This window comes from Ascaphus truei, chromosome 5, assembly GCF_040206685.1.
Source record: "Ascaphus truei isolate aAscTru1 chromosome 5, aAscTru1.hap1, whole genome shotgun sequence".
NCBI classification, from domain to species: Eukaryota; Metazoa; Chordata; class Amphibia; order Anura; family Ascaphidae; genus Ascaphus; species Ascaphus truei.
In genome coordinates, this window is record NC_134487.1 from 112,680,067 (window position 1) to 112,824,245 (window position 144,179).

General features: G+C 42.9%; 1 protein-coding gene across 1 annotated transcript; it reads right to left on the minus strand.

The window, feature by feature from the left end:
* Nucleotides 1-13,097: 13,097 nt before the first annotated feature.
* On the minus strand, nt 13,098-60,739 carry NTS (neurotensin). Its single transcript, XM_075598952.1, has 4 exons — nt 60,485-60,739; nt 57,783-57,844; nt 28,792-29,016; nt 13,098-13,464 (listed from the first exon to the last, which is right to left on the minus strand). Exons 1-4 carry the CDS (start codon nt 60,552-60,554, stop codon nt 13,315-13,317), a joined length of 507 nt encoding a protein of 168 aa, XP_075455067.1. The 5' UTR covers nt 60,555-60,739; the 3' UTR covers nt 13,098-13,314.
* Nucleotides 60,740-144,179: the final 83,440 nt, after the last annotated feature.

The following is a 144,179-nucleotide window of genomic DNA, read 5'->3' on the forward strand; positions in this document are numbered from 1 at the left end:
ATCTTCAATGAAGTCTCATGGAAGGACAAACAGACATGTAAAACAAGGACAAAAAAAACAAAAGAAAAAGATCATAGTGCAACTCAAATAACAAAACAAATGTAAACAAACAAACACTGAAAAGATTGGTAAAGAAATAATTACAGATTTAATGCAATTAAATAAAAATATTAATAAAACAACAGACACATGTCAGTTGGGCTAAAGACGCTAATAAAGCTGTCATCCGGTAGGAGTAAAATTGAAATCCTACTTACAGAAAAGCTGAAAAGTATAGACCCATAGAGCAGCTGTCCTTGAAATCAGACCGGAGCCTCTGCAAAGAATGGAAACAGCACAGCCTCCAAGGATCCACACTTCCGGGACGACCACTGCTGCCACACACGCAGACCTTCAAGGTGGGTGAGGGGTGCCACAGGGAGGGACCGGGACAACACGCTGTTAGAGGAATCACCGACGCCGTACGCACAGACCCACTGGTCGCGTGATGTGCCGGTGACTTCACAATACAGCGCGAGGGCAGGGGGAGCGCCCGTGAAGGCAATGGAGCTCAGAGAGCTGAGAGGCAGAGTCTGAAGGGGACAATGCGCAAAAGGGGAGGATGATTCAAGTCCCTCGTTTGCGCATTGTCACCTTCAGACTCTGCCTCTCAGCTCTCTGAGCTCCATTGCCTTCCCGGGCGCTCCCCCTGCCCTCGCGCTGTATTGTGAAGTCACCGGCACATCACGCGACCAGTGGGTCTGTGTGTACGGCGTCGGTGATTCCTCTAACAGCGTGTAGTCCCGGTCCCTCCCTGTGGCACCCCTCACCCACCTTGAAGGTCTGCGTGTGTGGCAGCAGTGGTCGTCCCGGCAGTGTGGATCCTTGGAGGCTGTGCTGTTTCCATTCTTTGCAGAGGCTCCGGTCTGATTTCAAGGACAGCTGCTCTATGGGTCTATACTTTTCAACTTTGCTGTAAGTAGGATTTCAATTTTACTCCTACCGGATGACACAGCTTTTTTAGCGTCTTTAGCCCAACTGACATGTGTCAGTTGTTTTATTAATATTTTTATTTCATTGCATTAAATCTGTAATTATTTCTTTGCCAATCTTTTCAGTGTTTGTTTGTTTACATTTGTTTTGTTATTTGAGTTGCACTATGATCTTTTTTTTTTGTCCTTGTTTTACATGTCTGTTTGTCCTTCCATGAGACTTCATTGAAGGTTTCCCTCAGGATTCCTTTCCATTCACAATGGACTTTATATTTGGTCAGATTTAAATCTATTTTCACTTGGAGGCGCTGGTTTTTTGTTTTTACTGTTTGTATTGGTCTGTGTAAACCTTTTTTACCTAGGCAGCCCCCACTTTAAGTTTAAAGTGTATTATATTAATGTTTGTCACTTATAGTGTCATTGTTTTAATTTATCGCAATAGCGCTGATCTCACTGCTCTTCCCTTTTATCTGTAGATAAAAATATCAAGTTACACATATGTAACCATTTATGCCTAAGCAGTTGTTTCATTCAAGTGTGAGCAGCCCGCTATTGCTACAGTGTCTCTGGGATGCATGCGGGGTGAAGCACCAGCGCACGGCCCATTACCACCCCCAGACAAACGGTCTATGTTAGAGGTTCAGTGATACCCTGAAGCAGATAATGTGAGCTTTTATTGAAGAGGTACCGCAAGAATCTACCGGCTTCTCTCCCTTTGAGCTGCTATATGGTTGTAGGATATGGGGTCCTCTTGACTTACTCCGTGAGGGATGGGAAGGGGAGACTACTAATACTGATGCTTCTGTGCTTCAGTATGTAGTAGATCTCAGAGACTGGTTAGAAATGCTTATGGGGTTGGCACAGGCTAACTTCAGGGAGGCTCAGGCCAAGCAGAAAGTTTGGTATGACCAGAATACCCGTAGCAGATCATTCATCCCAGGCCAGAAGGTGCTTGTTCTAAAGCCCACTCGGCAGAACAAATTAATGGCTGCCTGATCTGGACCGTACACGGTTCTCAGAAAGATGAATGAATGCAACTATGTTGTACAGTTAGATGGAGAGACAGGAATAAGTAGGACCTATCACATCAATATGCTTAGGGGTATTTTGCACTGAGTGTGGCATCAGTGCTAACTATTGGCAGCCCACCGATGGGGGACATGGCGAGCAATGCTTTGCCTGACATCCTAGGGGAATCTAGGAAGGGGGCACTGTAGCGCAGGTAGAGATAGAGTCCCAGCTCAGCGCACAGTTGAAGGTACAGGTGAGGGCTATGCTAGAGCAGTATAGGTTTCTGTTCCCAGAAAAGTCGGATAGAACACATATCACTGATCACCCAGTGCTCACTGATGAGCTGAGACCTCTGCATAAGCATGCATATCGGGTATCAGCAGAGGGGAAGAGCAGTGTAGAGAGGGAAGTAGAGGAGATGATGGCCCTAGGGGTAATTGTACCATCCCAGAGTCCTTGGGCTTGTCCGGTAGTCCTAGTGCCTAAGAAGGACGGAACCACCCAGTTCTGTGTGGACTACCGGCAGCTCAATGCAGGAATGGTTCAGATGCGTACCCCATGCCCCGCATGGACGAACTACTAGATGAGCTTGCGGGTGCAAAGTATATGACCACCATGAATCTGAGCAAAGGGTATTGGCAGATCCTGCTGACCCAGGAGGCTAGGGAGAAGTCAGCATTCATTACTCCATGTGGCCTCTATGAATTTTTAGTGATGCCATTTGGGATGAAGAATACCCCGACTACCTTCCAACACCTGGTCAATAGGTTACTGGAAAGGATGCAGAGTTTTGCAAGGGCACACATGGATAACATTTCAGTGTTTAGCGGGTCGTGGGACAGTCACCTAGTTCCTGTAGCAGTGGTGCTGAGCAGAATTAGGGAAGCAGGGCTCACATTGAAACCCATCAAGTGTTTAGTAGGTATGGCAGAGGTCTTGTACCTAGGGCACAGGGTGGCCGGAGGGCACCTCAAGCCTGAACCAGCTAAGGTTGAGGCTATAGTGCCATGGCCAGTCCCCAAGACTAAGAAGCAGGTTGTGGCTTTTTTAGTCACCACTGTGTACTATAGGAAGTTTGTCCCTCAGTACAGCGCCATGGCTAAACCCTTGACAGACCTGACACAGAAGCGACTCCCAGTTCTGGTAGCCTTGTCTTCTGCCTGTGAAACAGCATTTCAGGCACTCAAGACAGTGCTGGCCAGTGCACTCATCCTGGCTGCCCCTGACTATTCAAAACAAAATTGCGTGCAGACCGATGCCTCCGATTACGGTATTGGTGCTGTACTCAGTCAAGTGGGGGAGGAGGAGGGAGAGCATCCTGTGATATACCTGAGCAGAAAGCTGCTGCCAAGAGAGGTGGCTTTTGTCATAAATGAAAAGAATGTTTGGCCATTGTATGGGCTTTACGCAAGCTACAGCCCTATCTGTATGGCCGGACCTTCACAGTGATCACTGATCACAACCCCTTGAGTTGGCTACAAAGGGTGTCTTGGGGAAAATGGCAAGCTCCTTCGCTGTAGTCTTGCCCTGCAAGAATTTAACTTTTCCATTCAGTATAAGAAAGGCATTGAACATGGCAATGCCGATGGACTTTCACACCAGGACAGTCCCAGTGAGCCAACAGCCTCAAGAAGTGCCAGGCCAGTAAAACCGCCAGACAAGGCATTCGTAACAGAGCCTGCATCTTAAGGGGGAAGGTGTGATGTGAAGGGATACTGAGGCTCACTAATAACGGTTCAGCCCACTTGGGAACCCCTGATCCATGTGTTGAGGTCCTAGAGGGTTAGGGTTAGAACCTAGATGTCGGAAATGCATTGCTGTACCTGTGTGCAAATTATGCGACATTAAAGATTTCTCTGTGTTTTGCCTTTCTCAGGGTGCTGGCACCAGGAAATTTCAAGGCTGTAAGTTTCAGGGTGGGTTTTCCAGAGAAAGTCTTCACAGAATGTGTCTATGTATCAGGGTTCCAGAGTTACATGATACCCCAAAAGTTGGGCCCGGGAATCAAGTGAGATTCTTGGATACAGCCAAGCACATTGCTCTGGGCAAACTCATACTATGAAAACGTTCTTGCGACTCACCGACAGGATTCCTGCTGCAGCATAATCCAGACAATGTAAACAGAGAATGAAGGGGTTAATGTATACCTACAACATACAGGGGATCCCTAGTATAAGGAGGGGTGCCCAGGTACATGCCCAGGTAACCTGAACCTAGTATAGGGGTTCAGGGGATGGTCCAGCTATATGATGAAGCTGTGAGTGGTTTTTGTGTGGAAATTTTTTAAAAGTCATTACTAGAGTGTGGCAAGAATGAGGCTAGTTTTAAGCCCCCCCCTCCCCCCCAACTTCCCAAGTTAGTAGGTCCTTTCATTCTACTGAATATAGATCCAATTCTCCCTCCTAATAGAGGTAAATTAGATTTTTTATCCTAATAGAGGTATATTAGTATTTTATCTGGTAGTGTTAGGACTTGCGAACAGGGTCTGCCTTGTCGTGGATCGCAAGCTTACAATGCTTTGACCAAAGGGTTAAACTAAATTACCATTTTTCAAGAGAATATATAAGTATTTTACTGTGTATTTTTGTCATATTGGATGTACTGCTGCGGCCGAGTTTATTCGAGCATTTGCCCGTTCTCGGCCGCAGCAGTTACCTGGCGCGCGCCGGAGGGTGCCGGGCGCGCGCCGAAGCAGCGGAGGAGAGGCCCGCCGATCGCGGCTTCCCCCTCTCCTCTCCGGGTCCGCCGGGTCCCCCGGAACCCCCTGCCGCCGTCCCCCACATCGCGGGACACCAGGGCTCCCTCGGGGAGCCCTGGACGCGCGTGCAGGGGGCGCAGGCACCCGATGACGCGTGACCGCGCATCGGTGACGCGCGGCACGCCGAGGGGCTGCCACTTGCAAGCCGGGAAATCTCCCGGCTTGCGGAACTGGCCACACTTCAATAAAGTGTGTCGCCAGTGTAGCATTGGGCTTCTCTGTCGTCTGTTCTATGCATACTGTATGTAGCACATACCCTTTGAACAATGGATCCCACCATTTAAGTACATAATTCCCTGCATATTATCACATACAGTAGCAGCAACACATTTGGGAACCACGGACATTACGGGTGACTGGGGCCGAGGTGATGGGGGTCTATACGTTGTACCTAAAGTAGAAGTCTCTGGGCGGGATTCGGGGAAGGCAAAACAGGAAGCACGGGCAATAGGGGCAGGGCGGGGTTGGGCTGGCACATCAATGTCTCGTTTCTGCTTGGCAGCAGCCACCCCCACAACCAGAGACTCAACCCTGTTGTCAGTGAAATATAATACAGTAGTTCCGTTTTGACCTTCTCCATGTCGACAGTTAGGTAGCGTGACTGGAGTAGAGCATTTACCTGGCCACAGCCCCGACCCACTGCTGACATCATACAGTCCTTATCAAAGCCTCCCAGGCCCAAAGTTCGGGGTTTACAGCCTCAGCGATGGCCTCAGTCATCAAATGGTCTCTCTCTTGCTCTCTCCCGGCACTGCAATAGAAAGGGGTCAACTGTGGTTGTACTCACCGAAGCAGGAGTGTCGATCCTTGGATCCATCCGGACAGATGAATCACCTTGGTTAACTCCCACCGGCAGTGCCAGAGGAGTCTTTGTGGCAGCCATGGAAATATTAATGGCTGGTACTTTGGAAAGGGATATCTCTATATCGATCTGCGGAGACGAAGAACTCACACAGGCCTTATAACGGAGCACGTATGCTGGAGCTTGAACTTGGGCCTTCTGGACCTCCTAGCACTGTTGCAGGAACCAGCTGGTGGACACATGTCCCTCTGCCCAGGTAAGATCAACGTCCTGAATCACCATGTCGGGGTAGATTTCTGGCTCCTAGACTGATGAAATGACTTCCAACTTGGGAACGATGGAGGCACCGTACCTCTATGATGGACGCACCCTATCTGCCCTTACATCTGGATCCTGGAACTGCCATCGCAGACAGCTCCTGCTTGTGACTGGCCACCAGAGATGGGGTGGATAGAATCCAGCAGTACTCCCTCACGCAGCGAATAGAATCTAGCTTTGGGCCAGTTTCATCATGGAAAAAGAGGACTCGGGGCCTCTCACACTGCCCAGCATGGAGACAGGTAAGTCCTCTATAATTTCCTCCAATTCAGCAGGGCTAGAAAATAAACTCTCCTCTCAGCCCATTGCTCCTAGGGATCATGGGCCAGAGTCAGCACTCATGGAACAGTTTTCCCTGCAAGAACCAAAGTCCAGGCAATGCTGATCATGTTGGAATAGATCATAGACTATTCCCATATAGTTTCTTTTAGCCTCACCAAATGATTTTCTCGCTAGCGTCAGTAGCTTCCGTACCTGGGCATAAAGGCTCTGCAGCTCTCCCGGGTTTAGAGTAGTAAGGGGCTGCTCAGAGACCTTCTGCCTCGATTGCAGATACGGAACGTCACACCACTGACAGTGAAAGCCAAAATCCAGCTCATCTCCCAGGCGATCGCAGATGGGGCAGATGAAGTGTAGAAAGTTCTTCCCAGCATCCTGTAGCAGCAGGAGTCCTCCTGGCAGCACAAAGTGTTGGCCTAGTAGGGCAGCCATGTTGTTAGACAAGGTGATGGGGAGCAGCTCAGACACAGGTCTTGGCTGGATGATCACCACGTGCGTCTGCTGTAGGTGCTCACCTTATCCGGCTACACCCCATAGGCTGATGTTAGCTCCTCGACTCCTCCCTCTGGTGCAATCAGGAGTCCCATGCAGGAGGTAAGAGTCGTTGCTATGGGTTTGACACCAAGCCACAGATATTTAGCAAATCTTGAGCCTGCATCTTGCAAACTTACCATGCGGTTCTCCTGATTTTGGCAGGAACCACTTTCATACCTCAGTATCCTCCTCAGGGATCATGAATTCTCCTCAGTGCATGCTTTGAGTTCCCATCTTGGGGGTGCTATATTGAAAGTGGCCACACCAGTTGGAATACTCTTCATGCACTGTTATCTCCCCCAACTGCAGGTTGATAGTCCCATCCTGGGTGTGCTGTCTTTCAAGCTGCCACACCGTTGAGCATACTACCACCCCCTGCATATTCTAGGACACGCTGCAGTTCCATTCTTGGGGTGCTGTCTTTCAAGAGGGCCACACCTCAGACAGCCTGCAAGGTGTATTCGGCTGATCCCATGGGTTTCAAGCACGTATCAGCCCTGGAACATGTAACAATAAGAGTACTCCGCAGATAATACCAAATTGGGGGTGCTGTCTTTCAAGTCATCCACACTGTAGGCATATTATCCATGTGCACGCGGCTGATACCATGGTTTCAAGCACAACTCAGGCTTAGAACGTGACTTGGCTCTGACACAGTGAGTTGAAGCAGCTCTCAGAAATGCGAATGCCCCGGTCAAGTTAACGAATGGCTCTGATACAGTGTTTTTCAGACACATCTCAGATAAGCAGTGGTGAGTTTGCACTCTTGAGCTGGATACTACCCAGGGCATATCCTGCTTTTAAACAGTTGGAAATATCTGCTTGGATACAGTGAGTGCCCCCATTCACTTCTACTACAGTATATATCCATTCCTTTTAGGCTGTAGGAGTTTAACCCCTACACTGCCTGTTCCTATCAGGACTTATAGTGTTAGGGCCAAAGGAAAGGGTATAGCCAGGGGCACTAAGCTACTTATATGACCCTGGCATCCACTAAAGGGCATGAGACAAGTTGTTGAAGTGGCTGATAAATCTGAGAGTGTTCCTGCTAGAAACTCTCCTTTATGATCTATCAATGTTTTTTTCAGTACTGTAGCTGGATGAGGGGTATTGATAGAATAAGTCCATGGCCAGTGCTACCAAATAAGAACCAGGTTTGGGGAGAAAAGTCTTCCAAACTATTCAAGGTATTTGTAAAATGTTAATGCTCATTTAGATGTACAGATTTGTAGGACTGGGTACACAATAGAGAAATAAATTAAAGTGCAGGAATGGAGAAAATGTTCTTCTGATTGGATGAATAATGTCATCCGGTCATGTCCCCTGAGATTAGAGACAGCTAAACAAAGATATAGAAAAGCCAATATTGAAGAGAGGGTAGCTGAAAGAGGATGGGAGGGAGATGGAGAGGGGAAGAGGGGGTAGCGGAGCCGTGGACCATTCTCGTCCTCCAGTCCAGATGGAAAAAGTAACCGTCGCTCCTTTCACACATCTGTCCCAATACTAATCCTCATCATAGCATATGTTCATAGTCAGATGTGAAGAACAAGCACAGTCCAATACCTCTTCCGGGCTCCAGATCCCCTCCCCCTGCAGCAGGCCTCTCTCTCCACTGCTGTTGCGGATGGCATCCTGTGTAGGCCCCACCCCGGAAGTTCAGAGGCTTGAAGGCAGGACACAGAAGGTGCGCTCTATGTGCAGGTTAGATGGTGATGTGAAATGCAGGGGGGTGTGATGTGAAATGCAGGGGGGGTGATGTGAGATTCAGAGGGGGAAGGGTGATGTGAGATGAGGGGGGAAGGGTGAAGTGAGATGCAGGGGGGAAGGGTGATGTGAGATGCAGGGGGTAGGGTGATTTGAGGGGCAGAGGGGAGAGGTTGATTTGAGGGGCAGAGGGGAGAGGGTGATTTGAGGGGCAAAGGGGAGAAGGTGATGTGAGGGGTAGGGGGAGAGGGTGATGTGAGGGACAGGGGGAGAAGGTGTTGTGAGGGGCAGGGGGGAAGGTGATGTGAGGGGTAGGGGGAGGGTGATATGAGATGCAGCGGGTGATGTGAGGTGTAAGGGGAGAGGGTGATGTGAGTTGCAGCGGGGTGAGATGTGTGGGATGTGCAGGGGAGTATTTTGTGTGGGTGAGGGAGAGATTGGGGCATGAGAGATAGAGGGGGAGACTCACAAAGGCCTCCGGCACTGGGTGTGGGGGGACCCCCTAGATATTCAGGGTTTCATTGGACCAGATAAAACCATGTATTGTATATCTCTGCAGGGAGACAAGAGTATATCTGGGCTGATAACCCACACTGCTGGTAATATACTAACACACTGCACCCCCTATACAGTATATTCTATCTAACCTTGATTCCTTAAAAGGGGAAATGTTATATCTTAGTTATAGAATATTGTTCTATAAATAGTGTCGGCATTCACACCATTTTTTTTCTTTCTAGTAGACGCAAAGTAAGTTATGGTGAGTAAAAAAGTGACAAAACCTTCCACTGTACATACAGCAATTTCAAACGTCTCGGGTCCACAAAACTCCCTTTCTCCACCATTTCTTAGCATACAATGCTTCGACTGCAACCAGGGATTCTGGGTAATGACATACAATCGAGCACTTACAGTGTGACACTTTTTGGTTCTTATCCATTTTTTATCCCAGGCTGTGCTGAAAAAGCTGTGTAATACGGCATGTATACGCTTAAATGGATCCATGTGAATAAGAAGCAAGAGGTGACACACAGTGAATGGGGAAAGGCAGGTGTGTGGCCCTGTCTGTGAAGTATCTGTAGCCCTGTTTCCCCCACCCCTAAGTGAGATCAGGGGGGTGGGCTGTAAATAGCTACTGTGCTGCCATTTACCTGTTGGCTCGCAGGAGCCTAAGCCTCCACCACTGGGAGCCTGGGATGTGTAGATGATGCAACAGCGCCTCCACCCAGAAGGGATCCGCACATTTCGTGGGATAGCCGTTCCCGGGAATACACCATAAGTAAACACGCACACCAAGATATGCAACTGTATTTACTAAGGGTAATAGTAGTGTCTATAACACTCATCCATAGAATGGGCAGGTCACCCAATACATCACAGTAACATAATACAGAGTACTAACAGCTCTATACATAACATAACATACATTGGGTGCAAGGGCACCGATATCCCCTTTTCAGACCCTTGGCCTTTTCGCCCCCAAAGTAACCTAACCACATAGTGCCCACGATAATTGGGTGCTTGGCACCCAGCGTCCCAGTGTCCTGGCCCATTCCCACTCCAAATGTGTGGCAGCGCTGCCCACGTGTGTATGGTTGGTGCACTTATACATACCTGCCCGGGCACACATCCGCGCCCGGGTGTAAAGATCTTCGAAAAGGGTCTGACGCAGGAACAGAAATCCTGTAGAACTGTAGTTCCCAAGGAGGCTCTTGCCTATGGAGATCGCGTTGGGGCCTCCATAATGGCCGTCTACTCTCTTCTCCCTTCGCCTGCGCATAGTGTAATGGCCCGCCGTGCCTGACTCTGTGCATGCGCAACCTGCCATTGCCAGCCCTAACATAGTGCAGCGCTGTACACTCTGCACCCGCGCCTGCGCAATGGCACCACAGATGGCAGCGCCCGGCGAGGGAAGCTGCCTGCTATGCCTCCTCTGCCCGCTCGCCTCTCCTGGTACGTACGCCCGCAATCGGGAAATCGTGCATGCGCACACGTAACTGGCGCAACCCCCTGAAGCTCTGGAGGCACGGGGGTGGCCGGAGAGCCGGAGGGGACCTGGCTACATATGAATGTGCTTGGAAGTGGAATTTTTCATTTTTGTATTAGTTTCTCTCTGATTGGCAGTATGCATGAGTGCTCCGTCGGACTAGACTATAAATCACACATCCACGATTTCCACACCGGTGATTTTCACTCAAGTGATTTAGATTACTTAAGGTGGTAGATTGATACATCCACCAGCTAACCTTGCATATTTATTCCAGCACAGAGAATATGGCAGTACTCTTTCACAAAGCGCCCTGTGTGTGAAACGTGTTAGAGTGGTTCTGTGTTTTTTGGCTGCTATGCTGTTCCTCATCTTTCAATAAATTATGTTTTTGCCAGCAAGTTTGATTCTTCATGATTAATTCCTATATAATCTGCTAATTCATTCTATCATGATTGCTGTTTCTTCTCCCTTGTTATTTGATGCTGACCTACGACTAACCCCTACCAACCCAAACTCCTTATCATGCAGGTATATAATGGCAACTGTGAAGGAAAGGGCATATATATTAAGGGGGGAATAACACAGGAAGAGACCTGCTTTGAGAAAAAACAGGAAATGACATTTTAGTTTTGCTTTACTTTTGATTGGCTATATAGTTACCATCACATGGTCCATAACAACCCAGAACGCAAGTGGTCATTGGACACTGATTTGTGGAATCTCCAACTGAGAAAAATATTTTCTTCCTCAAAGTAGCAAAGGAAATACTCATTTAAATATCCTTTGAAGTTTCAATACTCATCCTGATAAAGTGGTTATGTACAGTTCATTTTGCTAGTGCACTGATCAGATTGTTTGGCTCTGAACAGTTTGTACTGTATGGAATTTCTCAATACCATGCAAAAGCAAATGGTCACTGGATTTAGATTTGGGGAATACGATCAATTCAAATGTTTGCGGGTGTCAGATTTGAGACCTGTGCTCAACCTTGATATTTTCATTTGAGTTTTTATTTGATAGATTTCTCTTTTTATTGTTGCTCTAACCTGTTAAAACTGCAGTTCATGCAATATCCTGCATGTGTTTTTTTTTAATAAATCAGTTCTGTAGTAAGAAAAAATACTTTTAGCATTTTCTGTTTTAAAAAAAACAACTTTGAAAGACGAATTTTCTTGTATTCTATTTTAACAATCCAAAGAAATAACTGTCCTGCGCTTCGGTAGTCAGTAATGGCACCTATGGTGTCAGCATTGTCATGTAGGGCTGGGAAAGAGGGAGCTATGCATGGCCATTAAAAGACCGGAGTAGGAGGGAAATATAATAACCCTTACCTATGACGCAACTCCGGTCTGGGTCCTGCTCTCCTCTAATCTTCAGCTCCCGCGTGCAGCCTTCTGTAGGTATGCAAGAAATGGAAGGCTCCGGCGCAACTGCGCATGACAGACTCCAGACAGCTCCCGGATGAATTCAACAAAACTTTATTCGCACATTACACACTGGGCCTACACCACGATCACCCCTCTACGCGTTTCACGCTCTAGTACAGCGCTTCATCTCGGAGTGGGCACCCACTCCGAGACGAAGCGCTGTACTACAGCGTGAAACGCGTAGAGGGGGAGATCGTGGTGTAGCCCCAGTGTGTAATGTGCGAATAAAGTTTTGTTGAATTCATCCGGGAGCTGTCTGGAGTCTGTCATGCGCAGTTGCGCCGGAGCCCTTCCATTTCTTCTATTTTAACAAGCATGCTTGTTCCTATAGCAACGAATTACATTCCCCATATTTAAAGATGTCGCCAAACTTTGTCGATCAATAGACGGAGAACGAATTGACCGGCAGCAATGCAGTTTTTTAGGTAAGTAGAGATTGCCCACGTAAAACTATTGAAGTTAAAAAAAAAAAAAAAACGGGAGCCTGAACTGCAGCTTTAATCCCAAGTATAAACCTGTCATTTGTTAAAGTTATTGTGACTTCAGGGAACTAAAAAAAAAAATAATAATAAAAAAAACTGACTACTCTATTGTATGTCCTTAAAATGCATGTAATTTACCTGACTTGGAACACAAAAAGAAAAGGGTTCAGGGGTAATTAAAAAAAATGTCGCTGAATCTGAACCTCTAAATCTGTTGCTGGCATGTAAAAGTTAGCGCACTGTAATTTCTATTTTAACATGCTTGAAATATACTGTAATGATACACTTAAAAATATATGGGTAGTGTAATTTCCTTTATTTGAATCTCGAATAGAAATGGCAGAATGGATTAAAGTCAAAATAAAATATAATTTGATCGAGAGCTCTTTTTTTCCCACAGATGCTGCTGTTAAACTGAGAAAAATACTGTTTTTCCTCAAAGTAGTAAATGAAATACTAATTTAGATATCCTTTGAAGTTTCAGTATTCATCCCGATAAAGTGGGTGCACAGTTCATTTTGCTAGTGCACTGATCTGATTGTTTGGTCGGTAGATATCTGTACAGTATGGCATTTATTAATAATATGAGAAAGTATAAACACATTTTAAAAGACAATGCTCCAGGCTTGGATGTTGTTAAATGAGGAAGGGAAGGTTATTTCAGTTTCATAAACCTTTCTATTATTTTTTAGAAAGTAGATTTTCAACTAGAACTGAGGTCCAAGATAATATTGATTCATTACCAACTCCATTCATGACAAAGTAAATGTCTTAATTCATTAATTCATTCATTTTCTAAATTTCCACGTGTACAAGTATCATGCAGAGAAACTGTATTTATTGTGAAATAATATAGTTCCAATAAGTTGTGATTTGGGGAAAAAAACATTTAAGAATCACGAAAAAAGACACATTTATGTTAATGGCCATATTTTTCCAATATATTTATCACACAAATATGTTTTTAATTGTTAATAAAATAACCATAAATCACAGTTACCTATAAATTACATACACTTTATTATCTGATTTACTTTGTTAGTAATAAGATCCTCTTTTGAGTATGTAGGGCCTTCTTGCTTTGCTTACATGTGTTTGTCTTTTGAGAATGTAAGGAGTTTTTCTCTTCATGATATCTTCTTTTTCATTTTTGGAACTGTTTGGGTCCAAGTAGTCTTGTTGGAGTAACTGTAATACAGAAGGATAAAACATATATAATACTTAATCCAGAACTTCATTGAATTTATGTTTAATTTAAAAAATGTTTATAACTACAGATGTACAAAAAACACACAGATAAGTGATCACAGATGATCACAAAAAGCCCCCAATAACTGCACTCAAAATAGGTCACACTACCAATAATAGTGTCAACTCAATGAAAGCCAAAAAATAGCCTAACCCATAAATGGGGTCAACCGCTAAGAGTGCATGAAAATAATAAAGTTTTATTAAACCAATCATTAAAACCCGACGAATGAACCATAAAAGTACATGAATAAAATCCCCATACGTTGGATGGAGGCAAGAAAAGGTAAGTGATGTGTTATAATGCCTAAATAGCAAAAAACAATAATAGTGCTGTAATCAGGTATACAGCCACATGTAAGCTGTGCACAAGGCTGTGCACACGTAAGATCACAATGCAGAGCCTACGGCAGAAAAGCAATACTTATGACCACCAGCAGAATCAGAACAGGCCATACAGCAAGGTAAGTATACGACATGTAAGCATATAGTGTATGTATGCATGTGTACAGCTGCAGCCCAGGAGAGTAACCGGAGCAGACTTTGCCTCCAGACACCACCGCATGATCGTCAACGTGCTGACGTTACGCTACCCCGACGTACGTTTCGCGCGTCACTGCGTGCTTTCTCAAGGGGGAGGAGTGAAACGGGACGAACTGTGTGACCTAATATACCCTCCCCAAATGAGGAGGGGCGGACTATTTGCTCATTATGGTACTTTGTAGTACAGAGCAATGTGGGTGTAGGAATATATATTAAACCTAAAGTATCACTGCGACAGATAGACTCAGGAATCAGGGGAGGGTGGGGTGGGGGAGGTGGGAGAAGGAAAGGGAAAGGAAGGAAAGGGAAGGGAAAACAAATAAATAAATAAATAAAAAATACTAAAATGACATATACAAAAATACCCCACATAAAATAATAGAGGATCCCTGAAAGGGATCTAAAGTGAAATAATGTACAGGATATTGTGCAAAGCAAAGTATACAATAATGCACACATAGGCCAATAGGCACTAAAAATGACAGAGACAGGGAGACGCCAGGTGGATATAGGATAGTATATAGGTGTAGGAGTGGACTACTCTGACGGATTCGCCTATAGAGTCAAAACGGAACCTACTAAGCTGATGGTAAATAGCGAGGCCCTATATACCGGGATCCCTCTAAACCCCAGGGGAAAAATATATATATATATATATATATATATACATATGTTTTCCAAACAATAAAACTGAGGAATCAAAGGAAGGATGAGAAAATGAAACCTTCGTTAAGTCCATGGGGTGTAAGTGTGTTTAATGTATATATCCACCTACATTCGCATTGTCACAGTTTAGTATCCCAGTTGCCCTTGCGTGGGCCCCAGGGTATGTGCGCAATGCCCATAAAGCGTAGATTCGAAGCGTCTCCCTGATGTGTTGTCATTTATGTGTCTGACAACCAGTGTGTCAAGTCTATTCTGAACCGAACCCAGATGTACCAGGATGCGTACCTTGAAGGCTCTGTGGGTTTCCCCAATATATTGTTTTCCGCAGGAGCACTGGATCAAATACACTACCCCTGTAGTAAGACAGTTGATAAAATCTTTGGTAGTGTAGATAGTTTGTGATTTTGAGTCAGTAAAAGTTTTACTGACTTTAATTGATGGACAGGCCTTACAACGACCACAGGTGTATGTCCCACATGGTTTGTTACCTAGCCATGTACGTGTGGGTTTTTGCTGGAAATGACTCCTTACCAGACGGTCACGAAGATTGCGTGCTCTATGGCTAACCATATTCAGTGTAGTCTGTAGTATTTTTGACAAATCGTCATCTTGGAGTAAGATATGCCAGTGTTTGTTTAAAATCTGGCGGACAGATTGCCACTGGCTACAGAAGGTGCCGATAAAGCATATCGTTTGTACCTTTTCATTATCACCACGATGCTCAATAAGCAAAGTTGGTCTTGGAGTATTAAGTGACCTGTGATAGGCTTTATTAATGACTGATTTAGTATACCCCCTTTCCGAGAAACGTTCAGTAAGGTCTTTGGCCTGGGCCTTTAATTCTGTTATGCTAGAGCAGTTTCTCTTTAAACGGAGAAATTGACCTGTAGGAATATTATGTATCAATTGTCTAGGGTGGTGACTATCTGCCTTCAATAAACTATTCGTAGCGGTAGGTTTACGGTAAATTGACGTTTCTAACTTGCCACCCTCCTGTAAGTTGGTTACTCTCCTTGTCTGCAGCTGTACACATGCATACATACACTGTATGCTTACAGGTCGTATACTTACCTTGCTGTATGGCCTGTTATGATTCTGCTGGTGGTCATACTGTACGTATTGCTTTTCTGCCGTAGGCTCTGCATTGTGATCTTACTGTACGTGTGCACAGCCTTGTGCACAGCTTACATGTGGCTGTATACCTGATTACAGCACTATTGTTGTTTTTTGCTATTTAGGCATTATAACACATCACTTACCTTTTCTTGCCTCCATCCAACGTATGGGGATTTTATTCATGTACTTTTATGGTTCATTCGTCGGGTTTTAATTATTGGTTTAATAAAACTTTATTATTTTCATGCACTCTAGTGTGACCTTAGCGGTTGACCCCATTTATGGGTTAGGCTATTTTTTGGCTTTCATTGAGTTGACACTATTATTGGTAGTGTGACCTATTTTGAGTGCAGTTATTGGGGGCTTTTTGTGATCCTCTGTGATCACTTATCTGTGTGTTTTCTGTGCTATTCCCTCTCCCATGCACCAGGTAGCTTTTCTGTTGTCTTTTACTGAGCGAGCGACGTGTTCATCTGTGTGTTATATAACTACAGATGTAGCAAGGGGCCCTAGATTTGTCAGTTGCATGAAGATATTTTATAAGGTGTAGGGTGGGACTCATCATATCCCAGGTGTGCTCCTTTCAGAGCACAGTTTACTCTTCCTATGTTATTAGGAGGGTGCTTTGAGGGGATATATATAGTGCTTGGGACACTAGTAAAATTGCTCTCACTCTCTCAAAGACAGCCATGTACAGCATATAACATTCCAGCAGAAGGAGACTGCTACATGACGATCAATAAAGATTTTCTGAGAGTATGAAGAATGATGTTTAGTATGAATATGTAATGTAGATATGTATGCTTAAAACTATCTAGGCTGCAAAACAAATAGCATCAGTATTACTGTGCCATGGAAAAATTATATTGTAAGTTTTTTTGTTTTATTAGTATAATAACTCTGCTGTTATCTTTGCCCTAGTTTTGCAGCTGGAAGATTTTGATATGTAGCCCACAAATCCTAAGGGCAGCGGGAGTAATAGACAACCATGAACAACTAGAAAATCTGCACAAAATGTGTGGGATCAGGAAAATTACTTGTTTATGGTCATATTGGTTACAAGCTCTACAGTCATTCAGCTCACACTGGACTCTTTCTGGTACCTTGCATTGGCTAACCCAGGGGTGTGCAAACAGAGGGGCACAACATTTTCTGGGGGGACCTTGGTGCTTACAGAGGCCCCGCATTCTTCCCCACATATAAATTAAATGCCAGGGGAGCGCAATGTTTCTGAAAGACCATAACCTTGTCTCCTGCGGCCTCTGGCGATGTGTCACCGTGGCATCAAATGACACCATGATGTCACATGATGTTGTGACAACAGAAAACGGTGGTGAAAACGTAAGGGTGGGGGGAGGGGCTGGGTGGGAGAGCAGGCAGGGGGTAGACAAAAAAATTTGTGTACCCCTGGGATAACCCACTTGATATGATGTGTTTACAGTAGTTCCAAAATTACCAAACAGTTCTAAGCATTTCAGCTCTGCAACAGACCTAATCACCAATCCATTCTCCATTTAATAAATAGGGCTTTAAATGTGATTGCTGCCTTATCAGTCCTAGAAACAAAAAGATTTTAGCAGTGACATTTTTCTTTGGACTAATATACAGTAAGCATTCTTCATAGATGGCCTGTACAGGGAAGAGGCATGCTGCCATAATCTTGGGCACAATTAATGAATTACAGTATGTGAGTGAAAGATGGATGATATATATATAAAATAAAATGTGCCGCCTCTGTGTATATATATATATATATATATATATATATATATATATATATATATATATAGAGAGGCGGCACATATATATATATATATATATATACAGAGGCGGCACATTTTATTTGAGTGCGGCTAGCTCCGCAAGCCTGGGGATGCCCCGGCATGCTAGCCGCACTCCCTCGGCGTGCCGCGCGTCATCGACGCGCGGTCACGCGTCATCGGGTGCCTGCACCCCCTGCACGCGTGTCCAGGGCTCCCCGAGGGAGCCCTGGTGTCCCGCGATGTGGGGGACGGCGGCAGGGGCTTCCGGGGGACCCGGCGGACCCGGCAGCGGGAGGTAGAAAGCCCCGATCGGAGGGCGCTCCTCCGTGTCTTCGGCGCGCGCCCGGCACCCTCTGGCGCGCGCCAGGTTACTGCTGCGGCCGAGAACGGGCAAATGCTCGAATAAACTCGGCCGCAGCAGTATATATTTACGAAAAAGGGGAGACATAACCTCGCATCCACTCCAATAGAATTACTGTCACCATAAGCCAATATATACTGTAATAGCAAAATTGCTAAATTGGCGGTGCTCACGGGTCAATAATAGTATAATGACCAAAGAAAAAAGAAAATTGTGTATAAACTTATCAAAATGTGGCGCTCAGTGTATATGGTTTAAATCAACATCAAATAAACCCACAGTGTTAAAATAGATAAGAAAATAAACAGTGATACTTATACAACCACGTGTATTCAATGCTGCTGTGACTTGATGCAGGACTGCTCTTTCAATCCTCATAGGCAAGTGAAGGGTGAAAATCATCAAGAAGCGCAAATCATGTGGAAAATAAAGAAAGACAACAAACTTAGGGCTCGTTCAGGGAGGCAGCTGAGGACTCGGAGGGGGGGCGTGCGGGAAGCAGTGCTGGGAGTTTGCTGGCGACATGTGATTATCCCCCAGCTGCCTTTTCAGCGTTGGGGAGGGGGCGGGGCTACAGGCTGCAGGGTAAAGTATCCAAGCTGCAGCCATGAAATCATTCTGAAGAATGATTTCATTGGCTGCCTTGGTCCCTGTGACGCGGCTTCAGCTCCAAGAAACGAAATTTTCATTTACTGAGCTGTCGTCAGCGGCAACGCCTGGCTTCGGAGGCAGGGCAGTAGCTACCTTGAAAACAAGTATTCAAATTGAATACTTTGTTTCTCACTGCAGCAAGCACGTCAGCACGCCCTCCCTCCGAAGCCAGCACCCTGAACGAGGCCTTATGGTGCAGTATTTTGTGAACTTTGTGTGATAAATGGCTGTGGTTAGGTGCTCAGAATACTCACAAACGTGAGAAGTACGCAGGCATATAAAGGTATCTTTAACCCATGGGATGAGGCCAATTAGTAGGATAGGAACCGCACTGCTAATCAGGTATACTGTAGCGCTCTGGTACACTTGCGTCCCCTTAGAAATAAAATGAACCGGACATAGTGCAGACTGTACATAGAATATTTATAAAAACAAGCAAAATCCAATCAACTCACATGGTGATGGAAAGAAACAAGCGTGTAGATCACAAAGTGGATCTCTGCAAGACCGGGAGAGTGGTATCTCTGCTTTTCCTCTGTTCAGCTATGCGTGTCACGGATGCGTCTCACCGAGGACCGGAAGTGACGTCATCCGCTCTCAGAGGCTCCGGTTTCGTCTCAGGGCATCACTCTACGCGTTTCACCTTGTAGGTTTCTTCAGGAGTGATTTTCCATAGTGTATGAGCAACTTATATACTCTAATCTCTACTCTCATAGGTGGGGAGTGAATTGGATAATGGAACACATTTAATTGAGATGGCCAAATGCTGATATAGACAATTAATACATCTAGGTATAAGCAATCAGTATATCTACATAGATGCAGGTGATACAGGTTAAAACATTTAATATATGAGTACTTGATTAAAAACATGTTTACACATAAGATAAAAAATGGCATTTAATAGCCATTGGTGGATAGCCTAAGCTGTAGGCAAAATTAAATCTGTTGCATCTGACATATGCACAGACCCAAAAATCCTAAGGATATAATGACATTTATTACTATCCCTAAAAAAGCTACAGCTTTTACAGCCCTTCTTAAAAGGGAATCATTTTGGATGTTTGAGCTAAATACATTGGCACCCTCAGGTTTAAATTTGGATTTTGATCTTAAACCATTTTTATAACATATATAAACATCATTATTACTATGGTTTTTGTCTCATCCACTAATTATGTTTCATCTTTGTTCTTTCCATTAGATTTTGTTCCTTCTACTTAATTTGCGTCATTATATTTTATGTATTTTATTTATTTTAGCTTTTTTAGGGATAGTAATAAATGTCATTATATCCTTAGGATTTTTGGGTCTGTGCATATGTCAGATGCAACAGATTTAATTTTGCCTACAGCTTAGGCTATCCACCAATGGCTATTAAATGCCATTTTTTATCTTATGTGTAAACATGTTTTTAATCAAGTACTCATATATTAAATGTTTTAACCTGTATCACCTGCATCTATGTAGATATACTGATTGCTTATACCTAGATGTATTAATTGTCTATATCAGCATTTGGCCATCTCAATTAAATGTGTTCCATTATCCAATTCACTCCCCACCTATGAGAGTAGAGATTAGAGTATATAAGTTGCTCATACACTATGGAAAATCACTCCTGAAGAAACCTACAAGGTGAAACGCGTAGAGTGATGCCCTGAGACGAAACCGGAGCCTCTGAGAGCGGATGACGTCACTTCCGGCCCTCGGTGAGACGCATCCGTGACACGCATAGCTGAACAGAGGAAAAGCAGAGATACCACTCTCCCGGTCTTGCAGAGATCCACTTTGTGATCTACACGCTTGTTTCTTTCCATCACCATGTGAGTTGATTGGATTTTGCTTGTTTTTATAAATATTCTATGTACAGTCTGCACTATGTCCGGTTCATTTTATTTCTAAGGGGACGCAAGTGTACCAGAGCGCTACAGTATACCTGATTAGCAGTGCGGTTCCTATCCTACTAATTGGCCTCATCCCATGGGTTAAAGATACCTTTATATGCCTGCGTACTTCTCACGTTTGTGAGTATTCTGAGCACCTAACCACAGCCATTTATCACACAAAGTTCACACAATACTGCACCATAAGTTTGTTGTCTTTCTTTATTTTCCACATGATTTGCGCTTCTTGATGATTTTCACCCTTCAAAGAAAAAAGAAACCCGCTTATGAGCACTCAGGTATACCATATGAAAAAATACCAGTTTTATTGATTGACACAATGAGAAATAGTAAACAGAACAAAAATATTAAAAACAAATTAGGCTAGGACCTCTGACACGAATACTACCCAATAGAAACACTGTAGCACTTAATAGGGATAAACTGTCAATGTAAAACCTATTGTCTATAATACACAAAGATACATAGAACACTTTAGCTAATCAATATCTCTCTAACAGGCTATTGAGATTCCAGATAAATGAAACATGCATAAAATAATTAGCGTCTGGATATGGTATACCTGAGTGCTCATAAGCGGGTTTCTTTTTTCTTTGGTCATTATATATATATATATATCCCTGGTAAGAAATGGGGCTATAGTTCTATCCTCCTCCTGGTATAATCCCTGCTAAGGGCAGGTTGCCAGGAGTTATCATGGGTTTCCACCACTTCAAGCACTTGCCCTGAATGGTGGAGGTAGGTCACCTGACCCTGTGTCCAATCAAGAGGCATAGGGGCGATGCCTGCTGATATCATAAAGAGCAGTGCATTTCCTATTTAGTATGTAGAGTCTGACAGTCATTCAGGAGTGTGAGAGTTAGTGTTAGGGAGCAGAGGAGTGAGCAGCTTATGAGTAGAGCTGATAGGATATAGTGAGGTGGACCAAATAACTCTCACCCTGCTTAGGGGGTGAGGGAAGAGCTAGCCCCACTCTGGATGGCCCTAAGGTCCAGAGTGGAGGCAGGGACCATCACTAAGGAGAACAGCTGGTGGCATTGTAAATCAACTGTACCTGTCTGCTGCTGCGAGAGACTGAGTACTAAAGGAGTCTACTGTTTAAAGAGAACCTTGTGTGAGACTGGAATATCTCATCCCTGGGAGGGGGGATTTCTGTGGTAGGGATTGCACCCCGCATCCCTGGGGCTTACTACAGATGGATGCACTGCACCATTGAAGGAGAACGAAGGCAACCACCCCAGTAACCTGTCCTGTTGTCCCCCATGTCATCACAGGAGACTCAGGCCCTCCTGTTGCCAGCAGGTATTCACCACACCGAGACATGTAGCCAGACCATAGAACACCTTAGGGGGTCCAATCTGCGACTGGGTGGGGGTCCATGGGTTATAGTTGGAGGCACTGCTGAGATAAACAGGACAGGTTTTCAGCGAAGCAGAGCTGAAAGTAGTATGTACACTTTCAAAGCAAGTGCTGCAGAAGGATGGAAATTTTTGAAGACTAGGGGTAGTCAGGAGAGACTGTCCTCTCGCAAAGTACACCCTAGGTGCCCTAGGAGGGTGATGTACATTTGGATACACTAGGCTATAAAGTAGCTGTTCTAGTCGCCTTGAGGCAGATAGTGTAGGATACCTGTGGGGGTAGCCTGTTAACAGAGGTGAGGGACTTCAACATAGGGTCTGCACTATGAGTGGCCAAAATTAGGTTGACGCCAAGTACTTAGGAATGCCAAGTACACTAGCCAGTATCCAGAAAACACACCACAGAGTGCTTGTAATGAACCATCAGCGAGTGCGGTGTACAAGGAGAGAGTTCTGCCTAGCCTGGGGTACGCCATGCGTTATATTCATTGGTTAGAGCACCATTGAAAGTAGTAAGTGTCTAGGCTTAGAGGCACCATAGGCACTGAGAGTAGCGCTATCGTGGGCTTAGAGGGCTCACTAAAGATGGCGGCGAAAGATACATGTGCTCTGCGGGGCATGGAGGAGGTTAAAATGGTGACGGCTGCGCCATTCACTGCAACGCGGGTTGCAGCTGATCCAAAATGGCGACTTCCGCCAAGCCTATATCGTGCACGTGCTGCGTGCAAGCAGGCTGCACGAGAAATGTGGCGAGAGATGTGCAAGGGTTTGGTGCCAAAATCAGAACCCCAGCCAAAAGAAAGGAGCGGCGCGAAAGCTGAAGCAGCACCCACCTGTGCAGTGACTGGCCGATGGACGAAGCCACGTCACACAAAGAGAGAGAGTGCCCCTCCTCTAGTTTCCACCAGAGGGAGGGGGCACACTGAGAACCAATCCCAACCGTCCTCCCCAGCGGAAGGAGGGACAGGAAGTTAGGCTGAGGAACTTCACTTCTGCTCGACTGGTGAAGGAGAAGGAGCTAAGTGTGAAAACAGTAAGCTGAGCGAATCAATCCCTCCGCAAAAGATGGCTGACTTAAGTGTGATGATTTATCAGCTTCCAGGAGGCCTCCTGGTTGTAGAGGTTGATGGCCGCAAATATCTGCGGTGCCTGTGCGTCCAATGCAGGTCACCCGGATCGGCCCAAGTACTACGGCACGGTGCCAACAGTGTGGCACGTTCTACCTCTGGCCTATCGAGCCATGCCCTACAATAGTGACCCCAAGAGATGCCTCTCCAGCGACGCTGATCGAAGTGGAGGAGGCAGATGCGAAAGCTGCCCTGGTTCCACATATCACCCCTGCGGTAGGGACCCAGGCCCAGCCACCAAGAGATGCCCGACGGAGGAGAGCGCGACCACAGTGGAGGTACCGGAGCGGGCCATTTCGTACCCATACTCACTAGCGGTGCCGCAGGGACTCGAGGTGATTCCCCAGTGGAGGGGCCATTGCAGTCCTCGTTGGATGATGAGAGAGACAGCCTGACATTGGTGGTGATGCGCCGGCCGGCGGACCACCCCAGCTGTAAAGAAGAGGTTCCACTTACCCCTGAGATGGAGCAGACGAGTCTGGAGACACCCCGACGGCGAGTGCTGGTGCGGCCTGAGCCACGTAGAAGTCCCACGGCCGTGGCGACTCCCAGTGCGGCGGAGATGGGACCCGTGACGCTCCGGAGGAACCAAAGAGCATCGCAAGACAGCGGAGCGGTAAGAGGACACCACCACACCCTTATTCCCACCAGGTGAAGGAGGAACCTGTGGAGAGTGAAGGGCTTGAGGCCTACCTGCCCGTCCGCAACCCTGATGGTCCACCGCTGCCCCTTCCGGTTCTCAACGCATTTCCGGTGCGGAACCCAGGAGCGGATGGAGATTCCGCGACGACCAACGATGACGTCACTTCCAGGTCGGATTGGTGCAGAGGCACGGAAGCTTTGATTGATTCAATAAGGAGAGCTGGGCTGGAAGCCAAGTTCGAGGAGATTAAGGCTCAAGTAGCCATGTGGGGAGCCTGAAGCGCGGCCGCAAAAGATGGAAAGAGAGTACCTACCGGTTGTGGCATCGCCCGACTCAGAGACACTGTACTGACTATGGTGATCATGCGGTCACCGCCACTAGTGCCATTGCCCTGGCCACTGCCCCTGCCCCGTCACGTGTCGTGCCACCGGGTCCTAGTGGGAGTAAGCTGGATAAGACGCCAAAGTTTTCAACTGATTGGTGGGATTGGGTGACAAGTGATGAGGGTTCTGATGGGGAGATACCGTTGTCAAGTGTTGTACATGTACCTAACCCCACTGTGTTTAATCCTGTTCCTAGAGGTAGGGCCCGAGGGTCCCAGTCTACTGCAAAAGTGGGTCCCGTAAGTCCCATGGCACCTAAGATGAATCCCACGGTTTACAAGAATGTCATTAGAGGGAGGGGTAAAGGCTTGCACTCTACTGAGGCAGCGACATCTGGTGTGTCCTCAAGAGCAGAGTCTGAGGAAGGTCTGAGTGTGTCATCCTCATATGAGCACCGAGATAAATGGTGGGCACCGTTATTCACAAGGTATGATGAGGGGATGGACCGCACCAGATTTGTATTGATAAAGAAAGATACTGTAGATTACTAGTGGGACGCAGGCACCTATTCTCCACAGGAGGTTTCCGATGAGTTAGATAACAGGTGGAGAGACATTATGCATAAAGTAATTACCCCCAAAGGCTCATCTATTCTGTATGATGATATTGCGCCTGAGGAGCCAAAGTACTGGGTACTGCCAGGAAAGGCTGGGAACCGGAAACTTATTAAGTTAAGTCGAGCAGATAGAGCCATAGCGGCGAGATACCGGCAGTCTCATGGTTATGAGTTTCCATACGTGCCAGAGCCGATTATGCAGGAGATTGAGGACCAGAAAGACACCTAGCTCAGAGATGCAGTCCTTGAGCACTTAAGAATTAAGTTTGGTAGCACTGCTTACTTGAGGGAGGACAAAATATGTTCTGTAATTAAATCTTGGAGTACAGGCAGGGACATATTCATGCATAACATATTGTACAGACCGGAGAATGGGCCTGTGCAACCTTTCTTTGTTAAGGTTGTGGATCACAATGGGCGGGAAGGGAAGAAGCCTGATCCCCGTCATTATTATTGAAGTTAAGAGTTCTCCATGTTGGGAGTTTCCCGCTGTTATGTCACCATCATGGGTGTTACAGTCTCGTGTACACAATATTAACCAATTATGTTTTGTATGTTCAGATTGTTCACCTGCAGGATGTATGTGGAGAGAGAAAGTTTAGGTTGGTGGGGTTTGAATTCATGGCACCTAGCTATCGCTATCAGAAGCAGTTCTCCTAGCTGAGAGCTACATGCACTGCTGGGCTGCCCCCAGTGCGCTAGGATAGCTTTGATCTATGCTCAGCTTATGGTACCGATCTAACTTGTTGGCAATTAACCTCACTGATGCAGCCCCTCACTTCTTACTGAAGGACAGCCCTTTCCTCCTGACCTTTGCCAGATCAGGTGTGTTCACAGGTATTGGTCCATGCATTGTATAGAGGAGTGTTTGGGAGGGACTGACTATAAGTCAATGGGGACCCTACTGAATATGATTCCTCTTCTTCCCCCTCTTTTTTTTCTTCAAACATTTACAAAATGTAGATTTTTTTTAATGTGAAAATAAACTTCAAATTTCAAAAGGTTTACAAGGGGGATCTTGTCTAAGTTCGTCCTACAAATTTCTGTACAAACTTTTTACAAAAAACTCCTTTATACGACACGTGGAGAGACACCTGTGCACAAAAAAGTAGAAACCTGAGATACGGTAGCTGGGATATATGTTAATTTAGGTATTTCAAGTACAGATGTAGCAAGACTTACTGTCCCCAGCACCATGGTGCTGGGGACAGTGTCTGCTGTGATCGCGCTGGGGGGGGGGGGTCCTTGCTTTCATGTTGGATCACCCGCCGCATTAAACTGTCCAGGCCGCAATCATTAATCTTGTGGAACCGCGATCGGCCTTGGCAACCCAAACAGTAAGTCTTGCTACATCTGTAAAAATGATTTAAATTAACATATATTCCAGTTATCTCAGGTTTATTCTGTTTTGTGCACATATCTCTCTGTCTTTAGCAAAAGCCATATTTCCATTTGGTGGCAAACGCTTTAAAGTTTGCTTGTGTGAACTCTTGTGGGGAAATGTGAAATTGCATACTCACGCTTTTTCTTCAAATATGATGTACTGTAGGTGAATCAGATGGGGTAGATCCTCAGAAGTCTATTAATCACTTAACGAGACATTAATATCTCGTGAAGTGCTAACAAAAATCTTTAAAGTTCCCTAACGAGGCATTAAGTGCCATATTAAAGCCAAGACAGACTGCCGTTAACTTTAATGGACATTAGTGCTTATGACATGTAAAAGAGGTGTGGAACACCTAAACGCATATCCACAGCAGTCTGTTAACGTTAAAGAGGTTTAATGTCATGGTTATAGCTGGGTAGCAGGAAATTAGTTGACCTTATCCGGAGATCTGAAGTGGGACACTTTTACTTCCTATTTTGGCTTAGCAATATAGGAAGCCAAAGTGTACACCCTGGTCTAGGACACCATTTTTTAGCCAAGACCTGTGCATTAACCCGGGGGTGCGCAAAATTTTCTTGCTGCGTCCCCCCCCCCCTCCCTCCCGCCTGCTCTCCTCTGTTGTCACGTCCCCCTCACCTCACTGCGTCAAATGACGCCACGGGGTCATGTGACATCACATCACGTGACCTGTGGTGTCATTTGACAATACACTGCCATAGCAATAATGACGTCACATGACCCCGCAGCATCATTTGATGCCGCATTGCCATGATCATGTGTCCTCAAGCAGGTCGAACCTCTGTAAATAAAGGTTGCAGAGGCCTCGCGCGGTCCCCTGGCATTTAATTTTAATGCCTTGGGGAAGAGTGCGGGATCTCTGCAACCACCTGCGCCCCCCCCCCCATCTGTTTTTGCACCCTTGCATTAACGGAAGTCATTATGCATGCCTCCAAGGGCTTAATACAAATAGCGTAAATACCCAACTACCTATTGAATGTTATAGTGATACAACCACTATGTCATACAAGGGATAAATAATTGACCATGAAAATAATCCAAGGCCCCATGGCCAAACCCCCCCCCCCCGGCTAAATAAATTCAGGCTTGAAGGACTATTTGTTATCCAAAAGTATCTGTGGATCCTCAATGACTGAAGCCCTCGATCCTCAGTTGATAGAATATTGTTCAGTGAGTATTTATTTTCTATCTTCTTTTCTTTCCTTCTTCTCTTGAAACCTGTCTTCTTTTTCTTCAGGTCTAGGATGTTGTTCTTCCGGTCTTCTGAGATGGCTCGAGCCTTATATAGGGCCTTGGATGTCACAGAAGGCTAGACATCACATGGTACAGTACATCAATCAGTTAGAATGCTTGATTTACCATGTGATTACCTCCCTTTTTTTGAGATGCGATGAAAGTAAATCACATGGTACATCAAACAACCATGTGATGTCCGGCTTTCTTTGACATCCCAGGCCCTATATAAGGCTTGGCAATCTCAGAAGACCAGAAGAAGTTGAAGAGGCAACATCCTGGGCCCGAAGAAAGAAGAGGAGAAATAAGAGCTTTCAAGACAAGAAGACTAGAAGAAAGAAGATTATAGGGGTGAGTATTTATTTTCTATCAACTGAGGATCGAGGGCTTCGGGTCAAGTTGAAGATCCAATGTCAGGCACCACGGATGCCTTTGGACAAATAGGACAACGGACCTGGATTTGTTTTTATGATGTGATTGTGTTTGTTTTATGCATTTATTTTTCATGTACTCTGTTGTAATGCTTCTCAATGGGCAAAAGCCCTATTCGCCACGTTTAGCTTAAGGGCTATTGCCCATTAGTCTAGAAGACTGGAAGAGGGTAGGATTATTGGGGGAGTGATGGTAGAGGACGTGGGGTATGGGGGTTGGTTCCCCAAGGAGGGAGGTTAGACTGACAGTGGAGTTAACATGGAATGGGGGCGGGATTACCCCCTTGCATGCCATAGTGGTTGTACCTCTATGATATACAATGGGTAGTAGAGTAGTTAGGCTATTTCTATTAACCCCTTTGTTACCTTATTGGCCATGAAGGATGTATAATCTATACCCTCATGTGCACTATGACTTCCAAGGGGTTAGTACAAATATTTTTATCAAAAAGGCAGATGCCAGGTATATGCTGCATTGCATTGCAATATATACCCGGCATCTTCCTTAGAATATGGCTAAAGCAGGGCAGTGTTACAGAGAGATAGCGCCAGGGTATCTTATCCTGGCATTCGCTGCCTACAACCACGTTAGCCATATGCAAATGAGAGCCCTAACAACCATTGTTTTTGCATATATTTAGCTCTGTCGTTACCAGTTAAACTCTGGGAATCTAACAGACGTTTACTACAGTACTTACTGTAGATAATGTTGCATTAGTAAGCCGCTTTAACAGAATTTTTTTGTATCTACAGTACCTCTTTTTTTGTGTAAATTTTCTAAATTTCGTCCATGAACGAAAATGACATTTTCGTAGCAGATTCAATCTTTGACAAAAAGTTTACCCATATGGGAACCCTTTTTTGGGCGCAATTATTGAAGGTAATACTAATGTAGAAATACTTTCAATTTCTTACAATGCACTTTTCAATATGTGACCACATTTGAAAACGAGTATATTCAGCTCTGAAAGAACATGCTTAAACTACGTCTACTTTAAGTAGGCCCTTTAAAATATATTATTTAACTTAAAAAATCTAAATCAGTTACAGTAAATGAGACATTAGTGTGAGAATGTGAGAAAATTAAAACCAATTAATACATAAAGTGAAATAGGATAGAGTACCTCCCAATGTTGAAAGCCTCTGCTGTGGCAAATTTTCTGAAGCTGGAATATCGTCAACATTGCTTCCAAATTAAATCCATCCATAGAAGTAGGATATTGTTTTCTTATTATGATCTCTTCTTCACCAGTCTCACCTGTTTCCTCAGCTTGGGTATTTACATTATTAATGAGGCCACATACATTTAGAAGGGCCATTTTCCAATATGGAAGTCTTGCTTTACTCACCTAAAAAAAAATATAATATGTATTTATTGTATGACATTTTGTTCAACAGGGTATATAGACCTATCCTTCTAATAATAAAATAGAATTTAGTAATTTCCCATGCCATATTTTGACATCAATTATTATTTTTGGATCTTACTATTTTAAAGATTTACGCTTCTCTTTAGAGGATGAAAATAACCACTTGTCCCTCTTTAGGAAGATATTCAAGCATGATTCTAAAATTAAATGATTATGGAAATAATTTGGCAAATTATGCATGTAAAATAATTATTTGATCTGACATTTAATGACAATGCATAATTATATTCTTGGCTATATTTAAAGATGTGCAAACTACTCGCACGCATTAGCAACATTTGTGAATTTCACCCTTTTTGGTTTGGTGAAAAAGATTGCTTTGATCCAAAAATTTGCAACAGGTTCACTGATTGCTAAAATTCAATGGGCAATGCATGATCGATTAATGTTGATTACTTTCATATTTTAAATAGGATCAAACCTTAAACAAAATTGTATTTGGACCAATGAACAATTTAATCTATTTCGCAAGAACTTTGGCAGCAAAAGTTAAATCGAAATGTGCACAAGGTTTCTAACTTTTTGGAAAATATGATAAAACAGTGGTGTAGCAAATCTCAGCAGCTTCACCCATCTCTCGCTATGATTTTTCATTTCTTACAGTGCTTATAGTACATCATAGTTAAAGGCATATGACATGTACTGTAGTTTCTTTACAATTTGTAACTTATAAAACCTTGTCCGAACTATGAAATGTGTGTATGGAAATATAACTAATCTTACTCACTGCAAAATTAAGATTAATATAAATCTGATTATGCCTGCTAAAATCTATGCACAGCTATGCATTCGCTTTCGGCGCTACTGTACATAAGAAAAACATTATGACCATTATCTCCTTTATTCACATTCACAGTCATACAGTATAAAAGTACATTATATATTATTAATTTTCTACCCGAATAACTGGATGATCATACACTTTTTTTAGGAAGTGACTATCAGAATGCTTGCAGGACCCTTTCAGTGTGAGATTGAAAATTATTGGAGATAACGAAAAAGCAGAGGTATTAAACAAATTCTTTGACTCTGTATTTACAAGGGATGAGTCAATTGCAAAAAGAGTACCAGAGTAGGAAGCCACAACCTCTATATTAACGAACAAGGGTTAACTAAGGGAGAACTGCATAGGTAGCTTGATCAAATTTAAGTAAATAACGCACCTGGCCCTGATAGCATACATTCAAGAGTTCTTAAGGAGTTAAGTTCAGTAATAGCCAAACCATTACATTTAATATTCAAGGACTCCATTTCCACAGGCTCAGTACCACAAAATTGGCATAAAGCAGATGTGGTGCCTATATTCACAACCAGGGAATTACAGACCTGTAAGCCTGACTTCAATAGTGGGGAAACTACTTGAAGGTTTAATACGGGATAATATTCAGGAAAACCAAATGGAAAACAACATTATTAGTACAGCTAAACCCCGTTATAACGCGGTCCTCGGGGTCCACCCCGAGACCACCGCATTAGTAACGGGGTCGCGCTAATTTTTTTTTTTTAAATGGCCGCCGCATCAGCGCATATTCATCCCGCGGGACAGGAGATGGGAGCGGGGATGTCCCTCTGGTCCCCGCTTCCCCCTGTCACCGCGGGACAGGAGATGGGAGCGGGGATGTCCCTCCGGTCCCCGCTTCCCCCTGTCACCGCGTGACAGGCCGCGGGATGGGAGGGGGAATGCCCCTCCGGTCCCCGCTTCAGGAGGAGCAGAGGGAACTGGCAGGGAACATCCACACCTCACGAGCCGCACGGCGCATGCACACGGCGAACGTGAGGGGTGCCTAAAGTGATCGCTGTCGGGATGTGCTGCTTTGGAGACAGGTAAGCACAGTCTCCGGAAGACCGCTAACCCCCCCCCCCGCCGCAGCACAGGGCCCTCGCGCAGCAGTACAGGGCCCGCCGTAGCGCAGGGTCGTCCTGCCACTCAGCCGCAGCGCAGGGCCCCGCCACCCCCCCACAGCATAATGACGTCCCACCCCCCGCCCCGGGCCGTAACACCAGCCTAGAGGGGAGGGGGACACACCGGACGCTCGGACACCCTTTCCCCTGGCTGTGAGGGGGTTAATGTTGAAGAGGCACCACAGAGGTTGGGTTACCTTGCTGTGTGTGTGTGTGAGCAGTGTGCAGTGTGTGTCAGTGTGAGCAGTGTGTGTGCAGTGTGTGTCAGTGTAAGCAGTGTGCAGTGTGCAGTGTGTGTCAGTGTGAGCAGTGTGTGTGCAGTGTGTCAGTGTGAGCAGTGTGCAGTGTGTGTCAGTGTGAGCAATGAGCAGTGTGTGCAGTGTGAGCAATGAGCAGTGTCTGTGCAGTGTGTGTCAGTGTGAGCAGTGTGTGTGCAGTGTGCAGTGTGTGTCAGTGTGAGCAGTGTGCAGTGTGTGTCAGTGTGAGCAATGAGCAGTGTGTCAGTGTGTGCAGTGTGAGCAATGAGCAGTGTCTGTGCAGTGTGTGTCAGTGTGAGCAGTGTGTGTGCCGTGTGCAGTGTGTGTCAGTGTGAGCAGTGTGCAGTGTGTGTCAGTGTGAGCAATGAGCAGTGTGTCAGTGTGTGCAGTGTGAGCAATGAGCAGTGTCTGTGCAGTGTGTGTCAGTGTGAGCAGTGTGTGTGCAGTGTGTGTCAGTGTGAGCAGTGTGCAGTTTGTGTCAGTGTGAGCAATGAGCAGTGTGTCAGTGTGTGCAGTGTGAGCAATGAGCAGTGTCTGAGCAGTGTGTGTCAGTGTGAGCAGTGTGTGTGCAGTGTGCAGTGTGTGTCAGTGTGAGCAGTGTGTGTGCAGTGTGTGTCATTGTGAGCAGTGTGCAGTGTGTGTCAGTGTGAGCAATGAGCAGTGTGTGTGCAGTGTGCAGTGAGTGTGTGCAGTGTGTGCAGTGTGCGTGCAGTGTGTGCAGTGTGAGCAATGAGCAGTGTGTGTGCAGTGAGTGTGTGCAGTGTGTGCAGTGTGTGCAGTGTGTGCAGTGTGTGCAGTGTGCAAAAAAAAAAATATTTAAATTTAAAAACAGGAGCCATGGGAAAACCGCGTTATAACCGAATCGCGGTATAGCGAGGCGCGTTATAACGGGGTTTAGCTGTAATAGTCAGCATGGATTTGTGAAGGATAGATCATGCCAAACTAACCTTATTTGTTTCTTTGAGGAGGTAAGTAGGAATTTAGACCAGGGTAATGCAGTTGATGTGATCTACTTAGATTTTGCAAAGGCACTCAAAACGGATTCACACAAAAGTTTGGTGTACAAAATAAAGCAAATTGAACTCAGTAAAAATAGATGCACCTGGATTGAAAACTGGTTGAAGAATAGACAACAGAGGGTTGTCATAAATTGAACATTTTCAGGTTGGGCTAAAGTCTTTAGTAGAGTACCTCAGGTATCGGTACTGGGACCCCTGCTTTTTAACTTGTTTATTAATGACTTTGAGGTTGGCATAGAGAGCAAAGTATCCATTTTTGCTGATGACACTAAATTGTGTAAGGTAGTAGAATCAGAGCATCCAGAGGACTTGGTGAATTTCGCTTCAGAGGACTTGGAGAGACTGGAAACTTGCAGGAAAATGGCAGATGAGGTTTAATACAGATAAATGTAAGGTTATGCATTTGGGAAGCAAGAATAAACAGACTTACAAATTAAATAGGGATAAATTAGTGGAATCCTTGAGCTCTCTCTCTCCTGGGGATGACTGCAGCCAAGATCTGAACAGAGGACAAGGCCTCAAGACTGCAAGAAGGCCGGTACCATCCAGAGGTCTGGGACCTATCCTAAAACCCTATGCAGATGCTGTAATAACAACTGCAGTGGCTGCTACAAATAAAGGATCCTGTTTTACACACCTTTACCTAAGTTACAGTTTATTGGGTAGAGGTATGCTTGAAAACTGTCATGGTGGGGACTGTCTCCAGTACACCTGGAGCCTGCTACGACTGAAGAAGAGCCTGAAGGATCATGAAAAGCCTGTCCTTTTTCCCCATACCAACGCGGACCTTCAGCATCTTCTGGACCCTCACATGTATTTAGCACCATGACCCCTGTAGCTCTAGCAAGATCTCCCAGGGAGGGGGGGGGGATTTTTAACATGGCATATTAATAGTTGTGTGGCTGGGGGTTGAGTATGAAAAGTACATTAAGGTCATCATAATTAACATTATTTTTCAGGAAATGTAATTTATTTTTCTTTTGTCAAGGTGACGCTAGATATAGAAGCTGGCCTTGATTGCTCACTCCAGTCTCCAACCCAAGTAATACAGCAGAGAACCGCTATAATGAGGCATATGTATCCACATACTTTATCATTTAGCAGACATTTGACTGTTAAAAAGTTTGTTCCTGTATTTGGATGTCTGAGGTTGGGCTATAATATTCACCTACAAAAGTGGCTGCTTGCTGAATTTTAAATACTAATGCAATAATGCATAACAGTCAAGATCACCTACCGTAGACTAGGGCTTAGAGCAGGGGTGCTCAACTCTAGTCCTAAAGCCCCCAACAGGTCAGGTTTTCAGGATATCCAGCTTCAGCATAAGTCACTCAATCATAGGCTCAGTCAAAAACTGAGCCTCTGATTTAGCTGCCTGTGCTGAAGCAGGGACTGATTGAGCCATCTGTGCTGAAGCAGGGATATCATATAAATTTGACATGTTGGGGGGGCTTGAGGACTGGAGTTGAGTTCCCCTGGTCTAGAGCATGATCCACAAGTCCCACCTGCTGGAATAATTGTGAGCGCTGTAAATTGGAGTCAAGTCTGTGTATGCTTTATAAAGTACAATTTCATATGTAAATCTTATAAGGATTCGTTTGTAATTGTGTAGAATGTGTATGAAGATACCCTCTTTTCACCTCTAATTATTAGGAAACATAAGTGATTCTGTAGACCAGACAAATACAGATGTAGCAGGATTTACGGTCTCCGGAATCGCGGCCGAAAAAGCAAAAGTGCCTGCCTCCGTCATGCTGCGGGGGTCCAGCTTCCAGATTGGACACCCGCAGCATTAATCCTCCATCACTGGGCAGCCGCAGATGCATGACCACAGTTTAACCCGGTGCTGGAAGCCTTTAGTCTTGCTACATTTGTATTTGAACATCAACATTTTCATTACATGAAACCAACATGTATCAGTTATAGATGGATTTTGCTGCTGAAGGTATGTAGGAACAAAAAAATATTTTAAACCAAATCAAATCTATTACCCCTATAGTCTCAATTTCTTATTAATCTTCCTAATTTGTATTTTATATCTTAGATTATCAATACTATGTTCAGGGAGTTCATATCTAGATTTGGGGTTCACCAATGCTAAACCACAGATAAAAGCAAATATATAAAATGTAAAGATATTTCTGAGTATTTGTTTGATGACTCTAGTGGTGGGGTCCCGTAGGCTACGATTATAGTGCCGGCGACGGCGATGTGACGGCGATGTGACGGCGAAGTCAGGCTACGGTCACTGGAAAAATCAAATTGAGATGACTTCCAGCGATCGCAACCAAGCCGTCGCGTCATCGCGTTGCGCTTACTATAAGTGCACGCAATGGCGGCAATGCATTTGTTTTGACGTCACGTCGATGTCGCCATTGCCAGCACTATAAGCGCAGCCTTAGGGTTCATAAAACAAATACATGTGTTGATTAAAAGCAATACATATACAAAAGCAAAAACAGTGTCACTCCTTAAACAAACATAAGTATAGTAACTACGCATGTGCTTGTATATTAAATCATTAATAAATAGAAATATATCACCCAAACCAATGTTCTGAAGGAATTAACACAGCATACAAATCTTGACTAGTGATAATTGTATTATAGTCCCAAAAATACCAATATTGTGGTCTTGTACAAAGGAACGTCTTCAGGGTAGTATAAATGAAAAACACTAAATATATCAATAACAAAATATTCAATATATATGCTGTATTCATTGATATAACAATAATAATTATCTTGTGACAATTCTACATTTTTAGATTTTACAATTAATATTTGGATGTGAAGGCATAAATCATTACATTGCACCTTCATCTTCCATAGGAAAACATGCCTATTTAGATATATGAGCTACTGTATCACTGTCTTCTTTATCAAGCACAATTCATAGAACGACTGCTCATTGTTATTGAGAGCTTAATAGAAATTCTACATTAACTGCTTAATAGAAAATTTCCAAATGTTTATGAAAATCCTTGTTCTGATGATCCAGAAATTATATATAGGCTCAATTTAATATATATTTGAGTAATGTATGTCATTTGTCATGACAAATATTTTTTTTTGCAGCTGATATACTGTAGTGTCTGTCTCAATATTAACACCCTCATGCAAGATTTATGCCCAGAGAGAAGTTATTATCTTTGCCTCTATCCATCTGTATATTTGCAGGAGCCAGTATGCCGGTAAATTATTATTATTTACTTATGTAAACCTGTTTCCCCACCCAATCTCAGATCGGGTCTCCTAGGGAGTCTAAAGCTCAGGCTACATGTCTCTGTGTGGTGCGTACCTGCTGGCAACAGGGGGTCCTGAGTCTCCCGCGATGACATGGGGGAGAACAGATATGATCAAAGAAGATCCAAAGAAAGAATCCTCCACTAGAATGCACTCTATGTTGTCATGTGTACATATACATTGTGATGCACAGTATAACTTGCTATACAATTGACTATCTATTGATCCAAGATCAGCTACCCAGATAAAAAATAAAAAACAATAAAATTGTATTACATCTCTAAATTGTGACTCTGTGCTATTATTTACAGTGTATATTGTTTAAAAATCCCTTATGGAGTAAAGTAGATTGTAATGTGTTATCCAAATAATTGGAGACTTGTAATCACATTATTATGTGTGTCTATACAGTGAGTATATCTACAGTGACATCCCTAGACCCACAGAATATGTCTTCATGTGGATTATACATATATATGGGTAGTAGTTAATTCATATACTTCCCAAAATATAGTCCAGTCATATAACAGTATTTAATAAACCATGCTCTCTAATATATAGGTACTGGGATATATGGAGACTATCACCATCACATATATAAGTATCTCAAATGCTTTAAAACCTATGAGAGAACATTGGGGCACACGGTCCCCCCAATTGACAAGTGCTGCAGAGCATACAATCCAATAGTATGTGATAAACTGTTTGTATATTTGCAAATACATCTGGGTATTAAAGGATTCAGAAGCATTGTAAAGTTGAGCTTGAGTAATAAAAACCCCTCTTTGACAAAGCCCTAAGGGTTGAAACGCGTTAAAGCTGCAGGGGGGGTGTCCGTCCCCCCTCTTTTATCCATTTTTGTTTATGATTCAATAAAGGAATTTTTGCATTCAGCACAGTCCAGCCTTTAACATTTTTTGCGCAGTAGTGCCCGCTGTTTCTCCCTTCGGTGGGAGCTGTTTTTCCTGCTTGAAAACCTATGTGTTTAAAGTAGATGAATAGACCCCTATTGTGTACTCAATGGTATATTAGATTATAGCATTTATTGAGTATATCCTAAATATAGTATCAATGTTCCAAAATTTACAGTGTATAGAGGCTTTAATAATAGCAGTGTAACTCTTTTCGTAACAGGCTCTATCTCTATACACCAGGCCTGCACAACTCCAGTCCTCGAGGGCCGCAAACAGGCCAGGTTTTCAGGATATCCCTACTCCAGCACAGCTGGCTCAATTAGTGGCTCAGTCAGACAGAGCAACTAATTGAGCCAGCTGTGCCGAAGTAAGGAAATCCAGAAAACCTGGCCTGTTTGCGGCCCTTGAGGACTGGAGTTGTGCAGGCCTGCTATACACAGTAGCCGTGTGAGATTCAAGTTGCAACAGACTTAGATAGCCCTATGTAGCAGCTATGTGTCTCAGTAAGCCTCACAAGGATGCAGTGTCCACACGTGTTCCCCTGCTCTCCGGTCTCGGCGGACCTGACAATGGAGCAAGGATATTGATACTTTGTAGTCAAACAAATAAAATCAGGTCACGGCGGACCTGTAACAGTTTATAATGTGTCTAGGAACATTCAGGTATACTCAGCTACAAGCCGTGTCTCGTGGGGTAGGGATGTTGCTCGAGTGACGTCAGACTCGACTTCCAATTACGCGTTTCGCGTGTCACCACGCTTTTTCAGATGGGAGACCCGAACCTGACAAAGGAAATTGAATTTCCGAAACGAATTATTCTGGGCATAGCGTGGAGCCCTTCTGACCTTCTGCAGCTTCCATAGTTGGTTCCAGTTTCCGGGACTCAGTCCTGTATCCGGACACGGAGAAGGGGACCCACTGTTACCTGAACTGTACCCAGCCATGGAAACTACATTTATTTTAGATGTAAGTCTTTGAGTTTTTACTTATTTGTTTAATAAATTGCCTTTTAATCCTTCCTGTTGCCTGGTTGTTATCCTCCCTGGGTTTCACTGCAAGACACCAACTTTCCTGGGAATGCAGACAAAGATACTAACTACAGTGGGTATCCTGCTGCAAGCACTTGCCCTTATTGCCTTCACTCACACTAGCCCATGTGAGTGTATTTATTTATTTATTAATTTTCCATTGGCACCACAGTGTGCTCCACTTTCCTTTTCTTCACTCACCCTGGTCCCCTGTGTGTGTTTTTTCCCTGTGTGGTCTCCTGTTCTCAATGGCCTTTATGAGAATCAGCACACAGCCATAAGAAGTACTAGGAGCAGCAAAGAGGACTACACCAAGTGATTCGACCTACACATGCAGTACCTGTCCAGCAGATGAGTCCACTCTATTACCAGAGTGAGAACCTTCAAGATAACGCTGAGGGATTTCACTCACATATGCCCGTGTGAGTACCCATAGCCTTATAGTACTATCTAACACCCCATTGTTCTCGCACATTGCTTCTTTGTACAGGTAAATATTTATTATACACTCTGTTGTTTCCTTCTACATGCGCTCATCTCCACTCTATCTACATCTCCACCAAGGATCAGGGGACGATCCTATTGATTGAGCAGCAGTACCATCAGGGCCAGTATTATTTTTTGATATTTGTTCATTTGCATGCTTTGAGCCTTGTCTTCACCTTTTCCTTATTTACGCCCTTCCAGGGGCTTACACCTGATTTATCTATTCTCTAAGGGGGCGCCACTGTTTCCCCTTTTTTGTACATGTCACTCTCAGGCAGGAGTTTCTATAAAAGTGCAAGCTCTTTATTGCCTTTTCTTATTCAAAGGAGACAGTTGCACAGCAGGCTGTTCTGCTTTAAAATGTCCCTGACCACTCCAGGCCTAGGGCACCCAGAGCGTGTCTAGCTCTTCCCCTACCCCCTAAGCAGGGTAGGAGGTATGGAGTGTACACTCTCCCTCCCTGGAGAAAGGCCTCAAGCTAGCCAGTCCAGGCAGCTCGGTCTATGCCACCCTTTTCCTTTCCACTCCAAGGACAGGCTCTCAATGACCACTAAATAGGAATTGGCAAGACCCTAAGTAGCTCCAACAGGCACCGCCCCTGTGTCTCTTGATTGGACACAGAGTCTGGTGACCTGCTTTCACTGTCTCAGTGTACTGCCTGAAGTGGGGAAAACCCATGATGACTCCTGGCAAACCTGCCCTTATGCAGGGATTACTGCCAGGAGTAGGATAGAATAATAGCCCAAACCTACCAGGGCTACACTTATAACACACCAAAAAATCGGGTATAGGGCTGATCACAGCAAAAGATAGGGCTGGAGGCTAATATCCAATAAAAAGTATTTATTAAATAGGCATAAAGGCAGACAGATACAAGGTCCTCTAACGCGTTTCTCGCCCGACGGGCGCTTTATGAAAGATATCACTCTTTCATAAAGCGCCCGTCGGGCGAGAAACGCGTCAAAGGACCTTGTATCTGTCTGCCTTTATGCCTATTTAATAAATAGTTTTTATTGGATATTAGCCTCCAGCCCTATATTTTGCTGTGATCAGCCCTACACCCGATTTTTTACTATACCTACCTTGGACTGAAGCACGCCACACCGGGACCCAGCTGACTCCTACAGTACATTGTGAGCTCAATTCATTATTTATATCCACTGACTTTCCTCCGGTAGCCAGTGTGTGCTCTACATCCCTCCAGCTGTCCAGACCGCCGGGCAGAAACATGTGCTTCTATACAGGGTGAGTGTTGGTTTTGCTCCACTGACCCTTGTTAGCACAGTCGGGTTCCCATGTATTGGTCTTACTTTATGGGGCTACATAGGAGTGAGATTTCTTATTACACACACTGTATTGTGCACTCGGATGGATTAATGTTACACTTCAAATGGATCCCGGATTTGTTTGATACATTCTCATACCACGCTGTGATATTTTCTAGCACCAGTCAGGGGATTGTTACTATTTCTTCTATGTTCTATTATAACAAACCAACATATTCCATAGTGCTGTACAATAGAGATGGAGAATGAAAACAATAAAATAACAAACATTAACATAAATTGTTACAGTAGGTAAGGAGAGCACTGCCCCAATTAGCGTGCAATCTATAAGGAATAGTAAGTGGAAACATAATGTACAAGGGGATAAGAAGGTTGTGTATTTCGGATAGCTGCTTGCTATCTGAAGCGTTGGCATTGAGGAATAAGTGAGATTGTATGGAGGTAGAGCTATGAAAGCATGCGTAAAGATTTGTGAAGATGGAAATGCTTCAATATACATCTAAAATATTTCACCCATGGCCAGAGTAGCTGTAAGATCAGCGAAAGGCAGCAAACTGCTCACACCCTTTGGCTGCCCTTCAGCTGACCCAAAAGGCTGCCAACTTTGCTGTGACTCAGTGTCAGAGATGAGACATATTCAAAAGAAGCTACAGAAGAAGAAAGAGCCTTTCTTGAGCCAGAGCCAAAGATAAAAAAAAAAACTATTCTATCAGATGAACCGCAACCACTTTTGGAACCTGAATCCACAAATTACTAGATTGGAAGCAAAGCAAGGGAAGACAACAAAATATTGACAAAGAAACCTAATGCAGATGATGTATGTATTTTTGCTACAATATTTACGAACATTGTGAAAGAAACCATGTGAATATTTAAAAACCGACACCGAAAGGTAACCAGGGAGGGATACCAGAGGAACAATGTCTAATCCTGGAAAAGTAACAGATAATAGACACAAGAGATGTATGTAGTTTTTCACACATCACCCACGTCACACAAGGGTCAGTCATTATCAGGGGAGTTTATTTCAGCGTTACTGCAGGATGCGATCTCCCTCTGTTCTGCGGCTTATTCATAAAATGTAGCTTTAATGGGCTTCTAGAACAGTGGAAACATCAACACTTCAATAGTTCAGTGCACAATTTGTCTCTACAGGCTAAGCTCTCAGTTTTAACATTGTAAAGCTCCCACTGTGGACTTCGGTAAGCAGAGCCAGAAAAGGAGAGCATTAATGCCCATATAATAGCCGTGTGGTAGCACTTTCTTTCTGATGGTCTTGCTGGAAGAGAGATATCACAAGCTGAACACGATCTAGGCATACCCCTTGCTAGACCTGAGCATACTGAGACCTGTAAAGAAATAGGCAACTATACTATACCAAAAGGGTAATTTCAGATATAGGCACTCAGGTTGGCAAATCAGGCCATATACTATACCAAATGTAATGGTGAATGGGGTTGACCCCTGTAGCTAGTGCTCAAGGGCTGTAGGTAATATGAACAATACAAATGATCAAGTCTATAAACAAATGATCGCGATACTGCTGCTTTCTAAATTGCTCTTATGAGGCTCAACACAGCTGCTGGAGCGCTCACTGTATGGTAACCACCCGGCAGGCACCAAGCCTATTGACCCGCAACCCCCACCAACCCTGGTGTCACACACAGCCTCTGACCTGGGCGAGGGGTAAGTACTCTCAGAGATGATGCCACAGGTATAGTAGCCAAGGTTCTGATCGTGAAGGGAAGCATGCTCCAGGCATAGTATAATGAAGACAAAATGGTGGAAGGGTGGTGCGCTGCTAGCCGGTTAGTGAAAATTAGAACACCAAGTACAATGAAAAAAAGATTGAATTTACAAAAGTGGGTATACACATGACAAACGCAACTCTGACACTTTTCGTTCCTAGTGGGGAACTTTGTCAAAGAGTAACTGGCCCGGTGCCCATGATATCATTAAATAGCTACTACTGGTCTCTGATAGGACCAATCATTACAGGTGCCCCCAATAATGTTCAACTGATGAAAAATAAATCTAACGTGAACTCTAATCTCAAATGAAGGAGAAGAGCATGATATAATCCAGGATCTCATGGGAACTAAGAAAACATGTAAACAACAAATACCAATACAAACATAGCAGACATAGTTAAAACAAAAATTTATAATGTAGCCACCAACCACTAAATAGCAACATTGTATTGACCCTGAAACTAAAAATAGAACCAATGAATTTAGCAATGTGTAAACAAATAAGCAACATGTATTAATGTATCATAAATAATATTTGAAAATAATAATAAAAAAAAAAACTAAACCTATGAAAAAAAGTAATATAAATAAATTATATCTTATTATTTTTTTTGATGGCCAGGCTGGAAGATCTATCTAGGCATACCCCTTGCTAGACCTGTGCATTCTGAGACCTTTAAAGAAATAGACAACTATACTATAGCAAATGGTAATTTCAAATACAGGCACTATCAGGTTGGCAAAACAGGCCATCAGCCTTTGAAATTCTAGAGATAAAATACAACCACCAATAGTTTGAGTCTGAGTATTTTGAAATCCTCTAAATGTAACAATTAGCTACCTTGTTTCTGGGTCTTCGAATTAATATATTCTCAGTTTACCACTGTTTATAGCTGCTAGTAGCAAAATACTGTATAATCTGTATAAACAGTTGGGAAAAATAGTGATACAATTGTTATACAAGTAGCAGCAAAACTCTGGTTAGCTACATATTTCTCAGTGTTGACCACAAACGCAGTAACATGATTCCACTTATAAAACTGTAAACTCTATTTGGGTTTAAATAATTTGTAATAATAATATATTGTTCCAGCCGCACGCAGTGTCCTGCGACCCACTTTTTATTTATTTTATCATTTGAGTGCTATTTACTTTTATGTATTAAAATCTTTTTAATTCACATTATATAGATACCATATTTATAAAAAGTATCACCAAACCAAACAGCTCGACACCTATAGACCGGGTTTTGGTTTCACTCCGTAGAGGTCTATTATACACCAGACCCTGTCTGGTAACCAGATATCAATGTGAGATTTTCTACCCACTACTTGTCTAAATGGACGTGCTTCTATTTATACCACTAGATTATATCATGGTAACGATTCGAAGTTCTCCCTTTATATATATATATATATATATATATATATATATATATATATATATGAGAAAAACAAAACAGAGAGCGCACGCCCCATAGTGTAACACTGTAACATTTAATGTGGGGAAGGGTGGAAAGGTGGAAAGGGGGATTAAAAACACTCACAATAGACAAGTAAAATATATGCAGTATGTGATATATAATCACCACCAAGGAGTGTCCAAACCGCAGCAGAGAGTCCAAAACAGGCTGGAGTAGATCTCACGAACAGCGCAATCCCTCCGGTTCACTCGGTTCAATCATCATCCAGTAAATTCTGGCATCAGAGTAAGGCCTTCAAATCACTACATGTGCTCCCCGGCCGTAAAGGATGCACACAGCGTGATGACGTACTTCACGACATTACGTCATCACGCTGTGTGCATCCTTTACGGCCGGGGAGCACATGTAGTGATTTGAAGGCCTTACTCTGATGCCAGAATTTACTGGATGATTTCGAGTGAACCGAGTGAACCGGAGGGATTGCGCTGTTCGTGAGATCTACTCCAGCCTGCTTTGGACTCTCTGCTGCGGTTTGGACACTCCTTGGTGGTGATTATATATCACATACTGCATATATTTTACTTGTCTATTGTGAGTGTTTTTAATCCCCCTTTCCACCCTTCCCCACATTAAATGTTACAGTGTTACACTATGGGGCGTGCGCTCTCTGTTTTGTTTTTCTCATAGATTTTGCTGTGGAACTGGTTATTCCATGAGAGAGCTGCCGTAGGCCCCTGGACTCTGTACATTATTCTGGTGCTACCTGTCAGAACTTTTTGTGTGGTTTGGACATTGGACTTTTATTTTTATTTTTATTATTGATACTTTGTATATCCATATGTTTGCATCTAGTATTTATTGATTTTCTGTATATTTACCTACTTTCTAACCTTTATCATTATTAATTGATTTATATTTATTTGCTTGTTGGCGCTACTTTTTGTTTTTTCTTTGTATATATATATATATATTTTATACTATATATATATATATATAGTTTTAAACCTTTACTGGCATTGTTGTAGTATATACTGTACACTCAAGTGTTTTTTTGGCAGGAGTGCACCCACTCAAAAGGATTCTCCCTTTTTTTATATATGTATTGGTTCTTCATAGCTTCCTAGGAAGTATTTATCCTTGGGTAGCACCCTTTCAGTTTAGAGTGAGTGTTTATTATCTAGTGTTTTTTTTATTGTAAATATATGTAAGTGTCCTACTAACAATTTCAGTATTTTGCTCCATTTCCTTGAATGCAAATTTGTATTAGTTTGCAACCCACGAGTGGATAAATGTCACTAAAAAAGTACTGGTTAACAAAACAGATAATCAAATCCAGATACATCCAGTTCAGGTACTTTGGCAATTGGAGTAAAATTTGTACTCCACACTGTGAATATTTCTGAATGGAATATTACTAAAGATTATACACCATGTGGTCCTGTAAGAGATGCGTTCAGAGGTATGCAAATGGAGACTGTTTAGGGTGAAATTAACATATGGCTTTATTGTCCCTTTGAACAGCACAGCAAAAAATATATACAAACACAAAAAAAATATACAAAAACAACAAAAACCTATCCCTTTGTAAGGACTAGCTTACTTCCCCCAGTCCCTCTCTTCAAAGACTGGGAGGATAAGCCCCTTTCCAGCCTACCACCCCAAAGTCTCAGCGGTACCTTAAAGCAGGTGGCCCTTCAGGTCAGTTTTGTCCAGGTGTCTTGATGTGCTTGAGGGTCCAGCCTCTGGCAGATTCCTGGGTCCTCTGCATCCAGGAAAAGGGATGTGGTCCCCTTGTGTCTTGCTGTCAACATACAGTCCTTCCTCCTATATATTCAAGACCCTCTCCTCATGTCATCTCCCCTGGTCTGTTTCAGCAGGAGTTTTAAACCTGTCCTAATTAGGCAGGTGGAGTCTGGTCAATTGTCTGGTTGCACTTAACCAGCTCCCTGCTGGATTTAGAGGTAGTTTCTTCAACAGGGATAAGTCCCTGTTACATACTTCATTGTTTGTGCAAATCTTGGGCTTACCATGACCGAAGCCCATCCTTCCACTCTCACTCGAGATATCTCTGTGGCTCGAATGAAAGTGCATGGATTACAAGAACTGTCTGTCCCGCTGAGATTGGAGCTCTTTCTCCAGGTCAGTAATGTCTCCTCAAGAAGCTTCTTGAGCTCAGCACTTTTCAGTCGCTCTAGGAGGACTTTTTCTGTGCATGCAATGTCTTGTATATAATGTATACCCTGTTCACTTATGTAACTGTATTTGTAACCATGTATAATTTGTCTTAACTCTATGCCCAGGACATACTTGAAAAGGGAGGTAACTCTCAATGTATTACTTCCTGGTAAAATATTTTATAAATAAATACATTTCTTACAGTGTCGGACGTTGAAGGTGAATACAGACACACTGTTTACTGCTGCTGCAATTTCATGCAAAAGATGCTTTGTCTCAGAGGAGGCCAACTTCCCAATAGCTTGGCATAAACCTCTAGAACTTTCTGAACAAGAACACCATTTTTTTAATTCACAAAATTAACCTTTCTTCTTCTGTTTCATATGTACAGTATCCACATCTTGTGGTGCAGGTGGTGGCTATGGCTCTGCATGGGGAACATGCTGTTCCCTCTCTTCATGCTCCCTCCCCCTTTTATTGTTCTACACCACCAAGCTTAATTCCACATCTACAATGTATGTATGTGTAATTTTGTTTATATAGCGCCAACATTGTACATGCTTTACAGGTGAAATTATCTGCAGGTGCTGTGAGCTCCCTCCAGGGCCTGGAGGGGTGGTGGGGGATGGGTTGGGGGGGCTGATGGTGGAAGGGTTGGGGGGGTGATGGGGGATGGGGTGTGGGGGGATGGGGTGGGGGGGTGATGGGATGGGGTGGGTGATGGGGCATGGGGTGGGGGGGTGATGGGGGATGGGGTTGGGGGGGTGATGGGGGATGGGGGTGATGGGGGATGGGGTTGGGGGGGTGGGGTTGGTGGGGGTTGGAGGGTGGGGTTGGTGGGGATTGGGGGGAGAGGATGGGCCCCTAGCTTTATGGTATCTCCAGGTATATATGTCCCCCTCAAACCTTCCTCCAAATAAATTAGGGAGAGATGTCTGTGCTGAAAAAAATCAGTCTTAGCATCTGGTTTAGTTCAATGCTAGAGCTTCTGCCCTGGATGACAGGGTTGTGGGTTGTAATACTATTGGGTCTAGACTGTTACCCCCTTCATCACAAAGGCCTTTACACTGATTGGTTTTAAGGATATATTTTATGATGTGCGACTGATTTAAATATACTTTGTATAGACATTAGCATACAGTATCTCCCAGGATCCGAGAGGAGGTATGTTCCTTTTTCAGCACAGGCATCTCTCCCTAATTTATTTGGAGGGAGGTCTGAGGGAACATACAAACAACTGGAGATACTTTAAAGTTTGACATGCCTCCTCAATCTCGTCCTTGTCCTCCACCATGCAAAAGTCCTTCTTAAGGCGCTGGAGGGAAATTGTGAGCTGTTTAGATGCAATTTAGAATTTTGCAGTTTTTAGAGCTACTAGAATACAGCAAGTTTGCAAAAAATTGATTTTTGACATTCAACCCGGATTTGAACAGCAAGAATAAAAACACTTCTAAAATAAAAAAAAAGCCTTTTTCGCACGGCTTGGACATACAGAAAGGGCTTACAAAAAAGCAAAACATGCAAATTTGCTTCTTTTTTCTATTTGGTTTACAAACATTAAACAACGACATTACAATACAGGAAAAATAATAAGAAACACAGAAAAACATACTTTTACACAAATTTGTTTTTAATATTTATCATCATACTTATAATTTAAAAATTCAATACATTAACACAAATAATAATAAAAAGAAAAAGCAGATAATAGCATTTTCAAAAATAAACATCAAAGCTATCACCACACAGCCTCCTAACAGAATCTGGCATAAGACTCCTATTCACCATCTCCCCCATCAACAATATACTATCATATTTCCTCAAAGGTGAAATTATCTGTGACCCATCGCAGTCAGTCTGAGGAGACCCCAAGAGCTCTGTATGATTGAATCCCTATCTTGTTGCGAGATAGAATCAATATACTTTTCCCATTTTTAAAAAAAAATCTCAGTTCTCAATTCTTTATTCGTCTCAGCTTCTAATTTGTCCATCATCATCAATTTATTCACATAATCATTTAAAATATCTAAAGTGGGGGGTTCAGGGTTTATCCATTTCACCATCACTGTTTTCCTTGCTGTAAGCAAGACAATCTCTGCTAGCCTTGTGACATTGTTCCTTGCATTGACCACTTTCTAACTTTCCATATTTCCAAACAGAAAGGCTAAGAGCACTTTTATTGTAGTTACCCCAATAACCTCTTGTATATACTGTACTGCAGAATATTATCCCAAAAATCAGAAATAACCAGATAATCCAACAAACAGTGTTTAAAATCTGCTCTCTCCTGGGTGCACTTAGGGCACTCATTTTTAGATTTCTCTATCCCCTTAAAATTGATATCGAAAGTATGATAGGCCCTATGCAGTATCTTATATTGCATCTCTCTCCACTCTCAAGAAATTATCATTTTCCTAAACCGAGTTAACCCTTTGAGTAACAGATCAACTCCTTAAATTCCTGGGAAATATTTTTCCCATCTAATTAACATTTGTCTTAGATCCTTCCCACAGTCCTTGTCCCTAATCCAATCATATAAATCTGAGATGGAATATTTGGTACTATAAACATCCTTAAAAAAGGCATAAAAAATATCTATTCCCAATAAATCTAATTTATAGCTTTCCATACTCTTGCAGTAATGCATTACTTGTATTTAAGGGAAGTGATATGTTCGAAGCAGTCCCATTTGTTCTTTCAGTTCTTGGAACGTCAAGAACCTTCCATTGTTCTCATCTACCAGCTGGCCCAGAGTTCTAATCCCCTTGACTCTCCATATCTGAAAAGAAGCCTGCATCTTTCCCGTGGGAAACCTTACATTCCCTTGTATAGTACAAAATTTTGAGCAAATACAGTATATGAAATCCCAAATCGTTACCTTCGCCTGTTGACAACATCTCACTTCCACATGTGAGCAATGGGTTTTTACTCAGTTATTGATACCACTTCTGTACACAATTGAGGTATCAGGCTCAATATACTTATACCAATTAGGCAGACCAGGCTAGGGTGTGTGGTCAATACACAGCTATTTTGGATTAGGGACTTGCATTTGCTAGGCATCAATTCAGCTACAGTTCATTATCACAGACCATACAGAATATGTTCTTATCTAAGGTCATTGGATACTTAGATCCACCCTTTCATTGTGGATAACATAATGTACCTCTTTGTTGCTGATAGGATTAAATTGAACCCTATCACAGCTAATTCTATATGATCCTGAGCATTTAATATAGTGTTTATACCATTGGATCACCTATGCGTTTAATTATCATTTTAACAACCTATATTTTATTTGGATATTAATTAAAAATGTAATTTTAAATCATTCACTAATCACCTAGTTGATGGGCGTGCCCATACAAGGTTACATTTTCTTGTGTGTTTTTCCAGGCAAATTAAGTGGTAAATTATGCCACCCCTCTAATGTTGTGATTATTTTAGGGATAATTGCCCTGAAATTATTTTTGTAAAGATGTATCCTCCAGGTCAATATAGATTCCTAAATATTTAAGTGGTTTCCTCGTTACCTTGAATGGGCATATTGTTGTTACTTGATAGGATTAGTTTTTCAGTTTTAGCTGCGTTCACCTTAAAACCCAAACATTTTCCAAACACTTCGTATACCTGACATATTCTTTCTAAAGCCTCTTCTGGATTTGACACAAACAACAATAAATCATCCGCGAATAAGGCTATCTTGGTTTTCTTTTCTCCTATCTTGATCCCTTTAAACTCGGTCATATTTCTAAAATATTCAGCAAGCGGTTAAATCTCAATATTAAAAAGCAGGGGGGATAAAGGGCAGCCCTGCCTTGTTCCTCTGAAAAGCCCTATCTCCTGTGAAAGGTAGCCTGCTGCATTTATTTTTGCTTTGGGGTCTTTATACATTGCTCTGATCGCACCAAGAAAGGTTCCTGTAATACCTATTATCCCCATAACATTCATCAGATATTCAACCCTACATTATTAAAAGCTTTTTTGGCATCCACAAATATTATTATATTATCTTTATTGCTTTGCTTATTAGCTTTGTCCAGTGTATAGCTGTTATAACTGTTGTGTTATTTTTAACAAAGGCTCTGCCCTTTACAAAGCCTGTCTGATCTGTAGCAAGTCTATTGGCCAATATTTTGTATAGTATCTTTGCGTCCTGGCTCAAAAGAGAGATTGGTCTATAGGATTCTGGGTTCAAGCAGTCTCCACCATCTTTATGAATTATTCTTACAAAGGCAGTTTTACCCGCTCTATATATTCTTCTTTATCTCGAATTTATTTGAACACTTTTCTTAGGGGGGCCCCAATTTCATCAATAAGCATTTTATAAAACTCTCCTGTAAATCCATGTGGGCCTGGCACTTGTCTATTTCTAAGAGTTTTAATATAATTTTCTATCTTTTTTTTATAGGAGCATTTAACATCAACTGCTCTTCTCTGTGAAACTTAGGGAGCTTAATTATTCCCAGAAAACGACACTGTGCCTCTTCGTGTGAAAACCTTATTTATCTCTCTAGGATTAATGGTGATATCTCCTGATTTTTCCCTTATTCTCAGAATATGGTTTGACTTCATAGGTTTTCTAGCCATATTGCCCAACTGTTCCCCTGCTTTATTTCCAAACTTATAAAAGTTTAGATCTCTAAACTGCATTTTCTTTTGTTCTTTTATATCCAGCCAAACTTCACATAAATCTTTGGCTCTCATATAAAGGTTTCTGTTATCTGTATTGATATTTAGCTTAAAAGCACATAATCTATTATTTAACTCTTTGCTCGCCTTGGAGAACTCCAAATCAATCTCCTTCCATCTCTTATTTATACGTATATGTAATTATTATCCCTCATAAACTGCCTTACCAGTCTCCCAAAATATCTTTCCTACGTTACAATGAGCCGCATTAGTTTCCTTAAAGTAAAACCAATTAGTTAGAAGAAATGCTTTAAATTATTTGTTATAATACAAGTAAGAAGGAAATCCCCATACTGGGGCATGATCCAAGTCGATTATATCTTCTATTTTAGTACCTGTGACATTCCCTATTACCTGACTATTGGCAAAAATATAATCTATTCTGGAGAATGAATTATGTGGCTGTGAGAAAAAAGTGTATTCTCTTTCCAAAGGGTTAAATATTCACCAGCAGTTTTCCAGACCCAAAATATCCTTAAACCCCTGTGTGCCTTTTTGTGACAGTTTTAACCTTGAGTTCACTTGAATCTGAACTGATGTATCCATAAATGGATCCATTACCCAATTAAAATCCCCTCACACTATCAAATTACAGTCTTTTCCAGCGAGTATAGTATCAGTCAAAGTTTGGACAAAATTTTGATCCTATTCATTTGGGCCATAGACATTATATATTTTTAATTCCTCATTATACTGTATATTCTGAAAAGGCTTAGTACCACTCTCCCCTCTACACCCCCTCCAATGGAGATAACTTTGTATGGCCAAGATTTGTTTAATAAGATGGCTACTCCTTTTCCCCTACTGCTGGGGACTATATACATTTACCCACCCAGTCTCTCCTATGTTTTTCACTTTCTGTCACATCTATATAAGTTTCCTGAATTAATTCAACTTTGGCTTTAAGGCGCTTAAGGTGCTTCAGAATTATATTTAATTTAAGAGGGGAATTGATTCCTTTAACAATCCATGAAATAATTCACATAGGGAACTTAAACTCTCAAAGGATATACCCAGTGGAGCTATTCATAATTCTTAGCACAGTTGAGAGACTTTGTGGATAAACAGCCAAGTGTGGCATGTAAAATACTTAATATAAAGAAAAACAAAAAACACAAAGCTAACCCAAAAAAACACAACAAATAACAGAAATATTAACATATGTTGCCTTCCTTTTTTCCATAAGTACAAAGTCTTTCCAGTTTTACTTTTCCTTAAGCTTCCCCCAGCCCTTCTACTTACTGAACAATACAGTGCACTGGTCTAATCTAATTCTAACATCTGAGATTCTAACACATGAAACTATTTATAATTATAATATAGCAACTTGCTATATTTGAAAATAATTTCTTACAAATTAACCCTACAAATATTGAACATACATATCTGCACAGATAAAAACTACATAGAGTCTCAGACTATATAGGAGCAGTTGGAGAAATCAGCCCCCATATATATCCTTAAAACAAAAAGACCCATAATTAAGTCTTGATACTTAAACAATGTATCTTCTGCTGCAAGCAGCTCTGCGTCGTATTCTTGCTGCGACCTCCTCCCCGGTTGGTGAATGACGATACTGTGCATGCCTCTGATCATGATCCGCACACCTATCTTCAATATCTTTGTGGTACTCGCGAGTGTACTTTTTAGCTTTCCTGGCCTCAGTAAAAATTTTAAACCCCAAAGTAAATGTCTTGTTTTGATGAAACAAAAAGGTACAGTACAAAATGTTCCAAACTCTCTCCTTTTGTTAGAGATGGCCACCGATTAGTCCTGGAAAATTAATATATTGGATCCCTCACATACAATTCCTCATGTTTCCTTGTATGCTCGTAGAAGTCTGTTTTTTTTCCAATAAAGTCAAGCAATTTAGCCATCACTGCTCTTGGTCTTTCTCCTTGATATTTAGCTGGTCCAAGTTTACATATACAGCTGCAGCGGCCGTTATTCGAAGAAATCACTGAGCTGTTGTCATTGGTCTGCTGTATTCCACGCAGTATTAATTTTGCATTCCCGCGTTCATGCCGCATTCACGCCGCCCGGCACCCACGGTTGATCCCCGGTTGATCCTCGGTTGGTCTATTTAATTTAATGGTTTTGGATTTCTTTGGGTGCAATTCTTCGCGTATCTCTTTCTGGGGGGAGAGGTAACTGTTTCTACCATAGGAGATTGCCTTCATACATCTGGAGCCTGCGGCAGATGGAGCCGCTGTGTACCCAGAGATAAGCAACTATAATGTACTAGAACCATAGGGAAGGGGAAAGAAGGGGACGCTCCCGCATCAGCTTAAATATAAAAATAGTAATCAGAATTGAAGTAATGTGAAGTTTGAATCATGATAGGTGCAAATAGGGATGAGGATAGCAATCATAGAGCAGACAAAGATTCCCCAATGAATGCACTCGAATCAGAAAGTAAGAATAGATGAATAAATTTAAATTACTCTTTAATCAAAAATATCAAATTAAAATAATGTTGTACAGAGGGATGTGGTATTAGTATCCATGGCCAATCCCTAGCGACATACCAATTCCTAGTCAAATGATAGTATTTGAATAGTGTAAAAGTGCCCTAAGAGGACAGAACTCTCCTGTATGTAAGAATGCTACTATAGTATCCAAAATAAGGATACAGCTCCAAAGATCTTAAAATTGCTACAACCGTGCCAACTATGTTTACTGAAAGCTGGAGAGGTTACATAATATCTACTCCATATACTGGTTCACTGTAATGTGATCGAGCTGTATATTATATATCTCAAATGTAGCAAATGAAAACCATTCTGTCTATTGGGCACATAATCATAGACGGATACTATAGTAGCATTCTTACATACAGGAGAGTTCTGCCCTCTTAGGGCACTTTTACACTATTCAAATACTATCCTTTGACTAGGAATTGGTATGTCACTTTATATTTTTGATTAAAGTGTAATTTTAATTTATTCATCAATTCTTACTTTCTGATTCGAGTGCATTCATTGGGAAATCTTTGTCTGCTCTATGACAACTATAATGTACCCCAGAAACCAGTCCTCTTCTCCCCAACAACATCGGTGGAGACTCAGATCTCCTGTGAGCCAGCAAGTATGCACCAACCTACAGTACACCATGTAATGGCGACATCTCCCAAGGGGTGAGGGAAGCACCGTTACAAGTAGATTTATAAACAAAAAATTACAGCAATAAATTGTAATGCTACCAAATGAAAGACAAACAATTGGCTGAAACACCTCAGCTGCAAAGAAAGAAGCAACGGGGAAGACGTATTCATACCAAGAATCCTACTCATCCCTACCAAAATTCCTTTTGAATTCAAACGACTTCAGTTTCCATTGAAACTTGCCTTTGCAATGTCAATTAATAAATCTCAAAAGGACAGTCACTTAAAGTAGCTGGACTGAATTGAGAAAATCCATGTTTTGCCCATGGTCAACTTTATGTTTGATTCTCCAGAGTAGGAACTTGAAAAAAAAAAAAATTTTGTGCCTGATGGAAAATTTAAAATGATAGTTTACCCAACATTACAATAAAAACAATGTTTTTGTTTAATTAAGAAATAAAAAAAAATAATTACCATTTTAAAATGTCAGTATTTTTTGGTTTCTTAGAATTCCCAAGCAACACCACATACTTTCAGCTAGTATTAATATAGAGAAATGTGCCAAGATCTCATGAGAATATAAATATCTAACCACATTACTACTTGTTACCTTTAAACTGATCCCCTTTGTGTACTTAAAATCTCTTCTTATAAATATGGAAGGATGACAGGTAAGCATAGATAAATAAATATATTTTTTGACCTTAAAACAAAATCTGAATCATATATTATTTCAATACCAACACTGCAATTGCATTAATTTGATCTGTGTGGGATAGTAACCCTAGATACTGTACATAATTGCACATATACAAGAACCAGCACTGAAAAGGTTACAATAAAGATTATTTGACCACTGTATTGGATATATTGGATGTCTGCAGAAGTTGATCACATGTGAGCTTACCCCTCTCTAATTACAACAACAACAAGACATTGGTTAAAGTTGATTTTGACAAACTACGGCAGAAGGTAGAAAATCTATACTATATTTCTAAGTTTGTCATTCCGTTTGTTTGTTTGTATGTCCGAAGCATCGAAATCTCACAAACGGCACGACGTGGAACAACAAAACTTTTACTGGACATTCTGCTGCGGATTTGTAGGTCAACGCAACTAATTATGGACATTCTAAGTTTCCATCAGGTGTCCTGCAAAAATGTTAGAGCAGGAGTGGGGGGGCCATGGCTACTAATGGAGGGGCCGTGTTCTTGCCTGGATCAGGGCTGTGTGGGTGTGTGTCTCTGTGTGTGTGTGATGTGAGACGTGAGGGGGAGATGTACCAGTGGGGGGGGGGAGATGTACCAGTGGAGGGGGGGCGGGGAGATGTGCCGGCAGCGAGAGGAGATGCGGCAGCAGCGCAGGGAGATGTGCTGGCAGCGGGAAGAGATGTACACTGGCGACACACTTTATTCGAGCTCGGCTAGTCCCACGAATTCGGGTATACTCGGGTGTATTGAGGTTTGTGACTGTTTTCTGCCCGAGTGCATTGCGTTATTTTCCAGGCAGGGATTGAAGCATTTTATTCCCGCTGGCTGCAATACTGCACAGTATATATATATATACTGCATTACAATTCATGAATTTATGCCATCTGGTAGACACGCGAAGCATTGCAGCCTATTAAATCCTAATCATTATCATTTAACAGATCAGCCGCCCGTCAGCCAGGCATGAACCATGGCTGGGAAGGCAAATGCAACGGGGCTTGTCTGAGGTGAGGAGCGGCGCATTCCAGGTATCTGCCAGGTACATACTGGGTATTTGCTCGAATAAAGTGTGTCGCAGCAGTACCAGCGGGGGTGGGGAGATGTGCCAGCAGCTAGGGGAGATGCGACAGCAGCACGGGGAGACGTGCCAGCATCGGGGGGAGGGGAGGTGGGGAGATTTGCCGGCCGTGGGGGGAGGGGGGCGGGAAGATGTGCCGCAGCGAGGTGGGATGCGGCAGCAGCGCTGGGAGCTTTTGCCAGGTTACGACAGTTCCAATGTGATCATTCTTCCTGTAATTATACACTTTAATAAGAATTTTAACCCAGGGAGTTTTAGGACCTGCTACAGTCATGCCTTGAAAGTGGCAGCAGGCTTAAGACACTTTGGCCAAAGGGTTAAACTAAATGACCCTTTTTTCTAGAGAATATATAGGTATTGCACTGTGTATTGTTCTCACTTTGGAAGTAGCTTTGGGCATCTTTGTCTGTTTTTTGTTATACATTTAGCCACGCCCACTAGCACTCCTTTTGTGTATAAGCACTACTTATATACACATATATATATTATGCGGTAATGTTAGGGGTTTCTCAGAACTTGTTGCGTATCTGTGTGTTTGGTAAAATAAGAAATCAAGATTTGCTAACAGTCTTTGATTGACTTTAAATTATATATATATAAGTGGTTAATTTGCTTTTTTGAATTTTAATGATTGTGTTTATTTGGAGATTTATTTTATTTATTCATGGTTTTGTTTTGGTGTTTTAATTGTTAATTCTGGTATTTATTTGGATTGAATTAATTGATTGCTGGTAATTTTGTTCTGTTTACTTCTTTATTTGTTTTTATTTTCTGATTGTTTTGATTGCATTGGATCTTGCTTGTGAGTGTTTTTGTTTAGGTTGACCATTGACTGGCATAGTGTTAAATGATGCCCATATTATATAGGCATAATGTACCCACTGTGCCATTCAATTGTTTGATTGGCCTTTGTTATCTATTTAGTTTGATACTGTAGTGCCGATGAGTATTCTAAAACAAATCTGGGGCAATCACCAACAAGACCCAGGTACATGCTGGGTACATGCTGGGTACATCCCTTGTACATGCTGGGTACATGCTGGGTACATGCTGCAACATTTCAGTGACATTTCTGCAGACAGACTAATGGCCCATTGGATTAACAGCGGGGGTCCCTGGCAATCCCATTCAAACTGAATGGGACTGCCAGGGACCCCTGCTATGTTAATCCAATGGGCCATTAGTCTTTGCAGAAATGTCACTGAAATGTTGCAGCATGTACCCAGCATGTACCTGGATCTTGTTTATATATATATCAAAATATATAATACAAAATACAAAAATCAGCACCACTTCACTGACAGAAATGTCCTGAGCTAAAATTAGGTCGTACAAAAGTAGAATAAACAAGTATTCAAAGGTCTTAAAAAGTAAAGCAAAAGAGTTTAATACAAAAAAAATCTCTATTTCATTTCTATCAAGACACATTTTTCAACCTGGAACAATGCAATTGGTAAGAGGCTCTAAAATTTGTCTACACATCTCAATGCACATTTGATGTACTGTATGTTATTGATTTACCAATGCAAGAGTTCTTTATGGACAATATACAGTAATAGTGTTAAGATATTTGAAAACCTCACAGGTCTCTTCTTCAAGTCGGCTTAAAGAGGTTCAAAATGTCAGCACACTACAGTATGTACTTTATTTCTGAAAAACATTTGTGTTGGTCCACTGAAAGGTATCACAATGTACATCAAATGTACATTTCTCCACAAATAATAAGACTATCATAACGTACACATCAATAAATGCGTTAACCTGCAAACTTACATTAATATAAGGACTTAGTACAATAGAATGTAACTATGTATTGCTTTGTTCAGATCTACTGTATAAGAAGACATATGTGGAGAATCCTCAGATATAATCCATTGGGTCTATTACTACTTCTAACTTTTTGGGGCCATCTGAGTGTGGCATCTACAAGATATTAAAAATATACATACAGTAGAAATAGTCTATGATTGCTTCCCCATACTGTATGTTGTCTCTTGTTTTCAGTGAGATTCTGCTCTCCCCACAACACAAGAAAATCTACTGTATATTAAAATGTTTCTATTATATTTATTTTTTTCTGATCTTAACTATTGTATATATGATGACATATTTCATAAATATATTTTTAGATTTCAGGGTCAGTATCTAAGTTAAAAACAAGTGTGTGTGTGCCGAGCACGTGCATTTTAAGTGAAACTTCTTTGTCTTTTGTCACTGTTTTGTCACAGAAATTGTATTTGTAATGGTGATGTTTTTAATTAAAAATCAAAACAACATTTCAGTGCCAAAACACAATGAAGTTTGTCTTAGAACGCGTTTTAGCTATTTACACTTTTATTTTTATAGTATCTGTGAATTCCGTGTGTGTCAGTCAGTCAGTGTGTGTGTGTCAGTCAGTGTGCGTGTGTGCGTATTAGTCAGTGTATGTGTGTGTGTGTTTCAGTCAGTTTGTTTGCGTCAGTGTGTGTGTGTGTGTCATTCAGTGTGTGTATGTCAGTCAGTATGTGTGTCGTCTTCTTGTTAGTTTGTGGTGATCCCCCTCCTCCTCCTCATGACCCTGGGTGTCATGACATGATGCAGTGTGTCCTCCTTGTCTCTATGGTGACGCACTGGTCCTACCTCTTCCTGCGCCCATTACACCTGCCATGTTTGGCAGTAAGCCCCCATGCACCTCGAAAGTGAGGGACTGGCAGGAGCAAAGAATATAATTCGCCTCAAGGCCAGTCTAGTTCTTGCTCCTGTGTGCAGATGCAACTCGCTCTCGCGCCCCACGTGGCAAGAGCCATAACCATCACCCGCCCCCTTCCCCTGTCGTTCAGCCAGTCACGTGAGTGAGGTCCACACAGTGCTCTCGTGAGTGAGGGATGGGGTGCTGCGGCATGCTCAACCCACCCCCTCCACCCCGTTACCGGAGTGGAGCAGGAGCCATGAGAGGCGGCAGGGCACGGTAACTGTGTGTGTGTGTGTCTCCGTCCACCCAGTGGTGACTCCTCCTGGTGGAATCTGGCAACACAGATGGCCTCTACTGCCAGGAGTGATGTCACTTCCGTCACCACTGACTTCCGTCTCAATCAACTGCATTCACGCCGCTAAAGAAATTTCACTTAAAAAACGAGTGTCATTATTTGGACCACCTTTGCCCCAGTCTTGCATACAGGAGTCATCCTGTATATTAAACATATATAAGTCATCCAAAATATTCAAACGATTTTAAAGTGACATAGTGCTACAACAAAAACATTTAGAGCTGTTTATTAAAATGTATGGGCTGCAAAACCGATCCAAAACATAGCACAGTATTTATCAAAGGAAATGTTTTGCTTTCAAGAGCTATCATTTATCAAAGTCTAACCAGATGCAAAGCTGGGTGATGTTGTTTTGCTCATGCTTCCCACAAGTGAGACTTTGTTATATATCTCCTTCATGTTTACAGTTGTACCCTTCCTGATTGATAATTTTTGACATGTTGCCGCCAAGAAGCCTGATGATGATTTTGTATAGTGTTGCTCTGTCATTAAACCAAGATTAGCTCTTACATTAGTGGTACTGTAAATAAACAGAAACAATAGGCAATATCCTTCTTCAATATTTTTTCATAAATAAAAGTAAATACACACCTTTGATGAGTATATATTGCTCAGCAAATCTGCTTCTAGTGCTTTTATTTCCTCTTCAGAATCTATAAGCAGAAAATACACAAAAATGATTTATAATCATACATATGTTGACATAAAACAAATATTGTGAAATGTGGAGCAAAAAATGTGTATAGTTGCTCTCTAAAATCATGTTAATGATTGCAGATTTAAATAAAAAAAGGAGGTTTAATTACAAAAAAGGTAAATGGGACTTTGTATCAAGCTGCTGAAAAATATAATTTTGTTAGAAACATCCAAATATAGCAACGTTTTCTGACACAGGGAAAATCAATATAAAGAACATCAGCAGACAAAGTGAACACATCATAACATATGCACAATAGAATTACCACAAAACAGCTGTTTTCTATGTATATTGGTTTAACCATTGGTTAAATCATTCATCAATGTCAATTGTACAATAAATGTATGGGATTTTTCTGTGATAAAATATGTACTGTATTTTTCTTTTGTTGCTACTTTGTATGGTGGTAAGTGGGCATTAAAAACAGTTTTCTTTATATATCATTAAAATGGTGAACATGCTGTTACCTTTGATACACATTGACCAGTTTATTTCCACTCGACAGTATTATGATTTGCTTTCATGATGTTGTATTTATCGTATTTGTTCCTAATGTATACAAGTTTAATGACAAATGTGTTGTTCTCCCCCTCATACAGTTCATAGACAATATCTTTTGACACAATTTATTTTTCTAGATTTATAATTATCTTCATATTTTATATACTATAATGTCTGTAATTTTGAAGTATACCATACATACAATCTTTGCTACTTTCATTTTTCTAAAAAAAAAAAAAAAATGTATTTTCCAATATATCAGAAGGAAACCAATAGCATATTTTATGCTTGCCTGACCAAAGCCAAATGTAAATATGTATTTGTGCTAAACAATGGGACACATGTAATACTGTGTGAATTTGTACTGTAATACATATTTTGTCTAGCCCCCACTGCAGAAACTAAACACACATTTACAAATAGTGAAACAAATAAAATGAACACAATGTGATTGTGTTCTTGGAAAAAGACTTACTAGATATATATATATATACATATACATATACATATACATATACATATACATATACATACATACATACATACATACATACATACATACATATATATATATATATATATATATATATATATATATATATATATGTAGCCATATATGTCTCAATGTTTATAATTTTACTTGGGCAACATTTTCATAATTTTGCTTTATTTATACAATTAACATCATTCTAAAAAAAAATAAGTATGTAGCTTTTAAAACAACACAAGTTCCATCATGGCATGTGGTCCAGAAAGTGTATGGATAACAGGTCAAAATAAAAGTGCTCCCATTTGCAAGTTATCTAAAAGTATGTCTTTGTATTTACACTAAATCTATTAAGTATGAAATTCTACACCACATGCCCCAAATTACCAGTAATAAAACATTTTTAATTGAAATTACATCAACAAATATATGATATATAGTTATTTTGGTCTCTGTTTATAAACAACCGTTTTATATATTGACAATATAACGGTTAGTATATGCACACATATACTCAGCCTGTAAGACTGTGTGAAACCTGAAGTTCAGGCTCTTGTGGCATTTACTACATTATACAATTAGGATGAAAAGGTCCTGAGTGAAAGCAACAGAAGAAGCTAAATGCATGTTTTATTTCATTTACTTGAGTATCACTCATCAAGAATAAGATGCACTAATATCCACTAGTTATTAAGCCATAGTATAGCAAACATGAAATGTGTGTGTTTAGATAGAGTCGGTGATAGAGGGAGAAACATAGAAAGCCCCATATTGCAAAGGATCATGGGAAAAACAGTCCTATCAATATCTCTCTATAAATAATACCTACATTTGTTTAACCAGCTTCTAAGTTACTTTATATATGTTGTGTTTGTGTAACTTCAATTGCATCAATGCCTTCGATGTAGTCATAATGAATGACTACAGTACTTACAAACGTAAAGCTATGTGACTACACACGGTTCCAAGCTCTCACATGCAGTGCAAACAATTCTATATGCTCAATGAGTTCTGCTACAAAGTCTCTCTGGTTGGGCTCACTGCTGCTTTTTATTGTATTTTTGTTGGCTTTAAAAGCATCCATAGTTAAAAGAATAAAGGTTCAACCAAATTCCATAGAGAGGAACAATACCTTCCTTTCTTTTAAACTGCTGTAATATATCTTTTTTTTTATATATATATATATATATATATGTTTATACACACACACACACACACACACACACACACACACACACACACACACACACACACACACACACACACACACACACCTACACATATACACACACACACACACACACACACACACACACACACACACCAACGTTAGATAAATAGTACTGTATACTGCTGAGTAACAATGCAGAAATGTCCTTAATTTATATTAAACGCACACAACTATCACACAGGGATACTTTCTACAAAGGATTACAAACTAATTGAAACAGTGTATTTGTTTAGTTGATTCAAACACGTCAAATGTAACTACATTTGTACATGAGATACAATACAAAAAATCACGACACAAAAAGAATACATGCTCTATCCACCTCGGTATTCCGAGCATACACTCGCATGGGGTTGTGTAAAAGCAGCATACAGTACCTGTGCACGTCCCGCATGAGGTGAAGACAAGCAGCATCATGCACACTACCTGAATTCTTATCCCTGTCATCGCCACTTAGAAAGTAAAGTCCATCAATAGTAAGAAGTAGTGAGAGTTTATTGGTTTGTTCTACCCTTCTCTGCAGATCAGACGGGTCTGTGAACCATAAGGGGAGCTGTGGAACATTCCCTAAGTATATAAGCAGTGGGGTGATGTCACGACACGAGTCGACTGGAAAGCATCCCAGCCCTCCTCTTCCATCTCCTCCAGCTCCCTCAAGAGATACCTCCATACAGAGCAAATGACGCAGTTCGATCATTACATTGGACCGCTTCAGGCGTCTCGTTGTGGACTTAAAAGAGTGACGTTTGGGTTTCCAAATCAAGGGATCAAACAGTAAATATTTGATCCTTCATCACTAGATTGTATTACTGAATATTAACTGTTAACAAGATTCAACACACAAATGGGAAGAAAGTAATCCCCCCTCCTGAAATAATAGCAGAAAATGTAACTTTTACAATAGGATGACAATTGGTTTGAAAAGCTTTGAAATATGCAAAATGATCCCACTGCTCAAAAAAAGTTAATTGAACTACTATAGTATGAAGATTAGAAAAAAATAGAGTATTTCCACGCTTGTTTAGTTTACTTACTTATGCATCAAGTAGTCGATCCCACACTAATCAATAAGCTAAAAAGTATTACTTGCATATTCACCGTCTGGTTGTAAAATCAACTGTAATTTAGCATTATATGGTGAATATTCTGAACGTGCATGCACCCAAATAACCCCTAGAATTAGGGGGACAAGGCATTTCAATGGGTGTATTTATACATACAGGTCACAATATTGAAATGTCATTCTGCTTTTTTCAAGAGCTGTGTAAAAGGATGAGTAGAATCATACCTCTTTAAACCACGAAATTGCTCCGGCATTAATGCTCGTTTAAAAAAAAAAAAAAAAGAAGTATAAAAGAAAAAAATATATAATGGAAGGATTTAGACCATTATTGTGGTACATTATGTTTTATTATCAGCTTTCTTGCATTATATTCCATTAACTGTGCACAATTTATTTGTGTCACTAGATGGCGATAACTAAATGAAAAAAAATAACTGTCTGGAAAGAAGCACACATTAACTACTGCATGACGTTTACTTGTAAATATTAACCAGATGAAGTGCAAACATATTGTTTGCTACATTCATATGTGTATTCAATTTCTTGTCAGAGATACATTTAATAGAGAAATCAAGTCATCTTAGAAAATGAATATTTATTGAATTAGTGGGCATGGCATTGTTTTAAAGGTGATGGACATTGTAGGGTGGAAACAAAATACTAGGAATATTCATTGAAAAATTAGTAAAATTAAGTTACCACAACAAAGCACTGCACACAATTTATAACAGTTAATATTAATTGTTCCAAAGATATCGTATTAATAATTGATATTGTATGTGTTAATATAGTCAGTTGAAAATATAACATACGTTAAATATACTCAGATCTGCCAGTTAGAACATATTAATATAGAAGGAAAGTTAGAGTTTAAGCATTTTGAGTTATACATAGAGGTGGGGGAACCTGTCTGAATTCAATCCGTGGAATGAAATCTGTAATTCTAAAGCCAACTCGAATCTTCAAAATCTTCAAAATCCATCATTGGGTGTCGGCTGCACAAATTTTAAAGAATCTGTTGACAAATTCAACTTAACTCCGAATGTCTTTACATTGATATTTATATACTCCTCCCATAAGAATTCTATTTGACGGATCCGAATTCCCTTTTCAGGTTAGAATTCAGAATCCGTCAGACAAATTTTAAGTAATAAGAACAAAAACCGAATCTGCCCTTTAGAGACTGATCCACGGAATTCCGCGGATGAAAGGAACTGGCTAAGTAAGTGGAACTGTATTGTTAAGATTAATGTCTTAGTGGTATTCTGAATTAATTTGATGTGTGTGTTAGCAAGGCCACCAACAAGACAAATGAAAGGAGCAGGACCCCCCCTATTCACCCCCACAGCCTATGGCACACTGACGGTCCCTTAGAAGGAGGGAAAGAATGTATGGGCCGGGGGCTCAGGAGGGTGAACGAGACAGGTGCTCGCTGGAAAATTTAGCCTTGGGGTAAGTTCAACAAACTGGCCCAAGAACAATCAACTATATTGACCCTGAGGAAGGCAAACAAAAAATCCCAGTGAAATATCATCCAATGATATCTCCTAAAGGGAAAAATAAATTCCTTCCTGTCTCCAAGAATTGTCAATCAGATTACTCCCTGGATCAACAACCTTCCAATGTTTACTTATTTGGTATATCCCTGTATACTTTTCCTTTCTAAAAAGATGTCCAAACTTTTTGAAGTGAAACTTCTTTGCTGGCATCTATAGTGTTTTCATGGGAAAAAATCCTCAACTTGTAACGAAAAAACTGTAACACGGGTGACGTCACGCGCCTAATGGGCGTGGACTCGTCATGTGTGGCTCTCACACGTGCCCTCGTGCATGCGCAAAAAACACCATTCCAGGCCGCGCCGAGATTAACACAATACGCAGAAGAAGAGGTTTTGCACCGCGGCACACATACGCAGAACCCAATAGTCGCCTCCCCGCATTCACAATACAGCTGACGCGTTCAACGCTGTGAGCAGGCACGGCCGTAGCCATGCGCAGGCATGGCCCTTGCAGTGTGCATGCGCAGGCGTGACCAGCACCATGCGCAGGTGCGGCCGTGCCATGTGCAGCCAGCATGGCGAGCATGCTCAGGTGTGGCTCGTGGCACGCACGTGCAGGCCCACCAAACACCGCACGCATGTTCAGGACACCAGAAATCGACTGCAAGTTCCATAATCAGCCGCCTCTGCTGCACAGATGGACAACCTCTATACAGAATCACCCATATATCCAGTCACCCGACCACACACCCAGTCACCCACACACCCAGTTACCCTAACACCGAGTCACCCAGTCACCAACCCACACACCCACTCACCCACTCACCCACTTACACAGTCAGTCACCCACCCACACAGTCAGTCACCCACCCACACAGTCAGTCACCCACCCACACAGTCACCCATATAGTTACCCACCCAGATCAGTCAGTCACCCACCCAGGCAAATCAGTCACCCACAGAGTCACACACACAGTTAAACACACACACACACACATGCACACACACACACACAAACACACACACACACACACACACACAATCACGCACACACACACAGTCACATACATACACAGCCATGAACACACAATGTCACACACATACACACAGTAACACACACACACACACACAGTCACACAGTCACATGCACACACACAGTAATGCGCACACACACACAGTGCCGCGCACACACGCACGCGCGCGCACACACGCACAAAGTCCCGCGCATGCACACACGCCGTCACACGCACCCACAGTCACACAATCACACACAAACAGAATCACACTCACACACAGTCACACACACACACAATCGCACTCACACACTCGCAAGGAATTCACAGTTAGAATAAATATAGAAGTGCAAATAGCTAAAACAGGGGGGGTGCAAAGCACATGCGTTCTAAGTGAAAGTTTTTTGTGTTTTGTCACTGAAATTGTGTTTTGATTTTAATAAAAAACAGCGCCATCACAAATACAATTTTTGCGACAAAACAGGGACAAAAGACAATGAAGTTTCACTTAAATTGTGCGTGCTTTGCAAACACAATCTTTTTTTTAACTAATCTATTGTATCTGCCATTACAGTCTCCATTTGTAATCAATTCCACATTTTAACTGCCCTTACTGTAAAGAACACTTTCCTTTGTTGTTGGTGAACTCTCTTTTTCTGCAACCTTAAGGGATGACCCCATGTCCTTTGTACTGCCCTTGGGATGAATAGATCTTTTGAAAGCTCCTTGTACTGTCCCCGAATATATTTATATGTAGTTATCATATAGCTCCTTGTACAGGCCCCTCATAGGCGCCTCTTTTCTAATGTTAATACATCTAATTTAGCTAGCCTCTTCTCATAAGTTAGAGTGTCCATCCCCTTTATTGGTGGGTCTTCTCTAATTTCTCTCTCGTTCCATAATGTTTTTTCTAAGGTGTGGTACCCAAAATTGCACTCTATATTCATGGTGTGGTCTTACTAATGAAAGTTGTATGAGACCGCGCTGATCAGGAGCTTTCTGGTTCTTCATTGTTACAGTGTTTCCCGCTGCTCCAATGATCCACTGGGGCAAAATAGTCATACAGTAAAAAAAGAGAGAAGCGCAGAAAAATGTCTGTGTTAGGAAAATCCCTTTGTAACATATAAATTGTAGTACGTACAAACGTACATAAAGTAAAATAATGTAGATAGTGTGCATCTCCCGCACCACTGGTAGATGTTACAGTGGGACAATGCGCACCTCCTACATTAGCTCTTACCAGAAACTCAATTGGCCAGCCTGACCGAAAGCAGTCGGATCAAACTATCCAGGGCATACCGCGAATCTCCCGAGAACAGCTGCCTAGATAGAGAAGCGCTTCATTTATGACTGATTGTTCTGTCATTGGACAAATATTTGCACATACAGGTGAAGCCACGAGTATTCTAACCCTTGCCTTGGAAAATCTGGGGGCAATCTCCCAGTAATGCTGCAACATTTCTGTGACATTTCTGAAGACAGAATAATGGCCCATCGGATTAACACAGCGGGGATCCCTGGCAGTCCCATTAAAACTGACCAGAGATCCCTGCTGTGTTAATCCGATGGGCCATTAGTCTTTCTGCAGAAATGTCAGAGAAATGTTGCAGCATTACTGGGAGAATGCCCCAGATTTTTCAAAGCAGTGTTAGAATACTCGTAGCTGCATCTGTAGCAGGTGGCATTAATTGACAGTAATAAACAACACTTAGACTGTCCACAAACAACATTTAGAACATTTAAAACATTAAAAACATTTAAAAAAAGAATACTGTAAAATACTAGAAAAACAATAAAATACTGAAAAAACTACATACACAGAACAGTAAACACTAAAATAAAATAATATTGGGAGCAGTAACTATTACCAATAAATAATCCTTGGATTCGAAATGAAAAATGTACAGTATACACACATACATACACATCAAATATATGAATACACAAATTCCGCCTGTGGATTTTAATTTCTAATTGACCAACAAACGGAAGATGGAGGAAAAAGGACAAATAAGAAACAAAACAAACTGAATATTATATTTTCATTGGCCAACTCATAATTTTAATATATCTATTCTTCATATATCACTTCACTATTGAAATATTAATTAGGATGAATAAAATAATAAAAAACATTTCATAACTAAGAGTCTCAAGCTGAATCTATTTATCATCTTCACTTTAACCCTATCACAGTATGTCCCTGAAAACAACATTTAAATCCCCAACAGAGACCCAAAACAGAGATTGAACAGTAACGGATCCTAAGGAACCCCCACTAATCTATTTAAGAAAAGAGTGGCGCTCTGAGTCTAATGATCCTAATAATTGGATCGATTTATTTGATGAGGTCGCTAGTTTAGCTAATACCCCTAAATTACAGCCCTACACTAATGATAGTCACATTAATTATACATAAATACATTTTCATCCTGCATCTCAAATTTTGTATCTATAGTGCCCCAGTAACTGTCAGCTTCTGATTTGAAACAGTATATGTGCAAAAAAGCCCGGGCGCTACCCTAATAGGATAAACTAAGGGGTAGTGCGAATCTAAAAATAGAACAATACGACCTTAAATAGTGATTAAGGGTCCCCTCTCCTTCCGAAACTCTTCCTGTTGCTCGAAACCCCAAATAGGACCTATCCAAAGTCCTTACGGTACAGAAAAACGAACAAAAAAGGGGGAGCACAGGTTGAGGAACTAAAACAAATATATCTATAATAAGGTGGTAAATAACTGTGATGTGAAATAAAATGTAAAATAACATAAACACTTACACGGCCATGTGTAAATGCTTTCACATCAAGGTATCTTGACTTTAGAAGTCAAGTACAAGTGGAAGAAAAACAGAAGATACAACAGCAAGAGTAAAGATACCTTGATGTGAAAGCATTTACACAAGGCCGTGTAAGTGTTTATGTTATTTTACATTTTATTTCACATCACAGTTATTTACCACCTTATTATAGATATATTTGTTTTAGCTTCTGATTTGAGGCTGGTTACTGTCACGGGAGACCAGGCATTTACACCTATTTTACAGGGATCATAACATTGAGCAAAACAAGGAGGTAAACAATAAATTGGGATTTACTCCTTGGAAACAGACGTACACACAATTTATTACAATATACAATGGAAAACACATTTACTGGGGGATCTGGGCTAAAAAAACTAACCTTTCCTAGCTCAAATAGTCCATAAAACAAAGTCTTTAGGTTACCGGGGTTTAGCCCGAAAAGTCCTTGAATTCCAATCGGCAGGTAGTTCCAGACGCCACTGTTGTATCTCTTCCGGAGATGACAAAATCCCTTGACCGGGAGATAGTATCAAATGTCCTGGTACTCTTTTTGTCGTGTAGTTCCAGCTTTGACTGCTACGAGTTGTTTTCAGAACTTGGCTCTGAAAAGTGTGACGTCTATTTCTCCAAGAGCATCTTTTGGTGATTTTGAATTTGCCGCTGCTGTCTTGGCGCTTAGAATCTGAGGTCCAGATTGGCTGCTAGCTTTCTTATAGTATTTCAGTCCCATTCGTGAAATACTCTAGCCAATCCAAGCGTGGGTGGGAGATTTCCTACCAGCCAATCAGAGACTTGCCTGTCTACTGAAGCCGGGTGAGGATGGATTCGAAATCTGACAGGGGCATGCACCAACTTGGCACCTCTGCCACCTGTGAGTCAGAAGCCACCTGTCTCAAGGTCTGGACTGGGCAAATGGTAGTCCGATGACTTCCATTCATGCCAGGACAAGGGTACTTGAGTTTAACTCCTCCGCCCAAATGGCAATCTCTGTGGTTTTCAACTCCGGGACCCGAGCAGACTCAGTGGCGCCGCCAGACTTGCTAGCCACAGGGTCTCTCGGAACCACGGACTTGGAAATCCCCAGCTCATATACAGTGCATAAACATATACCATTATACACAAAGTCAGAAATAAAAATATTTCACAATTGTGTCTGTCCTTTTTCTCTTAGCTTGTCTGTCCTTTTTTCTTAGCTTTGACTGAAAAAATGCACATGTATTGTATTGTATGTCTTTATTCATATAACGCCAAAAGTGTACTCAGCGCTTCACAAAGAATGCAGTACAGGGAATTAAAAAAAAATAAGTGCAGCAAAAATCAGACAATGGGAAAGAAAATCCCTCCCCTGAAGAGCTTACAATCTAAGAGGTTTGAGGGGAAACTTAGAGAGACAGCAGGTGAGGGAATAAGTGCTGTAGCTGGGTATGCTTGGCAACAATGGTGGTATAAGTGACTGTGGGACAGTAGCCATGAGTGCAGGCTATTGGAATGCTTAATTTGTGGGGCAAGTTTTAAGTCTAGTCAGTCTTAAATGAAAAGATTAACACAATTTACAGGGGAAGAGATGGCAGGGAGCCACGGGTGAGATCAGGTGTGTATGTCTGGCTTCAGGCTTAGGGAGATCCCCAGCAGCAGGATGGAGTAGATAGAGGGCGTGAATAAAGGATTTGTGTGGGTGTTTTTTTATTGTGGGTTGTTGGGAGAGAGGTGCATAAATAATGGTGCAGTGGGGAGTGGGGATGTTGGAGAGAACAGGGACATTCACCAAGGAGTGAGGAAACAGTAAACAGAAAAAGCAAAAAGGAGGGCATAGTGAGATACAGGAGGAGAGACTTCCCAGTTATTGTTCAGTTTCAGCGCTCCTTGACCTTCCTATAAGAAAATGTGTAAAAAGTTAAACCAAATAATGCTTAGGTTCAATCTCAGAGTCACTTTTCTAAACACATTGGAATTTGGACTTAGACATGAAATCAGCTTGCAACCTTATCAAGGGGTGAAGCACCCCAGAACCTCTATACTTGGTTCTGGTTCTCGGGGCATATACTGGGGGACTTCCATTACCTAGGGACCCCTGTCTGTACCCAGGATACACATATCCCTATGCCCTCATTTAACTTTCTGGTCTGTGCTGAAGCAGGGAAACCTGGTGGTGAGTCGCACAACTGCTTTCCAGGGAGGATTTTGCCCGGAGGTTTGTGTCTACATATTCCCGGGAATCTGACCTGATTCTGACCTGATTTTTGGGGTGGCCAGCAACTCTGTACCCCTTCTACCTAGACATATTCTGACAAAAGGCAAAACCCACCCTGAAACTCATACCCTGAGAATCTCCACTGGTTAGCACTCCTGGAAAGGTGAAACACACATCAATTCTTTATTACAATACAGTACAATGCATGTACCATGACGGGGTTCAAGAGATGACACTATAATCTTTTCAATATGGCTCAGAGGTAACCAGCCGGGCATAAGACCTTTATTTATGGCTTGGTTACCCCCTCACCATCACAGTTATGTGCATAGTAATGTGGAAGGGTTTTCTCTCAACACATATATAATGGAATGTATCAAATTCTGCATCTTATTCGTGTTTTTTTAACGCAAAAACATCCACAAAGTCTGAGCTGACAAATTCCTCTTACTGAACGTTTTTCTTTATTTTAACAGTGTTTCAAAACTTAATTCATATATAGTCTCACAAATCTGCAGTACAGTCCATGGTTGTAGTATAAGATTATTGTGATACTGTATAGTCAAGTTTTGTGGACTCCTAGTAATCTCTGTTTTAAGTAGTACTTAAAGTGTGTACTAAACAATATTTTACAATGAAGATACATTGAAAGGAATATTCTTTTTACAGTACATCTTTGTGCAGATGTTCCAATAAAACTTACGCCTGGATTCACTAAGTGATGATGTTGAGTATCATAACACCATTTGGCATTCACTGCCATTGTGTGAATGTTTTAATTGGTTAAATGCCCTTTAACAATTGTTAATAGCTATTGCAATTTGCAGAGATGGAGTGGGAGAGAGAGAGATATATATAAGCAAGATATATATATATATATATATATATATAAGCAACCTAGAGAAGAAAAAGAATGGTACAACGGTATCGATAAGAGGACGTAGAATATTGTACACAAACCATTAGTATTTGTCTTCAATAATACTGTATGTTGTACACAACTCTTAAATAAGTTAAAAGAGACAATAGCACTATTTGATAACAATATATAAATGTACTGTATGTCACCTAAATGTTTATGCTATGCACACATAGAAAAATTATATATTTACTTTCATCTACAAGAAATATAAGAAACGTCACAGCTATTTTGGCCACTTTTCAAAGTTCAAAGGTGATAAAAAAAATTGCCCACATTATGAAACTTTACCTAAAACTTCCAAACACCAATGACTTACTCAGAAATCACCTTTGACCATATGTTTTTACAAAATTGTTACTGACCAGTGACCGCACCTAGAGTAGAACTCCCTGTCAAGTTGCTTATTCATGTGCATTGTTTTTTAGTTTTGAATATAGCAGCTCTCATCTTTCTTGCTGATGAAAACACTTAAGAACTAAACGATTCCTTCCTTTTCCTGCCATACCCTCATATTAGTCATATCAAGATTTGCTACATAGTCATGACAAATAACACCTATTTCAAAACACACATAAGTGAGCAATTGATTAATTTTATGAGGTGTTCTTTCATGGAAGATATTTATTATTATTATTATTATTATTATTATTTATATTAGGTTTTTTTTGCTTGATTAATTTTATATAAGAATATATGTTATTGAATATATATTTTTCTTATTTATGTACTTTTGGCAAGGAGGCGTTAATATTGGGATGTTGGGGAAGCACATGTGGTAATATGAGTTGCTGTGTGCACTAACCCTTTGAGGAGGGGGCATTTACTCACAAAATTCATTAGAGTTGTCTCCCAGTTCTAGTTCTTCAACCATGTAATGTTTTTTTTGCAAAGCTTTTCCTTTAATGTGAATTTCGAGATAAAATATGATCGTTCAATTAAATTAAATGTGTTAAATATTGTTCATGATGATGACATGGAATATTTGTTTCTCTCTTTTACACTTTGTATGTTGAGCTTATGATGGATTGGACCGTTGTTGAATCAATTGAATATGTTTACTCATCAGGTTGAAGCAACCTATATCTTATATTTTATAAGTGAGATTGGTTGGACAGTTTTACATTGAAGCTTTTTTATGCAGTTAAGATATATGATGGGAATAATTAGTGAAGAATATATGACAATTATTTTTTGCTGCGTAGATCCCATGTTGTGCAAGCAGTTAAATAACCATGCGATTTATTGAAGAAAACTTCTTTGTAAAGGGCATTTACTGTAAATAGCTGAGAGTTGTTGCTTAATTACATTTGCTTGTCATATTTTTTATTGTAAATTTGATTTTTTTTTCTACTTCTGAATCTTCTTTATCTGCGATGCAATTAATATAATTGAACATGCAAGGAAATATTGAAAGTGACCCTAATTAAAGATGAAAACTTTCTTAGAAAAAGTTTATAAAACACAGTAAAGAGAAAACTGATAACTAAACAATGCAATTTAGGCTGCTTTCTAATACTCTGTCCACATTTCCAAGGAAAGTACTTTGAATTCTTCTTATTTTAATTAATTTATTAATGTTTAGCGTCAATCATGCACACAACATTTTTCACTGGGAACATTTCAAATCACAAGGAATTACATACATAACATTGGATCATAGCTAAACATATGTACAAACACAAGGAAATGGGAATCACTGGAGCACACACTATATTAAGCAGCCTTTTTAGACAGTGTAAGTGTCAGGTTGAGACAGATACAGAGGCTTGGGGTTTGGAGGTACAATTTAGTTTATACTGGTGCAAATGTGTTGTGATTTCTGAGTGAGTAGTCGTATGTTCTATATTTTACATTTGTTGGTCTTGTCAGTGTGACATTTTTCTTGTAGTGTCTTATTTTGTACTTAATTTTTTTCTTCACTGGTTTCTGTCTAAGACATGGGGAGCGTGTCCGGAGCGTGGTATAAAGCTTTGCCAGGCCAGGTGTAGTAAGATAGACAATACTTGCCGGGACCGGTTGTAGAGATAGAGTGAAAAATGCCTTTCCGAAGTCAGGGAGTGGAGAGTGGAGATTGGTCGTAGTCCAAGCCGTGTTCAAGAGGTTACCAGAGAAGGAGTTGTCCAAGGAGTGCTGAGATCGAGAGCCAGAGGGGGTAGTAGTACAAGCCGCGTCAGCACCTGTGAAAACACTGAGAGAATCCAGAAATACTTCCATACAGAGACTATGTCGAGCAAAGACTGAGAGCAGAGAGGAGCTAGATAAAGCAGGAAGGTCCAATTAGGAATGGAGGCGGGACAGGAAGAGCTACAGGGAGACACTGCAGATTGATGCAGGCATAACAGGCCAGGTGAGTCTTGTTAGTAACCTGAGTATGCCCGTGCAGTGTGCGGGGGCATAGCCTGAGGTCCGGGGGACGGGAATAAGAGTGTGCAGACTGAGCGTGCTCCGTAACTCGTGTACGTGTGTGAACCGAGCCAGTGGATGGTGCAAGTGTGCGTGCAGGAGGGCGTGGGCGCGCCCGGCGCTGAGCAGAGGAATCGCCGAGGGGAGTGATCCCGCGACGGCGACAGGGGCGAGGAGCCGTGGAGGCCGGTAAGGCAGGATTGTTTTGTGTGTCCAGGGGCTCCCTGCGGGGAGGGAGTGCTCTGTGTGGGGAGCGAGGAGAACGCCGATTCCTGACAGCCTGCAGAGGTAACTACAGAGCTAGCGGAGTCCAGCATGGGCTTGAGGGATCAGGGATAAGATGGCTCTGGGAGGAGAGTGCAGACATTAAGGGAGATTGAGAAGCACACATCTGGAATCTAAGAGGTAGAGGCTCTGCCAGTTGCATAATCTCCTATAGTACGTAGGTGGTAGGTCCCAGCAGGAACTGGGACCAATGAGCAGGAAACAGATGTGGGAGAGCCATATCATAGGCAAGGGCCTTTTATTACAGAACAGGAACAAATACAGGAACAAACTAAAGCAGAAATCAGGGAACACAGGAACACAAAGCAAAGTCAAAGAGGTGCAGGAAACCGGAAACTATAAGGCAGGCAGAGACAGAAGACAGGAACACCCAAGGGGAGACAAACAGAAGAAAACCCAGAGCAAGCAGAAACAGCAGCACACCCGGTAAACAGACAACGAACAGAAAGGGAGAACTCCTAATCTGTCAGGATATTCCTAACACAGGGTTTGAAAACCTGAGCACTCATCTTGTCATTGAGAGAGGGGAGATTAGGCCAGGCTATTGACTGTCTTTTAAAAAAAATCTTTTTATTAGTTTTTGAATAAATGCACACAGGACAATAGGCAAGGACGTTTCTCCCCTCTCACAGGTGGATTTCTATGAACGAGAATAAAGGAAAAGGGGGATTACTGCGGTATTACTGTAGACCTGGAATGATTACGTAACATCCACACAAAATTCAAAGCTTTTAGATACCTGTAATACAGTATACTGTAGCTAATAGGTAATACACAGATTCATAATATCTGAAAAGGTTTAACACATACAGATGCCGGTATCTCCTATGCATTGAAATGTCCCAATCACGTGACGCGAGACATTTACATGCAAAGGAGATACCGGCACCCCATAACGGGGCCTGTATCTTGGGAAGCAGGGGGTCCCCGGACCTCAAATCAACAAGGTTCTGCTCCGGAGACCCCCTGCTACAATCACATGTAATACATTTTAAATTAAAATATGTAATAACGACCAAAATACTACCCACCCCTTGTACCCCCACATAAAACCATATTTTATTTTTTTACACATAGGTTTAATATCACAGGCCGGCGGTGGTCCCTGAGTGTTCCCGACGGTTGTCCACAGGCCCCACAGTGCACCCCGGGGTGCACCCATGGGTGTCTGGGGGCCCTCGGGTGGTCCCTGCGAGACTCCGTGGGCTCCCAGGTTGTCCCCGTGGGTCCATATTGGCCCCAATGGGGTCCACAGGTGGTCCCCGTGGGTGTCTGGGGGCCCTCGGGTGGTTCCCATGGGGGTCTGGGGGCCCTCAGTTGGTTCACACAGGTGTCTGGGGGGCCCATAGGGGTCTCCGGTTCCTCACTGCAGGTGTCTGTGGGTTCTCAGGTGTCCCTGTGGGTGTCCGGGTGTCCTCGTTGGTGTCTGTGGGCATCCAGGGGTCTTCGGGTGGTCTCCGTGGGTCCCCGATTGCCTGCAGTACCATTCCTGTATTTAAAAAAAAAAAAAAAAACATGGCCCCTCCCCTTTCATGGCTGCAGCCCCATCTGTCCCTCCCCTATCATCTCTCCTGCTGGACAGAAGGGCCCTCCATTCTCTCAGCACCGTCCTTCTATCCCTCCCTTCCCTGGGGCCTCCAGAGCCCTTTGGTTGACCAGCCATGTGTCTCTAGCAGGCCAACCCAAGGGCCCCAGGTAAGCGCACATGCCCCAAGCCCCCCTAATACCACCCTCCCAAACCCCTTACACCACAAGGATGGGTATTTGGGGAATGGGGCTGATTGTGTGTTTTTGTGTGTGTCTTTGATGCAGGGGCTTATTCTGTGTGTGTATGTGTGTGTATTTGGGGAGGAGGGCTTGTGTGTGTGTGTGTGTACTGTATGTGTGTGTGTGTATATATTTGGGGAAGGCGGCTTATTGTGTGTGTTTGTATGTGTGTGTTTTTGAGTAGGGAGCTTTGTGTGTGTGTGTATTTGTGGATGGGGGATTATTGTGTGTGTCTGCATTTGGGGAGGGCACTTATTATGTGTGTGTGTGTATTTGGGGAGGGGCTTATTCTGTGTGTGTGTGTGTATTTGGGAAGGGTGGCTTATTGTGTGTGTGTGTGTATTGGGGAGGAGGTTATTGAGTATGGGTTGGGGGAAAGGATGCTAGGGGCGTTTGAGAGATAAGGGTGTAAGAGGGAGGGAAGAGGTGGGGGTGTAAGAGAGGGAGGGTGAGAGACAGAGGGGGAAGGAAATGGTGACGGGGCTAAGAGCGAGGAGTTGTGTGAGAAGGGGGAGTGTAAGAGAAAACAGGGGGGTTCTCTCGAGGCTGTCAACATGTGTGTAATGAGCCCCAGTGGAAACTCTAATCCTTGGCCCTGGGAAAGTTGTCTGCAGCCCTGATCCTACATTAGATATTTTGCAAGGTTCTGTCATAGTTCTATTGCAAATTGTGAAGGATTTGTTTTTTTGCTGGATAATAGAAGGATTGTTTTCACAATGTTTAAAGGGTGACTTTATAATAAATCATGAAATCCGATTTTGGAAAAGTTATACCAGAGATGTAAAGTTGGCTACTCTTTCATTATGCTATGATTAAGTCAGGAATTAAAGTCAGACTTACTTTATTTTGTGAAAGTATAACACCTATCATGGATTGCTATTGTATGAAGAATTCTTGTAGGTAATTTAAATATTTAAAAAGGGACCAAATTGCACCACAGCATTGCAGAATATTGATTATTATCACATAAATAAAATAAGAATCATATGTAACTAGATAAGTAACATTTATAGTGGATAACAAGAGAGTCTTAATAATAGAGAGCAGTAAAAGTAAATAGGACCAGGGCAAAAAAAAAATTGCATGTTGGCTAATACATACTTATAAAGAGAAATTACCAAAAGCAAAAATATACCACTGGCGCAAAGGGAAAACTGATTGAAAAGAAAGGGGTAAGGAAGATTGCTGAAAGGAATTCCAGGTGGGTATCCACGTTCCCAGGTGATGAGGTCTGGTAAATCTCCAGGCTAATTGTCAGGACATACAGTATAGGGAACAGAAAGAAAGAGCAATATAGCGTAATGCAATTTAATAAGATATAAATCGAGCATAATAGATGCATAACACTCAGATTTCTGTGGTAAAATAATCGCATGTGGAGTACAGTACACTGACTCAAAATCAGTGGAGCTGGAACTTCGTCCTTGCCTCAGAGCCTTGTAAGAGTCCTCTCACATATGGTATGTCAAACGCTCACGACTTCCGCGTCACATGGTTCGGATGAAAGAGTTCTACAGAGCCTGCCGGGGGGAGTGTTCTGGATACTATAACTAATGCTGGTAAACTGAAACACTTGACTCGTGCATAGAAACCAACCCACGCGTTTCGCTATCACTTCCTCAGGGGATAATGGCTGTTCCTATATGTCCTTATGCTGAGCCTGGAAATTCACCAGACCTCATCACCTGGGAGTGTGGATACACATCTGGAATTCCTTACAGCAATCTCTCTTTTCCCTATCTTTCCAATCAGTTTTTCTTTTGCGCCAATGATATATTCTTGCTTTTTGTACTTTTTCTCTTTGAAAAACAAACCGGGCTGCAGGAAAAATTTAGAGTGTTCAGTTTTTTATTATTTAAAATGTCAAATTTGGTTGCCCAGTTCTTTTTTATAAAGAGAAACAAAGTGCATTGCTGTGTGAAATATATATTTATTTCTGTAAAGAGAAACTAACTTGTAAAAAATTGTCAGATTAAAACTCTTATTTATGCGTTTTAATAGATATAAAAGTTACAGTAGTAATAAATATCTCTCATATATGTGTAGCCATGTGTAAAATTGGTGTTCAGATCTCTATCATGCTGGCAGTAATCCTGGTAAGAAGGCAGGGTTGCCAGTAGTGATCATGGCAGTTTGCCCTCAAACCCCTGTGATGTGTCATATATGTAGCAAAGGAAGTGACAGCATGTTTTGTGTCCACTGTTAGTGACAAAGAGGTGGGTCTTTCTGGAGCCTATATATTGCACAACACTTCCTAAAGTTAATAGTACAGAGTGGGTTCATACTGTGTCTGCAGAATTCAAGGCTGAGTCAAGTGCAGTGAGTTGCAGAGAGTGACAAGCTGATTACCCACTGTGTCGAGGGCTCTGGCACAGCTGGTGGTCTCCCTTAGGGGAGAGGTGGAAAGTCAACTTAATTAGAGGACAGGAGGAATCTTCTGAATGGAGGGCCTCTGCAAGATGTGCGGCTAAGTGTCGGCCGCTGTGATGGGCAGTCTGCCAAAAGACCTGTCAATAAAGATGCCCATGAAAAGACCCTTCTTGCCTGTGAGTGGAGTTACTCAGGGAGAAAGTGCACCTAGGAGTTCCCCGTCAGAAACTCCTCCCTGCTACCGTGGGGATCCTGATGGGGTGGAGGCGCTGTACCAAATGTGAGTAGGACTCAGAACACTACCTCAGACGCCTGTCATGGTGATATCCCCAACCACATCAAGCGGGACACTCAGGAGTCCTGTTGCCAGCAGGTGCACCACACTACACAGACATGTAATTGGGATAGTTTCTCACATATGGGGTCAGGATCAGAAGGGCCCAGAGGGAAACACCGTTACACATGTAACAATAATTATTTCGAGGGAGCAGTGTTTAATCTTAGATGTTAGTAGTTCATACTTTTGTCTTATTCGTCTGCAAAAAAATTCAGTAAAAAATGCTGAAAAAGTATTTACCAGAACCATCATACAAAATAAGAAGGCATACATACAGTACAATAAGTTCACAATTATACTTCCCAAAAGAAAGCCTCAATATACTGTAAGAAAAACCTACAGTATTCATTTTGAAATAAATACATTTTTAAAAAATTATTCTTCAGACAGAAATTGCATGGGCCTAGATCACTTCGCTAATTTTACAGTTTTCCAAGGTATACAAAATATGTGCATTTGCTTCTACATTAAGATGCACTCAAGAAAATCCTGGAAAACATGCATCATTAATAAAGAGAGGTAAAATCTGCTTTTTTTTGTAGCAGTTACAGGACAATGTCATTGTAAAAATGTATGTAAAAATATGTCCTAAAATTCTTGCCAATTTGCTAAATGTTAAAACCAGAGACAGAACATAAAACACAGACAAAGCTCAGTTTTTAGCACATCCAGTGAGACTCATACACGGTACAGTGCCTAAATATATACGTATAAATATCTAATAAGTAAAATGGTCTTTTAGTTTGACATTTTTGGCCAAAATTGTTGTAAGCCCCTGAGCCAACGCCAAGGCAGACCACATATCAGGGGTCCCTAACGCTAATATAAATTCTTAATAACCTGTGTAATAACAGGAAGAATGATTTATAGTAAATCTGTCAATATTAGTTGCAAAGTTCTGAGTCTGACTGAAGCTTTTATTAACCTGTACATTACCAGGAAAAGCACTCTGTATTAGAGATGTCACAGCCAAACTGCAAGCAGGCAAGTTCCCCTGAGTGGAAGATGCTATGGAGTGAGCCCATAACCATTTAAATGTGGGAGGGGGTGAGCTTAAATTAGGAAGGAGGTTGCCACCCTCCAATCAGCCATGACTAGCTAGACAAGAATTGTAAAACATACTGGACACCTAACAAGCTCCTATTGAACCCCCAAAATGACCACAACATATATATAAGCATATGAGTGTCACAGAGGAGTGCTACTGAGCATGGCAATATATATTTTAAAACCAGAGACAGGTAGTCATGGCTGATTGGAGGGTGGCAACCTCCTTCCTAATTTAAGCTCACCCCCTCCCACATTTAAATGGTTATGGGCTCACTCCATAGCATCTTCCACTCAGGGGAACTTGCCTGCTTGCAGTTTGGCTGTGACATCTCTAATACAGAGTGCTTTTCCTGGTAATGTACAGGTTAATAAAAGCTTCAGTCAGACTCAGAACTTTGCAACTAATATTGACAGATTTACTATAAATCATTCTTCCTGTTATTACACAGGTTATTAAGAATTTATATTAGCGTTAGGGACCCCTGATATGTGGTCTGCCTTGGCGTTGGCTCAGGGGCTTACAACAATTTTGGCCAAAAATGTCAAACTAAAAGACAATTTTACTTATTAGATATTTATACGTATATATTTAGGCACTGTACCGTGTATGAGTCTCACTGGATGTGCTAAAAACTGAGCTTTGTCTGTGTTTTATGTTCTGTTTTATGTTCTGTCTCTGGTTTTAAAATATATATTGCCATGCTCAGTAGCACTCCTCTGTGACACTCATATGCTTATATATATGTTGTGGTCATTTTGGGGGTTCAATAGGAGCTTGTTAGGTGTCCAGTATGTTTTACAATTTGCTAAATGCCAATGAAGAGCTGATTCATAGATCAAGTCAAGCAAATAAATTCAAAAGTGAAACGTTGGGCCATATTTGCAATATCTCTAGATAAGTTTCTCCTCTTTTCTAACAACACCCATGGTGCATCAGCTTGCAACCCCATCTAAACACGGACACTCAAGGGATATGCATTATGCACTTTAAGACAGATAAATGGCTTTTAAGACCGATACTGCCTGCTGCGCGATTCACTAAGCAGTGATAACAGTGCTTTATCGGCCTTAAAAGGCATTTTTTCAGCCGTGGAAAAAAAAGACGCCATTTTTTGCCAGTCAGGGGCATTCACAAAGCATTTGCTTTAAAAACATGCCAGATTTTTTGCACCAGGTAAAGGCTGGCGCAATAGAGCTGGACATAAGAATTAAAGGTTTGTTTATGTTTTTTCAACCACACACTTGATACAACAGGCTGGCGAGTTTTCCCGGGTGGTCCTCGTCGGTATCTGGGGGTACCCGGGTCCCCGGGTTTTGGCGTGAATATTTATGTGTCCCCCCGGGGTCCCCGGGTGTTGGCGTGAATATTTATGTGTCCCCCCAGGGTACATAGAGAACATTCACATTAATTGAATCGAAGGAGAATCCATTAGTGAATCCAAATTAATAACAATTGCATGACATCCATCTTCATAACTTGATAGTCTAACCACAAATGTTAGGAGGGGGTTAATTAAAAGGGCAATACTCCCGTGATCAGAAAACAACATGATAATAATCAAACCTTCTGCCACAGCTCTCTAGAAACAACCAAGTTCTTCTTGTGATTTAACACCTTCATGACTCAACATGTTACATACAAATGTCATCATTGTGTGATTTTTAAAAACAATTAGTCATATTGGGTCGCATCATCACTTTGACTGTGGATTAATGAATGGAGTTTTTTTCGGATTACATCATTTTATATTATGTGTGTAACACATCTCATTCAAACTATAATGACTGCTTGGATTAAAGCAGCAGTTCAAGCAATATCAACCAATATCCTACATGTGTGTTTTTTTTTTTTTTTTACAAAAATCAGTTCTGTACTGTGAGAAAATACTTGTAGTATTTAAAATTAAAAAAATTAAAATGTTTGGAAGAATTTTTTTAATGTTTCTAATTTAGGAAACATTTTCAAAGTGACAGCCAACTTCCCCTTCTAATTGACTCTGGCTCTTGAGAACCACCCTCTCTCTAGCAGTGAACCAATTGTATCTTCTAACTGCCTAGTTCAGGGGTGAGGAAACTTTTTATGCCGAGCCCCCCTTTTCATCCATGAAATTTCTCGGGCCCCCATGCTTGATGTAATCAAAATCACCTGATGACATCGCACGTGAGCTGGTTCAGCCAATGAGGTTGAACCAGTTTTGTGACATCCCCGCCACGCGTCTACAAAAAAAGTATTTACAACACAAATTACATCACTTAAAAATAAATATTATGATATTTGTCTAATAGCATCCCCATTTATGCTGTATTATTAATCTCTCTCTTCCCGCCACATTAGGACCTCTCTCCCCTCTTCCACAGTCTCACACTCCTCTCCCAGTCTCTCCCTCTCCCAATATTTCTCACTCCCCCTCCAGTGTCTCTTTATCCCTCCCCTCAGTGTCTCCCCCTCCCTCCCCCCACTCTCTTTCCCTCCCCCCAGTTTGTCTCTCTCTCTTTCTCCATCCCCAAAGTGTCTCTCTCCCTCCCCCAGTGTCTCTCACACTCTCACTCCAGCCACTGTGTGTCTCTTCCTCCCACCATAAAAACAATACAAACCGGCGCCTAAAATGAATTCAATCCCAACTCTGATTGGCTACCATACCATGTGAGACCGGCCATGTTTGTTTGGGTGACGTCATCTTAAAGGCAATTGAAGCACAGCGATTCTGATTGGCTGGCGTCATTGCCTTTAAATGACATCATAATTTTTTTTATTTTCCGGCTAAATCACATGGTTTTCACGGCCCAATCAGAGCCGTGGGAACCATATGACGAAAATGTGACGTCATAGGCCTATAAAAGCCTATGTCGTCTCATTTTGAAGCCAGACGCCGAGGAGGAAGGACCTCCCGAAGAAGAAGAAGACCAGGGCGTGGCCAATGAAGATCAGAAGACCCGGAAGAAGACGGAAAAGATACAGATGAAGACAGTGAAAATACAGATGAAGACCCCCGCTATGGATTACACATAGAAAAAAGAAGACACAGACCCTTTTGGATTGTAATCGTTTATTTTTTTATGGTTACCTGGTTCCTGTTGTTGGATTATTTCTTCCACACATCCGGTTAACCGGGAGTCGGTGAGTCGTTCATCTAATGGTAAGTAAACCAAAGAAATGTATATTATTTTACTTTTACAGGTTTTTTGGCATTTTTTTCATGTCATCCATTTTTTTTTGGATGTCCATTTATTGTCCCTGAATTTGTGGCTGTCACTGGACATACATGCGTACAGGGACAGTCACTGGATGTATTGTATGTTTATTTGAAATGTTATTCAATTGTTTTTTATGCTCTTTTATTGCACCTGTATGTATGTATGTATGTAAACTATAGATGGACATACATAAAGGTATAATAAAAACTTGTTTGCATAATGTTTGCTTGCTTTGTTTTCATGTTTTTTTAATTGGAATTTGCTGCTTTGTGTCCAAATGTATTTTTAATGTACATGTTATTTTTTCTAAGGTTATTTTAAAAGCTTTTTGCAATAGATTTATTTGGCTGATTTTTGGAAGTTAGATTTAGTCACATGGTGGTTACTTTGACATAGATTATGTTTCAGAATGGTTTGTTTTTAGGATTTGAACTGTGTCATTGATTTTCATTGTAATTGATTTGAGATTGGATTAATTAATTGATGGTAATTTAATTATGTTGATTTGTTTTGTTTGTATTTAATGATTGGTTTGTACAGTATCTTGTTTGGAATAGTTTATTTGATTTTGACCATTGCTTGTAAAGTATACATGATGCACAGATTAATTGTATCATGTACACATTGTCAAATGGAGTGTTTTTATTAGAATTTCTTAGATATTGATTTGTCTTGGTGCTGTTTGATATTTGGACATATTTGTATTTCGGCATGTACTGCATATCCTTAACCATTTATTTGTATATTGGTTCATCATGCATATATATATATATATATATATATATAGAGAGAGAGAACAGAATACAATCAGCGCAAATTCCAAACACTTAGTGGGGTTGTAGTAATGAAAATATTAACTACCCCTTGCCAATCAGTCAAACAGGAGGTGTTATACCTTACAATCTATTCTTGCTTGAATGCAGCCAATTAGGTCTGCGGCTCCACACTTGCCGCAATGGATAATGTAGAGAAGAAATGACCTAGGCGCAAATAAGCCAGGAAAGAAACAAAGAGAAAAATATCATAGGGCAGTATGTCTGTTACTTTCAGAGTTAAGGTGGTAAGATATACACTTACACTTAATCAGCCAAATATAAGCCTTTAATCCACCACTGGGATTCAGGAACACTGCTGCTGGGATTTCTTTGCTGTTTGCATGGATCTCAGACTCTCCACGTGTGCTGCTTGCTTCAGGGGTCACCTTTTCATCTGCAGCTGCGTGTCTCCTTAACATGGGATATAGCTCACCAGGGGGGGGGGGGGGGGAAGGGGAAGAGGGACAATGGAACAAAAATAGTATAAAACCTTTTATTGTAAAAACTATCTAAAAAATAACAAACAGTATCTCACTCACATGGTGTGAAATAATTTCAAGCAGTTGAGAGTTTGAATTGAGTCTCTCACACTCATAGAGTAAGCTGTCCGGTCCACTGCACTGCTGCTAGCCTGGTTTACTTCCGCGTCACGTGCTCCGGCTCCAATTCTCGCGAGACTTCGACCTCCAATGACGTCACAGCGCGATCTCCACTCCGTTCTGCAGCGCGTCTCACTCTGCTCGGTTTGCAATGCCTGCAATGACTGCAGGGTTTGCCCTACGCTTTCTCCTCTAGGGCTTCCTCAGGGGAATAAAGTTTTTACAATAAAAGGTTTTATACTATTTTTGTTCCATTGTCCCTCTTCCCCTTCCCCCCCCCCTCCCTGGTGAGCTATATCCCATGTTAAGGAGACACGCAGCTGCAGATGAAAAGGTGACCCCTGAAGCAAGCAGCACACGTGGAGAGTCTGAGATCCATGCAAACAGCAAAGAAATCCCAGCAGCAGTGTTCCTGAATCCCAGTGGTGGATTAAAGGCTTATATTTGGCTGATTAAGTGTAAGTGTATATCTTACCACCTTAACTCTGAAAGTAACAGACATACTGCCCTATGATATTTTTCTCTTTGTTTCTTTCCTGGCTTATTTGCGCCTAGGTCATTTCTTCTCTATATATAGATATATATATATATATATATAAATATATATATATATATATATATATATATATATATATATATATATATATATATATATATATATATATATATAGTGTTCGACAAACCTATACATTTGCTCGCCCCGGGCGAGTGGATTTAACCCCCGGGCGAGTAAATATTGGCCCAAGCAGCACACGTTTGGTACTAGGTGGCGAGTAGATTTTTTTGTGTGGCGAGTAGATTTTTTGGTGATTTGTCAACCACTGTATTTATATATTATAATATATATATATTATAATATGAATGAATATATATATATATATATATATATATATATATATATATATATATATATATATACATACAGTGTTCAACAATCCTATACATTTACACGCCTGGGGCGGGTGGATTTAACCCCCGGGCGAGTAACTATTGGCCCAAGCAGAACACTTGCTTGTTTTTTTTAATTTCCCCGCTCGCGCGGAATTTTCCCTGCTCGCGCTGAAAAAATAAATAAATAAATAACTCCCCCTACCTGACTGCTGATTGGCGCGCGCTCCCAGGCTTTGTGGGCAGGCGGCCAGGCTCTATATGAGCCCGCTCCTAACGAACGCCATTTGTTCTGGCCAGAGATGTGTTGGAGAGTACTAGAGTAAGTACTCTCCAATCCTCCATCCCCTCTGCTCCTTCCCTGCCTCCTGCAGTTCCCCCTTACTTCCCGCTTCCCCCCCCCCAATACCCACGCGTGGCTGCAGATGGTAGCGAGGGTGTTCCGCCTTCTCTCCCCTAGCCCCCGCTTATCCGCGCGGGGCGGAGGTGTCCCCCCCTTATTCCCCCCAGCTTCCCGCGCCACTTCCAGCGCCACTTCCAGCTTTCCCCGATCCCCGCGCGAGGCGGAGGTGTCCCCCCCTTATTCCCCCCAGCTTCCCGCGCCACTTCCAGCTTTCCCCGGTCCCCGTGCAGGGTGGGTGATGGTAGTGGGGGGTGTCCCAGCTTACCCCGGCTTCCCGCGATACCAGCGCTGTATGGGTGATGGTAGTGGGGGGTGTCCCCGCTTACCCCGGCTTCCCGCGATACCAGCGCGGGATAGGTGATGGTAGTGGGGGGTGTCCCCGCTTACCCCGGCTTCCCCCGATACCAGCACGGGACTGGTGATGGTAGTGGGTGTTTTCCCGGCTTCATGCTCCACTTCCCGCTTCCCAGATCCCCGCGCGGGGTGGGAGATGGTAGCGGGGGTGTTCCCCTCTTACCACCTTGGTCTCCGCTTCCCCGCGGTCCCGTGGCTGTCCACGCAGGGCGGGAGATGGTCGTGGGGGTGGCAAGCGGGGCAGTGGTGGTGGTGGTGCTCGGTCGCGCGGCCTTTCCTCTTCTCCCCCCTGTTGTTTGTGTGTGTGTATGGGAGAGTGTGTGTGTGTGTATGCATGCATGTATGGGAGAGAGTGTGTGTGTGTGTGTGTGTGTATGCATGCATGCATGTATGGGAGAGGTGTGTGTGTGTGTGTGTATGTATGCATGCATGTATGGGAGAGGTGTGTATGTTAATGTGTGTGTGTGTGTATGCATGCATGTATGGGAGAGTGTGTGTGTGTGTGTGTGTGTGTGTGTGTGTGTGTGTGTGTGTGTGTGTGTGTGTGTGTGTGTGTGTGTGTGTGTGTGTGTGTGTGTGTGTGTGCGTGCATGTATGGGAGAGGTGTGTATGTTAATGTGTGTGTATGCATGCATGTATGGGAGAGTGTGTGTGTGTGTGTGTATGTATGTGTGTGTATGCATGGGAGAGTGTGTGTGTGTATGCATGCATGGGAGAGAGTGAGTGTGTATGTGTGTGTCTGTGTGTCTGTGTGTCTGTGCATACATGCATGGGAGAGTGTATGTGTATGCTTGGGTGTGCGTGTGTGTGTGTGTAGGATACCAGAAGTGTCACCCCACCCAGTCACCCCACTCCAGTCACCCCACCACCCCACCCCAGTCACCCCACCACCCCACCCCAGTCACCCCACCACCCCACCCCAGTCACCCCGTCACCCCACCCAGTCACCCAGTCACCCCACCCAGTCACCCCGTCACCCCACCCAGTCAACCCGTCACCCCACCCAGTCACCCCATCACCCCACCCAGTCACCCCGTCACCCCACCCAGTCACCCAGTTACCCCAGTCACCCCACTCCCGTCGCCCTCTCTCTCTCGCCCCCTCTCTCTCTCGCCCCCTCTCCACCCTCTCTCTCTTGCACCCTCTCTCTCTCACACCCTCTCTCTCTCACATCCTCTCTCTCTCATACCCCCTCTCTCTCTCTCACACCCTCTATCTCTCTCTCACACCCTCTCTCTCTCTCACACCCTCTCTCTCTCACACCCTCTCTCTCTCCCCCACACCCTCTCTCTCTCACACCCTCTCTCTCTCACTCACCCTCGCTCTCTCTCACACCCTCTCTCTCTCTCTCACCCCCTCTCTCTCACACCCCCTCTCTCTCTCTCTTTCTCTCACACCTCTATCTCTCTCAAACCCCCTCTCTCTTTCTCACCCTCTCCCTGTGTCTGTCTCACACTCTGTTTCTGGATCTCTTATTTACCCTAGATATCTTAACTGCCCTATACTACACCAAAATAACCTATACTGCTTTCTTCTAAATCTCACTCAAGCTTCACACAGAAGACATCGGAACCCCCCTAACCCAGAAGACAGGTAGGGAACACCTAACATTGCGGGAATGAGGGTACCTGGACATTGAGGAACTGCGGATCAGATAAGATCCCAGGTGGGATTGCTGCTTTAGATATTGTGAAGTGGGGACGTCCAGACACTGGTTAAGGGGTTCAGGAAACTAGTCATTCACACCTGGCTTTTATTTCTAGATCGACATTTACACACACAAACACACACACGTAACAAGGACTAATTGTAGTATAATGTAATACAATAAAGACATTTATGTCAAAAACGAATGTTGTTCTGGCTAGGAATTTATTAAATGTATTTTATTTATATATTTTATTTTAAAGCGGGGTTGGGGGTGGGACTAGGGTTGGGGGCGGGACTAGGGGCGGGACTAGGTGGTGAGTAGATTTTTTGGTTGGGCGAGTAGATTTTTGGGTGATTTGTCGAACACTGTATATATATATACCATAATACAGAGTTAAGTTATGGTGAGTAAAAAAAGTGACAAAAACCCTCCACAGGAAAGCAAATATGCAAATACAACTTACAAAAAAAGCATAAAGTTGTATTTGCATATATATATATATATATATATATATATATACATACATACATACACGATGAAGCCACTGTACAAATAAATGGGTGAAGGGTGGGCATAGGGTCAGGGTGGCTTAACCCCTTAATGACTATAGCGGTTAGTAACCGCTATGGTAATTAAGGGGTTAGGGGACATTAGTTTGGCTCTTTTTCTTCTTGTCTATATTTTTCAGCACACGAGTGTATGGACGGTGAGGAAGATGAAGATGGCCTTCATCGTGGGTGCCGGACAAGGGTGTGTACAAAATGTATTTATTGTATTTATTGTGATTAATGTATATTTAATGGGCAAATGCATTATTATCCGCATGTGGATAATAGTAATTTTGCCCATTACTGTAGTGTGTATGTAACACAAAATTATAAACAGCACTCACAATAGAGAGTAGATATATAATGCGGGGTGCAGTGGACAAGAGAGGACCCAAACCCTCTCAAACACGATACACAATACTGAAATAGTCCAGCACTCCCTAAATGGAAAAATTGAAATCACTAGTATGCAACCAATAAGTAAATTTTAATGAAAACACAAATGAATCAAAAAACATGCAACGTCACAAATATAGAACATAAACATATAGGTATAATCACATATAACGTGTGTGAAGGAAGGATATACAAGGGAGACAAGTTGTAAAAAAATGGGGATAGTGTATGTGTCGGGGTGGGGGCAAAACAGCACAAAAAGGGGGGTAAGTGGGTATATAGGGGGAGAGCAGGGGGGAACATTTCAGGAATTAACCCTTCATCAGGCCCGTTCCCCTATATCCCAGAGGTACAAAGGGTACTTCCCTAGCCCCTAAAACCCACAAGCACCTGTAAATGCCCAAAATAAAAACAAGAAAAAACTCCACACTATTATTAAAATGTACTTTAAAGCAGCTTCATTATCATAGCGGCTATCCGCTACGGTAATGAATTATTATTTATTGGTATTGGTGTTTTATCACTATTGTAGATGTGCAGGGGGTCTCCTGAGCTAAACCACATTGGTTTCAGGTCCGGGGGCCCCCTACTTCAGGAAATATAGGCCCCGTTATGGGGTGCCGATATCCCCTGCACTTGTAAAGCTCCCGCGTCACGTGACCGGGACATTTACATTCTGCAGGGGATACCGGCACCCCATAACGGGGCCTATATCTCCTGAAGTAGGGGGTCCCGAGACTGAAACCAATGCGGTTCAGCTCAGGAGACCCCCTGCTCATGTACACTAGTTTTAAAAATCATATTTGTACAGCACGATCGCCTGTAAGAGCCGTGCATTGAGACGCAGCGTCTCCATGCAGTTCTTACAGGCTGCTTTGTTTATAATAGTTATCGTGCTATCTAACATTAAGCACGATATAGGGGGGAAAGAAGGTGCTCGCGCGATATGGCCTTTTTGGGCAAGGCAGGCCGAAAACGCGCCAAACAGCCTTAGTAAATAGCGCTTTTGGCTTCACCCTTTTTGGCCCGAGCGATGTAACCCATTTCAGCGCTAATTAACGGAGCTTAGTGAATCGGCCCCAATGGGAGGTAACAGCTTGTCCTCCAGTGGCGTCGGGCTGATGCTGAAAGCACTCCGACGCTGTCACACACTCCTGGAACGGATGTCCGTTGCTGGGGGTGGACCTTGGAGGAATGAACCTCTTCCTGATAATACAATGCAATGTGTGCTCCCACGTTGCTTGCGTCTGTTCGTGGTAAAAAGCTCATGAACGATGACCCTACGCGTTTCATGCACCTGCGCGTCACTTCATCAGGGGTTATAACAGTACAGGGCATTGGACACTTATATTCAGTTACAATGACTGTGATTGGACAAAGCACTTAGCCACTCATCACTGTCAAAAACAAAATGATTGGTCAAACTTATTGCCAATCAAGCCTAGTACAAGGAAAAGCCTTACTAACACAACATAACACAATAAACAATTACAATAAACATGAAACAATAAAATAATAAAAATAGTAATAAAACCGCAAAGGACCATGACTTTGATAATTTCCATCTCAGTGCTACTGGTAATGAGTCTACCCATTTATTATGCACATATAGGACTTAGTGCTAGATCCCACGGAAAGGATATGACCCTGATAAAAGGAACCAAATTGATAGAAGACAAATGACATGATAAATTTACTTGAAATTATTTTTAAAATACTACCAATTCGAAATCAATATTCAGGCCACTTGGAGAGAGGGTTTTCAACTTTTTGATCCAATAGGCTTCATGCCTACTGATCTGATTGAGTCGGTCCTCCCCTCTCCAACTGGCTGATAGAAATTCTATTGCGTGACACATCAACCCCAGTGGATTCTGGTTATGATGTGTATGAAAATAATGAGAAACACTATGTAAAAATTATATTTGGTTTAACGGGAAGACACTGTGCAAGTGTATTATCACATAAAAGAATTGGCCAATGTTTATTTATAATTTGACGTATTTTTGGTGCCATTTCATATACTGTGTTACAAAGGACACACCATAGTTAGGTTCCATATGTGACCGTTGATTATTACTTTTATATTCTAAGAGAGTATTTCTCTCCAATTTCTCCACTTGAAAAAAAGCCTCTTCAAGGAGGCTCTCTGGGTATTTCCTATCAATAAATTTGTGTTTTAGCTCGTCAGCCTGAACCACAAACTCCTCCTGACTGGAGCAATTGCGCTTCAGGCAGATGAGCTGTCCCTTAGGTATATTACGTATCCAGCGAGGATTATGCTGACTGTCATCTCTCAAGTAATTATTCACCTGAACTGGCTTAAAGAAGGTTTTTGTATGTAAAGCATTACCGACCACAGAAATACTCAAATCTAAAAATTCTATGCGTTGTGTATTGTGATTGAATGTGAATGAAAGATTCCTATCGTTGTGATTAAGGTAAGTGAAAAATGTGTCGAGTTGTTCCTGGCTCCCGGACCAGACGAACATGACATCGTCAATAAAGCGGCGCCAGAGCACCATGTTTGCCCCGAGAGGACAATTGTTCCAAATGTAATCCTCCTCCCAACTGTCCATAAAAAGATTAGCATAACTCGGGGCAAACCTGGTCCCCATAGCAGTACCGCATACCTGTAGAAAAAAATTGTGAATTAAAAGAAAAATAATTGTGCGTTAAAATATAACGAATACTATCTAATACATTTTTTTTAACTGCTGGGTTGATGGTGGAATCTGACTCCAGTTTCCGAGATATGGCTTGGCAGCCCTGTACATGGTCAATTACGGTATATAGTGATGTTACGTCTGCCGTGACCCATATATAACCTGGCTGCCAGATCCCTAAGAATCTGTAGAACATGTGTGGTATCACGTAGATATGATCTAACCTTAGTGACCAAAGGTTGAAGGTGGTGATCTATAAATTGTGATAAATTAGACGATGGTGACGCTATACCTGAAATTATAGGTCTGCCTGGTGGTTGGGTTAAGTGTTTGTGTATTTTGGGAATAAAATAAAACAACGGTGTACGTGGGAATGCAAGTATAAAAAATCCGCTTCATCTTGTGTGATGGCTTCCCCATCTAGGCCACTTTTGAGCAAAGATTTAAACTCTATCTCAAATTGACCCAGTGGATTTGCAACAAGGGGGAGGTATGTGTCGGTGTCTCCAAGTGGTCTCATGGACTCTTGTATATTTTATATTGCGTGTCCATCACCACTATACCTCCCCCCTTGTCTGCAGATTTAATATCTATTGATTTATTATTTTCCCATTCCTGTAGGGCTACCTTCTCCTGTATATTAAGATTATCCCTTTGGATTTTATAAATTTGACTGGATTTCTCTATGTCCTTTGTTACTAAATCAACAAATGAACTCACTAAGTGCCCCTGGGAAAATTTCAGATAAAATGTGGCTGTTGTAGCCGTTTTTTAATAAAATTGTTATACTATCTGCACTAGCTTTGTACTTTCTCCTCTTCTGGGTTGAAAATCACCGGTCATCTGAGAAATTCTAAGGTGAAGGAGATTGAACTACTGGGATTCGTGACAGCAGAGGAGAAGAAGAGGTTAAAGCACAGATTCTATCAACCATATTCTGACAAGAGACATCTTGTAAGTAGACACTCTACACCAAGTTCAGTTCAGACCTTCCAGTCCAGGCATGCTGCGCTATGTTGTGCTTTTCTAACCTTTATTAGGGGGATTATTGAGAAGCGTAGCGGGCAAGAAAGTTGCCACCATCTCTCATCAAGAAATTGGACAATATAAGAACGGTATACCACATGGACTAAGTGTCTTTTTCAGCACCAGGTATACTTCTTTTCCATTACCATATGGATTTATGAAGGATAGACCATGCCAAACTAACCTTATTTGTTTCTCTGAGGAGGTAAGTAGGAATTTAGACCAGGGTAATGCAGTTGATATGGTCTACTTAGATTTTGCAAAGGCTTTTGATACGGTTTTTCACAAGAGGCTGGTGTACAAAATAAAGAAAATTGGACTCAGTAATAATATATGCACCTGGATTGAAAACTGGGTAAAGGACAGACAACAGAGGGTTGTCATAAATTGAACTTTTTCAGGTTGGGCTAAAGTCGTGAGTGGAGTGCCTCAGGGATCGCTACTGGGACCCCTGCTTTTTAACTTGTTTATTAATGACCTTGAGGTTGGGATCAAGAGCAAAGTCTCCATCTTTGCTGATGATACTAAATTGTGTAAGGTAATAGAATCAGAGCAGGATGTAATTTCTCTTCAGAAGGACTTGGAGAGACTGGAAAGGTGGGCAGGTAAATGGCAAATGAGGTTTAATACAGATAAATGTAAGGTTATGCATTTGGGATGCAAGAATAAAAAGGCGACTTACAAATTAAATGGGGATTCATTGGGGGGATCCTTGATGGAGAAGGATTTAGAAGTGCTTGTAGACAGCAGGCTTAGCAATAGTGCCCAAAGTCATACAATAGCTACAAAGGCAAACAAGATCTTATCTTGCATTAAACGGGCAATGGGTGGAAGGGAAGTAAACATAATTATGCCCTTTTACAAAGCATTAGTAAGACCACACCTTGAATAGGAAGTACAATTTTGGGCACCAATCCTAAGAAAATACATTATGGAACTAAAGAGAGTGCAGAGAAGAGCGACCAAATTAATAAAGGGGTTGGACAATCTAACTTATGAGGAGAGGCTAGCTAAATTGGATTTATTTACAGTAGAAAAGAGGCGTCTAAGAGGGGATATGATAACTATATACAAATAAATTCGGGACAATACAAGGAGCTTTCAAAAAAACTATTCATCCCACGGGCAGTACAAAGGACTCAGGGCCATCACTTAACATTGGAGGAAAGGAGATTTCACCAGAAAAAAAGGAAAGGGTTCTTTACAGTAAGGGCAGTTAAAATGTGGAATTCATTACCCATGGAGACTGCGATGGCAGATACAGTAAATTTGTTCAAAAAAAGGTTGGACATCTTTTTAAAAAGGAAAGGTATACAGGGATATACCAAATAAGTATACATGGGAAGGATGTTGATCCAGGGATTAATCCGATTGCCAATTCTTGGAGTCAGGAAGGAATTTATTTTTCCCCTTATGAGATATTGGATAATAAGACTCTTGGGTTTTTTGTTTGCCTTCCTCTGGATCAATAAGTAAGTATAGATATAGGATAAAGTATCTGTTGTCTAAATTTAGCATAGGTTGAACTTGATGGACGTATGTCTTTTTTCAACCTCATCTACTATGTAACTATGTAAGCCTTGCAAAAGTTGAAAGTATTGAATAATATATAATAAATATAGAATAAAAGATATACATTTTTATATTTGTGGTTTCTTAGCAGAATTAATAGCACATGCAATTCTACTGTAATTATGCTGCAACATGCAACGTCATTGATAAAATAAAATAGTAGTGATGATAACAATGTAAAATGTATTGAATATGAAAACATATTGTATATGGTTTTGTAAAAAGCTCACAATTATTCTCTCCTCAATAAAAATTACATTGTCACTTAAAAATGTTTTCCTCATTCGATTTTTAAATCAGATTCACAATGCGCAAGCAATGTTTTAAAAAAGTGATATTAGACTTCCATCGAACTTCCTCCTTATCTTTTGCCGCTTGATGTCAAAATTTATTTCCTGGGAAAACAAATGATGCTATTATTTCTGGTATTGCACATGCGTCAAGTTGCGCTGTAGTGTGCATGATTACATGCATTGATACTGTATGGCAATCATACTGTACACTACTATAGTGTCATTGGGAATTAAAGCAGCAGTTCAAGCAATATCCTACATGTGTTTTTTTTTAAATAAATCAGTTCTGTACTATGAGAATAAACTTGTAGCATTCAAACATTTTTTTAATGTTTGAAATACATTGTTAATGTTTCTAATGTACTGTAGGCAACATTTCCAAAGTGACAGCCCCCTTCTGATAGGTTCTGGCTCTTGAGCCCTGCCCTCTCCCTAGCAGTCCACCAATTGTATCTATCTTAGTAACTGTTCAGTCAATCATTTTGCAGGACAACATTTTCAATAATGCTGTGCAAGAATTGAATTAAATAACCCTTAGCAAAGCGATTCATTACAGGAGAACGGACCGATCTGCAGCTTACTGTAGCTAATCACTTGTTTGTGTGCATATTGTATTGATGCACATATTGTTTTTTATTAAAGGAATATTTAGAAAAAACAAAAAAACAGCAGCTTGAACTGCAGCTTTAAACTTAGTACTGTACTATATAGTGTAACATAGTACAGGCATACCCCGCTTTAAGTACACTCACTTTAAGTACACTCGCGAGTAAGTACATATCGCCCAATAGGCAAACGGCAGCTCACGCATGCGCCTGTCAGCACGTCCTGAACAGCAATACCGGCTCCCTACGTGTACCGAAGCTGTGCGCAAGCGGGGAGACTATAGAGCCTGTTACAAATGCATTATTTACATCAGTTATGCACATATATGATGATTGCTGTACAGTACATGCATCAATAAGTGGAAAAATGTAGTGCTTCACTTTAAGTACATTTTCGCTTTACATACATGCTCCGGTCCCATTGCGTACGTTAATGCGGGGTATGCCTGTATACTGTAGTAAATTATTTTTGCCTTCATTATAAACTTTGCCAAATGGGTGGAGATGAGCCACTGTCCCTCCTGTAGTCTGCATTATAGTTGACATGTGACAGCTGGCCTGCTACACCTGTAGTTGACAGCTGCTGAAGCTGGTAATCATGTTGCTAAGCATGCTGGTACGTGTAATCTGGTTGGAAATCAGGCTGGAAAATTTGCGGGTAATCTGGCGGGGACAGGTTGCAAGGATTGCTGTTCACCAGGTTTTCACTGACGGTCGGACCGTTATTGTATGCCGGTGCTGGTGCCGTGCTGGTGCCGGTGCAGGCACTGGCACATTGCTGGATTGGGATTGACGAATCTTATATGGATTAAGCCAGATCTTTCTCCTTTTGCAGTTGCCATGATCAAACATACTGTAAAAATCTGGGATCACACACCAATACCCTCTTCTATCTCTGGGAGGAGGGGCAATGCGAAAAAAGCAATGATCGTTAGTTAAGGTTTGCCTTACCGAACTCTTCTACCCACGACCTTCAGGTGAAAATTTGTAAAAATCATAGTTCAAAATGAAATATTCATATATTTCTGATAAAGTCACCATCTTATCTGTTGCCGCATTAATTGCAGAACATATTTAAAATGCATAACTACAGTCAGGTTTTTTATACGTGTACTGTGTACACATGGTGTCCAGTCCAGTCAGCAATTGTGCAAGGATAAGAATGTAGAAAAAAGCACACAGCTTTGTGTTTTAGAGCTTTTTACTATGAAATGCCTTCATTTGATAACGTCTTCAGCGTCTTCAAGGACCAAGGTCGATTCACAATGGACCACTGTGGTACTGTAGACTTGGTTTTTATCTGTTTTTTAAACACCTGCAAATTGACACAGTAGCACAGTACTGTACAGTACACATTACAATTCGTTCATTTCTGCCACCTGGTGGATATGCGAAGAATTGCACCCAAAGAAATCAGAATCCAGGTAATTCAAAGAAATCAACCGCGGTAAACAAAGGTGTGACTGGTGTGATTGGCGGCATTCACTGCAGCGTTCACAGAAGAATAACAAGTGAATGCTGCGTGGAATACAGCAGATAAGGGAAAAAACTCAGCGGTCACTGCTCCACTGAAGAAAACCAACCAAGCGCAATAAAAATAAAAGACTTTTATTAAATCAAAAGAAAAAAGACATCCACATGGGACTGTAAAACTCTGATGCGTTTCGTTCTATGGAAAGAACTTGTTACTCTTTGATAAAGTTCTTTCCATAGAACGAAATGCGTCTGAGTTTTACAGTCCCATGTGGATGTCTTTTTTCTTTTGATTTAATAAAAGTTTTTTATTTTTATTGCGCTTGGTTGGTTTTCTTCAGAGGAGCAGTGACCGCTGAGTTTTTTCCCTTACCTGTTTTACCTACCACGAGCAGGAGCACGCCACCGATACCAACAACATCAGCAGTGCAGATTTCCTTCAGCAGCACCCGGCAGCTCTTCAGTGATCAGGATGTGATGTTTACCGGCTGATGGATCCTTCTTTTACACCGGATGCAGGTGAGGCTCGTGATTTACTCTGTGGTTCAGTCTAGATAGGGCTCCTTTGTACTTCTACCAGCCGAGCTATCAAAGCCCCCCATCCAGGTTATATTGGCTTATAATGGAAGTGGATTTATGGACATATTAACATCTTAACCTGTTGCTGCGGTGTTCAAACTCTGTTTTCTACATACCCATAGTATCTGTTCAGTTTGTAGCATCAGATTTTCAGGGTTCATTCCCTGGTTTTTATCTGGAATACAGCAGAGTTCACAAAAACGGCTCCGTGAAATGTTTGAATAACGGCCACTCTATCTGTACATAGGTAGTCTGGATAAAAAAATGCCAAGGGGCTTTTGATGAGGTTAAAAAGTGCTTGTCCGAATCCCCTGTGCTAATAAATCCAGATTTAAAAAAAATCTAGGGGCAGTCAACTCGCAAGAGTTTAATGGCACGGAACATCCAATTTTATTCTTATTGCAAAAACTGTTCCCTAAAGAGGGGAAGTATGCCACTACAGAGAAAGATGCCTTGGCAGTAAAATGGCCAGTGGGGAGTCTAAAATATTATTTAACCGAAGTCCTTTTTTTAAATTTACCAACAACGCAAATGGCTTCATACGATGAAAGACCCTAGATTAACCAGTTAGTACCCGACGCTGAGGGTCTGTAGCTTTGATATATTTTGTTCTGTTATACTTTACACTGCTATACTTTGTACTCCTGAACTTTGGCTGAGTAAAAGTGATATTTTGCTTTGCTAAACTTTAGCTGGAAAAAACAACTAGTTTTTTGTTGCTGAATTTTAGCTAAATAAAAGCCTACATTTATTTTTCTAAATGCAAGTCTCCTGTGATAACCTCTGCAAGCGTCTGTTACAGGTATATATACTGTACGAATGGACTATGCTAGACTGCTAACCCTTGACAAAGCTACATATATTGTGAAATGTACTGTAGGTATATGGCCTATTCATGTCATCACACAGTAATGAAACGAGGAAGGCGCAAACAGTATACGGGAGCAGAGGAGTTTGGAGAGTAAGGGGCCGGAGTGGAGAATGATGGTGTATAACCGGAACAGGACTACTAAAAGAATCAATGCTGCACTGCTATAGTATAAGAGATAACTCTGCTAACCCATTAATTTTACTATCATAACTGTGATGTGTTTGATCAGTTTGATTCTTTCTTATGTGTATGCAAGTAGAGAAGGAGAAAAACTGGAAGAGCACTACAGTAGGTATCAAAAAAGTGGAAAGGAGGGTGCGTATCCCATAAAAAAGATTATTTATTGGTCATGGAAAAACAGGGCAATGGAGAGCCCTACCAACGTTTCACGCTTCACAGAGCGCTTTCTCAAGAGAAAACGCACCCTCCTTTCCACTTTTTTGATACCTACAGTAGTGTTCTTCCAGTTTTTCTCCTTCTCTACTAGCCTACCCCTTGGACGGAAGCACACCTGGGGACCCCTCACCTTTGGATCGCATGGACTGTGCAGCACTCAGAGTGAGTCAATCGCTTGCTACATGTTTTCCTGGTCAGGACTTTATTTAGACAATTGGTACGTTATAGGGTGTTATTATGCTCAATCTTCCTGGTGTTATTGTTAACAACAGCGTCACTTTTTAGTGAGCTTACCATCCGGGACTGCAACCCAGTACCTGTCTTCTATCAAGTTTATGTTTAGGGGTCCCCCATACAAGTATCTGGTTATTCATTCTTTCATTCATTTATCCTACTGTTTGGGTCTTTAGCATTACGCAGTCACATGGTCTGTTTATCTGTATGCAAGAATTTGGGGATACTTTTAAATAATATTATTCATCTATTAACTCTAGATGTCGTTTTTTTCTATTTAACTATGTAAAAACCCCTGAGTGCTAATTAAATTGGTTTGTACTGTTTAAGAAACAGATATGTTATAAATTAGGTATGCCTCCTATTCTGTGCCTTGTGTTTGTAAAAATTGAGCAGTTGTCTGTAGAACACCCAGGTACTGAATTCACTAGGCATTCCCTCTGGGAAAGGAGGAATACAAGCTACCAATACATGATTATAAAATGTCATTAATACTGTAGTCTCCAAGCTGTTTTAAATCCTGCCCAACCTTTTAAGTGAATTATTTTGTGAATCTTTCCGGATTGAAAATAAATCAAACCAAGGCAGAAAATTTAAATATTATTCTTTTGCTACTCGTAGCCGAGTTAATTATTATTAATGTTGCATTCTTCTGGAAAGAAACATCAATTAAATATCTAAAAATAAGATTGATTAGCCAATATAACATATGTTACTAATCTAATTACTCTCATATGATGAAATAGGTATCTAGAGACCTATTAAGTGAAATAAGCATACAATCTTCTTGACGTGTTGAATTTATAGTTAAAATAAATATATTTTGCATGATTACAGAAACATTTCCAGATGCTTCAAGTACACAAATACAGTATGTGATGATTAATTTGAAGAAAAGAATAACTTATTTAATAGGTATGAAAGTGGTTAAGTTACCAAGACTACCATAGTGGAAGGTTGTGATGTCTCATTTCTCCTAAGATACAGTATTATTGTGAATTCCATCAAAGCCAAATATTCAGGTTGCAAACAATAGACCAGACTTGGAACAGGAGATTTTTGAGTTATCTATCATATTTCAATATACAGTAGAATGTGATACACATACTGTACATGTTAGTAGTGTAAAGGTCTCACATAGACTTTCTATATTTAATTTTTTCTTGCATCAAAAATGTAAAAAAAACAAACCTGCACACTTACACAGACCTGTCCTACAAAGTATTGAATGTGAAAATGTAGGAAGGAGCATACATTTAGCAGAGTAATTGTTGAAAAGAATTGGTTGAAGAAGTCACCACGGTTAAAATCTAAGATGCGATCACTTAGTCACATTGTGATATCACCAAGTAGCGCAGATATTTTGAACTCTGGATATACCGCCCACTGTAACAGGACAAGCATCTTCTTACACTTGGAGCACATGTGTGAGATTATTTGCATCTTTCCCCTTCTGCTCTTCATCCATTGTTGATCTGTTTGCGGCAGCTGTGTCAATACAGTAACTCAAGTGGATTGCATTGATTAAATCTATTTAAGAAACTGTTGTTCTGAAACCGCGCGTTCTTATCTGATATAGTATCGTGTGAGTGGGCATTTGTGACTTTTACACATTTCAGTTATTGTATTAAATTTATTGCGCACTTTGCACTTCTTTTTTTAGATTTGTTCTCTTTGTAACGATGCGCTCACCACAAACAAGGCGTGACCGCAAGGCCGAGGTGGGGATTTGATAAACACCAACCCCAAGCCGCGAGGGCGCGTCTGGAGTGCAAATAGGTTGACGTAGACGGGTCGGGGTAGGAGAGGTCAGGATGGTCAGTGATACTTGCCGAGGTCTGGATTTGAGAGGTACGGATCTTTGCAGGTAATTTTGCCAAGGTCGGGATTGGAGAGGTGCAGATCGTCATGGGTAAGTCGGGGTCAGGAGCCGGAGAGGTACGGATCATCGTTGGTAAGCCGGGTCAGGAGCAGAGAAGTGCGGAATCCAAAAAGCAAACAAGGTCAGGCAACACAGGACAAGACAGGCAAGGCTAAAAACAGGAGGCAGGACTTCAGTGAACACAACGTACATAAACAAAGTTATGCTCAGCCAAGGTGCCAGTGGGCAGGCTGAGTATATACTGCTGCGGCCAAGTTTATTCGAGCATTTGCCCGTTCTTGGCCGCAGCAGTAGCCTGGCGCGCGCCCGAGGGTGACGGGCGCGCGCCGAAGCAGCGGAAGAGCGCCCTCCGATCAGGGCGCTCTCCCTACCGCTGCCGGGTCCGCCGGGTCCCCCGGAACCCCCTGCCGCCGTCCCCCACATCGCGGGACACCAGGGCTCCCTCGGGGAGACCTGAACGCGCGTGCAGGGGGCGCAGGCTCCCGAAGACGCGTGACCGCGCGTCTATGACGCGCGGCACGCCGAGGGGCGGCCACTAGCAAGCCGGGAAATCTCCCGGCTTGCGGATCTGGCCGCACTGCAATTAAGTGTGTCGGCAGTGTATAGGAAGAATAGACCAATGAGGAGGAAGCACACTCTCCAGTATGCAAGGCTGTGGTTGGCTGATGGAGACAAGGCAGGTGAATCCTATTACACAGAGGAGCGTGCCGCGCATAGCGGCGATGACGTCACCGTGCGAGTGAAGCCATTTCCTGGGACCAGTGGAAATGGCATTTAGTGCCGAGTGTGGTCCGCGCACGCCCCTAGAAGGAAGACTGGCATTCGCCGGTCTGCAAGATGCACTGCAGGAAGCAGGGTCCCAGATCGCAGGTCTAGGCAGGTCGGGAGCGCGCCGGGGATTGCACGAATTACGGATCCTTACACTTTTTCATCCATGATGAAGCTGCCCAAGTCTCCTGTTATATATATTGTACACAAGTTGGACACAATTTATTCCTTTACTGGACTTACAGTAGGATTTGCAAGTTCATAATTTATACCCTGATTACATTTCAATTCTTGATTGTTGATATGCTAGGCCAATTTCGATGTAGTATTTATTACGCAATTTTGTGTTTGTTTTTTGTTGCATTATATACACATTGTTACAGTAGCCCAATCCCCTTATATGTTTACAATTAGGTTAGCACTTTTTGTATCTTGTATTGTTATCAAGGAATATACCCCTTGATGACGTCTTAAGGACGAAACGCGTAGGGTGTGTTTCAGAATAATTTTATATGTTTTATATGCGCATCCACAAACATATTGGCATTTGGACTCTATTTTGAATGATACTTCGTTCGAGTCTGACGGATACAGAGTGCCTTGCGGTGAGGAGTTAGAAACAAGCTCCCGCTGACGTCACAGTTCTCGCGGGACTCCGACTGGAGTGGTGAATTGCCCGGCGTACAGAGGCGACGCGAGTGGTGTTGTCTGCTGCATACGGTGGAGCCCCAGGATGTCTGCCTTGCTGTTCTATGGACACAGAACCTGCCTGCTTGCGGTGAGGAATCAGAGGTTACCTAAACACTCCCGCTGACGTCACAACTCTCGCGAGATCCCGACCAGAGTGAGGAAGTACTCGGCATACAGAGGCGATGTGAACCGTGTATCTGCTACACTCGGTGGAGCCACTGAGACGTTTGCCTTGCTGTTATCCTGCACTGTTGGCGATTTAGTATACTCATAACTGCTTATGTTCTTGATTTGTTTGTGAGTGCGCAATTTTACCTTTTCCAGTCCTCCATAAATGTTACATAGTTATATAGTTACATAGTAGATGAGGTTGAAAAAAAACTTCCGTCCATCAAGTTCAACCTATGCTAAATTTAGACAACAGATACTTTATCCTATATCTATACTTATTGATCCAGAGGAAGGCAAACAAAAAACCCCATTAAGGGGAAACATTAATTCCTTTCTGACTCCAAGAATTGGCAATCGGATTAATCCCTGGATCAACATCATTCCCATGTATACTTATTTGGTATATCCCTGTATACCTTTCCCATCTAAAAAGATGTCCAACCTTTTTTTGAACAAATCTTTTGTATCTGCCATCACAGTCTCTATGGGTAATGAATTCCACATTTTAACTGTCCTTACTGTAAAGAATACTTTCCTTTGTTGCTGGTGAAATTTCCTTTCCTCCAACCTTAAGGAATGGCCCTGAGTCCTTTGTACTGCCCGTGGGATGAATAGTTCTTTTGAAAGCTCCTTGTATTGTCCCTGAATTTGTATATAGTTATCATATCCCCTCTTAGACGCCTCTTTTCTAATGTAAGTAAATCTAATTTAGCTAGCCGCTCCTCATAAGTTAGAATGTCCATCCCCTTTATTAATTTGGTGGCTCTTCTCTTCACTCTCTCTAGTTCCATAATGACTTTTCATAGGATTGGTGCCCAAAATTGTACTCCATATTCAAAGTGTGGTCTTAATAATGCTTTGTAAAGGGGCATAATTATGTTTACTTCCCTTCCATCCATTGCCCATTTGATGCAAGATAAGATCTTGTTTGCCTTTGCAGCTACTGCATGACATTGGGCACTATTGCTAAGCCTGCTGTCTACAAGCACACCTAAATCCTTCTCCATCAAGGATTCCCCCAATATATCTCCATTTAATTTGTAAGTTGCCTTTTTATTCTTGCATCCCAAATGCATAACCTTACATTTATCTGTACATTTATCATTTATCTGTATTAAACCTCATTTGCCATTTATCTGCCCGCGTTTTCAATCTCTCCAAGTCCTTCTGAAGAGAAATTACATCCTGTTCTGATTCTATTACCTTACACAATTTAGTATCATCAGCAAAGATGGAGACTTTGCTCTCGATCCCAAACTCAAGGTCATTAATAAACAAGTTAAAAAGCAGGGGTCCCAGTACCGATCCTTGAGGTACTCCACTCACGACTTTAGCCCAACCTGAAAAAGTTCCATTTATGACAACCCTCTGTTGTTTGTCCTTTAACAGTTTTCAATCCAGGTGCATATATTATTACTGAGTCAAATTTTCTTTATTTTGTACACCAACCTCTTGTGTGAAACCGTATCAAAAGCCTTTGCAAAATCTAAGTAGACCACATCAACTGCATTACCCGGGTCTAAATTCCTACTTACCTCCTCAAAGAAACAAATAAGGTTAGTTTGGCAAGATCTATCCTTCATAAATCCATGCTGACTATTACTAATAATTTTGTTTTCCATTAGGTATTCCTGAATATTATCCCGTATTAAACCTTCAAGTAGTTTCCCTACTATTGAAGTCAGGCTTACAGGTCTGTAATTCCCTTGGTGTGATCTAGCTCCTTTTTTAAATATAGGCACCACATCTGCTTTACACCAATCTTGTGGTACTGAGCCTGTGGAAATGGAGTCCTTGAATATTAAATATAATGGTTTTGCTATTACTGAGCTTAACTCCTTGAGAACTCTTGGATGTATGCCATCGGGGGCCAGGTGCCTTATTTACTTTAATTTTTCAAGTCGCTTATGAACTTCTTCCTCAGTTAACCAATTGGTCATTCATATGGAGGTTGTGGCTTCCTCCTGTGGCGCTACTATTGAACTTGATTCTTCCCTGGTAAACACAGAGGCAAAGAATGTGTTTAATACCTCTGCTTTTTCCTTATCTCCAATAATCTGCCTACCCATCTCACACTGAAAGGGTCCTATATTTTCTTTTCTCATTTTTTTGTTATTAAGGTACTTAAAGAACTTTTTAGGGTTGACCTTACTTTCTATTGCAATCCTTTTTTCATTATCCATTTTTGCTAATTTAATTGCCCTTTTGCAATTTTTGTTACATTCCTTATAATTCTGATATGATGTCTCTGTCCCTTCTGACTTTAAGAATCTAAACGCCTTCCTCTTCTTGTCCATTTCCTCCCCTACCTGTTTATTTAGCCACATTGGTTTTGACTTATTTCTTTTATACTTATTACCCAAGGGTATACACTGATAAGTGTGCTTTTCTAACAATGTTTTAAAGACTGCCCATTTATCTTCTACATTTTTCCCTGCAAAAACATCATCCCATTGTATGACTACTAGATTAGACCTCAGTTTATTAAAATCTGCCTTTCTAAAGTTTAAAGTCTTTGTTGAACCCAAGTAATCTGTTTTTTGATAATTTATTTCAAATGAGACCATGTTATGATCACTGTTACCCAAATGTTCCAGGACTTGAATATTTGTTATTACTTTTACATTGTTTGATATGACCAAATCCAGAACTGCCCCTCTCCTGGTTGGCTCCTCAATAATTTGGGTCATATAATTATCTTTAAGCACCCCCAAAAACCTGTTTTCTTTTGTTGTAACGCTAATCTCATTGCCCCAGTCTATGTCTGGATAATGTAAAATCCCCCATTATGCAAACATGACCCAGTTTTGATGCCTTCTCCATTTGCAAATGTATTTTAGCTTCCTCAGTCTCACAGATATTTGGTGGTTTATAGCGTATTCCCACAAACATTTTCTTTATACTTTTACCTCCACTGCTAAATTCTTTCCACAAGGTCTCTATATTTTCATCATTCCCTTCATAGACTTCATCCCTTATAATAGGTTTTAGATCTGGTTTAACATATAGACATACTCCACCTCCCCTTCTATTTGTTTGATCCTTCCGAAAAAGAGAATACCCCTTTAAATTAACTGTCCAGTCATGAGTTTCTTCCCACAATGTTTCAGTAATGCCTATGATATCATACTCCTCCCTTGTAGCTATTAATTCAAGCTCCCCCATTTTATCTGTCAGGCTTCTTGCATTAGCAAGCATGCATTTAAGGTTTTTTTTCTGCTAGTACTATTATCTTATCTGCTCCTTCCTTTCTGCTCCCACTTGGTTTAGTCTTTAGAAGTTTTCTAGTATTATCTCTATTTACAATGGGTATCTCACTGCTTGTCAAACTTGCACTTGCCCCCATTCTACCTCCATACCACCTTGTATCCTCATCTATTCCATTTAGTTCATTATCTGTTTCATTCCCCTCCCCCCTCCATCCTAGTTTAAAATCTCCTCCAACCTTTTTAGCATTCTCCCCCCTAGCACAGAAGATCCCTCTTCATTGAGGTGCAATCCGTCCCTAGAGTATAGATGGCACCTCTCAGAAAAGGAGTCCCATTGCTCTAAAAACCCAAACCCCTCCTTCCTGCACCACTTTCTTAGCCATGCATTAACCTCCCTGATCTCTGACTGTCTCCCTGCGGTAGCGCATGGCACTGGTAGTATTTCAGAAAATACTACCTTGGAGGTCCTTGCCTTAAGCTTTTGGCCTAGATCCCTGTAATCATTTTTTAGGACCCTCCATCTAACTTTGTCATTGGTGCCAACGTGTACCAAGACCGCCGGGTCAATCCCAGCTCCCCCCAACAATCTGTCTACCTGATCCGCAATGTGCCGAACACGAGCACCCGGGAGACAACAAACTGTTCGGTTCATGCAGTCCTGGCAACAGATTGCCCTATCTACCTTCCTAATAATGGAGTCCCCTACCAACACAATCTTTCTTTGCATCTGAGCATCCTGAGTCCCCACTGTGCTGGAGAAACTATTCCCCTGGCTGCTAGAGGAATTAGTCTCCCCCAGCCTTGCCATTTCTGCCCCAACATTCCCAATATCTTCACTCAACATGGCAAATCTATTGTGATGTGTCAGCTCAGAAACGACCTGCCTCTCCCTATTGCCCCTGCTTCCCCTTCTAACTGTCACCCAGCTACCTACCTGCTCCTCACTAACAGCAACTAAGCTACCTACCTGCTCCTCACTAAAAGCGCCACCATCTGCACCACTAGTCAAAGCAAGGGCCTGCTCAGTGAGCTCTAATTCCCATTCAAGATTGCCAATGTCCCTCAATATTGCAAGTTGCCTCTTCAGATCAGCAATCTCTGATTCTAAAGAGACCACCTGCTCACACTTCTCACAGCGGTATGCTCCTTGGAACAGCTGCTCCAAGTGCACATACATGTGGCAAGAGGTGCATTGAGTGGCATTTTCAATCCTGCTCATTCTAGCAACTATGACATTTAGAAGTACTAACAGTAAACTGTACTTCAATAACTATACCTTGTTTAACTGCTTCCTTGTTCAAACTGCTTCTGGTTCTAACTGCACACACTTTAACCAACCAGCACTTCAATCAACCACACAGATCAATCAGTACACGCAAGCTCAGGATTCGTTAGAAGCCTCTGTTTAAATAGGGACACCCACCAGGTGTGTTAGGTTATCAATTAACTAACCCCACCCACTGCAGGTGTGTTAGGCCAGCCAATTAACCAACCAGACCCACTCTGCCTCAGGCAGGAGAAAGGGAAAAAAAAGTTACAGGCTTCAAATTCCCACTTGTTCGAGAGGCTGGTCAAAGTCCGGGTTCTGATGCAATCAATTAGTGAGCATTTTCGTGAAAATAGAAATTAGATGTAGAATGATTGGTCTGTACTGCTGCGGCCGAGTTTATTCGAGCATTTGCCCGTTCTCGGCCGCAGCAGTAGCCTGGCGCGCGCCGGAGGGTGACGGGCGCGCGCCGAAGCAGCGGAAGAGCGCCCTCCGATCGGGGCGCTCTCCCTCCCGCTGCCGGGTCCGCCGGGTCCCACGGAACCCCCTGCCGCCGTCCCCCACATCGCGGGACACCAGGGCTCCCTCGGGGAGCCCTGGACGCGCGTGCAGGGGGCGCAGGCTCCCGATGACGCGTGACCGCACGCCGAGGGGCGGCCACTAGCAAGCCGGGAAATCTCCCGGCTTGCGGATCTGGCCGATGAGCAATAAAGTGTGTCGGTAGTGTAGTTCTTGAGGGTTTGTTTCCTTTCTTGTGGAAGAGGATGAATATAGTATTGTTCTGGATTTTTTCTGTTCTTTATGCAGCATGTTAAGTAGAAATGGGGGATTTTTTTTAAGGATTTGGATACGCCTAAGAATGGTGAATTCCTTTGGTCTGTGGATTTTTATTGATCAGTCTAAAAAAGGCAAATCCGCAGTTTCGTATTTTTTTTTTCCAGAGAGAAATCTAGAAATATGTGGCTGGATTGTAAGGCCTCTCTTATAGTGCCGATGACACGATGTCACCCGAAAACAAATGCATTGTCGCCGCCACGTGCGCTTATAGTAAGCGCGACAGTGACAAATCGACGGGGCGACATGGCGACGCAATTTTTGGAAGCTTGGAATATTTGATTTTTCAGGGAATGTCACATCAAGTGACAGCCCCTGAACCAATCAATGCCCTGGTTGCCCGCGACACGCAGCAAAGCGAAATACAAATTTCGCTAGCGGTGACGGGTGACATCACGCGTCGCGTCGCCATCACTGTCGTGGGCACAATACGTGCGGCCTAAGAAATCAAGACACTGATTAATCCATGGGAGGGGGTGAGGGGTCTCTCTCTCCCTCTCTCTTTGTCCGCAGATTAATCCATGTGTGGATTTTTAATACTCTGGAAGCAGATTGTTGAAAAATGTCCCGTCCCCCCCGAGATATAAAAAGTGAAAAATAACATCTTAGACTCAAGTAAGACGTGCTGTTCCCTCTATCCCTTCTCATCCCATGAAGTGGGAAGATGTCTCCCTCTGTCATCCCTCACACTGATCCAGCCCAGCCAGCATTAAGTAGATCTGCCCAAGTTTTAGGTGCCCTATAGATAGCGTGCTGCCCTCCCATACAACCTGCATGCAGGTAAGTTCTGGTAAAGTCAGACAGGTGCTACTAACCGGAGTTATATCTCTGCAGATCTGGTTCAGTAGCGTGTCCAATTCATAACAGGGTCCTGCAAAAAAATCGAGTGGTGGGGAGGGGGAGAGAAGTACTGAACTCCCACATCCCCACCTGGAGAAGATTCCAGTACACAAGCTGGAGTAGCATAAGCCATCAAGGTGCTGGATGTGGCAGACTCAGGTGGTACTGCTGAAACCAGATTCACAGCCACAGTGTCAAAACCTGTTATAATGTTCCACACTAGATTAGAACTGGACACTGCTCCGGCAACCACGACACCAGTCTGACCTGCAAGCGCACAACACATGCAACTGTATCTGCTCCTGTTCAAGCAACAGAGTAAAGGTCTGACATTTATGTTATCACAGTATTCAGAAAGAATTAACACAAGTCAGAAACCATGAGGTAGGAAAATGCCAACACCACTCAGGATAGCAGTGTCCTTAGCTCATTTCTACTGCTGCGATCTGCCTGCAGTCTGTAAGAACTACATCCCCCTGCACAGCTCTTACAGGAGATCACACTGTTTTTCTTTGATTTTAATAACATTGTATTGAAGCAGGGGTCTCTGAGCTGAACCACATTATTTTCAGCATCGGGACCCCTGTTTCCTTAGTTTCAGGCCCCGGTATGGGGTGCCAGTCTCCCCACAATGTTTCAATCTCCCATGTCACGTGACCGGGACATTTAAACAATGCAGAGAGATACCAGCACCCCATACTGGGACTTGTACCTCAGGAAGCAGGGGTCCTGAGGCTAAAATTAATCTGGTTCAGCTCCGGAGACCCCCTGCTTCACTATTGTGTTATTAAAATTAAATAAAATCAACTTAATTACATTTCATCATCAAAAACAAAAATGGAATCCATCACATAGTACACCCCCCAATCGGATTGGTAGATGTGATACCTTTTATTTTTTGGAGTGATGTGACATTATCAAAAAGGGAGGAAAGATAGCCAATAAGGTAGCATGCCTCTCTCCCTTTTTGATGTCACATCACTCCAAAAAAGGAAAGGCATCACATGGTATATCTACAAATCTGATTGGTTTTTGTACCATGTGATGGGTTCCATTATTTTTTTTGCTTGTGACATCATCTTAAAGGGAGGGCAGCATATGCTACCTGATTGGCTTGCTTACCTCCCTTTAAGATGATGCCTTTTTACTCTGTAATGCCCCGCTACCTTCCAGCATCTAATCAATGATGTTCTCTAGGAGTTACTGGACCAATGCATAGTGACTTACCTGGATGATATCCTAGTCTTTGCAGATAATATCTTGGCTCACCAGAAACATAGAGTAAAGAGGGAGCATCAACTGGGAGCTCCTTAAGTGTAAATGATGATGTGAGAAAAAGCGGAGAACTACAAAAGGAATATGTTGAGAAAATAGAATACAGAGAAGTGCGCTCCCATGTAAAAGAAAAAAAAATTCTATTACGTTAAAAAAACGGAGGCATATAGCCCACCTACTCTTTTCATGTCGTAGTATGTATATACAATCATGTGCATCAGTTCATTAGAGTATCAATTATATATTATAGTTTGTGTGTAAAATCAATCAATTATTGTGAATAAAAATGGTGATGAAGAAAAACCATGACATCAATAAAAAACAGAAATACGAAGACACCGGTTATTAAATTACACCTGCTTGTGTAACTTCTGAATACATCCAGACCACAGTACTTAAAATATATACTACTAATAATAACACTATACGGGACTTTCCCAGTCTAAATCCCCAGGTGGAACTTGGAGCTATAAGTGATCCATTTTGAATTCTTTTTACAAGAGTGAGTGGGAGAATTATTTTCCTTAACCCCGCAGAAGACTTTTTGCTCAAACCCATCTTCCACTGGTTTGACAGTAAATTGTCCTAGGCATCGTGCTGCTTCTTCTTTGTTGCTGGTGTGACCATCTGTGTCTGGCTCAGCATAAAAGATCTCCTGTAGCTCACCCATGGCAGAGTTTTCACTAGCTCCGATTGAAACCTGTGACATCTTTCTCATTCTAGTTACCGACTGAACCTTGATTGTACAGTTGCAGCCTTCATAACAAGGATTCTGGTTTGGACCACATGGGAACGGTACAATGTCTGGATCCGACTTTCACTTCTTTGTCGCAATCTTCTTCTTTCTAGCATCTTTTGGATAGCAGACTGTAGCTGTGAGACAGCATTGCAAATGTGCTTATAGGAACTCACAGTTTGTTTGGTTATGACGCAGGATTTGTATCTGAACTGAATCACAAAAGCAGCTTTCTTTATATTACTGTAGCGTCTTTGTTGCTGGACCCTTCCAACATTTGACTGCAGTACAATCACACATTGTTTCAGATATTCATATTTCCTCCTTTGTCGTTGCATTCCCCAAACTGACTGAAGAATGTAGGTACAGTGGAAAGTTTCCTTTTGGAAACTGAAATTCCCCAAAAACGAAAAAAAGGGAACTCTTCTCAAGGACAAAGTGCCCAATAATCCTACAGAACAAAAAAAAAACTTCAGGATCCCAAATGGGTTTTTCAAAACACTAAAAGAAAAGGACTTATCTTCTTCCCAATGCCAGCGGGAGGGGTCTGCTGAAACAGGCAGGTGATGGATCTGTTCCAGCGAGGTCCAGAAGTGGCCTTTGTTTTCTGTCACGGGGGAGACTCCCAGAGCGGGTAGGACCTTGGTGGCCAGAACAGCGGGGAGCAGGCAAGACTCATCAGGGTCGCAGGCAGTTGGCATTGTCGGGGTCACAGGCAGAGGTCGGAGGCAGGCAGCATACAAGGATCATTGGGGTCACAGGCAGGGTTTGGTGGCAGGCAGGGATCTTCAGGGTCTGGGTAGGGGTCAGCAGCAGGAAGGCAGGAACTGAGAGCAGGGAGCAGGAACTGAGAGCAGGGAGCAGGAAATAAATGGGGACAAGCCAGATCATAAGCAAGGGCCTTTAATATGTAATCAGGACTACAGGGAACAGGTCAGATCAGGGCAGAAACAGAAGGAGAAAAAAATTAAATAAAAGTGCGCTACTAGTATTACTGTGATGTCCTGTCACCACACATTTGTGACGTAAGACAGAATGTGACAAACCCCAATACACCAAAAATCATGAATGATTAATAAAATTGTGCAAATACACATGTGAATACAGGACCTTAATAGAAGTGAAGGAGCGTCTGCAGCTGTATGAATTGGGTGGCTCAGCACACACACACTACAAGAAATGACAAAAAAACAGTGCACAACGCTCATAGTGCGTTAAATATTTATTAAAAAGACGATTATAGAACTCAGTCAGGTTTTTTTTATCAGAGGTTTGTTAAAAGAGGTTATTCCACTAGGAGATTGGATGACGACTTGCGTAAAGTCAATAATATGAATAGGGAATCCATGTTGATACCGAAAATTAAAGAGACTGGTTCCAACTTAAGCACTAAGGTTGATGCACTAAGGTTGATGTGGCTTTTATCATCAATTTCAATTTGTAACCACTAAGATGGAATCAGTAATTAGAAAACACTGGGCCATTCTTTCTGGTGATCCAGTCTTTCAAGGTCATATCTCTAAGATCCCTAAATTCATTTACAGAAGAGCTCCTAACCTCAAAAACACCTTAGCACCTATTGATATAGGCATTTTGGGCAAGAATGAGGTTAATAATATGTGGCTTACAAATAAGAAACCTGTAGGGAATCATATTTGTGGGAAGTGTTCTATTTGCAAATTTCTTCATCCAATTAGAAATAAAATTGTGTCCAAGTAAACTAAGAATTCCTTTTTGTTGCAGGGTACATGCAACTACACACGTGGGTTTCTTGACAAGGCTTATTTATTTAGCCTTAAAAGATATACAGCACACAAAACAAAAATAGCTTTTCATCAGCAACAAACGAAAATGGCTTTTTCTTCCGCAAACCAAACAAAACAGTTTCTCTTTAGCAGACAGCTATAAATCAGGCAGTTACCCTTTTCCTATGCAGGGGACAGACAGTTCACAATTCAACTACCTTGCTACTCAGACCTTGTTTCAGGAATCTCTTTAGCAATCTCTTTAGCAGCTTACTCCTCACTCCTCAACAGACAGCCTCCATGTGTCTACAGCCTGGGTTTTAACACACCTTGATTAGGCAGCTGGGATCCAACTAATTGTCCTTAGGTTCCCAGCTGAAGTTAACCTAGTCAGCGCTGCACTGCAGACTAGACATAGGTATTCCAGGCATATAACTGGTGGCTTTTGTTTACCCTGTCACATTCCTCCCCTGTTAGTGTGTTGCTGGGGCTACACACGGCTGAAGCCCGACCATCCACCCCTTATCTAGAAAATATGACAGCATTTGCGTTCTCTTTTCCCAGCCTATGCTGAATCTCAAATGAGAAGGGTTGGAGGGCCATATACCACCTAGTCAATCTAGCATTGAAATCCTTCATGCTATTTAACCACTTCAGTGGAGCATGATCCGTCACCAAAGTAAAATGGACTCCTGCCAGGTAATGCCTCAAAGCCTCGATTGCCCACTTTACTGCGAGGCACTCTTTCTCAATCACTGAGTAGTTTTTTTCCCTTGGGAACAATTTCCTAGTAAATTAGGGAGTGGGAAAGAGGGGGAGGGGGAAAGGAAAGGGTGGCTCCCGCATCAGCACAATCATACATAAAGTAATGTTGAGTAAAGTACAACCAAAATCAGGTGCAAAAGAGGATAGAGACTGTAGTAACAACAAAAACACATAGAATATCCTCCTTGAATGCACTCAGAAAGGTAAATAAAGATGATATGGTAAATATAGTTAAAAACCTTTTAATCACATAAGTAGTAAAACATGTTTGTATAGAGGGGGATGGTAAAAATTCCAAGGCCAATCCCTACTAACAGACCAAGAGAATCTTCCAAAATATACACATGGAAGATAGTGTAAATGGCAGTACATCACCTAGATGTGGATACATAGACTGCAGGAGTCACCATGTACATCCTCAGACTTGGAAACCTGTCCTGTCCACAGTGTTCCTATTTACTAAAAACCGTCAACCTCAAGAATTGAGGCTGATGGTACAGAATCTGAGGGGGTGATAAAGGAGCAGTCGATACGGTAATGAAGTATACCTACAGAATTTCAGTGAACCACATGAAGGTATAATGTATATCAACTCCAGAACAGGATGAAATCAACATAACATGAGGAAAAAGTAACATACAGTGAGAACAAAAAACCACACAAAAAAACACTAGCTACGTGGCTTAGTGGTATAAAACTGTGCGAAAGGGCATGCACAAAGTGTGCTCTGCTGATGCCCAGAGGCACGGTTCTGTGACCGTATCCAGTTATAGCCTCATATGCTCAATAGGACAGTCAGCGCAGAGATGCATATATGGAGTCTCCTAAATAGAACCCACTGACTCTAATGGCAAAAAAATCCCCCTTAGGTCACAATAAAGCATGCAGTGCAAGAAGTGTAATCTGTACTTTATGAAACACAGTTGTAATGTCGCCATGTATATAAACCCCCAAGTCAGGTATACAGCGGGGGCCCTTAATAAGGTAATGGCTATATGGGTGTTATCTTATCCCAAATTGACAGGACACTGTTGTCATACAAGCCCGTCTGGACGCACAGCTGAGTAGTATACAGCAATAGTATACAGCAACAAGGTACAGTCACCTTAAACTGTTGCATCTAATTGGGAAATTGTATACTTAGCTCGGCACATGCTGTGTAGGTCCGGTGCTGCTAAACTCAATCCCTTAGTAAGGGAGAGTGTGGGGGCAGGGTGCCTGCATGGAGGATACCGGAGTTAAGAGTCAGCGGCTGTATATGCAGCTATTCGGAGATCCCATAGCGCTTGTGGAAGGCATCCACTCAGTATGATGACGTCATGACGTTCCGGTCACCTGACGCACGTTTCGCGCATGAGCGCGCTTTTGAAAAAGCGCGCTCATGCGCGAAACGTGCGTCAGGTGACCGGAACGTCATGACGTCATCATACTGAGTGGATGCCTTCCACAAGCGCTATGGGATCTCCGAATAGCTGCATATACAGCCGCTGACTCTTAACTCCGGTATCCTCCATGCAGGCACCCTGCCCCCACACTCTCCCTTACTAAGGGATTGAGTTTAGCAGCACCGGACCTACACAGCATGTGCCGAGCTAAGTATACAATTTCCCAATTAGATGCAACAGTTTAAGGTGACTGTACCTTGTTGCTGTATACTATTGCTGTATACTACTCAGCTGTGCGTCCAGACGGGCTTGTATGACAACAGTGTCCTGTCAATTTGGGATAAGATAACACCCATATAGCCATTACCTTATTAAGGGCCCCCGCTGTATACCTGACTTGGGGGTTTATATACATGGCGACATTACAACTGTGTTTCATAAAGTACAGATTACACTTCTTGCACTGCATGCTTTATTGTGACCTAAGGGGGATTTTTTGCCATTAGAGTCAGTGGGTTCTATTTAGGAGACTCCATATATGCATCTCTGCGCTGACTGTCCTATTGAGCATATGAGGCTATAACTGGATACGGTCACAGAACCGTGCCTCTGGGCATCAGCAGAGCACACATTGTGCATGCCCTTTCGCAGAGTTTTATACCACTAAGCCACGTAGCTAGTGTTTTTTTGTGTGGTTTTTTGTTCTCACTGTATGTTACTTTTTCCTCATGTTATGTTGATTTCATCCTGTTCTGGAGTTGATATACATTATACCTTCATGTGGTTCACTGAAATTCTGTAGGTATACTTCATTACCGTATCGACTGCTCCTTTATCACCCCCTCAGATTCTGTACCATCAGCCTCAATTCTTGAGGTTGACGGTTTTTAGTAAATAGGAACACTGTGGACAGGACAGGTTTCCAAGTCTGAGGATGTACATGGTGACTCCTGCAGTCTATGTATCCACATCTAGGTGATGTACTGCCATTTACACTATCTTCCATGTGTATATTTTGGAAGATTCTCTTGGTCTGTTAGTAGGGATTGGCCTTGGAATTTTTACCATCCCCCTCTATACAAACATGTTTTACTACTTATGTGATTAAAAGGTTTTTAACTATATTTACCATATCATCTTTATTTACCTTTCTGAGTGCATTCAAGGAGGATCTTCGAACAATTTCCTACTCAGGAAAAGGATAGGATGTTCAACTCCCTCAAACTGTTGTGACAACACTGCCCCTAGCCCTATCTCTGATGCATCTGTTTGCACTATAAAAGGGCTGTTGAAGTCTGGGCTTCTAAGGATGGGACCCTCTGATACTGTATACACCTTTTTATGTCCTCAAAGGCTCTCTGACAATCCCTTGACCACACCACTTGTGTAGGGGCACACTTTTTTGTGAGGTCCGTTAAAGGGGCTGCCACTTCCGAATAGTTGGGGATGAACCACCGGTAGTACCCTGCTAAACCCAGCAGAGAGCGTACCTGTGTTTTTGTTTGGGGGGTCGGAACTTCTTTCAGGGCAGCTACCTTGTCGGCTAGTGGCCTTACTTTTCCACCTCCCACTGCATACCCTAAGTATTTGGTTTCCGCTTTACCCAAGGCACATTTCTTAGGGTTTGCTGTGAGACCTGCCTCTCTTAGAGATTTGAGGACCGCTTTCAGCCTATTTAGATGGGCCCACCAGGGGTTACTATAAATGACAATGTCATCTAGGTAGGCTGCGGCATAAGTCCTATGGGGCCTCAGTACCTTATCCATGAGTCTCTGAAATATGACTGGGGCTCCATGCAGTCCAAATGGCATTGTCACAAACTGGTATAAACCCATGGGAGTGGCAAAGGCTGTTTTGCATTTGGACTTTTCCTCTAAGGGTATTTGCCAGTATCTTTTTGTCAAGTCCAGCGTGGATATATATTCCGCGTTACCAAGGGTGTCAATTAATTCGTTCACCCTTAGCATCGGATATGCGTCAAACTTGGATACCGCATTGACCTTTCGGAGGTCCACCCAAGATCTTACCTTCCCATCGGGTTTAGGGACCATAATTAGTGGACTACACCACTCACTGCATGATTCCTCAATCACTCCTAAGTGTAACATTTCTTGTACCTCCTTCTCTACCAGAGCCCTACGACTTTCAGGCAACCTATAAGGACGGGAACGTACTTTTACCCCAGGTGCTGTCTCGATTGCATGGGAAATTAAGTTAGTTTGTCCTGGTAAGACAGAAAAAACATCCTGGAATTGTATAATTATTGCTAACAAGTCCCCTTTTTGTTCAGAGGACAACTATTTACCCATTGGGATTTTATCGTCACTCACGATGTTCTCCCGTGGAGGCTGAGGACCCAAGTCCGTTTCCTCCTCCACCGGGTGGCCTCCACCGGGTGGATGAATAGAGACCGCTGCATCTTCCAGGGTTTCAGCAAGTTCACATGGTAAATTTGTTTACCCTTTCTGGACCCTGGTTGAGCGATCTCGTAATCCACAACACCCGTACGGCGGAGTACTTCGAATGGGCCCTGCCATTTTGCCAGGAGTTTACTCTCGCAACTGGGTAACAATAACATAACTGGTCTCCTGGGTGAAACACTCTCATGCGAGCATTCTGATTGTAATGTCTCTCCTGACTGTCCTGGGCTGATCTAAGATTCTCCCTTGCAAAATGGCCGACCACATCTAGGCGCTTCCTAAGGTCTAGTACATATTGCAGGGTATTCTTAGAAGGGGACTGCTGTTCCTCTTAGGACTCCTTTAGGAGGTCTAGGATACCCCGGGGTTGGCGGCCATAGAGCAATTCAAATGGAGAGAATCCCGTGGAGGCCTGGGGGACTTCCCGCACTGCAAACAGCAGAAAAGGGAGAAGTTCATCTCAGGCTCTCTTCTCTGAATCTACAAATTTCCTCAGCATCCCTTTTAGAGTTCGGTTAAATCTTTCCACCAATCCGTCAGTCTGTGGATGGTAGACCGATGTCCGAACAGACTTGACCTCTAGTAACTTTAAGACATCCTGCATCAGTTTAGCCATGAAATTTGTACCTTGGTCTGTCAACATAACCTGGGGAAGTCCAACCCGTGAGAACAGTTCCAACAACTTGTTGGCTACTTGCTTCGCCGTTGCTGTTCTCAGGGGGAACGCCTCAGGATAGCTTGTCGCATAATCAACTCTGACAAGGATAAACCTGTGTCCTTTCGCAGAAGGTTCTAGAGGTCCTACCAAGTCTACCCCAATCCTCTCAAAGGGAACTGACACCAAGGGTAGAGGAACCAAAGGGGCTGGTTTTTGTCCTTTTGGACTAGTTAACTGGCACTCCGGACATGCTGCACATAGCTTAGCAATATCACTATGCATCCCTGGCCAATAGAATCGGGATGAAATATGGTCCAATGTTTTATCCCTGCCCAGGTGACCACCCCAAGGGACAGTATGGGCTAGAGTGAACACAGATTTAACAAACGCCTTGGGAACCAATATCTATCTGGTGACCTCCCCTGTTTGTGTCTGCCTATTCACCCTATATACTGTAGGATATCCTTTGATAGCTCAAAATGGGGGAATACTATCACCCCTTGTGCATCTAAAATCTGTTCATCAATTTTCATCACCTTGTCATACTGTCTAGCAAGGACTGGGTCTTCCCTTTGTTTCTGGTGAAAGTCAGGGAGGTACAGGTCTGGTAAATCTCCAGGGCCCATATCCCCCTCCCTTTGGCCATCCCCAGCCATCACTTGTGACCTCTGACTACTAGAATGGTCACCTTGAGACCCAGATTTCTGCAACCAGTCCTGTTTGTCCAAGCATCTTTGCTTCCGAGTCTTTTGAACCCGGTGTCTACTGGGAAAAAGGTCTGCCGAGAAGGGGAACAGTTTGCCAGGGTTCTCCTGAGCCCTAGAAGGAGGCTCCTCGTGAAAGACTGGGGCCATTAGGTCCGAAAAGAAAGGCCAGTCCCGACCAAGCACAACAGGGGCAGGGAGCCAAGGAGCGACTCCTACTTCGAGGTAAGCCTCCTGACCTTTTACCTGTAGCCGGATTTTGGCCGTCGGATAGCGTTTTACATCGCCGTGTATACATTCTATGCTTCATGGGGAGTCAAAAGAACACACGGGCGGTAATAGTTCCTGGAGGACCAGCGTTTTCCCAGAGCCTGAATCTACAAGGGCCTGGATGTTTTTTTCCCCCAATCAGGGCTGGAAGTAGCCAGGGCTTGTAATTTTCCTTAGTAAAAGCCGAGGCGACAGTTCTGCTGAATGAAAAATCCATCAGTGCACAGTCTACATACCGGTGGCCTTGTTCTCCGCAGGCGGAACATGGAGAGGGTTCCCTCGCAGGAGGGGGCTGTGGATAGCGCTTCCCTGGACCGGTTACTGGAGACCAGGCATCTGGTGGGTCCTGTGGGCGACGTCCTCGGAAGTTCCTCTCACTTTGCGACGAGCCGACATCCGGAAGGAGATGAGGGTCTCTGCGGGGACCAGCATTAGGACTCCGTCCTTGCTGGAACGACTGCTCCTTCCTTTGGACTTGGCGGTTCCGTGACGGGCCGCAGGTTCCCCATTGATCCGACCTCCCTCTTTGGGCGTCCGCCAGTGCCGGTGGAGTCGGGTCCAGGACACTCGCCTGCTGCTCAGCTCAAAGGACGTTCTCCACGAGTCGGACCGCCAAAGCTAGGGCTTCAGCAGCATGGCGTTTAACCCACGAGCGTGCAGAAGGGGGTATTATTTGTAGAAATTGTTCCAAAACCACCTGCTCAAGAATTGCCTCCTTAGTGCACTCCTCAGGTTGTATCCAGTGCATACACAAGTCCAATAATCGCTGAGCGAGGACCCGGGGTCTCATCTTAGCGGTGTACTTCAGGTTCCGGAACTGCTGCCAGTAGGTCTCTGGGGTCAGACCTAAGCGATCCAGTATGGCGGATTTTACTTGTCGGTAGTCCATTACCTGATCTGTAGGGAGGCCTTGATATGAGGCCTGGGCTTCCCCTATGAGGAGCGGGGCCAAAGCAGTTGCCCAGCGATCTGCAGCCAAGCCCCGAGCTTCGGCGACTCTTTCAAATGTTAGTAAAAAAGCCTCTGGATCCTCATTCTGAGCCATTTTCCTAAGGAGTATCGGGGGTCTGCTTGCCAGTTCTGCACTGGCAGACCCTTGGAATTGGGTCAGTAGCTTGGCAATCCGCTCATCCTGTGCTGTTTGTAGTTTTTCATCTCTCTCCGCTTGCAGCCGGGCCTGCACGCACAGAAACGCTTTCAACATTTCTTCCATTCTTGTGTGTGTATGTGTGGCCCTTTAACTGCAGGAGCCTTTTGAAAAAATCAAATCTCACTTCTTGACACCATATGTTGCAGGGTACATGCAACTACACACGTGGGTTTCTTGACAAGGCTTATTTATTTAGCCTTAAAAGATATACAGCACACAAAACAAAAATAGCTTTTCATCAGCAACAAACGAAAATGGCTTTTTCATCCGCAAACCAAACAAAACAGTTTCTCTTTAGCAGACAGTCTATAAATCAGGCAGTTACCCTTTTCCTATGCAGGGGACAGACAGTTCACAATTCAACTACCTTGCTACTCAGACCTTGTTTCAGGAATTTCTTTAGCAATCTCTTTAGCAGCTTACTCCTCACTCCTCAACAGACAGCCTCCATGTGTCTACTGCCTGGGTTTTAACACACCTTGATTAGGCAGCTGGGATCCAACTAATTGTCCTGAGGTTCCCAGCTGAAGTTAACCTAGTCAGTGCTGCACTGCAGACTAGACATAGGTTTTCCAGGCATATAACTGGTGGCTTTTGTTTACCGTGTCACACTTTGACATAAAATATTTCATCAGTTGTAATTCTACCCACATTGTGTATTTATTGGAATGCCCTTGTGGCTTCCAATATGTGGGTACAACTAAAAGAGCTCTTAAAATATGGATACAAGAATATGTCAGAAACATAAGCATTGGTTAGTTTAATCATAGTTTATCTAGACATTATATGTCTCATCGTAATAAGGATCCTTCATCCCTCACCTTTAAGGGCATACAATGTGTGCCATGTAGTCGTAGAGGAGGTGACAGAATTCAGGATCTTTCTGCTAAGGAATCTTTTTGGATACATTTGTTAGACACCTTAACTCCTAAAGGACTAAATTAAGAAATAGATGTATTGTCCTTCTATTAGTGCTTAATCATTCTCTGGTTGGATTTTTAGTCCCTTTTCTTTTTTCTTTAGATTCAGTTGTATGTTTCATTTATGTGTCTCTTTGTGTGATTCAGTATCTATCCGGATGTTAGCTTTTAGGTATATTCCTATTTAGAGACGTTTTGTCTGTCACTTTCTTTGTTAACATAGATTCTTTGCAGGGTTAATTGTTTGTTTCTTACCGCTCATGCATTAATTTATGTTCCTCCTCTGCATATTTCTAGCCTCTTAATCTGTGGGTGATACTATGTAGCCCTTTGTGATTTGTAACTCTTTTTTTCTCTTTTGTTCCCTTTTACAGCTCATTTTATGTGTCTAATAAATTTTATGTGATATCATTAGCAAGAATTATCTTGCAGCTTTGCTGTTTCCCATTGGTCCTGCCCTGATTGGTCGGACATGCCACCTCTGCCCGGCCTATCGGTGTGGGCTTATGGGTATTTATTGGGATCATTTGTTAGATCGGCTATCTCTGATGAAGTGGCCTTGCTGTGCTATGAAACGCGTCACTGTTGCTGACTGCTACTGCTAGCGGCATCTCGCCTTCACATCTTGTGACGTCATCGGTAGCAACGCATTATGTGGTTTCTTGGAAGATTGTCTAGTGCCCCCCCGGCGGTGCCACTTACCCAAGACTTGGGGACATCTGCGGACTACCCACGGTGTGTGACGAGAGAGGTTCCCCTTTTCAGCATTTTCCGGTCGTGGTGTGGTAACGTGAATTGTCATATAATATGCTCCATTTATTCTTTTTTTTATGTACGCACAATACGTACCATTTTTATATGCTTTTTTTTATAAATATTTAATGCACTATGAGCGTCGTGCACTTTTTTTGTCTTTTTCTTGCAGAAACAGAAGGAGTCAGGATCACAAAACAAAGACCAGGTGTCATATTCTCTAGCCTGCTGTACCCATGCTTGGCCACCGGGACTGCTGCCACTCTCAATGTCTTGTTCTAGCCTGCAGTACCTAAACTTTTTCACCGGGATTGCTGCTGCTAAACTAAGGAACATTCCAGAACCTGATACCTGACACCTCTGCACCTGTGCTCCACCTCTCAGCCTGCCCATATAAACCTCCCTTTCCTGTTCCTCCTTGCCTGTTTATACTGGTTCCTTAGCTCCTGCAAGGTTCCTGTGTTTACTGCTGTGTTAGCTATTGCTATCATCCTGTTCCAGTTTCCTCGTTGCCGACCTCTGCTTGTTTCCTGACTTTGCTACCTGCCGCCTGCCTCGGACCCCTGCTTGTTTCCTGACTTCGCTACCTGCCGCCTGCCTCGGACCCCTGCTTGTTTCCTGACTTCGCTACCTGCCGCCTGCCTCTGATCTCTGCTTGTGACCCCTACTTCGCTCCCTGCTGTTCCTGCCACTGGGATCCACTTCAGCCAAAGTCCAATCCTTGACAGAATAAACAGGCCCTACCATGGATTCTGCTGGAACAAACTCGGCTCAGGCTCAGACACTCCATGACTTACAACATATCATGGTTGGTTACCAGGAACAACAAAGACACGTGTTTAATCGTCTTGGCCGCTTGGAAGAACAAGCCGCCACTGCGGAAGCTGAGAATCGTGAACTACGTGCAGCCTTAATCAACTTGTCTGGTCAAAACACTGTGCCTGTGCAGACCGCACCCCGTATATCCCTTCCGGAAAAATTTTGGGGGAAAAAACAATCTTTCTGGAATTTCCTTAATCAATGCAGACTTGTGTTCAAGCTTCAGCCCATCATTTATCATACCGAAGAAGCCCAGGTTGGACTGATCATAACCCTGCTCAAGGATGAGGCCCTTGCTTGGGTCTCCCCTATGTTAGAACAAGATAGGCCACTACTAAGGGACCTGGAGGAGTTCATCAAAGCCATGAGTCTTATTTTTGATGACCCAAATCGTAGTGCAACCGCTGAGGCAACGCTGAACAGTCTTCGTCAAGGAAGACGCTCGGCAGCTGAATACGCCGCTGAATTCCGCAGATGGGTTAACGATACTGATTGGAATGAGGCCGCGCAGAAATATCATTTTCGGCAGGGTCTCTCGGAGCAAGTTAAAGACGAACTAGCCCGAGTGGAGCCCCCAGAGAGATTTCAGGACTTTGTCCATTTATGCATCCAAATTGACCGCAGGCTTACGGAAAGACGATTGGAGAGACAGGGGTTCATGCCAAGCAACCCTGGGTTTAGAGATGTCAGTACCCCAAGACGTTCCAGGGAGACTGAGGAGGAGCCGATGCAAGTAAATACACTGCGGGGACCCATCTCAACTGGGGAAAGGAATAGACGCCGAACAGAAGATCTCTGTTTATATTGCGGAAATGATGGGCACTATCTCGCTGATTGCCCAAACAAGTCCAGGCGGTCTTCTTTCCAGAGCCCTAGGAGAAATAAGCTGCACACTATTTCAAAGACTGTTTTCTCTGCTTCTCAAGGGAAAGATAACCCTCCTTCGCTACACCCTCACCTCCTGGTTCCTATTGTAATCGAGGAAGGAACACATCGTTTTTCAACCACAGTAAAGGTTGACTCAGGGGCGGCAGGGAATTTTATGGAGATAGAATTCGCCAAGAACAATTCGGTATCATTTGTAGCCAAGGAATCGCCAGAAAGGATGGAAGTCGTTGACGGTTCTCCCTTGAGCTCTGGACCTGTTACCCATGAAACCAGTAACTTAACACTAATCATGGAGCCCAATCACCAGGAGAAGATTTCTTTTGGTCTCATTCCATCACCTTTGTTTCCAGTGATTCTGGGAATTCCATGGCTCATGATCCATAACCCACTAATTGACTGGAAGACAAAGACCCTCACGTTTCCCTCGGAGCACTGTCAGCTAGCCTGTCTACCTAAAACTCCTATACCAGAGTGTGTAGGAATACATAAGATTTCCTCGTCTCAAGAAAATCTTCTGCCGGCTCCTTACTCTGAGTTTTTAGATGTGTGTGACCAGAAGAACGCAGATACGCTTCCCCCACATCGCTCTTATGACTGTCCCATTGAATTATTACCGGGTGCTGCCATTCCGTTTGGAAGAATCTATTCCCTCTCAGAACCGGAATTGAAGGTCCTCAATGACTACCTACAGGAGAACCTATCAAAGGGTTTAATCTGACCCTCTACTTCTCCAGCAGGCGCTGAGCTCTTCTTCGTGGGAAAGATAGACCTTCTCTACGCCCCTGCATTGACTATCGGGAACTAAATAAGATTACGGTGAAGAACAGGTACCCATTACCTCTGATACCTGAACTATTGGAAAGAATTCGGTCAGCCAAAATCTTTACCAAATTAGATCTCAGAGGAGCGTATAATTTGGTCCGCATTCGACCCGGTAACGAATGGAAAACAGCCTTCCGAACCCGTTATGGGCACTATGAATATCTGGTGATGCCTTTTGGACTCTGTAATGCCCCTGCTACCTTCCAGCATTTAATTAATGATGTCCTCCGAGAGTTATTGGACCAATTCGTAGTGGCATACCTGGATGACATCCTTGTCTTCTCAGATAACATCATGGATCATCAGACACATGTCCGAATTGTCCTTGAGCGTCTCCGTAAGTACAAATTGTACATCAAGTTAGAAAAATGCGAATTTGAAAAGACCAACATGCAATTTCTCGGTTACATCATCTCTCCCGAGGGTTTGAGTATGGACCCAGACAAGATTCAAGCCATGGTGGAATGGCCAATCCCTCGAAATGAAAAGGACATTCAGAGATTTGTGGGTTTTGCCAATTTCTATAGACGTTTTATTAAAAATTTCTCTGGCATTATTGCTCCAATCACCCAACTCACACGGAAAGAATTCCCCTTCAAATGGTCTCCTAAAGTGGATGCGGCATTCGAACAATTGAAGTCACTCTTCACATCTGCCCCTATCCTCATCCATCCAAATCCAGAATTACCATTCATCTTGGAAGTGGATGCATCCGACTCCGCTGTTGGTGCCATTCTGTCACAAAGAATTGTACCCAAGATGCTCCTTCATCCATGTGCCTTTTATTCATACCAAATGTCAACAGCTGAACGAAATTATGACATTGGAAACAAAGAACTCTTGGCTATAATAGCTGCATTCTCTGAGTGGAGACATCTACTGGAGGGGGCCAATCATCCAATTACGGTCTTTACGGATCATAGGAACTTAGAATTCTTTCGATCCGCAAAGAGACTGTCTGCACAACAAGCCAGATGGGCTCTCTTCTTTGCAAGATTTCAGTTCCACATCTCATACCGCCCTGGCTCCAAGAATGGGAAAGCCGACGCCTTGTCACGGTCTTTTCCGAATCCTAGTTCAGACAAAGAGCAAGAAGAAACTATTCTTCCAAAAATAATTTTTTTGGGCGTCAAATCGTCGCATCTTTTGGGATGCCAATCTCCTCACACGAATAAAGGGAGCCTACTCAAATGACACTTTTCTTAAAAACCCTCCTCCAGAAGCAGAACTATTTCTATGTAATGGTCTCTGGAACTGTAAGGATCGTCTGTTCGTCCCTAAGGAGGTAAGATTAGAGGTGCTCCAATTAATGCACGACTCCCGACCCGCTGGTCACCCAGGTGTCCTCAAGACACAGGAACTGTTGTCTCGCTCTTTTTGGTGGCCTAAATTAGCACAAGATGTTAAAAACTATGTCCTCTCCTTGGAGACAAGTGCTAGGACCAAGACCCCTCGAGCATCACCTGTGGGTTTACTGCAGCCTCTTCCGGTTCCAACTCGTCCTTGGGGGTCCATATCAATGGATTTTATTGTGGACCTGCCACGATCAAATGGACATAATACCATCCTGGTAGTGGTGGATCGACTTACAAAGATGGCTCACTTCATTGCAGCACAGAATCTTCCTTCTGCAGACCAGACAGCCAAGTTAATTGTGAAAGAGGTGTTTCGGCTTCACGGGCTCCTGATGAGATCATATCCGATAGAGGGGTACAATTCACTTCAAAATTTTGGAGGACCTTCTGTTGCTCTCTAGGAATTCGTTTAAATTTATCGTCTGGCTATCATCCACAATCTAATGGCCAGACAGAAAGGACCAATCAGACTTTGGAACAATACTTACGATGTTTTGTTTGTCATCTCCAGGATGACTGGATTGATTTCCTACCATTAGCTGAGTTTTCATACAACAACTCACATCATTAATCGACTCAGAAGAGCCCCTTTTTCTCAAATTATGGATTTCATCCAACATTTATTCCTCGTTTTCCATCTTCGGGCCCCATTCCGGCAGCTACAGAGAAACTGGAGACTCTGCGAGACATCCAGGAGACCCTCAAAGAGACACTTCGTGAGACTCAAGTAAAGTACAAAAGAGCAGCAGACCAACACTGCAGACCCTCCCCAGAATTTCAAGTCGGGGATAAAGTCTGGCTTTCTACAAAAAATCTACGTCTAAAGGTTCCAACCATTAAATTGGGCCAAAAATACATCGGGCCATTTCGCATCTCAGCACTAATAAATCCAGTGTCCTTCAGATTAGAGCTTCCTGAGACCATCAAAATACACCCTGTGTTTCACTCTTCTCTGCTGAAACCTTTCCGTGAGAACCCGTTTCCTGGACGGAGACTTCCTCCCCCTGAACCCGTCCTTGTGGATAACGAAGAGGAATTCATTGTGGAAAGAATTTTGGATTCCAGGTTACACCGAGGGAAACTACAGTACCTGGTTCACTGGGGGGGCTATGGCCCAGAGGAGAGGTCTTGGGAACCCAAAGACTTTGTACATGCTCCGCGACTAGTCAAAGCTTTCCACCGACGATATCCAGACAAGCCTAGCAAGAATCGTCCGGAGAACGCTCTTGGGAGGGGGGAGTAATGTCATATTCTCTAGCCTGCTGAACCCATGCTTGGCCACCGGGACTGCTGCCACTCTCAATGTCTTGTTCTAGCCTGCAGTACCTAAACTTGTCCACCGGGATTGCTGCTGCTAAACTAAGGAACTATGTCACTTGATAAAGACCTTTGAGGTCGAAACGTTGTGTTGGCTCAATAAATGAGTTTAGATTTGCAGAAATCCGTTGTGCCCTGTGTTCCTTCTACTATTGATCTAAGACTGGAAACAGGCTTTCGTTCAAGCAAGGGAGCACCGGTAATTGTATCATTCTAACTATTTTTTAAGGTGTGCAGCATTTACTTCATATACCTGGACTGTACATAATTACAATGACACAACAGTAATACACAGTCACAATATCAGATGTTGAGAATGTGACTAATTTTTACTTACGATCGCATTATACAACTGGAGCTTTCTAGGAATTACCACAGTTTAACACTTTGGGTTTTACCTGTGTATAACATGTATTAGAGTCTCCTAATGTATAGCAGTGGAAACAGTCAATCTCTTTGGCAGATTAATTTATCTACTCCCACATCTAAGGAGAGTAGGCTTATTTTTTCTCTTGTGCAAGGGTCACTCCTACAGTAAGACTTTTAATCTCTGTGTCAATTGCTTGAAATACAATTTAACATTCAGCACTCTTTTCTATCATAAAAGCAGGCCTTTATTTCAAAGCATATATAAACATACATGCAAGCATCTTCATTTAGCTATACACATCCAAAACTGCTAAGCAGACAAAGCAATTGCAACACGTTTCAGGAGAGGAGTCTATGTCACGGTGGGGGTCGACAGCCTTCATAATAAAAGGTGAAGCCTGGCTGGCTGCCCCTAAAATCGTGTGTAATGGGCTGTCTATGTAAGCCCATTAGGCTAGTAAAGTGTTTTTACTTTATCCCCTGTAACCATGTTTCCATAACTCTCCCCTGTGAGATCATAAGCTGGGTATGTCCTATGTGTGTTAGACCCCATAATGGGAAAAGCTGCAGGACGGGGACTTTGGCAACAGGAGTTAAGGGTGGATGTTGGGGGTCAGAAAGGGCTACATTGTGTGTAAAGAATTGCTGACCGGTTCTACAGGTAGTACTGTAATTGTTTTGCGGGTACGCATCTATGTATAAAGACGGTGTATTTTGGAGTAATAACATAACCCTATGTAATATCATTGCCCCACTAGTAAGTTCTACAACCACGTTTTAAAACACAGTGCAGGAGCCTGTTTTAAAACCAGGTTTTAGAATCCAAGTTTTAGAGCCTAAGTTTTGGAATCCAAGTTTTAGAGCCCACAATCTCATTTTGTAATACAAATACATTGTATGTGTAATCAATTGCTATGAAGGCAGCCCGAGTAACGTCAACGACACCCACTGGAATGTTAATGAGCCAAGAGGACACAAATAATTATTTATTTAAAACTGCATTGAAAATCAACCGTCCCAGTGTACATCTGCGTTGCCCCAAAGGCGGACAGCCTTTGGCCAGCCGAAGGACAGCCAAAGGGTGTGAGCCATTTGCTGCCGTCCGACTGCTGTTTGGTGATGTTAAAGTGATGTTGAAGCTGCTCTATTTCAATTGGAAAATCTCGAACCCTTTATCCCCAGTACCCAATTTTCCAACTCTATCTGTCATTGAAATGTCTGTGAATTGACTTTTTAACCCTGTTCGTTTAATTTAACCACGTATTTTTATAATTCAATAATAATGTGCCCAGGACATACTTGAAAACAAGAGGGAACTCTCAATGTATTACTTCCTGGTAAAACATTTATAGAAATAAATAATTAAAATCAGCCAAGGTACCTGCATGGCAATGGCGTATCAATGGGATGGATGGGCTTGGTGTCAGGCCATCTGACAGGCAGGGAAGGGCGGAGGAACAGATCTCCAGAGGGGCTCTCAGAGGGTGGGACCCTTTGTTGTAGCCAGATTCTGTGGGGCCTACCAGTGGGCAGTAATGGGCTGGCCAGGGAAAGCCGTTGCCAAGATGGAGTTCATAGGCATGATTTGTATTGGTCAGTTCATTTTTCCTGCCTTGCTGGCAACCTGAGTCTAAGCACGCCCCTCCTTTGATTGGTACAAACAGGCGAGCCCCTGGCTCGTAATTGGTTGCAGTGTGTAAACCCATGCTCTTATTGGTTGCCGCTCCCTGCTCCATGTTAAAGATAGTCAGCGAGGGCTATGTAAAGAGAACCAGAGCATCCTAGGACTTGGTCTGGTAAAGCGCTAGCAGGCTTTTCAATAGTGCTTTGCTCCAAATAGCAAAGCATTTGGCACGGAGGTGCCGAGAACACTAGCCTTGATGAAGACATGTTCTCTGGACGTGGCCAAGTTCTCTGGACGTGGCCAAATTCTGTGGAACAATTTTACTTGTCCAGGATTAGTCCAGTGATGCGACCGGCAGATGCTCGGAGGATAAGTGCTGGGAGCTAGTTCTCGCAGCCAAGTTCTCGCAGCCAAGTTCTGAGAATTGGACAAGCTGAAACCAGTGGGGAGAGTGCGGTGGCTCTCCCGAAAAGAGTACTGTGTTTTCCTCTGCGTGGTGTGGATAGGGTAAGCCTTCCTGAAGCAGGCACCCTGCAGCTAGTTGAGGCTAGTGTCTCCCCTCAGACCCCCAGTTGGTATGTATTCCCTTGTATCTGTGTAATTGTGTGTGTCTTCGGGCTTTCTCAAATAAACCCCATTTTATTTAACAATGTTGTGCTGCCTAGTGAATACATCCCGGAAGGTAAAAGTTGTTCGAAGTACTGGTCTCCCGTGACAGGGTTTTTTCTTCAGAAATTTAAAGGTGTTAAAAGTACTGGTCTCTCGTGACACTCCCCCTTCATCAGAGCTGCAAGAGAAGGATGACCATGAGGAGCCAAAAAGGAAGACGTCGCAACACGACCAAACAAGAATGCGATTGATAATATCTCTTGCTATCTGCTGAGGAGGAGAATGTTATCAATAATGAAATGAGGTATGCACCGACTGTAAGAGATGTGTGCAGAGGTTCATATAATGGAGACCGATTAGGGTGAAATTATATCTTGGCTTTATTGAGCCTGTTCCTTTATCCAGGCAAAACATACATAAACTACAAAATAACAAACCCCTATCCCTTTGTAAGGGCTAACTTATTTCCCTAGACCCTATCTGCAGGACTGGAGAGCTATTCCCATTACCAGCCTATCACCCCAAAGTCTCAGGAGGCAACTTAAGCAGGTGGCCCTCCATGTCAGTCTCTGGCAGGTTCCTGAGTCCTCTGTGCCCAGGAAATATAGATCTCTGGGTGTTTTGATCTCAGCACAAATTTGTGCTCAAGATATTGTCTGTGTGCAGACTTCTCTGCTTTCCTTCTGTCAGCCCAAATGTGAGCTAAGGAATTCTATGTAGTCTTCCTTCTCCTTAGGTCAGCCCAAATGTGAGCTATGGAATCTCTCTTCTGTGTCTCACATGGGGCTTTTTACTGAGCTCTCATTATTCCAGATGGGGACTAGCTAATTGAGTGGCTGCAATCAATTATCTCTCTGCTGGATTCTCAGAGCTCTGAGGCAGCTTTATTTAAACAGGGTTAAATCCCTGTTACACTGACAAATTGAGGTAATGAATTTCAAACTGTCATTGTGTTCTAAAGGGTTTATACTACATTGATTTTCAAAATATATATTTTTCCTAACAGAAATTAGCTTTTTATAGAATACACAAGATAGAAGACAAAAACAGAGACAGTGGGATCTATTATCAGAGCTCCACTGTGTGTTAATCCATGTCCCTGTAGGAGATGATTTAAATGTTTAAAAACAGGAGAAGGATTTAGGGGGAAAATAATATACAGGATTTTATTAGCCAAGGTTTTGTTTTTTTTTAACACAAATACAGCTTATATGTCAGCAAACAAAAAGGAGAAGCAAAAAAAACCACACCTAGCTCAATGTGGAGTGTTGATTAACACCAGACCTTTGTCCCTATATGTGGGATGGTGGGCTAAATCCCTTACCAACTGTAACAACCCTATCCCCCCCCCCCGTTCTTACCCCCTGACAAGAGGGTGTACAGTGAAAAAAAATAGGATATTAAAACTCTCAGTCACTTTAAACAGGGTTGGTCCCTGAATAAAGAGTGTAAGTGCTCAGTGGTTTACCCGGTTGCATCAACAGGACAGGTTTTCAGGTGAATCTCAGGGTAGCTGAAGTGAATTTGTGCCGGCTTGTATAAGGAGCTGGTGCAGGAATAAAGAGGAAGGCGCTAGAAACTTTTAACTTGGTTTATTAACAGGGTACATTTCTTCATACTGTATGCAATCATACATTCTTGAAGAGTCACACTCTTGTGAAACAGGACAGGTTTTCAGTACTTGTGAAGTCTTTAATCTAATTCCCTCTTACTATGAGAGTAGCAACGGCTCACTCTCCTAGAGAGCCTTTTGCCCTGCTTAAGACAGATCAGGGTGTTACCTCTGAACCTCCTATCAGACCACCTCAGTGATTTCCTCTTTCAAAACCCTGAGTTGGGAATTACTCTCTGCTTTAGAGTAGGTCTACTGGATAAAGGCTCCTAAGTGCCTTCTTAACACTTGAACTTACCCTAGCACTAAAAAACAATAAAGGTGTCCTAATTATCAGCTAGTATAGCTTGGAGACCTCCCTCAGTCACCCTGGATGTTAAGGTGATCCTCAGATGTTAAATGGGGTCTGGCTACAAAATGATGATCCCCAACTTTTATACCCAGGGGGCGTGGCCAATAATCAACCCTAGTATTTGGGCCTATTATATGTTGCAATGTGGTCACACCATATCAGATGACCTGTCTACATCTTCTAGAATTAAGTCAGGGCTAACTCTAACCTTTATAATACCATATTAAATACTACAAATATAATAAAGCAGTCCCTGCAAAGGGATTAACCACTACACTGCCTGCAGGGACCAATACTAACTATAGAGATTTCTAGCAGGGTACTACACAATAATAATACAAAGTTTATTGTGGGGTAGGGTTTACGTTCATGGCCCCCTGCTGTTTTGGGGTTGGAAAATCCAAGGGCAGGGTACCATCCATAATGACCCAGGGCGTCTGACTGTCTTTTGCAGTGTGGTCTCTCTTGTGTGGCCCAAGTGTACTAAGTTTCCTAAATCAGAGAGAGTTGAGACTGCTGTCTAGCAGGCTTTTAAACCCTGCTAAGAGTCAGGTGGAAGCTGATTAATTGCCTCAGCCTGCAGATTAACCAGGTCCCTGCTTAACTCAGTAGCTATAGATAGGCTTTGATTAAATCATTATCTAACAAGGCAACAATTCTGTTACAGAGCCCAATCAGATTGGCATGTTTGCTATTCTGTAAGACCCTATCGCCTGTCCAAACCATACAGAAAAGGTTTTTTTTAGAAGCGGGTCCACTCCTGAACTGGCAATCTAATCGGTTTGTAAAAAAAGTCTCCAACTTTCATTTTTTGAAGACAACTGTCATTCTCTTGCACTGCACCATTGACAAGAAAGAACTCAGATCCGTCTGTGTGCCGGCTGAGTTAGTACAGTATCTTACAGCCTAGCACACCAAAGGAACAAAGAATTACATTTTACTCGGAACACTGAACATTACATTACATACATTGTAAAACCATTTTTAGGGGGGTCAGATAAGCCACAGGCAGATGGATCACCAGGTAAAACCCTGCAGATCCATCAAATACATAGGGGCAATGGCTCCTCTTAACCTTTATTATGCGAGCTGCATAGCCCCTACCGTCACAATGAGAAATATCTGCAACATATTATATCCTATTAAATTTACAGAAGAGCAAAAACCCAATGAGATAATGTTTCTAGATTAAAAATGGCATGAAATTGAAAAGTGATTTATATATAAAAAAAAAAACCTACACATTGTAATAACCTATTAATGGCCACAAGTATTCCTTACAGCCAATTTACTAGATTATGGAGGATTAAATACACAGAAAATCTTTTTCAAGTGCAGGCTGATGCAATGATTAAAAGATGTTTGGTGAGAGGGTATAAATCTGTTCAGTGAAAGATAAAGTTTAGAATATGAATAGCAATCAATTACTGATCCAGCCTAAGAAAAAGGAGAGAATTATTTTTATCATTACCTTTAATATACAGTACATTCAAAAAGAGTCAAAGACATACCGTATTGGCCTGAATATAGTGCTATGTTTTTTTCATATAAATGTCCTTCCGATAACTGTACTCGTATTATATGCACAGCCTAACACCTTTAATTTTTCATATAGAACACCTTCAAAACTTTAGGATCGTGTTATATGCGAGGCCGTACTATATTCGGGCCAATACGGTAATTATAAAAGATTTGTTTGTTTTGTGAATTGACACAGAATATGAACGTTTATATACTGTAAGGAGTAACTGGTTTTTTTTATAAGAGAGCTTTGACTATTAGAGATAAATTAGTGAGAGATGATTTGTTAGAGGTAGTCAGTGCGACTTAAAGAGTGAATACTGTGGACACTGTAATCATGTTATAAAAGGGGACAGGTTGTCGCATTCTCTCAAATGTCAGATCATACTCCTCAAGGACTTTTCCACATGTGATAGATCTCATGTAGTCTACATGTGGAAATGTCCATGGGGCAGAGTGTACGTGGGACAGATAAAAAATGATCTGAAACAGAGGTTATATAAACATATGAGTGATAAATAATAAGGATGCACGTTACAAGACATTATAATACTAACACACGGTATATCAACTGCCCTTTTTGGTGTTAGAGCATGTTAAAATTCTTGTGTGTGGAGGTGATTGAGTTAAGCTCCTCTTGCAGAGGGAAGCCTAATGGATATATATACCTGAGAACTTGCATCCTATGGAGTTAAATGAGGCCAATAGTTTGAATTGCTATAGATAAAGGGCTTCCATGTTTAGCTGCCCCTGTTGATCTGCTCCCTATATTTCTTGTTTGAAAATGCAGTATCTTTGTTATGCTACATTTATGCCAGCTTACAGTACTTGCATTTTTGTTAGAAATGTATGAATGTTCCTATTCCATCTACAATATGGTAATCTCTGATTCTGAATGTATTATGTATATACATATTATATGTTGAAATATTCTATTACTATGTGTGATGGAGCGACTTGTAGACGAGGTCAGATACGAGTCCACACATGCACATTTGGGTAAACCATAATATTTGAGAGGTTTTATTTGCACCAAAAACAACTAAAACATTGAGGCTAATGCCCCTTTAAGGCAAAACATAAATCATAAACCCAACACCTACTCCTTTCAGGAGACTAACTAAACATTACTGTGGCCCTTTCTAATGGGGCCGCCATCTAAGCTGGTTATCCGTCCAAAACATTTACTATCCTATGGAAACAAAAAACTGGCTTGTGCAGGCCACTTCCTGCTTTTTGAAAGCCTGCCTAATCAGGAGTTCATTATACACACCTCCCAGCTCAGGTATGAAATCCAACACCAATGTAGTCATGTGATCCTTGCAAAGGGAGTTTAACCTCTTCACTCCCTTACACTATGCTATAACTTTATATACCAGGTCACTATATATAAATGTGAAGGTGAGCTGATACTTACCATGAGGCACCTCATTAAGGCTGAGTCCTCCTCCTCACCCAAACCGTTCTGCTATTAATTTGTCTGCTTTCCAGTTGTGGCTGGGTATAGCTAATTGAAGATGCCTATGAATGAAATGCTTTGAAATAAATACAATGCTACATTAAAACTAAATCGTGTTACAAGTTGACATTTGTGGACAGCTCCCATGCCCCCATACTCCCATGTGGACAGCTTACTTCCATGCACCTCTTTACTAAAAATTAAGAATTACTCTAAATGTGAGTGCTTGTCCTAGAAATCTACTTGTTTTTTTCTATGCGAGTGAAAGATTCAGCTACAGTATAGGTACTCTAGGAGTAACATGCTTAATATCTGTTGATAACTGAATGGAATTAAAAGCCCTTTCAGTAGGATTCAATAAAGCAATGTACAGTAGATGGAACATAAATCAAATCAGGTGTCTGGCAGGTGACTTAACGACATACAGAATATTAAAACATGGATTGTCTTAAAAACTGTCATAATTTGATTTAGAATCCAAATTAATTCTGTATTTTGTTTGAGGTACTATCTCAGAAACAACATTTTCTTTATCAGAACTATTTGCAGTTTCCGAAACTTCTCATGGCTTTTTAAACTTGCCGTTATTAGATCGCAATTCTCAGCTGAAGGTACTGTTACATCATTATCCTGACACTTGATCACTGGCCTTAATAGTTGAATGTTATTTCTGTGGAGAGATTTGTCACGTCTTCACCCTACTTCGGTTTTAGTTTACATACAGGAAATCCAGGTAGTTGTGCATCTACAATATAAGGCTGGAATGCCCAGGAATCAGCAAATTTGTATTTACCTAAAATATCTACAGCTGTAGTCATTGGTATCAGGGCTGCAGAACCCCCCCCCCCACCCCCATTGTTAGTAGCCTTCAAAGCTCCTCCCCTCCCCCACCTCTTTCACACCTCCTCTCGATCCCCCTGTTCTATCCCCCCTCTCAAACCTCCTTGTCTTCCCCTCTCTTCACTCACTCACTCTAACCCTGTCACCTCCCCACCTCCCTTTTCCACATCCTCTCTCCTCTCACACTCTCCATCCTCTCTGCTATCACTTAATTACCTCTCTCTCCCTCAATACTTCTTCCCAACATACACACATGCATTCTTCCCCCCACACTAAAAACCCTGCCTCCACACAAAATACAGTACCACCCCCAAAATACAATACCCCCACAAATACAATTCCCCCTCCCAAATATACAATACCCCCCTCTCCCAAAATACAGTCTCCCCAAAAAATATAATACCACTTCCACAAAGTACAATACCCCCTCCCTCAAAATGCAATACTTTCACTCACAAAATACAATACACCCCACACACAAAATACAGTACACCCCCAACATACACATAATGCAATACTCCCCTAAAAACACACACAAAATACAATACCACCAAAAACACAAAATACAATACCGCCCCCCCCCCCCTCACACACACAAAATACAATACCCTTCTTTGACAGGGCCTTTACTGAGCCCTTTCAACCTGGAAAATCCAAACTGCAGCAAAACCCGGCACGGATCGGGCAGAATCCTTACAGTACCCCCTTCTTCAGGAGTACCTCCGGCCGATCACAGGCGGCTTGGCAGGAAATCTCTGATGAAATACCTGAACCAGATTTGGGGCATGGACATCCCTGGATTTGTTTCATGAATTCTCCTCAGTCCATAACCTTTCCAATTGATCAAGTACTCTAGTTCACAACACGATCTAAAGGAATCCAGTATCCGGCGTACCTCAAATTTCTCATGGCCATCCATCAAGAATGGTCTAGGAAGAGGAGAATAGGAAAAGAGAAAGTTTTCTGGCTGAAAGGTTTGAGGAGGGAGACATGGAACACTGGAAGTATCCTTAAGCTAGCCGGAAGTTCCAATTTGAACACAACCGGGTTGACCTGTTTCAGGATTTTGAAAGGTCAAATGAACTTGGGCCAGAGTTTGGAGGAAGGCAGTTTCAGATGCATGTTTTTTGTTGCCAGTCAAACCTGATCTCCTACTTGAAACAGGGGAGGTTGTCGTCACCATTTATCACCTGGGTCTTTCACTGGAGGGTGGCTTTGGCCAGATTGGCTTGGATCTTCTTACAGAGTTATTGGAGTTCTTGGATCTTATCATCCACTGCAGGAACTCCGGAGAGAGGACTGGAAGGAGGACGGGCAGCAGGGTGGTACCTGTTGGCATAAAAGAACGGAGATTCTGGTGTGGAATCGTGTTTCATAGAATTGCGGGAAAACTCAGCCCATGGGAGCAGATCAACCCAGTCATCCTGTAGTTCAGATACAAAACATTGCAGGAATTGTTCTAGGAGAAATGGAAGGGCTCCGGCGCAACTGCGCATGACAGACTCCAAACAGCTCCCGGATGAATTCAACAAAACTTTATTCGCACAAAAACACACTAGGGCTACACCATGATCTCCCCCTCTACGCATTTCACCTCTAGTATAGGGCTTCGTCTCACGTAAAGGGGGAGATCGTGGTGTAGCCCTAGTGTGTTTTTGTGCAAATAAAGTTTTGTTGAATTCATCCGGGAGCTGTTTGGAGTCTGTCATGCGCAGTTGCGCCGGAGCCCTTCCATTTCTTGTACACTTACAGAAGGCTGAACGCGGGAGCTGAAGAGCAGAGGAGAGCAGGACCCAGACCGGAGTTGTGACATAGGTAAGGGTTATTACATTTCCCTCCTACTCCGGTCATCTTAGTGGCCATGCGTAGCTCCCTCTTTCCCAGCCCCACATAACTATTTGACACCATAAGTGCCACTACTGACTACCGAAGCGCAGGACAGTTTTTTCTTTGGAGGAATTGTTCTAGGGACTGATTGGCCCCCTCCGTGAGTCCATTGACTGGGGATGGTAAGAAGAAGAAAAATTAAGGGAGATGCCCATTGTTTGGCAGAAGCCTTCAAAATCTTGAGACTAATTGGGATCCGCGGTCCGAGACTATATCCATCGGGACTCCATGAAGGCGAAATATCTCCTTAATAAAGATCTCAGATAGTTCTGAAAATGTGGGTACAGTAGCTTCCTGAGAGGAACAAAATGGGCTTGATGCGATCGACTACTACCGGTAAGGTAGTCATACTCCTGGAGGGAGGCAGTTCAATGATAAAATCCATGGATAAGTGGGTCCACGGATGGGTGTGAATAGGTTAGGGCTGGAAAAACCCACAGGGAAACATCCTCGGCACCTTAGTCAGGATGCATATAACGCAGGCTGCCAAAAACTCCTTCACGTCTTTACGGATCTTTGACCACCAAAAAAGTAATTCGAAGAAATTACATGTCTTCTTAACCCTCGGGTGACCAGCCGTCTTGCAGTTATTACCCCATTGCAATACCTCACTTTGAAATAGGGGGGGGGGATAGTTTAGACGAACATGTGGACGTTGACCTAGGGTCTGCCTGAGCCTGTGAAACCTGTTGTAGAAGTGAGGATGATACTGCAGAGATGGAATGATGGACCCCTGCTCTATCTCCTCGGAGCCGTCAGCAGAGAATTGCCTGGATAGAGCATCTGCCTTGATGTTCTTGGATCCTGGAAGATAAGACATCAAAAAGTTGAACCGAGTGAAGGAGAGAGCCCACCTCGTCTGACGTGTCCTGAGTCTCTTTGCTCCTTCAATATATTCAAGGTTCTTATGGTCCGTCATTATTGTGATCAGAGAAATTGTCCCCTCAAGAAAATGTCTCTATTCTTCTAGGACCATTTTCATGACTAGAAGTTCCCGATTTCCAATATCATAATTCCTTTCTGCGGCAGAATTTTTTTTTAGAAAAGAAGGAACAGGGGTGGATTTTCCCATGAAAATCATTTCTTTGAGAAAGAATGGCTCTGGTGGCCAGATCAGATACGTCCACTTCAAGCACAAAGGGTTTCATAGGATCAGGATGGATAAGCACAGATGCAGAAGAAAAGACGGAGTTGAACTTCTCGAGAGCCAGAAGAGACTCAGGAGGCCATATTTTAGGATTCGCCCCTTTCTTAGTAAGAGCCGTAATGGGTGCAACCACCTTGGAGTAGTTGGCAAACCCAAGAAATCATTGAATTGGTTTGAGGTATGTCGGTAAAGGTCAGTCGGTAAGAGATACATTCGCACGATTCATCTCAAACCCAAGAAAAGAGATGAAATACCCAAGGAAGGAAATCTTCTTCTGTTCGAACTGACACCTCGAGCTTGGCGAAGATGGAATGTTCCCAAGTCTTTGGAGGACCAGTCTAACCTGTGCCGATATTCGGACAAATAACTGGAAAAAATAAGGATATCATCCAGATATACCACGAGAAATTGGTCAAGTAGATCCTGGAAAATCTCATTGATTACATTTTGAAATACGGCCGTGCGTTGCATAACCCGAAAGGTATAGTATGACTAGATATTCGTAGTGATAGTCACAGGTATTAAAGGCTGTCTTACATTCATCACCCTCTCTGATTCAAATTAAATTGTAAGCTCCTTGAAGATCCAGTTTGGTGACGATCGTAGCCTTGCGAAAGTGGTCGAAAAGTTCAGGAATGATAAGTTCAGGAATGATGAGTAGAAAATACCGATTTTATACAGTGATTTTATTTAGGCCTCTGTAATCGATACATGGCCTTAGAGAACCGTCTTTTTTGGAAACAAAGAAGAAACCGGCACCAGCAGGGGAACTTTATTTGTGAATAAACCCTTCTGAAGGTTCTCCGAAATGTATTCCCGCATTGCCTTGGTTTCTAGTTCTCAAAGTGGGTAAGTGGGACCTCGAGAAGGGTTGGCTCCTGAACGAATGTCTATGGTACAATCATAAGGTCGGTGTGGCGTTAACTCCACTGCCTGTTATTTGTCGAATGCATTGGCAAAGTTTTCGTAAAAAACTGGAAGGCGTGACGAGGATTTTTCTGTAGGTAGCCGAACCTCGGAGATGGTACGAGACACCGAAAAACAAGATCAATGGCAATGTTGTCCCCAAGCTATAACTTCACTGGTCGCCCAATCGATCTTGGGGTTATGGTGCCGCAACCAGGGATGTGCTAGGACCACGGGAGTCGAGGGAGAGTGATTGACATAGAATGAAAGTTTCTCTTTGTGAAGTGCCCCAATCAAAACTAGCAAAGAATTAGTCTCGAGGGTGATGGTCCCAGGTATCAGAGGTCTTCCATCATTGGCCACTATTGCTAACAGGATCTCCCTAGGATGGAGAGGAATGGAGTGGAGTTCCGCAAATGCATGGTCAATTAAATTCCCTGTGGCTCCTGAATCCAAAAAGGCCTGAGTAAAGATGGAGGCTGGTCCCCAGGAGAGTGAAATCATCAGGAGGAGCCATGAAGATTGTGATGGAGAAGGAATAGAAGGAAAGATCCAGAGAATATTCCTCTATCTTCATTGGGCGTTGGGGTTTTCCCGATTTAGGACAATTTCGGGCAAGATGACCTTTCAGCCCACAGTACAGACAGGCCCCTGACATATCTCCTAGTTCTCTCCTGCTCAGGTAATTTGGTATCACTGTGACAGGGTAAATAAAAGCCACCAGTAATATGCCTGGCAGACATATGTTTAGTCTGCAGTGCAGCAGTGATGAGGTTAACTTCAGCTGGGAAGCTCATGGCAATTAGTTGAATCCCAGCTGCCTAATCAAGGTGTGTTAAAAACCCCAGGATGTGCACATATGCCTGGCTGGCGAGGAAATAGGACTGAAAGTGCTGAAGAGATTAGTGCTGTAAGGTCTGTGTTGCAAAGTACTTATGTGATGAACTGTCTGTCTCCTGAATACAAAAGAGTAGCTGCCTTATTATTGTTACATTTTTGTCTGCTAAAGAGAACCTATTCTGCTCTGTCTGCTAAAAAGAAGCTATTTTGTTTTTCTGCTGAAGAAAAAGCTATTTTTCTTTTGTTTGCTGATGAGAAGCTATTTGTTTTTGGTGTGATGTACTGCTGCGACCAGCTTTATTCTAACGTTTGCCCGGAATTGTTTTCGACAGTTTGCGAACTTGGCCGCGCGCCAGCCGCGCGCCAGCCGTCTTCCCCTCCCCGCGTGCGCATCTTCTTCCCCGCGATCAGCTCACCTCGCGATCCCCGGCTGCTCCCCCTTGCTCCCCTTGGGTGTTCCGCATCTTCCCCTTACCCCTTACCCCATCAACATTCGGGGGCTTCGGGGATGCCGGGGAACCCTGGCATGGTGTGACCGGCGCCACTGTGACGCGAGGCACGCACCAGGAAACAACCGCGAGACAGCCGCACTTTGCGGTGGCGGCCACTTTAGAATAAAGGCGGACGCCAGTGTATGTTTTAAGGCTCAAATAAATAAGCCTTATTCAAAGAACCCACGTGTGTAGTTGCATGTACCATGCAACAATCACCTATTTGCATTGGTTCTGGAAGAGGAGCCGTAAAAAGAGTATTGAAGTGGGGGACAATCCAAATTATTTGGGTTTTTGAGAAACATTTTCGCTCGGTCTGCCATTCTCGCATCCAGAGATCCATTTTTGATACAGAGAGCAATCAATTCTTCCAGATCTTGAGGGGTGTCCGGCAAGTCAGTTCATCTGTTAAACACTCAGAAAGCCCCTGCCAAAATGCTGCCGCCAGAACTTCATTGTTCCATGTTACGCCGGTGCTGCCCGCAGACCAGACCCGTCCCCTGTGCTGAGGTGGGACGTAGGGATACACGCACCCGCAGCAAAGGGAGCGCGTCCGGAGTGTGGTGTTAGTGTTGCCAGGCCAGGTATAGTAATGAAGACAATACTTGCCGGTACCGGTAGTAGAGGAGGAGTAGTTATTGCCGTTGCCAGGATCAGGGATAGGAGAGTTGCGGATGATCGAAGGTATAAGCCGTGTTACAGGGATGCCAGAAGTTACGAAGTCCAAGTAGAGCCGAAGTCGAGAGCCAGAGGGGGTAGTCGTCCAATCCGCGTCTATACCTGAGGAGTCACTGATAGAGTAGTCAAATGCTTCCATACAGAGACTATGTCGAGCGACGAGTGATGGGAAGCACAGGCATAATAAAGCTGGGCAGGCCAATGGGAAAAGGGGGCAGGCCTGGAGGACTGCAAGGAGTCTTCCCTGATAGGAGGGAGGTGTTACAGCCCAGCTGAGTGTAATCCTTAATTTTCATGGAACTGTGTGATGCTTGGTGGCGACGCCTCACTGCAGGAGCAGTGGTTAAAAGTGCTCTATTAGGCGTGTGCTCTGTAAGCTGGGAATGCATGCACATAACGTCTGGGGCTGGCGTGCGTGTAGGTGTGCGTGCAGGAGGGCATGGGCGCGCCCGGCGCTGAGCAGAGGAATCGCCGAGGGGAGTGATCCCGCGACGGCGGCAGGGGCGAGGAGCCGTAGAGGCCGGTAAGGCAGGATTGTTTTGTGTGTCCAGGGGCTCCCTGCAGAGAGGGAGTGCTCCGTGTGGGAAGCGAGGAGAACGCCGATTGCTGACAGTACCCCCCTCTTCAGGAACGGCCTCAGGACGGTCCATGAACGGTTTCTCTGGAAACTTTTTCCTGAAGGACTTAAGAAGGGCCGGGGCATGAATGTCCTTTGAAGGTACCCAGGATCTCTCTTCAGGGCCAAAGCCCTTCCACTGCACCAAGAACTGGAGCTGACCCCTGGATAGGCGAGAATCCAAAAGAGAGTGAACTTCGTATTCCTCGTTATTTTGTACAGTAATGGGATCCGGTTTACGAGTCTGATCCGGAAAGAAGTGACTGGAGATGAATGGTTTTAAGAGGGACACATGAAAGACATTGGGAATCTTCATACTGCTGGGTGGTAGTTGGAGCCGGAATGCCACAGGATTGATTTGTTCACAAATAGGGAAGGGTCCCAGGAACTTAGGTGCCAGTTTAGGAGATGCTACCTTGAGGTGGATATTCCTAGAGGAGAGCCATACCAAATCCCCTGGTTTGTAACTGGGCGCCGAACGACGACGACGATCGGCCTGTAGTTTCGATCTGCGGGAGGAGTTGAGAAGGGTAGACTGAATCCTGGACCATGCGGTTTGGAGGGAAGAAATGCGTTCATCTACGGCTGGTACTCCAGAAGTAATGTTGGGGATGGGAAGACAGGGAGGGTGGAACCCATAATTTATAAAGAAGGGTGACTCCCGGGTGGACTCGTTTTTTGCAGAATTGACGGCATACTCTGCCCAAGAGAGGAGTTGAGCCCAATCATCCTGGAAATCGGATATGAAACATCTCAGGTACTTCTCCAGGGATTGATTGATTCTCTCCGTCTGTCCATTGGACTGATGATGATAGGCGGAAGAGAAGGAAGAAGAGATGCCCAATCTCTTCGTGAAAGCTCTCCAAAATTTGGATACGAACTGAGAACCTCTGTCAGAAACAATGGACAAAGGGATCCCATGAATCCGAAAAATCTGCTCCATAAAGATATCAGCAAGGGCGGGGGAGGTGGGTAATTCTTTAAGTGGAATGAAATGGGACATCTTCGAGAACCTGTCGCTCGACCACCAAGATAGTGTTCATTCCTCTGGACCTGGGCAACTCCACGATGAAGTCCATAGAAATGTGGGACCAGGGGCGGTCGGGAACTGGAAGGGGTAACAGAAAACCCTGAGGCTTTTGACGGAGAGTCTTGCTTTGAGCGCACGTGGGGCATGCGCGGGTAAACTCCAGAATATCTTGAGACATCCTTGGCCACCAGAAATTCTGACGAATGAGATCAGTAGTCTTCTTAAAACCTGGATGACCTGCAGATTTAGAGGAATGACCCCAAGACAGGACCTCTGGAACAAATTTGGATGGTACAAAGAGTTTGTTGTCGGGAACCACCAAGTCCTTGGGAATGCGTCTCTGGGAGTGCAAAATCTTGTCAAGATTCTTGAAAGTAGTCGTGGCTAGAATCCTCTCATGTGGAAGGATAGTCTCCAACGATTCCTCTGGCCTCTCTTCAGAAGAATGTATACGGGAGAGTGCGTCTGCCTTTACGTTCTTGGTCCCGGGAATATAGGACAGGTGAAAATCGAATCGAGAAAAAAAAAGAGCCCAACGAGCCTGTCATGGACCAAGGCGTCGAGCGTTCTCTATGTAAAGAAGGTTCTTGTGGTCCGTGAGAATAGTAAACGGCTCTTTTGACCCCTCCAGCAGGTGTCTCCACTCTTGAAGAGCCATCTTCACGGCCAGAAGTTCCCTGTTACCCACGTCATAGTTCCTCTCGGCAGACGAGAATTTCTTGGAAAAATATGCACAGGGATGTAACTTATCTTGGGGCGTGGGTCTCTGGGAAAGAACGGCACCAGCGCCACAATCAGAAGCGTCGACCTCCAGGACGAAGGGAAGTTCGATGTTGGGATGACGGAGAATAGGTGCGGATATAAAGGCTTCCTTGAGTGTCTCGATGGCGGAGGTGGCCTCGGGTGACCAAGCAGAAGGATCAGCTCCTTTTTTGGTGAGCGCAGTGAGGGGTGCCACAATGGTGGAAAAACTCCATATAAACTTACGATAGTAATTAGCGAACCCTAAAAAACGTTGTATGGCCTTGAGAGAGTTGGGTCTTGGCCATTCAATGACTGCTTGAAGTTTACCGGAGTCCATCATAAACCCCTCATCGGAAATGATATACCCCAGGAACGGAGTAGAGGTCTGATGAAAGTTGCACTTCTCCAGTTTGGCGTACAAATGGTGTTCACGGAGACGGGAAAGGACGTAGGAGGTTTGGCGTATATGGTCCTGGAGATCTTTGGAAAAAATCAGGATATCATCCAAGTATACAATAAAAAAAATATTGAGTACCTTACGAAAGACGTCGTTGATGAAATTCTGGAAGACAGCGGAGCATTACATAAGCCGAAAGGCATTACTAGATATTCATAGTGTCCACTACGCGTGTTGAAGGCCGTCTTCCATTCATCCCCCTTCCTGATGCGCACCAGGTTATAGGCACCACGTAGATCCAACTTGGAAAAATTCTTGGCCCCCTGTAATTTATCGAACAGTTCGGTAATAAGGGGAAGGGGGTATTGATTCTTAATAGTGATGTGGTTTAAACCCCTGTAGTCGATGCAAGGCCTCAACGACCCGTCCTTTTTCTTGACGAAGAAAAACCCAGCCCTTGCTGGGGAATTGGAGTGACGAATAAAGCCTTTCTTGAGATTCTCCTGGATATATTCATTCATAGTGTGAGATTCTGGTAATGACAAGGGGTAGGTCTTGGACTTGGGTAGGGAGTAACCTGGAACTAGATCGATCGGACAATCGTAAGTCCTGAGTGGCGGCAAGAGGTCTGACTGTACCTTATTGAAAACGTCCCGGAATTGATGGTAAACGGAAGGTAGAATAACTTCGGGAACAGAGGTATTGGCCAGCAGTTGATGAGTCTCCCTTGACCTCGGCCTCCAGGAAATGGGGGCAGAGGAAGTCCAGTTAATGAGAGGATTGTTAAGCTGTAGCCAAGGAAGACCAAGGGTGATGGGTATCCCAGGAGTGTGAATGGCATCGAGAACTAAGATCTCCTTGTGCAGATGTGAGGACAGAAGCAAGGGAGCCGTCTCTAAGGAGATGTGGGCCGGGGTAAGAGGACGTCCATCGATACCGACGAGTGCGATGGGAACCTTCTTTCTCACGAGTGTTATGCAGTTTAACCTGGCGAATTCAAGATCCTCAAAGTTTCCTCCAGCTCCTGAGTCAATGAAAGCGGCGGTAGAAGTCTTGAACTTATCGCCTGAAAGAGAGACTGGAAATGTAAGTTTCTTAGGGAGTTCACTTTTAGAAAGGGGACGTGGAGACATTACACCCAGAGAGATCCCCTCTGTACTCACTGGGTGTTTCCGTCCCGGATGCAGTGGACACTCCCGAACCAGATGTTCCATAGATCCGCAGTAGAAACACAATCCCCCGGCGTGGCGGAACTGCCGTATCAGTGTGCGGATGCGTTGTACCCCCAATTGCATTGGCTCTGGCAACTCCAGTGCAGGAGTGTTGCTGGGAGTACTGGAGAACGGAACTTGAAAGTTATGGACGCGAGTGCGCTGACGCTCTGAGCGGCGTACCTGGATACGTTGATCCACTCGGACAGCCAAATCAATGAGGACCTCCAATTGATCCGGCCTGGATTGGCGAGAGAGTTTATCCTTGATGGGATCTGCCAGGCCTTGCCAGAACACGGAGACGAGAGCCTCTTGTCCCCAGTTAGTCTCGGCTGCTAGAGTCCGGAATTCCACAGCATACTGCGTCACCATTCGCCGTCCCTGAGTGATCTGGAGGAGAGAAACAGATGCCATCTCCCGACGAGCGGAAGAATCGAATACTTGTTGAAACTCGGCTTTAAATGCCGGGTAATCTTGGGTAAGGTCAGAACGTCGCTCCCAAACCGGGGAAGCCCAAGCCAGGGCGCTGCCAGTGAGGAAGTTATAAATGTAGGCTACCTTCTTGCGATCAGTATTGTAGAGATGGGGAGCCATCTCAAACTGCACCTCACACTGGTTTAGGAAACCCCTACAATCTTGCGGTTCACCTGCATAAGACTTGGGGGGAGGAATCCTTACATCTGAGCTGCTAACTGCGCTTGCGGAGTGGGGGCTTACATCTGGCGGGGTCGCGGTCGGTACCCTGTCTGAGAGTACTGCGACCTGGCGTGTAAGTGCCACAATTTGATCCGCCATGGCCTGGTTATGCTGAAGCAGATTGGAGAGGAACTGTTGAAGTTCGGTCTGGTCTGCGTCTTGTGGGCTCGACATAATGTTACGCCGGTGCTGCCCGCAGACCAGACCCGTCCCCTGTGCTGAGGTGGGACGTAGGGATACACGCACCCGCAGCAAAGGGAGCGCGTCCGGAGTGTGGTGTCAGTGTTGCCAGGCCAGGTATAGTAATGAAGACAATGCTTGCCGGTACCGGTAGTAGAGGAGGAGTAGTTATTGCCGTTGCCAGGATCAGGGATAGGAGAGTTGCGGATGATCGAAGGTATAAGCCGTGTTACAGGGATGCCAGAAGTTACGAAGTCCAAGTAGAGCCGAAATCGAGAGCCAGAGGGGGTAGTCGTCCAATCCGCGTCTATACCTGAGGAGTCACTGATAGAGTAGTCAAATGCTTCCATACAGAGACTATGTCGAGCGACGAGTGATGGGAAGCACAGGCATAATAAAGCTGGGCAGGCCAATGGGAAAAGGGGGCAGGCCTGGAGGACTGCAAGGAGTCTTCCCTGATAGGAGGGAGGTGTTACAGCCCAGCTGAGTGTAATCCTTGATTTGCATGGAACTGTGTGATGCTTGGGGGCGACGCCTCACTGCAGGAGCAGTGGTTAAAAGTGCTCTGTTAGGCGTGTGCTCTGTAAGCTGGGAATGCATGCACATAACGTCTGGGGATGGCGTGCGTGTAGGTGTGCGTGCAGGAGGGCGTGGGCGCGCCCGGCGCTGAGAAGAGGAATCGCTGAGGGGAGTGTTCCCGCGACGGCGGCAGGGGCGAGGAGCCGTGGAGGCCGGTAAGGCAGGATTGTTTTGTGTGTCCAGGGGCTCCCTGCGGAGAGGGAGTGCTCCGTGTGGGAAGTGAGGAGAACGCCGATTCCTGACATTCCAGCCCATCTCAGCAGTAAGGGTTCAGAACTCAATGACATACTGGCCCACATTACGGGTTCATTGCCATATTCGAAGGAGTGAAGCAGAAGCAAATGACCCCTGACCAGAAGCATTAAATCTCTTTT

What these genes read in the sequence shown, in the direction of transcription:
- NTS (XM_075598952.1), bottom strand. Translation starts at nt 60,554, where the DNA reads ATGACAGGGATAAGAATTCAGGTAGTGTGCATGATGCTGCTTGTCTTC. An exon ending in CTCATGCGGGACGTGCACAG is followed by an intron (nt 57,845 to 60,484) that starts GTACTGTATGCT and finishes TTCTGCTTATAG; the next exon opens with ATTCTGAAGAGGAAATAAAA. An exon ending in GCAATATATACTCATCAAAG is followed by an intron (nt 29,017 to 57,782) that starts GTGTGTATTTAC and finishes ATTTTTTTTTAG; the next exon opens with GTGAGTAAAGCAAGACTTCC.